The following is a 144,179-nucleotide window of genomic DNA, read 5'->3' on the forward strand; positions in this document are numbered from 1 at the left end:
TTGATAAGCCCAAAGAGTCCAGCCATTGGAATAAAAACTTCCTCTTTGAGAAAAACTGCTGGGAAAATTGGAAGTTAGTATGGAAGAAACTTAGATTAGACCAACACTTAACACCCTTTAACAAGATAAGATCCAAATGGTTACAGGACTTAGACATAAAAAACAATACTATAAGCAAATTAGAAGATCAAGGGCTAGTTTACCTGTCAGATCTATGGAAAGGGGAGCAGTTTATGATTAAGGAAGAGTTGGAGAACATCATCAAAAACCAATTAGATGATTTCAATTACATTAAATTAAAAAGCTTTTGCACAGATAAAACCACTGTAACCAAGATCAAAAGAAATGTAGTAAATTGGGAAACAATCTTTACAACTAATGATTCTAACAAAGGACTCATTTCTAAAATATACAGAGAACTGAGTCATATTTTTTTAGGTTTTTGCAAGGCTAAGGGGGTTAAGTGGCTTGCCCAAGGCCACACAGCTAGGTAATTATTAAGTGTCTGAGACAGGATTTGAACCCAGGTACTCCTGACTCCAGGGCCGGTGCTTTATCTACTGTGCTACCTAGCCACCCCTGAGTCATATTTTTAAGACAAAAAGCCATTTCCCAATTGACAAATGGTCAAAGGATTTGCAAAGGCAATTTACAGATGAGGAGATCAAAGCAATCCATCGCCATATGAAAAAATGCTCTAAATCATCAATTATTAGAGAAATGCAATTTAAAGCTTCTCTGAGGTACCACCTCACACCTCTCAGATTGGCCAGTATGACCAGGAAGGATAATGATCATTGTGGGAAGGGATGTGGGAAATCTGGGACACTATTACACTGTTGGTGGAGCTGTGAACTCATCCAGCCCTTCTGGAGAGCTATTTGGAACTACGCCCAAAGGGCAACAAAAATGTGCATACCCATTGACCCAGCAATACCACTACTGGGTATATATCCTGAAGAGATGATGAAAAAAAGGTAAAAACATTACGTGTACAAAAATATTTATAGCAGCCCTGTTTGTGGTGGCAAAGAATCGGAAATCAAGTAAATGTCCTTCAATTGGGAAATGTCTTGGCAAACTGTGGTATATGTATGTCATAGAACACTATTGTTCTATTAGAAACCAGGAGGGACAGGATTTCAGGGAAGCTGGAAAGGATTTGCATGAACTGTTGCTGAGTGAGATGAGCAGAACCAGACAAACACTGTATACCCTAACAGCAACATGGGAGTGAAGATCAACCTGGAAGGATTTGCTCATTCCATCAGTGCAACATTCGGGAACAATTTTGGGCTGTCTGCAAAAGAGAGTACCACATGTATCCAGATAAGGAGATGTGGAGCTTGAACAAAGTTCAAGGACTATTCCCTTTAATTTAGAAAAAAACAGATATCTTATTGTCAAAACGGATATCTTATTGTCTGATCTTGTTACCTCTTAGATTTCTCTTCTTTAAGGATACGATTTCTCTCTCATCACACCCAATTTGGATCGAGGTACAACATGGAAACAAAGTAAAGACTGACAGATTGTTTTCTGTGGGGGTGGGGGGGGTGGGGAGGGAAGTAAGATGGGAAATTGTAAAACTCAAATAATATCTTTAATAAAAACAAATTAAAAAAAACTAACTCATGAGCCCCCCACCAGTGTGCTTCTCATTAATAGACAGACAGTAAACATAAGTAATGCAAAACAAAGGCATTTGTTATTATGGCTTAGAAAGAAACAGTAGCTACAAAACAGTCCTTCCAGAAACCTGGCATACCACAGAGTTCAAAGGATGAGTAGGTATAAATTTAGAAACATTTAATCTGGGCTAAAACAATTAGTAAAGGAATAGGAAAATTTTTTCAACAACATATTCTGAAAATTAGGTTTGGGGGTTTTTTTTGGATGAACAGTAAAAGAAATATCCTTCAAGATTCATATTCCAACGTGTTTATGTGTGTGTGCATGATTACACATGTGTATGTGTATGTGAGTGCTTGAAATGTTTATTGCAACGCCAGACTGAAAATTAGAAAAATTTACTGTCTTAATCTTCTTAATTAGAATCATAATCTCTGCTTTCAGATTTTCCTTTAGCCTACTGTTTCCATAAAAGCAGAAGGTTCCATGAATTCTCCTCTCATTTTATTTTCACCAGTTCTTTAGTTCTTTTCACCTCATTTTTGGCAGCTGGCAAGTATGCTATGATAATTCTGTTTTTCTTTTTCTTTTTCCAGATGGTACCATGAACTACATTTTGTTCTCTTCCTTCCTGGAATTCTCATTGTTCTTTTTATGACATTTCCCTAATTCATAGGAACAGAGTTTTGAAAAAATTGAAGTCCCAAGAACTTCAGTAAGATTCATTCTTGAGACCTAGAATTTCATGGGAAATGAAATATTTTACATCAGAAATGACATAACAAAAATATGGATATTTTAGCTGTTATAAAAATAGTTCCATCAACTTTATTAATATAAAAGCACACTTCTATAAATCCAACATTTATAGATTAATTTTGATCTAAACAATAAGAATTTCAATGTATTAGGAATCCCCTCCACGGAGCATGTTCTGTTATGCACTTGGACCTTTTATAAAGAGAAAGATGTCTTCATTTTGCTAAAGTTACACAGAAACCCTTTATCCCCCCCTGGTTTTTGCAAGGCAATGGGTTAAGTGACTTGCCCAAAGTCACACAGCTAGGTTAAGTAATTATTAATATCTGAAGTGGCATTTGAACTCATTTCCTCCTGAGGCCAGGGTTGGTGCTCTCTCTACTGTGCCACCTAGCAGCCACTACACTGAAACTTTTCATTGCTCTTCACTGAGTCAAAGATGTTTGGTCACTGAATATCATGAGGGACTAACACCTAGGAAGGAATCTCCTTCCTGTGTAGGGGTGAGAATTATAGAAATGCTATACCTATTGTTCTCTTTTCTGGGCCTCCTATTCTGAGGACATGTTGATCTATCATATTCTTTACTTTGAACTTCCAGTTAAGTGGTGAAGAGATTCATATGAAGCTCCCATCCCACCCTCACCCCTCATAATTCCAGCAATGATGCTATTTAAAATCATATGGCAACAAATCTAAACTAAATATTAAGACCCTTGGCTAACTCTTCTATTTTGTATTTCTCTCCCTAAGCACAGGTCTATTTTGAGCTAACAGAGAATCCTGAAAGACAGACTTCCTAGCTTTGGAAACTACATAGTGAGTTCAAAAGTTATGGGACTCTGAGGTGTTGGCTGTCTAGTAAGAGGTACTTTTTTGCAACTCTACTGCTCTTTAGGAAAAAACAGATAACCACTGACATGATCATCCTGAATTTAAATGTTTATTACTGACTAGGTAACAGATCTGTGAATCGCTCAGATAGTAGAGGCTTGATGAAAGGTATGTCTAGCAGTTCTACAAACTCTGCTCCGTATCACTAATAAAGAAAAATGCAAATTAAAGCAGCTCTGAAGTTTCATTTCACAGTGACATTTGCAAAAATGACCAAAAAATTAGCAATAGTCAATGTTGGAGGGGCTATGGCAAGATAGGCACACTAATATGTTGTTATTGAATTAAGAATCGATCCAATCATTCTAGCAATCAGTTTGGAATTATTCAAGAAAAGTGACTAAACTGTTCATGCCTTTTGATCCACTTTTCCTGTATTCAAGATATACTTCAAGATCAAAGACAAAAACAAGGGTCCAATCTACACCAAAATGTCATTTTTTGAGATTTAAAAAAAATAGAAATAAAATGCATATTTATGAACTGGTAAATGGCTAAACAAAGTGGTATATGAATATAATGGGATATTATTGTGCAGTAAGCAATTTCATATAAGAGGAATTCAAACAAGACAAGATTTACATGAATTAGAGGCAAAATAAAGAAAATAAATCCCCAATATATACAATAATTAATTATTGCTACAATTTTAATAATAATATCTAGAAATTATATAGCATCTGGTTTTCAAAGTGCTTTACATGGGTTAGTTCATTTACTACTAAGAAAGAAGAAATAAAGAAGGAAAGAAAGATGGAAGAAAAGAAGCAAAAAAGGGAGGAAGGAAGGAAGGAAAGAAAAAAAGGAAAGAATGAAAAAAACATACATAATGTGACATGAATTGTACTATGCTGTTTACAATTATTATTTCTTTGGATTCTCATAACAAACCTGAGCAGTAGGTACTATTATCATTCCCATTTTCCAGCTGAGGAAACAGAGGTAGGCAGAGTTGTCAACAAAGCTAATACGTATCTGAAACCACATTTGGACTCAGGTCTTCCTGATTCTAGGTCTGATATTCTGTATACTGTATTCACTAGCTGTGACCCTGTGAGTTAGATACTATTATTTCTATCCCTAGTTTATAAGTGAGGAATCTGATACATAGAAATTTAAATGATTTGCCCATGATCACAGAACTGTAAGTATCAGAGGAAGTATTTGAATTCAGATCTTCCTGACTAAAATTCAGAGCTCTATCTACTTTTTCATCTAGCTGTTTAAATAAAAAGTTTAATTCTGAGTCTGATATGAATTTTTAATAAAACTCACTTTGGAGAATAAGAAATGAAATTTAATTCCATTCTCTAAATATAAGATTCTCCATCTCAAGATTTTGGATTTGAGTCCCTTATTGAGCAGGTAGTATTTAGGAAGAACCCTGTTCCAATGCAAAGGACACAGAGACTAGAAGACTTGTGAGATTGCTTCAAACTCTTAAGTTATGATCCTAGAATTGCATAATGTCAGATGTGGTCATTGTATCAGATGTTTTTGCTTAACTAATTTTCTTTGCTCCAAGAAAGGGCTCAGGTCTGAGAGTCAGGTTAGTGGAGGTGATCAAAAAATGATGATGTAAAAACAAAAATTATTAATAAAACCTATTATTTTTAAAGAAATATCTTTTAAAAAAATTTATTTATTTTCATCCATTTGCACATGCATATTTTCAAATTACAAAATTTTCTTCCACCCTTCCTTCCACCCCCCTCCCCTCACTGGCAAAAAGTCAGGTTAGCATTGTATATATATATATATATATATATATATATATATTGATAAACATGTTTACAGATTAATATTAATTATTTTCAGTATGAGGAATTAGGATTGGGGGAAAGAGATACATAAGAGATAATTTTTATAAAGAATCCATCAGATTCTGGGTGTGTGTGTGTGTGTGTGTGTGTGTGTGTGTGTGTGTGTGTGTATTTTGTTTTGTTTTTCTTCCTCTGGATGGGCATAACAGAGTCCATAGTTGTCCTAGCTCTCTGAACTGCTGAGAGGAGCTACTTCCATCAAGTTTGTTCATTTCACAATGTTGTTGTTGATATGTATATTGTTCTCTTGATTCTACTCCCTTCACTCAGCATCAGATGCTAAAAGTCATTCCATGCTTCTCTAAAGTCTAACCATTTATGATTTGTTTTTAGGTTTTTACATGGCAATGGGGTTAAGTGGTTTGCCCAAGGCCACACAGCTAAGGTAATTATTAAGTGTCTGAGGCTGGATTTGAACTCAGGTACTCTTGACTCCAGGGCCGGTGCTCTATCCCCTGTGCCAAGTAGTCACCCCCATTAATGATTTCTTAAAGAAAGTAGTATTCCATAGTATCATGTACCATAACTTGTTTAGCCATTCCCCAATTGATGAGCAGCCCCTCAATGTCCAATTCTTTACTACTACAAAAAAGGGCTACTATGAATATTTTGGAACATGTAGGACTTTTCCCTTTTTTAAAATTTTCTTTTGGATTTAGACCTAGAATTGGAATTGCTTGGTCAAAGGGTATGAACAGTTTTATTGCTCTTTGGGCATAGTTCCATATTGCTTTCCAGAAAGGAGGATATATATTTAGGCAATAAGGAATAAGTGATAGGGCATTAGATTTGGAATCTAATACAGAGACAATTATATGGCACAGTGGATGGAGGGCTGGGTTTGGAGTCAGGAAGAAAGATATTTTTGAGGTCAAATCTAGACAGACACTTTCTAGCTGTGTGATTCTGGACAAGTCACCTAAACATTGTTTGCCTCAGTTTTTGAATCTGTAAAATGAGCAGGATGGTTAGTTCTTGTTTTTCATTATTGAAGAAGACCAAAATGACATCATTATGTTTGAGACAAATTGCAGAGTGTCTGACTGTGACTGATCAGATTAATACGAGCACAGAATGATCTACCACAAGTTGGGCCCAAATAGTCCATGTGACACCTGTGGTAGGTACTCTAAACTGATATATGTCACATTTCCTTTGAGCTGTTTTGATTCTGCCTTCCTCATAGAGTACAGCACTCTCACTGATGAGGGCACACCATGCTGAGCAGTCCCTGTGCCAGTGTCTCCCAAGCTATGCAGTCAATTCTAAAGTTCTTCAATGATATCTTCAGGGTGTCTCAGTATTGGTTCTTCTTACCCCCTTGTGAATGCTTGCCCTTTATGAGTTCTCCATAAAATAGGTTTTTTTTTTTGACAAACGCATGTCTGGCATTCTAACATGTCCAGTACATTGTAGTTGCACTCTGTAGTAATGTTGGAATGCTAGGCAGTTTAGAATGAGAAAGGACCTCAGTGTCTGGTATCTTCTGCCAGGTGATCTTCAGAATCTTCCTAAGACAATTTAAATGGAGTGATTTAGTTTCCTGACTGTCCAGGTTTCACAGGCATATAGTTATGAGGTCAACGCAATAGCTCTGTAGACCTTCAGTTTGGTAGTCAGTCTAATTACTCTTCTCTTCCATACTTTCCTTCAGAACCTCCCAAATATTGAGCTAGCTCTGGCAATGCACCTGTCAACCTCATTGTCAATGTGTACCTCCTTGGAAAGGACACTGCCAAGGTAAGTGATCTTGTCCATAGTACTTAAAACTTCTCCATTTGCTATAATTGATGGTTCCACATATGGATGGTGTGGTGTGGCTGATGTAACACCTGTATTTTCTTGGTATTTATTGTTAGACCAAAATTAGCATAAGCAGCAGAGAAGTGATTCATACTTTGTTGCATCTCAGCTTTGAAGGCAGCATTGAGTACACAATCATCTGCAAAACAGAAGATTATGTACCAACACTCCCTCCACTTTGGTCTTGGTTTGTAGCCTTTTCAAGTTAAAGAATTTGCCAACAGTGTAGTTAAGTTAATTTTGAGGTCATGTATATCCTCACTGAAGGCACTTGATAACATGACTGAAAACATCATGCTAAAAAGTGTGGGAGCAAAGACACATCCTTATTTCACTCCATTGGTGACCGGAAAATCTCAAGAGCATCATCCACTATGCAGAATCTGGACTTGCATGCTGTCATGAAATTGACATACAATACTGATGAACTTTTCCGAGCAACCAAATTTTGACATAATTTTCCAGAAACCCTCATGATCAGATCTACAAGTGTTATATACAGACCTCTGTTCTCTTCCTGGCATTTTTCCTGGAGTTGTCAGATAGCAAACACAGTATCAATTGTTCCTCTACCCTCTCTGAAGCCACACTGGCTCTCAGGTAGATGACCATCTTCTAGGTGAAGGAAAAGTCTATTGTGAAGGACTCTGACAAGATTCTTACCAGCAATGACTGAAAGAGGAATATCCCTGTGATTGTCACAGGATAATCTATTCCCTTTACCTTTATCGAGAAGGTTGATGGAATCATCCTTGAATTTTGGGGGGATAACCTTTTCAAGCCATATCACCTGGAAAATTTCAGTTAGTTTTTGGATGAGCTATGGACCCTCTCACCTTGTAGATCTCAGCTTGAAGAGAATCATTACCAGACGTTTTGCCACTTGAAAGAAGCCTAATGATATACAAAACCTCTTCTTCAATTGGAACTTCAGCTAGGGTCTGATAGACTTCAACTTGAGGTAAGCAGTCAATGATTTCTGCATTGATTGATAATGGTCTGGTTTTTGTTTTTATTTTTGTTTTTAGGTTTTTTGCAAGGCAAATGGGGTTAAGTGGCTTGCCCAAGGCCACACAGCTAGGTAATTATTAAGTGTCTGAGACTGGATTTGAACCCAGGTACTCCTGACTCCAAGGCTGGTGCTTTATCCACTACGCCACCTAGCTGCCCCTCCACTACGCCACCTAGCTGCCCCAATAATGGTCTGTTAAGAACACTTTGGAAGTGTTCAGTTCATTTCTTTAGGATCAAGTCCCTATCATTAACCAATATCGATCCTTCAGCAATGAGTAGTTGAGATGCACCATATGTCTTAGAGAGTTGAGTCTTAGAGAGGATGATCTGTGATCAGTCCAGCACTCTGCACCACATATTGCCTTTGCCACTCTCACATTCTGTCTCTTCTCCTTATGATCACATAGTTTAATAAATGTTTGCTACTAGGGTGCATCCAGGAAGTGTTTGATGAAGTCATGAGATGCACAAGTCTTCAGTAGAAGGTGGCCATTGCTGTTGCTGTTCCCAATTCCATTCCTCCCTAGGACTCCCTGCAATGTCTGGTAATCTGAGCCTACTCTAGCATTAAAGTAACCCAGAATTATAAGCTTATCTTCTTTTGGTACATTGATGATAAGGGTCTCCAAGTCTTCATAAAAGTTTTGTTTAACCATCAACCTTCATCATGGTGGGAGCATAGGCACTGATGATGGTGGCATGGTGTTTTCTTCATTGTCATGAGCCTGTCATTCATTCCTTTTGATAGGCATTCAAGAATTTTGACTAGATTAGTTTTGACTGCAAAATCTACCCTAGCTCCACAGCATTCCCTTTCATTGTAACAACTCCAGAAAAATGTATCCAGCTCCAACTTTAGTAAACTGGCCTTCATTTGGCAGCCTTGTTTCACTAAGGGCTGCTATTTGGATACCATGCCTGTTGGGTTCTCTTGCAACAAGAGCTGATTGTTTTCAGGTCTATTGGATCTTGTGTTATTTATGAGTGTGCCCATGTTCCATACACTGATGGTGAGTGAAATCTTCTTTGAAGCAGTTTTTGCAGATTTATTTTTTTGTGTCTCAACTACACTGTGGAATTTCTGCCTGCCATGGTAATCAGGCCAATGTTGGATAAGGAGACAATTTTTAGGGCACTTTTTATAGTCTTTTCCTCACATCAAGAGGTGAGCAGTGTGATCCTTAAAAGGGCTGTTCAGTCACCCAGGAGCTGCCAAATCCTACTACTGCTTTCAGTGAAAAAAATGACCCTATGGTCCTGGGTTGCCTGTGTGCAGGGTTGTGACTACAGCTTCCAGTGTATCTGCACCTGCTGCTTCATCACTTGCCTATCACCACAGGGCTTTGAAGAATAATTATGAGTGATGTCTTTTGCTGTGTGGGTAAACTGGATTTAAGTGAGGTAGAGCTGCACGTCAACCACCTCACTCTCTCTTCCAAAGTCATCATGATCCAGCATAGCAAGTTATAATCATGACAACTGGTTATGGTTTTAGATGCAGTGGATGACCTTGGAATTTATGAGGTCTAAACAAGCTCTAAGCACTCCACAGCACCTGCTTCAGCTGGCTTCATGGCTATTGGAACAAATTGTTCTCCTCTGCCCAGTCCACCTGTGGAAGTCTTCACGTGCTTGGGGTAGACACTACTCACAGATGAGTTTGAGACTCCTGTGGCTCCAAGAAGTAGAAGCATGCACAGCCATCACACCCCAGTAAACTGTTTGATCTGGTGCGCTAAACCAGGTTGAAGGTAATCAAGGGAGTCTTAAACTCATAGGTGAGTAGTGGAGGTAAGTAGTGTCTACCCCGAGCATGTGAATGAGTATGGCAAAGGAAATGGCAAAGTACTTTAGTATCTTTGTCAAGAAAACTCCAAATGGGGGCAGCAAGGTGGCACAGTGGATGTAGCACTGGCCCTGGAGTCAGGAGGAACTGAGTTCAAATCCGTCCTCAGACACTTAATAATTGCCTAGCTGTGTAACCTTGGGCAAGTTATTTATCCCCATTGCCCCTTAAACAAACAAACAAATGAATGAATAAATAAACAAATAAATAAATGACCGAATAAGAGAAAGAAAGAAAGAAAGAAAGAAAGAAAGAAAGAAAGAAAGAAAGAAAGAAAGAAAGAAACCACCAAATGGTATCACAAAGAGTTGGGCATGCTTGAACAACATGCTTGAACAACCTACTTCAGACATTTACTAGCTATGTGACTTCAGTACAAGTAGCTCAACTATTATGACTTAATTTTCTTATTTGCAAAATGAGAATATTAAACTTGATGGTGTCTAAGAGCACTTTTCATATAAAATACTGTGATATTCCTATGTCACATTGCTGTTCAGTTGTTTCAGTGGTGCTTGGCTACTTGTGACCCCATTCAGAGGTTTCTTGGCAGAAATACTGGAGTCAGTTTTGGGGGAAAAAAATTAAAATTTTTTTCTATAGATATATAGGACAAATTTCAAGTCCTAGTGTGTTGATTTGGCAAAGTTCTGGGAAGTTCCATTTTATTCATTTTATGCAGATACCTTTTCAACATAAAATGCTTGATGGACTCCTACATTGTTGTAGTTGTACTGAGTTTCTTTTCTAATTAAAAAAAAATGCCATCACCTTTTCCCCATTTCAATACTCTCATTCCCTTATTAGAAAGAATGTTGTTGCTGTTCTTGAAATTAAAGGCTGTTTCTTTCCTCTATTTTTTGTATTTTCTGGATGACACCAAGTTCTTTATCTCCAATGCTTAACATAGTGTTTGTCACATAATGACTGCTTTTTTCTTTTTAATTCTTTTTCCATTCAGTCTTTCCATACACTATCAGTGGCAGTTCTTTGAACTTTCTCCCCTCTCTTCTGCCCTCCACCCACCTTCATTCTTTTTGCCCAACTGTCTACCTTAAACAAAGGGAAATTAATATACCTTCCCTTGGAATAAGTGTCGACAGAAACCACTATGAATTCAGTAACACATTTAAATGAATCTAGTATTTTATTCATCACAATCAGCATCTACATATATTTAAAAAATAATAATGCATACATGTGACAGACATATTACTTATTCAGTCTCCAGAAGGTATGTCTGCTTATTCCTGGATTTGCATTTGGATTCACAGAACCTTTATAATAACCCCTATGGTGTTTAGCTCCATCTCTAAGATCTCAAAAAGGAGGGAGGTGTCAGTTATTAGGATGTGTAGGGAATTCATTTTAAAGAAATAAAGTAGAGTGCAATGATGGCTCTCATTCTGTCCTTAACCATGTCCTTTATGCCAGACTTTGATCAACTACAAACAGATATAGACTAGAAGTGAGACTTCTTCTCTTTTTTATTTGACCTTCAGAAATAAGTTAACCAGATTTCACCCTTTATTTTGATAGAGCAAGTCTATTCATGTCACTAAGTTCTTTATAGTTGAATGTTGTAAAGTCAAGACTATTAAAGAAACAACTTTTAATTCAAAAACTTTACACTTTAAAAAATTAAAATAGCAAAAAGAGAGGGACTTCCTTTCTATTTATGATAGCAGTATAAATTTTAACTTGACACCTATTTTTATAAACAAAGGTTTTATTTCAGCAAGGTGACACAGTAGATAAAAGCAATGAACTTGAGGCAAGCAGGGCCTGAATTCAAATTCTGCCTCAGCTTACTTACTTACTTAGATGAGTGACTCTTTGCAAGTTACCTCTCTCTTAAGCTCTCTCAGCTTCAATTGCTTTATCTTAAGATGAAGATACTAATAGTATATACCTCATAAGCATTGAAAACACTTATAGAAATAAACAAACACTTGCTATTATTGTTGTTGTTATAGTGGTAAAAGAGTTTGTAACCTAAATGCTCATAAAACTTCTTCAGTGGGATGGATGCTTGTGTAATAAAAAGCAATTGAATTTAACGTCATGGAAGTACAAGTGGGAATAAAGTGTAAACAATGTCAACTACAAAAGAATATGTCTATTTTTAGGGCTAGCAGTGTATTTCCTCTAAAGGCTTCATAATGGTTGATAAACATTTACTCATTATCTATATATCACTGTGAAATAGCTGTCCCATTTTACAGGTGAGACACACTGCAATTAATGATGCTTCTATCTTTAGGGATTTGCTGTTCAAAGAAGTCAGCCCAAGTGAATAAATCATACTTGTATGGAATAAGCAGTTCTGGTGTGTGTGTGTGTGTGTGTGTGTGTGTGTGTGTGTGTGTATGTGTGTGTATGTGTGTGTGTATGTGTGTATATGTGTGTGTGTGAGCTGTCAGAGTCAATTCTGTTACTTATTTTCTTTTTTTCTACATGACTTTCATGTTCCATATGGTGGTAACCATTCTACCCTATCCCCAAAAGGAAGGAAAAAAATAACATGTTCTCCAATGCCTTTTATCCAATGGTGATTTATGATATAGTTCATGAAGAATAGTTTATGGAACTAACTACTGTGGGGACCTGATCTAAGCAACCTACTGATAGTAACCCAAAACTGGTGGTGAAAGCTTCTATCCTTAACTATAAAAAGTATGTGTACTTGGAAATGTGTTTTGTATGACTACACATGTCAAATTGCTTGCCTTCTTAATGGAAGGGGGGTGAGGTTAGGGAGGGAGAGAGAGAGAGAATTTGGAACTCAAAAACTTGAAAAAAATGTTACAATTCTTTTTACATGTAGGAAAAATAAAATGTTAAATAAAAATATTAACTAGGAAAAAGGAAAAAAAATCTGTATTCCAGTTTGCTGAATCACTAGTCAGTGTAGCTACTTATTTCACATAAATTCCACTTTATAGGCTTCCTCAGGCAAGGAGTTCCCTCTCATTGCTCTTAAACATGATAAATAACCCAAGATATTTCTTTGAAATGAAATGCTGCAAGAGGAGGTTCCCAGATAATATGCCCCAAATGTAGAAATAATTGTGCTGTGGTACATAGCTTGGCACAATAAGTAGCTCTGAAGGTACATGGACCAGGCTTAGGCTTGAAGACTTCTTAATGATAATAATAATAATCTTTTGACTCATGATTTCCCTGCCCAGGTCTCTCATGTTCAGGGAACATATTGATCTTTTTAAATCCCAAGCTTATATCAAAGCATTGCTCAAAGGTCACCTACCACTTTGAGGTCTTTCATAGCAAGAATTAAGAATGAAAAAATATTCATTGTGTTATTTGATATGTATATATATACATGCAAATAAACATACATATATACATGTTCTGCATACATGTGCTCTCCCCTCAGGAGACCAATATTAACAATCTCTTTATGATCAGCTCTAATAGCCTCATTTCAATCTTCTTCCTTATTAACCATTCTGCAGCAATTGACATTGTACACCCATCCCATCTCCCCTTTCTGGATGCTCTCCTGTCTGAATATTCATGATATTGTTATCTCCTGAATCTCCTCCTACCTATCAGACCACTTTTTATCTTCTTTGAAGATTCATCATCCATGTCATTTCCACTAACTGTGGGCATAATCCACAAGGTTTTGTCATAGATTCTCTTATCTTTTCTCCAAGAGGGTATAACTCTTGGTGAACTCATTAGCTTACATGGATTCAATTACATGCAAATACTTAGTAGATCTATATATTCAGCTTATTTTCTCTTGAGCTTCAGGTCCACATCACAAACTGTCTTTTGTATATTTCCAAAAGGATGTCTCCTAAGCATTTCAAACTCAACATGATCAAAACAGAACTCATTATCTTTATCTCCAAAAAATACCTCTTCCAAACTTTTCTTTTACTGTCCACCATCCTTCTAGTGACCTAGGCTCATCACTTCAAGTGTCATTATCATTTCCTCATTTTCATTCAAATCCAATTAGTTGCTAAACCTTGCTATTTTTATCTCTATTTTATCTCTTGAATATATCCTCTCTTCTCCACTAACACAGCTACCACTGTAATTCAGATCCTAATTACTCCTTGCCTGAACTATTATAATACCCTCTCCCTCCCTAATAGAATTTCTGAATTCTTTGGTCTATCTGAACTGAATTTCTTTCTGTTCAGCAAAATTAAAGCACTATCGCTTTTCTCATTGTCGTGGTTGTCTCTAACATTAGAGTATAAACTCCCTAAGGGGAAAAAAGTATTTCACTTTTATATTTGTGTCCCAAACATTTAGTAGAGTGATTGATACAAAGCTAAAATATAATAAATTTTTATTGATTGATTGTTTGACATCATCTTAGAGTTATGATAAACAATTATAGGTATCATCCTAAAAAGAACCTAGCACTTGGGAGAGTGGATTTTTAAAAGTTCAGAAAAGGAATAAACATGATCTCAGGACCTAAAATTTTGTAGGGAAACTGATTCAAAAGGGATGAATATTCTCAAAAACAAAATTCAGGCAACCAAAATTATAGTTATTCTGATGAGGAGAAAAAGGGGATCTGACAAAAAAATAAATGTGGATACACAGCCAACTTAAAGATCAACATACTCACACATGTGTATGTATAAAAGATGGAGATAAAAGAAAGAAACTGAAGAGGAAAGCAAAAAATAGATTGTGTTGTAAGAGCAAGGGCATAAACAAGAAAGCCCAAAATGAACTAAAACTTGCAATGAATGCTAAGGAAATTCAGAAGGGCTTAAAAAACTCCAACTATATTGTGAGAGAGATTAAGATCAAAGAAAGGAAGGTAATTATTACTTTGGATAGATGAAGTGATCATAACAAATGATAGAGAAGGTAAAATTCCTCAACCATTATTTTGGTTTGTTTTACCAATGAGAATGATCATCAGACTGGAAAAAATAGGAAAAAAATGATTAGAATGAAGTTGGAATGGAAAAGATTTAAGATGATAGCAAGAGAGCATTTAATTGTCCTCAGTAAATTTAAATCATTAGACCCAGATAAGCTATATCCTTGGGATTTGATTAATTTAAGAATATGATTATTCACAGTGTTTTTCACAAGTCAAATATGCATAACAGTCTTCTCTAATGTGTTCCTTGTAGCGTTTTGAAGCTTCCTTTATTCAGTAGGTATGTCATGGATTTATGAAAACTATGGGGAAAAGGAGTTGTGCTATAGTTTTGCTACATATATTTCTGAGTTAAATGTCTAAATATGTACACATGTACAAACACATATGAAGGTATCTACATATAAATATATGTGTAAATATAAATACACACACCCATTTATATACATATAACCCATATTTTGTGTGTATATGTATACATGTATTTATGTTTGTACATAAGTTCCTTCTTCTATACTTTTGAACTATAGACCAATTAGATTGATTTTAATTCCTGTCTACCTTGCTGAAGCTGCATGTAATATACCTTTCACAGAGAAGGGAGGGACAACTTTCAGTTGGCAGGCAGGTAACCAAAGAGAACAAAAGCATCATTATCAGGAGAAATATTACATCACACCTGGAAGACTCTAATGAGACCACACCTGTAGAACCTTGGTCTGTTTGGAGGGGAGCTTAGCTACAGACAGATTTAAGTCATTTGGATAGATTCCAAGAAGGAAAGGAAATGAACTTATTAAATCATGAGGAATTATCTTAGGACTCAAACTGAATACCTTTTATACATGACTAAGAAGGCAATATTATGTGAATAATCCAAAAATTTCTTGATTTATGCTTACTATGTGGTCTTGAAATCTTAGATGATTTCAAGATTGTGATTTTACTAGATTGTATGTTCTTTAGGGTAGCGATCTATGTATTATCTGAATTCTGTACAACCTCATTCAGAGTTATTGTGTTATTTCTGCTTTTTTGTTGCTATAAATGAAAATGAAAAGTCAACCACAAAGGGATGCACAAATATGAGTAATATTTACAGTTAAAGAAGAGGAAACAAGGACAATGAGTTACTCAAAGACTTTCAGAATTCCATGCCCTTCATACAATCACAGTTATTTAGTTCAGGGCTACAAGAGTTCCAAGAGTCTGTGGACAGATTTCAGAGGGTGCACAAAGTTGAATGGGGAAAAAAAATTACATCTTTATTTTAACCAACCTCTTGCACTTTTGTCAATGACAAAAAATGTTTTCTTAGAAGGGGATCATTGGCTTAAACATACTGTCCAAGGCATCCATTACACACACACACACACACACACACACACACACACACACACACACCAAAGAACCTCTGTGACATACCCAACAAGTAATCAAACAGCCTTTGCTTGAACCTCTAATGAGGGGGATCCTATTATCTCTCAATTCAACCTGTTTCATTTTTGGGACAATAATCAGTATTAGAAAATTTTTCCTTATATCAAGTCTAATTTGTCCTCTGCAATTTCTAGTTTCATTGGTCCTTTTGAAGAATGAAGCATGAACGACCAATCAGCACTCTACAGACAAGCAGAAAAAGTCAAATCCTGCTTCTACTTGAAGATGATAGTGATGTTTGCTGTCTTCCCTTCTCTAGGTTAAACTTTCACAACTCCAAGTGATTATCATATGGTAGGCACTCTAAACTTTTCACTACCTTGGCTACCCTTCTCTGGATTTTCTCTAGTTTATCCACCTTACTCAGATAAAAACAGAACATCCTAGAAGGGCCCTGGCCAGAACAGAGTTCAGATGGACTATTCTCTTATAATGAAATTTATAAATATTATTATGTCATCTTAGAAGGTGTCAAAAGTATCAACATGAGATGTTTAATGAGATGTTTCTCTCTCTCTCTCTCTCTCTCTCTCTCTATATATATATATATATATATATATATATATATATATATATATATACATATATATGTATATAAGATTAGGCAGGGATTCTTAACCTTTTCTGTGTCATGGACCCTTTTGGCAGGCTGATGAAGCCTATGGAGTCCTCAGAATAATGTTTTCAAATGAATAAAATAGCATGCATAGGACTACAAAGGAATTCAATAATATTGAATTCAAAAATTTCAAATATTACAAAATTAAAATAAATTGTTTAAATTAAATATTAATTTTAAATTTAATGTTTCCATTTTCAAACTATTCAAAAACAACTTGATAACAGGAATTTATTAAGTGCTTGCTTTGGGCCAGGCACTATATTAAGTGTTGGGAATACAAATATGAGGAGAACAATAGGTCTTAGATGACATAATGGATGTAAAGAATTTTTCAAACCTTAAAAGAGTTATATGAATGCCTATTGCTGTTGTTAGTCTACAATCACCAGGCCTCTAAGATAAATGATGACTTCATTTACAGAGTTTTCTATTAAATTCCAGTTGATCTGAAGCAAAGGTAGAATATAGACTATGGAGGAATACAGGAGTGGGGTGGGGTGGGGTGGGGTGGGGTGGGTGGAGGGGACAATGTGTGCACACACACACACACACACACACACACACACACTTTTAAGTTTAGCCTTCATTATTAAGACCATATTAAATTTAGATAAAATAGAGAGAGTCCTTGTCCTCAATGAATTTGTGTTCTAATGTGGGAAGCTAAAACATAAATGGGAGCTGAAAGGGGCCAGGGGAGAGAAAATGTGTGAGAGATGCACAATGGAGAAACCTGGAAAGTGGGGAATTGAGTCAAATATAACTGGCCTGGATACTTTCTCAAAATGAAGGTGATAGGAAGAACTCCCAACAAGAAGGAGGGTGGGGAACCAAGCAGGTGGAGGGATCTTCCAGAGATAGAAGACAGCTCACACATGGAGAGTTGAGAGGAGCCAAGGGAGGAGTAAGGAATTCATGGACTCAAGTTAAGAATTCCTGCTCCTAGAAAAGACATCATCAGAATTCTACATGTTTCCTCATCTGGGTCAAATAGAGATCAAAGGTGAAAAGAAGCTAAGGATGGACAGAAGCTGGGGACAAAGGAAAAACAAAAGAGTTTACTCTTTTACCTTGAAAAACTCATGACCTGATTGATGGGCATTTGCCCAGTTTGGTTCCCGGAGCAAGCCCCTTTGGTGGTAAGGTCTTATAAAAAAGGCTCACCTTGTTACATATCCATGGTGGGGGGGGGGAGGTGATGGGTCATAGGGGGAGGTTGAGTAAAGCTGGAATGGCACATTACAAAGATAAATATGCCTCTCCTGCCACAATGAATGTAATGGTTTGCGTGCATATAAAGCAGCCATGTGGAGATGTAACCTGAGAACAAATTCTGAATAAAGTCTCTGAAAACTCCAAGGAATTTCAGAAGAGACCCAACAAGTGGTTTTGAGAGTGCATCTGAGGAAAGGACTGGTAGAATTGCTAAGTAACTTAAAAAATATTTCTTTCTTTTCTCATGTGAATATTACCTTGGAAAATCATCTTCAGATCCTTTGCCCTGGAACCAAATGAAGTGAGAACAATTTCATTACTGTGTGAAAAATGAAATGACAACTTGGAGCAAAAACCATTCTGAATGAGTAGGTTTTGACTTTGGGGGGCATGCAGTTTTCCATTTCCAAAAGATTACAACGTAAAAAATAATGATATTCACCACATGACTTTGGAGAAAAGGTTTCAAAATAGACTAGTTAATAAAGTGTGGAATGTAGCAACAGAAGGAACTTTGATATCAGAACTAATTTATCCACATGCTTTTGTTAAATTATAATAAAGGATTTGTGGTTATCAGATTTTGTTCTGAATGGGTCTACCATCCGCAAGGGAAGAACACCAGTCTCAGTAAATGGTACTATTCAGTCTCTTTGTCTGGTTCCTTTTCCCTCCCCCTTCAATCTCCATGTATTTCTAGGTCCTATGGGACCAAGATATTAAACCCACCAGTACTTTAGGCTTTCTGTATTAACCACAGAGCACCTAATAATGCCCAGTGGATAGAAAAATCAGTTTAATGTGTCTTGTAGGGTATTTATAAAACAATATATTGTGTTTAATAACAATGGACCAAACAATACTGCAGGCTCATCTAAGAGTTTTGTTCCAGTTTAATTCTTTTGACTAGATTTTAGTCATCTTCTACCTATGTTTCTTTCACAAGTCTCTGAATCTGTGGTCATAGAATCTTAAAGATCATAATACTTCCTGGCAAATAAATAAGATCAAATAAATACTTTTTTTTTGCACATTATTTGTTCATTCATCTTGGCCAACCCCTCCATTTTATGGATGAATAAACTGAATCACAAAGAGGTGATGTTACTTATACAAGGTCACACAGATAATGAGCCAAAAAGTATAACTTGGCTATTTTCCAGGATATTTTTATATAATTTACCCTGAAGAAACTAAAGAAAATAAAGGAAATGCTTATTCTCTGTTCTCAGAGGAAGGTCACCCTTTTGTCATCTTTGTGATTGCTGAGGATCCTGGGTTGATCATGAAATCATTCTCTTCAGAATTAAGAGGGGAAAAAATGGAGGGCATTCCTGAAAATTAGTAATTTTAGAATTTTTAGCCTGACCTAAGAAAGGCTGGGATGAAAATCTATTGACATAGCAGTGCTATATTAGTCACAGGGAAATGTCCTGGAAAGAACATTAGAAAGCTGTAATAGATGCTGTCCAGGTAAATACTAGGGAAGGCTGGGACAGCTATTCAATTGAATGGCAGAAATGCAGCTCTTTAAGGAAGGCAGACAGACATTATCTCAGACATCAGAGTGAGGTATTTTGTTCAATACCAGAGGTTCTATACCTGCCACTGAGAAGGCAAGAAAAGAAAATGAACTGAGGATCAGTTAACTAATCATTCAACTAAAATGCATTTCTTTAAAAACGAATTCACTTGGTTTAAAAAAAAATTCCTGTCCTTAAGGAACTTACATTCTATTAGGGGAACAGCACAGACATCCATCCATCCATATTATATATATTATATATTATATATTACATATTACATATTATATATACACATACATACATATGTACATTTATGTATGTATACTGAAACTCTGGGACCTCTATCTGAATGAGTAGAGGTTCTGATATCCTCTTCGTTGGTTAAAATAAAATTAGACAATGAAACTTTGAAACTTCTTCATCTCTTTTCTCCCCTTACATCTTAACTAAATGCCAAAGGGCATTTAGTCTTCCAGGTGCATCTAGCTTTCCCAGGTTCCCTCCTATGCACAGAATAATGGAACAGTTTTTCTGGAAGTCAGAAAACTGTGTTTTCTTCCTGAGTCTACCATTAATCAAGCATATAAGCTTTGGCAATTTCATCAGACCTCAGTTTTCTCATCTATAAGAATGTGTGGGGATGTGACTAGAAGAGTCATCTCATGGAGCATAGACAGATCCTTAGTTCCATGTCTTTTCTTTCCAGATACAGATTTTGGCAGGAATTGATTGAGTCTAGCTTTGGAGGAATGAGAGTGGTAGAATTCTCTCCACTCCTCCTTAGATGAAAGAAAAAAAAAAAGAGTACTGCACTCTAGTCCCCTTGCATTCATTGTTAGGTAAAAAAGGGGGAGAAAGTAGGGAAGAATAAGACCAATGGAACCTCTTCCTTCCCTAAAATTCTAAGATTTACCTACTTAATTTATCCTTAAGTCATCTCCATGTGTATTTTTCTTTTTCTTGTGTCAGATATTAGAGTTGAAAACACTATAGAGATTATTTAGCTCAAACTTCTCACTTAAAAATAATTTATTGATGCCCTTCGTTTTCTCTTCATAATCATTTCCTGATATACTTCTACTCCCCCAGTGTTCCCAAGGCAGCAGGAGCAGGGAGGCCTTGATTGCCTACATACATTTGAGTCTATGCTTCTGGCAATTTCTTCTGTTTTATATTTCTTTGCCTGATTGTATATGATTAAACAGTGATCCTGAGACATGTAATCAAATGGAGGAGAATACTCAAGAGTTGGTAAGCTTGAAGATCCTGAATCCATCAAAGTCAGACTCTGACCTGGTTGTCTAAAGGAAAATACAGAGAATTTTTTGGGCAGTGCAAAGTTGAGGTAAAATTTAAAATATCTGCTTAGCAGTCCTGCCAAATGTTCTTTGTTTTGGTGGTGTTCTATTGAAGAGTTAAACATAGTTATATTATTGAATCTTGTTTTAATTTTTTTTGCTGATGTATATTTTTGAAAGTTCTTTATTTTAAGCATTTCTTTTTTGTAGAGAAACAAAATTGCCTTCTTTGGGGGCTGGGAGGGGGGAAGTAAGATTAGGGGAAAAATTGTAAAACTGAAAATAAAATCTTTAAAAAATAAAAAAGGAAAAAAGATAAAGACCTTTTTATAGATGTTCAGGATTCTCCTGGATTGAACCCAGTTACCATTTATGTGGGTCCTTCGAAGAAAGGAAAAGATTACAGCATCCCTGTCTACTTGGCCTAAACTTGAATATTTACTGTTAGGCAGAAAGGGTTGGGAGACAAACTGTGATCTATGGGATCTCTAAGGTTTCTCCCTTCCCTAAAATTCTAAGGCTTACCTATTTCATTTGTCCTCAAGTCAATGTTTCATCTTTCCTTTTGCTTTAAGTCAGACATTAGAGCTGAAAATCACTATAGAGATTATGTATCCCAACCTCCTCACTTCTCTTCATAATTATTTCCTGATATGTTGCCATTCTCCCAACCTCTTTTGTATCAAAACAATGATACAATAATGTATGCAGCATTTTGCCCCTTAGTTCCCCACTTATTCACCAAGAGAAAAGAGAAATATTTCACTTTTTACTCTCCAGAAAAATTGTTTTTCAGTTTCTCAGAGATCAACTCCTTTTTCAATAATCATGTTATAATTGTTACCTTTTTCACTTTTCCTATGAGGAAATTGAGGCTGGGGAAAAGTTAAGTTAAGAGGTTAAGCTAGAAGTCACCCAATTAGTTAGCAGTAGAGCTGGAATTAGGTCTCTAGTCTACTACTTGATGTTCTAATGTCATTTTCATTACACCACATTGTCTCTCTCATTATAAGTTACCTGCCCTGTATTCTATTTCATCTCTTTTAAGTCCAAAGTAACAAGGAACTAAGTAGGTAAACTAGCTGGTGTTTTTAAGCTAATAGGAGACCTTAGAAGGAATCATTTTCTCTTCCATTAAGAGCCCTTCCTCCATTTCCAGTTTATAATTTGCATTTTAACAGTGGCCTCTTAAAGATGGGTCTTCAAAGAAATAAATTCAAGGGGGTTATTTTGGGTCAGGTGGGAAGGGAATATTTTGAGAGAGGAAAGTGAACATTTGATTGTTCCCATCTTTAGCAAGTAAACCAAGAAAACCTTTTTCATTTTAGTTTTTTGCCCAAGGTCACACAGCTAGGTAATTATTGTATCTGAGGCTGGATTTGAACTCAGGTCCTCCTGACTCCAGGGTCAGTGCTCTATCCACTGTGCCACTAACTGATCCCAAGAAGCCCCCAAGACTTTTGTGCTTATTTTATATGTTCTGCATATTAATCCACTCTACTTAGGTCCTGTCTGTATATTCATAGCAGAACCATGGTGACTTGTGGCCTCTGAAGGCTATGCCAGAGGAATAGCCAATCTTTCCTAGCTGGTAAGGCTTCTTGTGCCTTTGGACAATTAGTCTGGCTAAGTGCAAAGTAGCATCTAGGTGATCTTTCTATTTGGTCTGAGTAGTTCGCAGTTATTCAAGAGTCAGGAAAGAACTTCAATTTGTCTTGGTACAAGAGGGAGATCACAAGGATGGAATCACCAAATGGGTTGAAGTAAATCATTTGCCACAACACTTCAGTAATAAAACTTTGTCATTCTATGATTCTTAATGCTTTGCGACCTCTAGTGGCAGAGGAGTAGTTCTGCAGCTGCTTATTGGGGGGTTAGTTACTCCCCCACTACATCATCTCTCCGTTTTTTGGGGTTACAGTTTGGAGCAGATTTTTTAAAAAGAGAAGCATTTTGTGTGTGTGTGTGTGTGTGTGTGTGTGTGTGTGTACATATATGCATATCTATAGATACATACACATATGCATTACTGGTGGTGGTGGTGGTGGTGGCCAGGATAAAATTCTAGACATTTAAATGCCTCCTAGATTCCAGGCGCTGAGTTTAGCATTAGAGAGAAGCATTTAATTTTTCAGCTCTAGAAAGCATATTTTGTCAGTGTAAGGAACTTCCCCTCGGGGAAACTACCAATGCAGATCAGCAACCACTCTGCACCTTAAAGTATTAGAAAGTTGCCTCTAAAATGAAAGTTATTTCCCTTATATTGAATCTGTTCTCTGTTACAAGGAGTCCAAGAGTCATGACATGTATCAGAAGTTCTATCCCCAAATCATATGATGATAAACTTCATGGAATTTATTTGTGTAGTTTGTGTAATAAAGTATATCACATATATTCCAGGACAATGACTTTAACTATATATTGGAGCTAGACCAACCAGTGTTTCCCAAAGCAAATTTGTTCAGGGAACCATTTTGGACTTGAAATATCCTGAAAAAATCTACAAATGCTAATGACCCGAAGACAGAGAATTCTTTGGAATTAAAGGGAATTGAGGAAATTTTGGAGCAAAATTGAGAAGCTAAAAATCCATCCCCCTTCCATTGGGCAGCATGGTGTAGTAGTAGAAGAAGGGAAAGAGAAAGGAACAAGCATTTATTAAGTACCTATAATGTTACTGCCATGTTAAGTAATTTATAAATATCTTGTTTGTTCTTCACAAGAACCCTGAGAGGGAAGTGCTATTAAACTACATTTGAAGAAAGAGAAGCAGACACAGATTAAGTGGCTTGGTCTAATCACAAAGGTAGTAAGTATCTAAAGTTAGATTTGAATTCAGGTGACTGACTGCAGATTGAGTTCTCCACTACTGCAACTGTTTCTGTAAACAGACCAAGTCCTGGCAGTCCTGGCTCTGAAGCCTGGAAAAATCAGTTCTTCTTTAGTACTAATAGGTAAAATGGGGGCAATTACTTTGCACTACATAGAGATGTTGAGAAGAAAATGCTGCATTTTATATTAGTAATATATTTTATTATGTATTTCCATTCTTACAGAAAACTGACCATATATAATGAGTAATTTTCCACACATAATAGCTAGAATTTTAGTGTAGCTTTTGTGGCTCTTTAAGTGTAGGTTTTGAGGTAGACCATCCCTTCTGATTTCCACCTATGAAATATGGGTGTTATTGGACAGTTTAGACATATCTTTTCTTTTCCCACTAGGCAGTTCCTATCTCATTTTTAGTACCCTGCTCAACTCTAAAGAGAGATTTCCTCTACACGTGTCTGGAGAGAGGGGAAAAGGAGTGGATGAAGAATTGCTAGCCAGTATTGTCCTACTCTGCAAATGGTGCTCTGACTTGAATTTTGCTTGGATGATTCCTTATCAGTCTTTCAACCTGGGGAGATGCCTCTTCTCTGTAATCCTGTCCCCCAATTGGTGAGTTCTTCATAGAACTTCCATTTAAGAAAGGATTCAAGCTTCCTCATGTTTAATATTTTTTGGACTTCATGTATATTTTAAGTGCTTAATAAATGTTTATTTATTCGACAAAGGAAAGTCCAAGATTCAGTTTAATTTGCCTTTGGAGGTGCTTATAAAGAATATTAATTATCAAAACCATAAGATTCTCTCTCATTTTGAAAAAGCCTGACACTTTTGGACTAGTTTTCAAACTTTGGTTCTTTCTATATCCTTATACCCAAACCAAATCCAGCTCCTGTTTGTTATTGTCATTGATCTCAAAAAAGCAAACATACAGTTCAAAAACAATTAGGATAATTCCTTTATGTCAAATGGACTCACTTTGACACTGATTAAAACAATGAGTAAACAACTTTAGGGTAAAAAATGGGGTGGGGAGCAGAACTAACTGCCTTAATTCTTGGCTATAGGAAATTTCAACAATGATTAGATACTCCCAAGTCTCTGGTCACAGCTGTCTTATCTGTCCCAGTAGAGAAAGGACTCAGCTGGCCTAATGGAATCCGGGCTCATCCACCATCAATCTGCTCTCAGTTCAGACTATCTCCTAGAGGTCCCACCCCCACTCAATCCCAAGCTCGCTCTCTCTCTCTCTCTCTCTCTCTCTCTCTCTCTCTCTCTCTCTCTCTCTCCCCTCAACCCCAAACCCCCATCATTCCTCTGACTTTATCTCTCTCACTCTACTTTCATATTCTTGAACTATCACTGCTTATGCTGAAGCCAGGGCTTAGTTTAAAAGTCCCCACTTTGTCCCTAAATACCACCCCTGAGATGAGTCCTTTTCAAGTCAAGACAAAAGCAGTGCTATCCCCTTCAAACTACATCTCCCTGGGTTTCTAGTATTTTTCTCTCTCTGTAAAGGTCTATCTGAAATCCTTCTGTTTGTATTTTTTGGGGGAAAATATTGCTATCATTGATCATTTCATCTGGGAAGTCTCCCTCAAGTTGTATGGAACATCACTGTTCTCTGAAACACCATTTGGAAAATCCTGCATCAGTTGCATTTGAATAACAAACACAGAGATTACAGAAACTCTAGATTTGATGACATAATATTGACAGTCCCATTTCTATACACTCTATTCCCCGACCTCAATCTTGCAAGTTTACTTTTAAATAGCATTTGAGAGTTAAATATTCCCAAGATGATTTTTTCCATCCTTACTCCAAATCTAATTACTTCTCCAGGGAGTGAGACCTAGAAATCATGTTCCATACTCAGTGAGGGTTGTTCAGCACACTTACTTCACTGGACTGACCTTTGTCTGCACTTCCATGGCAGACAGACATGATGCAAGTTGAATGTGAGCAAAAGTACCTTTGGGGCCACATCTCTAATCTCCAAATAAAATAAACTATTTGAAAGCCTGAAGCTTTACTGTAAAAGTATCCATTCTTTTACATGCCCCTGCCCTTAAAGCCTTTCATTCTCTCGGTAGTCATGGAGCATTAATTGAGTGTTCCCCAAGTGAACAGCAGATGCAGACAACCTGTCTCCAAACTCACATCTCTTGGTCCTAGAAACCATGTGAAAAAAAAATGAAACTTTTTCAAGAACTTGAGATAGTTTGATATTTTGGTAGCATTCTTAAAAATTGATTTTTGACTGGGGGGGAGGAGGGAGAAGAGGACAGAATTTTTATTTGCCCAGCTAGTTTCCATGATAATCTCTACTTGTCACAGGACAGGGGTGACCATGGCAATAATAAGTGATTTTAATAGTACTGTTTGACCAGGCCTGCAGTCAGGGTAATTTCTTAATATATTTCCTTCTAGTTTCTTCCAGCTCCTCTTCTCTTCTATTTTTTTCCCAAAGTTCCAGAGTTTACCCCTTATACATGGGCAGGGTTAGGAACTCAGTGCCCCTGCAACCTAGAAAATCCTTTGGTTCACAGAAGCCTGAATTTTTTCTTTATCTTTTTCCTTTTATGGGGTATTTACAGTACCTTATTGCAAAATTTGGCTTAAATATTTGGTCAAACGTAGGTCTATGTTAAGTAAAAAAAAATATGAAAAAGAAATAGCTAAGTACTTTAAAAAAAGACAGTCTTTGTGATAGTAAAAGATAGAATGTTATTATAGAATATTATACATATATTTTTCATATTTCTGAATTTCTAACCTTTTTCTGTGTCATCTGCTGGCCTTTATGTGTTGTCTGTGGCTTCCACAAAATTCCCCAAAACTTCCCATTTAATTTCTTATGCTGACCTGCAATATACTGAAACCATGGTAGGGAAAGTTGGGATATAGAAGTAATTACTGTAGAGGATTTTAATGGTAGAAGAAAGGTGAAGACTCCAATCTCTTTGCTTGTATAATAATGAATAGGGATGGAGTCTAGACCTGTGATTTCCTGGGTACAGGGAACTCCTTTTATCAGTTCAGGTCAACCCTTTATCTATAACTTGTAGTCATTAGAATTGCCCAGAACACTGGGTTGAGGGACTTGTCCTAAGCAGCATGAATTAAAGACAGGCTTTGAATCCATATCTTTCTGACTGTGTTTCATGTGTGTTACAGAAAAGAATGAAGTAGTATATATACCCCTTCCTTTACATTCACATAACATTTAGATTTATAGATAAAGAAGCTTAGAGAGTAGAGATTAAATGACTTTGCCATAGTCGCGCAGCTAATAAAAGTTAGTGTTGGACTGCCACCCAGATGTTCTTTTTCTAAAATGAATATTGCAGACTCAAGGAACTAGAAAGCATCCAAGGCTGGGAGAAATTGATCATTGCTAAAACTAAGATAATTCAGACACAGACAGACAGGCAGACAGACAGATCAACAACCTATTCAATGACATTTGGAACAAGGGAAACATCTTAGTGCTAGGTTAAGCCAGTATAACTCTCCTGTACTTTTAACAGAATTCCTATGAGCAATTAGACAACTAGGATGAAGCATTTCCTGCAGGCTGAAAAACCTGGCTGATACCATCAAGCTTTATGTCCTTTCATCACATTCCCATTGATCTGATTGAGTTTAAAGTAAGTTGAGGCTAAACTCTTGGTACTATAAATTTTCCTTTTCTTTTAAATCTTGCTTTGTATAGTATTTTTCTGTGAAAATTCAAAGGGAAGGGAAGTGGGACCTGTGACTTCACTGATAGAAAGAATTCCTCATTGAGGTAAGTAACTCCCTTTACCAATTTAATCTGCACCTTCTCTGAAATTCAGTCTTAGAGGTTGGTGGTGAAAAGTAAGTGTCTTGTCTAGGAACACAACCCTATTGTCTCAGAAATGGGACATGAACTCAGTCATCTACTATGTCATGTTACTTATAATTACAGAGTAAAATTAATTACATTTTATTATAGCTGTATATTTTTATTTTTTAAGTTATCAGTGAATATATTAATTTGTATTTCTCTGCTTCATAAATGTCCAAGCATGAAGGCTGTTAAGCACTAGTCATCATTTACCAACATTCACTTTTCTTAGTGGCTGGAAATAAAGGCAAAACAAGTAGCTTCTGTGTAACCCTCCCTGAATTTTTGTCATTTTTTTAAAAAAGTATTTTATTCTCAACTTAAGAAATAAATCAAGCATTTCCATAATAAAGTAGAATAGAAAAAAGATGATTGTACATGAAATTGTGAATCTTTTGTATACAACTTACTAATCCTTTTAAATATATAATAAAGTTATCATGTAGCTTTCTTTTTTCTCTTTTTTCTTCCCTTTCTCTTACCACCCTAGAGATGACTACCATTAGACACAAATATATGTGTATGTGTGTGTTTTAGATATAGATATAGATGATATAGATAGATATAGATATATGTATATGTGCATAAAACATACATATGTGTATGTGTGTAAAACCATTCTATACATACTTCTAATTACAAGCTTTCTCTTGATGTAAATAATGTCTTCTTTCATGGGTCCTATGTGGTTAATTTTGGAATTTATAATAAAATGATTCATTCAACATTATTTTTAGAACAATATTGCTGTTACTGTATACAATGTTCTCTAAGTTCTGTTTATTTTGTCATTCATTATTTTGTGCAAATCTATCTGTATTTTTTCTAAGATCATCACTTCTTAAAGCACAGTAATAATTCCATCACAATCATATACTCCCTTAGAAATGACCAAAGATCATCATACTATCATCTATCCTTCAAGGCCTAGCCCAAATTCCCATCCCTTCACAAAGGCTTCCTTAACTACTCCAGAAGTTACTGATTCCTCTCTTCTGAGCTGCACAGTTTGATATCTGGTTACCTCTTGTCCTGAGTTGTATTTTGTTTCATGAATGTGAACCTCATTTATTCAACTAAACTGCAAATTTCTTGAAATCTGGAATGATATAGTTGCTTTTAAAAAAATTTTTAAATTCCTGGCTCATTAGGTAGTACACTGAAGTTACTCCATAAATATCTATACCTATATCTATACATATGAGCACTATGGGGGACCCATCTGTGTATATATAAATTCACTGTTCCTTACCTTTACTTTTAAGATTCTTTAGCTTCCTTGTTAGTTAACATTTGTAAGCAAGATAACATTCATTTATTTTTTTTTATTCATTCAAGAAAACATTTTTTAATGTCTCTTGCATCCTAGTATGCTAAATCCTGGGTATTTAAAGATAAAATTAAAAACCAATTTTTACCCTCATGTAACTTACACATTACTGGATGGGTAAGTGGGAATAGAACATTTACAAGAGAAAAACAGGACATTTTGAGAGGAGAGTGAACAAGCAGCAAATCAATGAGATTAGTAAAGACTTCAATAGGATGTGGCACCTGAAGAAAACTAGAACCCCTAGTAGTACACACACACACACACACACACACACACACACACACACACACACACACACACACTACATATATATATATATATATATATATATATATATATATATATATATATATATATATAATTGAGTTGGATTTTCCTCTGAGGATAAGCCCATAGGGATGAGAAAAATTGCTGCAGATCTGTCAGACAGAGAAAAAATGATTTTTAAAAATATGCATAGCTGGGGGAAGAGGAGCATTTTGGTGAGATTGTGTTGAATCGTGTGGAAAAGTAGGTCAGAAACAGGCAGCAAGCAGGATGTTCTTAGGGGACGGAATTCATTTCATCAAAGTCGTAGGTAGCAGTTAGGAACTGAAGACCTCAGAGATCTCTGAGAATATGATTGTTTTCCTTTTTTAAAAAAATTCTTGGATTCCCTGCCCTTCTCTTCCTTTTCCCCAAATAGTAAATCTTCTTTTAAGTATTAGTATTTTCCAGCACCCACCTCAGCGTCCAATGCCACCTAACCAAGCAATACAGCATCCATATTAATAGGATTTTTCCCCCATTTGCTGTTCTATATGTAGTTTCAGACATATTCCACAGGGAATGCCACTTATTCTAAGGTTAGAGAATTAATATTCATGAGAGTACCTCATCAAGAAAGCATAATGAGGTGTTCTCCTGCTCCTTTTTCTAACTTAATAATAGTATTTAACTCTAAGTGGTTGGAGACACATTAAAAAAATTCCATACTCTCTCTCACTCATAGTGTCACTTGAGTTCCTGAGATCATAATCACAGCCTGCACAGCTCTTGCCTACTGGTCTTGAACTCTCCAGGGCAGGCCTCCCTTAAATGCTGAATGAAGAGTAAAAGGAGCTAATAGACTGAGAAGAGAGAGGAGAGGAAGGAGACAGGACTCTGACTCCATGTTTAATTACTTTTGATAAACATGCAGTGAGATTCCCAGAGATCCAAGGTGAGGATTTTTAGCCCAGCTCAAGATTTTCAGAAATTCTTGTTCCTTCTCAGGTATATTAGTTCTACTCTGACACTATAAGCTTGAATAAAATAGAACCCTTCCTTCCCTTTTATATCTCCTTTATTGAGAGAGCATATAATAACTATAATATAAATATATTTTGATACAAATATTTGTATAAATATATTTTGGCATAAATATATTTATAAATTATTTTAATATAGATATAATGTATTTAACATAAAATATATTTTAAATACTACTATTAAATATTAAACATATTAAAACCTAGCATTTATATACTGCTTTAAAGTTTGCAAAGTAGCTAACATATGATATATTTCATTTGATCTTTGCAACACTTGGAAGTAGGTGCTATCATTGCACCCATTTGCCAGTTAAAGAAACTGAAGTAGATAGAAGGTTAAGTGACTTGACCTGGATCACATAGCTAGTGTCTGTGGCAGAATTTAAACTAAGGTCTGTCTTGGTTCCACTAGATGCTCCATGAATCCCTTCCTTCTTTCAAGAGCTCAACAACAATTCCATCTCTATCTCTATCTCTATCTCTATCTCTATCTCTATCTCTATCTCTATCTCTATCTCTATCTCTATCTCTATCTCTATCTCTATCTCTATCTCTATCTCTATTTCTATCTCTATCTCCATCTCCATCTCTATCTCTATCTCTATCTCTATCTCTATCATCTCTATCTCTGTCTCTCTCTCTCTCTCTCTCTACATATATATATATCTCTAATCTATATCTAATCTATATCTCTATGATAAATAGAAAATAATTAACAGAGGAAAGATGCTAAAATTAAGAAGAGTTGGTGAGATTTTCCTGTAGGAAGTGAAATTTTAGTTAGGACCTAAAGGAAGCCAGGGGACAGCTGATATGGGGATAGGCAGAGAATGTCCCTAGCTAAGAGATGGAGTGTTTTATTCATGAAGCAGTCAAAAGGCCATTGTCACTGGATCAAAAAGTAAATGTTGAGGAATATGGTATAAGAAGACTGGAAAGGTAGAAGGGGGCTAAGCTAGAGAGGACTTTGAATATCAAACATAGCATTTTGTATTTGCTCTTAAAGGAAACAGTAAGTCAGGAGTTTATTGAATAGGAGTGGGTGGTTTGACCTGCATTTTAATAGTTACTGAATGGAGATTGGATTAAAGTGGTAAGAGAATTGAGGTAGGGCAAACCCACTAGTTATTGAAATATTCAGGCAGGAATGAAAAGAGCCTGCCATCAGAATGGTGATAGTGTCAGAAGGGAGAAGGGATTTTCTTAGAGATGTGTTGTAAAGGTGGAATCAACAGACCTTGGCAACTGATTGGAAATGGGAGATGAGAGATTGGGATGAGATCTAGGTTTCAAGCCTGAGGTATCTGGAGGATGAAGTTGACCTTTATAGTAATAGAAAAAGAAGGAGGTGAAGGCAGGGGGGTTGGGGGAAAGACATTTTTAATTCTTTTACTGTTTCAAGCATATTTCATCTAAGAATTCTACTGGATATTCAACTCAAGATGTCTGGAAGGCATTTGGAGATTAGAGGTCACATTGGGGTAGGAAAGATAGATTTCAGAATCATGATCATAGAAATAGTGATGGGAATTGATGAAATCACTAAGAGGGAAAAGAGTAGAAGGCCTAGGACAAACCCTGAGGGACACCTATGCTAGAAAGCATGATCTAGAGGAGGGTCCAGCAAAGGAGACAGTTTCAAATGCTGACTCAGCTTAAACCTGTGTGTTCTTGGACAAGTCTCCTTAACTCCCTAGGCCTCATATGTAAAATTATTAGGGAGTTGGAGTAGATGACTTCATGGACCCTTCAAACTCTAAATCTGTAGCAACAAAATTACAGTTAGAGGGGACCTCAGAAATCATCCAGTCAGAAAGAATCCCCAAAATAATATGCACAGCAAGAATTCATTCAAACTTTGACAACCTACAGTTGGGAAAACCAGTGGTATGCTTGCTGGAACTAGCTCCTACTGTCTTAAAAAGAGAGTCAGTTGTTAAATTTTCAGTATGAGATTCACACCTTATAGCAAATGCTTGAATTCCCAAAGCTATGTACCTTTTAATGAAGCTCAAGATTACATAAAAACTTGCATCAAATTGTTGACCCATATTGATATCCCAGATCTTTTTCAGTCAAACTGTCATCTACTCATACTTCTCTTATTTTGTACATATTAAATTGATATTTTGCAAATGTAAGACATTACATTTATCCTTAATGAATTTCATCTTATTAAAGCCAAATCCTGTGAAATTATTTTTGTTCTATGAAGTTAGATAGAACACCCTACAGATACTGTAGAAACCAGAAGACAAAGATGACATGTTTAGGATCTTTTAAAAATGTATCTGCTGGGGGCAGCTAGGTGGCAAAGTGGAAAGAGCACTGACTCTGGAGTCAGGAGGATCTGAGTTCAAGATACTTAATAATTACCTAGCTGTGTGACCTTGGGCAAGTCACTTAACTCCATTGCCTTGCAAAAAAAGGGGTAAAATGTATCTGCTAACCACAACTAATTTTAAGGGTGAATGAATAATTATACTCTTTCTCACTGCTCAAAACAATGGGACCTACCTATCCTGTATTGTTGCATTTACCTAGGGCAACTAGATGTGGTGCTCCTTAAATAATGGTTAAAGATGGATGGATGTCACAATGCAGGGAGTATCAGGTTAGATGTAAAGTAAATAACACTTGCATCAGCTTGGGTGTAGCTTTAATTACCTATGACTGTGAAATCATACCATTATTTTTGCTCAGGCCTGGTCTGTGAATGTTGGTGGAGCCACTCATTCAAGTCTGAATGGTATATTGTCCCCAAAACTTTGTTAAAGACAAAAGTTACTTAGGTGAGTGAGACACTGAGGAGCTGCCTAATAGTCAATGCTTCTGACACAAGCTTACCATGAGGGTGATGATTGTTTGTTGCTTGAGGGGGCAATTCTGTAGGCAGAGGACTTGGTCAGAGACAACTTGAGAAATTTCCAAGCACAGATGTTCTGGCAATTGACTGAATATATTCCAATTCTATTAGATCAGTACACCAGCAGAGAATTAGCTCCAGACAATGTAGCTGTCACAACAGGGGGTTTATCAGTAGGGCAACTAAAGAACAAAAGACAATACAACTAGGGAGAAGATAGACATTGCACTCAAGAAGAGGTTAGAGGGAGAGGGGAATGGAAAAGAACAATAAGATAATTACCTCAATCCCTAAATTACTGGAATCATTTCCTATTAAAAAAACATTTTAGTATGATATGGTCATAACAATGGGGTTCCTGAATATCATCTTACTTTTAGAAGTTTTTCCCCAACTATCAGCTCTAATCCAATCACTGTTCTCTCCCCTTTATTGTTTTCTCTCAATTTAGTGCAGTTTATATTCATGAAAAGCAAAGGGACAGCTGCTTAAGAATGAAAATTAGATCAATTCCAAAGTAAAGATTTTGGTCTAGGTGGTGAAAGACAGAAACAAGGAGGAGAGATGAAGAGATACAATGAAGACTTTTTTTTTTGCTTTTTTTGCAAGGCAATGGGGTTAAGTGACTTGCCCAAGGTCACACAACTAGGTAATTATGAAGTGGCTCAGGACATATTTGAACCCAGGTCCTCCTGACTCCAGGGCCAGTGCTCTATCCACTGCGCCACCTAGCTGTCCCTGAAGACTTTTAAAAATTGAAAACAGGTACAGAAAAGGCTCATTATTGTCTTAATCACATTTTTTTATCTCAACCTCCTAGAACTTATATTTAACAATTAAAACATTTATTGAGTGACATCTAGGTATAAAGCAAAAGAGTCCAGCTATCATAGGTTATAAATTGATACTGAAAGGTAGGAAGGAGCTAAGTTATAAAGGGTTTTGAGTGCCCTAGAAGCAACAGGAAATCGTGTGTGTGTTTGTGTGTGTGTGTGTGTGTGTGTGTGTGTGTGTGTGTGTGTGTGTGTGTGTGTGTAGAAATCTATCTTACCCAATGGAGAAGTAGGAAAAGAAGGGGCTATAAAGATGGGGAAATGATAAAAGAAATGGCAGATAGGGGCAGATAGGTGGCACACACAGTGGATAGAGTACCAGCTGTACCTGAGTTCAAATCCGGTCTCAGACACTTAATAATTACCTAGCTGTGTGGCCTTGGGCAGGCCACTTAACCCCATTGCCTTGCAAAAAAAAAAGAAATAGCAGATAAAGAAAAGCAGTGGTCAGAAGCAAAGCAGACTTTAGAGAAGAGACAGAATTAAAGAAGAAGAGAAAGGAGGATAAACAGAAGAAAATTGGATGAAAGGAAATGCTCTGTTTATAATAATCAACTCACCCATAAAAATAGAATCAGAGAGCCAAATGGGTTGGAAAACTGAATGCAAAAATATGTTGTCTACAAGAAACACACTTGAAATAGACACATACACATGGTGCCAAGTGGAAGCTATTGTGCTTTAACTGAAATAAAAAAAGGTAGGGGTAAGTAGCAATCATGATCTCAAACAAAGAAAAAACAAAAATAGACTTAATTAAAAGTGAAAAAAGGACAACTAGGTGGTGTAGTGGATAGAGCACTGACCCTGGAGTCGGGAAGATCTGAGTTCAAATCCAGACTCAGATACATAATACTTAGCTGTGTGACCTTGGGCAAGTCACTTAACCCCATTGCCTTGCAAAAATGAGAGAGAGAGAGAGAGAGAGAGAGAGAGAGAGAGAGAGAGAGAGAGAGAGAGAGAGAGAAGCAGGGAAATGCAGCTAACTAAAAAGCATCATAGACAATGAAGTGATACCAATTTAGTAAAAACTAAATAAACATGTCCCAAATGGCAAAGCATTTGAATTCTTAAAGAAATATTTAAATGAATTAAAGGAGGGAATAGACAGTAAAAGAATACTAGTGGGGAACCCCAATATTTTCCTTTCAGAGATAGATAACTCTAAGAAATAAATGAGAAAGAAGTTAAAATAATACATAGAATTTTAGTAAAGTTAGATTTGACAGACCTCCAAAGAAAAATTTAATGGAAATAGAAAGGAGTACATCTTTTTCTAGGGTGTACATGGAAACCATCAAAACTGATCATGTTTTAAGGCTCACAACCAAATGAAGAAAAGCAGAAATAATAATTCCACTCTTTTCAGATTATAATGCAATAAAAATGACATTCAGAAAGGGCATAGATTAAAAATTAATCAAAAACTAAATAACCTAGTGCTAAAGAATGCCAAAGCTCAAATCATAGAAACAATCAATAATTTCAGGGCAGCTAGGTGGTACAGTGGATTGAGCATCCTGGAGTCAGGAGGAAACAGTTCAAATCTGGCCTCATAGCTGGGTGACCTTGGGCAAGTCATTCAACCCAATGGCCTTAAATAAATTTAAAAAAATAAAAAAATGAATAAAATAAAATAAATAAAAAATCAATCAATAATTTCATTAAAGAGAATGACAACAATAAGACCACATTAATAAAATTTGTGGGATGCAAACAAAGCATTACATTGGAGAAAATTTATATTTTTAAATATGTACTCCAATAAAAAAGAAAAAGAAGATCAATGAACTGGGCATGCAACTAAAAAAAATACCAGGAAAAAGAATAAATTAAATGTTCTCAAACACCAAAATAGAAATCCTGAAAATCAGAGAGAAATAAAATTAATAGCAAAAAAATTATGAAAAAATAGATAAACCACTAGTTAATTTGATTTTATTAAAAAAAGAAAGAGGAAATTAAGATTACCAATGAAGATGAAATTAAAGTTGTTTTGCTTAATTATATACAAATCAAATTGTCAATCTAAGTGAAACGGATAAGTATATACAAAAAGATAAACTTTCCAGATTAAAAGAATAAATAGACTATATAAATTTAGACAAAGAAATTAGACAAGCTATATATGAGCTCATTAAGAAAAAATGCCAAGGACTAGATGGAATTAAAACTGAATCCTACCAAAAATTTTAAGAAGAATTAATGCCAATACTATATACACTATTAGAGAAAAAAATAGGTAGAGTCTTGCCAAATTCCTTTCATGGCTCAAATATAGTTTTCCTACCTAAACCATAGAAAGCAAAAAAAAAAAAAAAAAAAAAAAAACAGAGAAAGAAAAAACTACTATCCTTATTGATTATAGATGCAAAAACTAAATAAAACACTAGCAAAAAGTTTACAGCACTGTATTACAAAGTCATACACTATGATAAGATAGGGAGAGTTTGTATCTAGATGAAGAAATAAAATGAATTATTTTAATTAAATGAAATTAAAAAGAACAAACAAAACAAATTGCAGGAAAAACTTAGAAGAAAAACTGGAAACTGGAAGTAGGTGAGAATTTGCAGCAAGTTTCATTTCTCAAATACATAAAAACTGAGCCAAATTAATGAAAATATGACACATGTTCCAACTGATAAATGGTCAAAAGATATGAACAGGAAATTTTCAGAAGAAATCAAAACTATAAGTCATATGAAAGAATTCTCTAAATCATTATTGATTAGAGAAATGCAAATTAAAACAACTCTGAGGTACCATCTCATGCCTTGGTTAATATAGCAGAAAAGGAAAATGACAAATGTTAGAGAAAATATAGAAAAATTGGGACACTAATATACTGTTGGTGGAACTGTGAACTAGTACATCTGTTCTATAGAACAATTTGCAACTATACTCAAAGGGCTGTAAAACTGTTCATAGTCTTTGATCCAGCAATATTACTACTGGGTCTGTATCCCAGAGAGAGATCAAAGAAAAAAGGAAAAGGACCACTATGTATAAAATATTTCTAGCAACTCTTTTTGTGGTGGCAAAGAATTGAAAAGTAAGGGAATGCTCATTAATTGGGGAATTGCTGAACAAGTCATGGTTGGGATCGAATGCTATAGTGCTAAAAGAAATGACAAAGGGAATGGTTTAAAACATTGGGGGAAGATTTATATGAATTGATATTAAGTGAAGTGAGCAAAAATAGAACATTGTCTACAATAACACATATGATCAATGATGATCATGATTCATGATCAATTATGAAAGATTTAGCTTTTCTAATAAGAATGATTTATAACCAAAAGAAATATGATAAAAAAAATGTCAACTTTCAAAGAGAGAACTGATGAACTTTGAGTGTAGATTGAAGCATACTTTTTTTGAAGCATACTTCTTAAACTTCCTATATACTTCTTGTTTTTTATAACATGTTTAATATGCAATTATGGTTTTCATCATTTCATATGTACAGCTGTTATCATATAGCCTTTCATCTGCTGTAAGACAGAGTTCACATCAACATAGGCCCAGATCCTCAGGAATATTCCAGGACTATCTTCCAAAATTATCATTATTTATGTTGTTGTTGGCCTGATTTTGGTGACTACCTACTGGTTTACTTATTATGATATTAAGGTACCTGTCAAATCACCTATCTCTTGACTACAACAAAAGCATTCTTTTGATCAATCTCTTACCTTCTCAGAAGTCTGTGATTGCTCCTAAAATCCCAAATCAAATGCCAATTCATTTCTTTTGGCAATTGAGGGATAGGTTTTGTGGAAATTTTGCCAGTTGTCTTTTAGCTTTTATAAATGTTCTCATCTGTTACAACTTCCCTAGTCTTTTCCTCGTTTTATGTTGTCATGATTTTCATTGTGGCCTTTAACTGTACTCAATCTAGTACATGTTTTCATGTGTCCATTACTTGCATTTATGTTTGCTTTTCTATGGGTTTTAGGTTGGAAATACCTTGAAGGCAAACTTTATTCTTTAGTAACAATTCACAATGGATACTGAAACAATATAACTGACAACTAATGAACTTGAAGAGTAAGACTTCTACCAATTTTTTAAACTAAATGACTACCTCCATTTTCTACACACAAATAGAACCTTAAAAATAAGCTTTCAGTTCAATATTTTAGCCTTACAACTGAACTTAAGCTTTAGATTTAAAATGACTTTGTCAGGAAAAATGCTTGCCATTTCAGAGCATATTTCTGTCAAATATGTTTAATTCTTCCATTTTAATTCTCTGGGGAGTTTTAAAGGCAACTGCCCTCAGAAATGCACATGTGACTCCTCTATGAGCATTGTGTGCTCATCAGAATTTAATTTGACTTCACCTCTGATGGTTATCATGACCTTGGAAAAAATTTGAAGACTTTATTAGCTATTTCTTATAAAATAACTAACAGTGTAGAATGAGAATTTGTGAATGTTTAAGATACAGTCTTATGATTAAACCATAAGACATAAAGGAGGATGCCATAAGCCAATTAGATCAAGGAATAGTCTGTCAGATCCATAGAGAGTGGATCTATGACCAAACAAGAAATTATAAATTGCAAAATGGATAATTTCAGGTACATTAAATTAAAAGGGTTTTGCACAAATAAAATTGATTAAGATTAGAAGGAATGCAGGAACTGGAATATAATTTTCATAGCTAGTGTTTCTGATAAAAGACTCATTTGTAAAATATACAGAGACTTTAGTCAAATTTATAAGCATACAAGTCATTCTCAAATGATAAATGGTCAAAGAATATGAACAAGTTGTTTTCAGACAAAGAAATTAAACCTGTCTATAATCATATGAAAAATACTTCAAATCATCGTTGATTAGAAAATACAAATTAAAAAACTCTGAGGTATCACCTCACATCTTTGACTAAAATGACAAAAAAAGGAAAATGATCAACATTGGAGAAGATAATGGAAAACTGGGACACTAATGCATTGTTGGAGTTGTGAACTGATTCAACCATTCTAGAGAGCAATTTGGAACTATGCCCAAAGGGCATCTGTGAATACCCTTTGATCCAGCAAATAGATCTATACTGCAAATATCTCAAAAAAGAAGGAAAAGACCTATATATACAAAAAATATTTATAGCAGCTTTTTGTAGTGGCAAAGAATTGGAAATTGAGGGGATGTCCATCAGTTGGGAATGGCTACACAAGTTTTGGTATATGAATGTGATGGAGTACTATCGTTCCATAAGAAATTATGAGTGACTGGACTTCAGAAAAGCCTGGAAGATTTGCATGAATTGATACTGAGTAAAATGAGCAGATCCAGGAGAACATTGTCTACATAAATAGCAACACTGTGAGATAATCAACTGTGAATGGGCATAGCTCCATTCAATAGTTCATTGATCAGTGACAATGCTGACAGACCTGTTATAAAAAGTGCCATCCACATTCAGAGGAAAAAACTATGGAGTCTGAATGCAATTCAAATCACACTATGCTCCCTTTTTAAAACTTATTTTATGCTTTTTCTTTTTTTCTATGATTTTTTCCCCTTAGTTCTAATTCTTCTTTCAAAACATGACTAATATGGAAATATGTTAAATATGATTGTACATATAAAACCTATATCAGATTGCTCATTCCCTGGAAGTGGAGAGAAGGGAAGGTGGTAGAAAATTGTTGCACTCCAAAGCTTGCAGAAGGATGACTGTTGAAAACTATCTTTGCATCTAACTGGAAAAAAATAAATTTTAAAAAAGATTTAACCATTTGAATTTGACATTGAAAGATTGTGATAGTTACTTCATAGCAACTATTTCTATTAATTGATCATTGAGAATGCAGGGATATAAATCAGATGAAACATTTTCAGAAAAGAGAAGTCAGTAAATTAGAATTGCTAGCAAAATTGTAATACATATTATTCAAGGACTGATGAAAATCCAGAAAAAAAAACAAGTCACATAAAGCATAAATGATTTCATCATAAAAGCTTATTCCAGACTTGTCTGCTTTCATTTTTGATTAGGCTACTAGACTGTTAAACATCTTGAGGGAAGGACAATATTATCTTCACCTTGAGTCTTCCTTAAAATGCTTAACAATGTTTTTCACTAAAATAAAATTTAGAAAAAAGTATTCATTGAATCAAATTCTTATTTTTTTACCTTGCATGAAACTTCCTTTCACTGTTTTTTATTTTTTCTTTCATTTTTTGTTTATTTTGATTTTATTTTTCTGAATACATCCCTTCTGAATACATCCGTTCATTTCTCCTACTCAGTAATCCTTCCACTGGAAATAACATAAGAATTTTTTTAGCAAAACCATCTAACAAAATATGTAACAGTTTATTTTCACTATCCCTCATCTCTTCATGAAGAAAAGGAAGTACATGAGGCTAGACCTGGTCATAATTTCATAACTTTCAGTTTCATTTTATTGTACTTTTCCATTATTCTGTTATAGTTGATGTGTATATTGGTTTCTTGGTTCTACATACTTTATTTTGCAGATCCTCCCAATTTTCTCCAGATTTTTCATATTCATTATTTCTTATGGAACAATAGCATACCTTTATAAGAATCTGTCATGATTTTTCAAATCATTCTCCAATTGATAAGTGTCTATTGTGTTTCTTGTTTTGGGGGGTTTTGGGTTTTGCTATCACAAAAGGGCTGCTATGAGTATATTGGTGAGGCTGGAATTTGTACCTCTTTGTCTAGCAATAGGATTACTGGATCTAAGGATATAAACATTTTATTCCCTTTTTGTGCAAAGTTCCACTTTACTTTCTAGAATGCTCATACAAATCACAACTCCACCAAGAACAAGGTAGTAGCTGGAGAACCTGGAGTTCCAACATCTACAATTTCCCATCTTTGGTTTTACTTGTCAATTTGCAAACTTTCCTGAGAAGCATAGAAATTTTTAAAAAATTCACTGAATTACTCAATAATAAGTTCATAAATGGTACTTTATGGTATTCTATATGTGAGGTTTAGTATGAAAGAATATCAGATTGATAGAAAAGTTTAAATTTCTCAGTTGTCTTAGACTGTAGATTGCAGAGTGTAGATTACTTTGAAAAATAACATTTAAAGACATTATATAAAGGACTTGAATCATCAACACCAAATATTGTCTGATATCTCAGGCTATTTTTGGCTTGGTCTTGATTAGTTTGGACATTTTTTTTCAAGACTAGATAAATTTGAATCAGAAATTCCAATTCTAGGTCTATATCCAGAAGAAATTATAAAAAAATGAGAAAAGTCCTACAAGTTCTAAAATATTCATAGCAGCTCTTTTTGTAATGGCAAAGAATTGGAAATTGAGGGGATGCCCATCAATTGGAGAGTGGCTAAACAAGTTATGGTACATGAATACTATGGAATATTATTTTCTATAAGAAACTATTAATGGTTGGACTCTAGAAAAGCATGGAATGACTTACAGGATCTGATGTTGAGCAAAGGGAGAACAACCAAAAGAACAATGTACACATTAACAAGAGCATTGTGAGATGCTCAACCTTGAAGGAAGCAGCTCCTCTCAGAAGTTCAGAGAGCTAGGACAACTGTATTAGACCAGCTATTAACAATGTTATCACCATCTGGGGGAAGAAAAACCAAAGAAAACAAAACAAAAAACCAACTCTTCGGAATCTGAATGAACACTTTATAAAAATTATCACTTATGTATCTCTTTCCCTTACTCCTAATTCCTCATACTGAAAATGACTAATCTGTAAACATGATTATCAAAAGTATTTATATACAATGCTAATCTGACTGCTGCTAAGGAGAGGGCGGGGAAGGTAGGGTGGAAGGAAATTTTGTAACTTAAAAATAAATGTGCATATGGATAAAAATGCATAAATGAAATTTCAAAAGCCTTGATAAACAATTTTACATCTGTAATCAAATTATTTAAATATAATATATAGACATATTTAATTAGATTCATATATGCATAGAATTTTAATTAATTTTTAATTTTTCAATAACAAGTTATTTTTTCTCTATCATTGTAAATGAAAAAAGAAAAGAAAAACTAAAACTTGTAATAACTATGCATTTCAAACAAAATATATTACTCTACTGCCCTTGTCCAATAAAACATATCTCATTCTGTATACCAATATTCATTTTTTTGGAAAGTCTATTCCTCCATAGCAGTCCTAGAAGGGAAAAAGGCACATATACTTTCTCTATTTTGCAGATGAGGAAACTAAGATCCTGAGGGTTAGGTTATTTGCCCATAATAATAATAATCAACATTTTCTTCAGTATCTATTTCCTTTTCTCCTTCAAGATTGAAGTGTTCTTGAGTTAGATATATGGAAAGTAAAATTTGGTGATTGCCCCAATCTCATCCTTTGGCTCACATATGAGTCGGTGATCTTTCCACTCCACTCCACTGCCCCTCAGTAGAACACATTTTTAAAAGAGAAATTAATTTAATATTTCCAGACCCATGGAATATGTTCATCTGTTAAGATAGTGTTGTTGTTCATTTGTTTCAATCATGTCCAATTCTTCATGATTTCATTTAGAGTTTTCTTATCAAAAATATATTAATGGTTTACCATTTTGTTTTCTTTTCTAGCTCATTTTACAGATGAGCAAAGAAGGTTAAATGACTTGTCCAATGTCACATAGCTCTTGTCTAAGGTCAGTTTTGAATTCAGAAAGATGGATTGACCTTCTATTTACTGAGTCACCTAACTTCCTGTTAAGGTAGTGACTCAAGGCCAAATTATCCCATTGCAAATATTTGTATTTTTCTCAAATGGCAGTTGGAGCACTTTCATCAGCTTAGAGAAACCTTAGAAATGATCAAGCATAATCTCCCCATTTTGCAGATACAAAAAAAGGCCCAGAGAGGCTAAATGACCAGCTCATTTAAATTGAGAGCTAGATGCTTAATTATCACATTTTGCAAGAAGTGACAGAACTAGGATTTGAACTGAGGTCTTTTGATTCCAGTTTTATCCCTGTCTCCACTAGGCTGTATTGCCTCCTATTTCCTCTTCTGTCATTAATACTCTGTTAACAACATCTGTTGGGAGGAAGGGAGTGGATTTTCCCATTTTCACAGGTGCTACTTATTAGCAAAGTAATTTTTTCTGTGTTATCATGATTTATTTTCCCTTGTGAAGAATCATTTTTACTGCTCCAAAGATACCTGGCTAATGTATGCAGTTTCCCTTTCGTGCCATCAGTATTGTGCCAGTGAAGGAATTGAAACCTTTTTTATTATCAGTGGATAAAAGCTAAATCATTTTCTTTATTTGAGAATTCTATGCCAAATAATTTTTAAAAAATTTAAAATCAATTGACAATTTTATTTACTCGTGTGTCTAAAAAGCTATTGTCAAGTCCAAGTTTAAGTTAATGAAAAGACTGAAATTATTCAAGGAGATAAATAATAGGATTACATTTACATATATAGCTTGGAGGTTATTAATGTTGATTCATTTTTGAAAAAAAACTTTTACATAAACTATGTCAGCAAACAAATTGGTAAACCATTGATTATTACTCACTTTGACATTTATGGCCAACATTGTTTTCATTAAAAGTGTTAGCATTTTGAACATAAGAAATTATTATTAATTTCTATTGAATTTGCTGGCAAGACTTCAAATCCCACATTAACATTTCTCTCCTTTTGCAGAAACTATGTGACTGATTCTCAGTACCAGAGTGTTGAAATGATTTCACTGATTTCTCTCACATGCATTTCTAGAAGATTTTTAGTTAATATGGATAGATAAGGAACCTTGGAGATTGAGTCTAATCTTATCTGAAAGAAAGGGAAAAAGATGCTGAGAGAAACAGAATCCCTTGCCTAGATCACACAGGTGACCCAAGTCCTCTGTTTTAATTTCTTTTTTTTTCAAGGCAATGGGATTAAGTGATTTGCCTGAGATCACAGAGCTAGGTAATTTTTAAGTGTCTGAGGCTGAATTTGAACTCAGTTCCTCCTGACTCCAGGGTTGGTGCTCTGTTCTCTGTGCCACCTAGCTGCCCCTTGAATTAATTTCTATTGCTCTTTCCACAACATAATAATGACCACAGAAATCAATTATTTTTCTAAAACTTGAATTATGAATAATATCCTGGTAGAGTGGAGGAAAAAAAGCATTTCTTAAGGAATTTGAGATAGATTCTAATTCCCCTTCTAATATTAATGAGATCTGTTCTCAGTTAAGTCTCAACAATTTTTTAAACCTCATTTGCCTCATTTATAAAATGAAAGTAACTATACTTGGTTATTATCATCTAATTGGCTATTCTTATATCTCTGTGATCTGAGAGCATAGAGATGGGGTCTGAAGTATAATTTCACAGGCAGTTTCAGTCTTAGACAGTTGCCTAGACACAAAGAGTTTAAAAAACTTGCTTAGATCACAAAGCAAAGGTGTGTCTAGAGCAGGACTTGAAACCAGTTCTTTCTGGCTCCCAGTCATGTGCTTATTATAACAATCTGTAGTGGATGTTTGTGTGCATATATATATATATATGTATATATATATATATATATAGTTTTTATATATACACACATATGTATATACATTTATAGACAACTAGACATATGAATAAATATCTAACTGAAAAGTTCCAGAAAAAGCAAAGATCATAGATTGTTTCCACTAGTAAAAAAAGGTTATTCAATATAGTAAATAAAGATATTGGTAGGTGTTGAGAAATCATAAAGAAAATTATCACGTACAATATAACCACAAAAGTAAGCTCAAGGTGAGGCTTTAGATTTGCTTTCAGTGACATAGGAAATAATCCACTAGATGAACAGACAATAAAATAAAATTATTTTTATTTCAACTGCACATGTTAACTTCAGCTTTGATTTACTAAAGAGCCAAAATTCTTAGGGCTATCTTGAATTGGATGTCTCATAGATAGCTTATACTTAAAATGTTCAAAACTAAAATTAGTATCCATCCCCAACCCCAACTCTTTCCTCTTCTTAGCTTCCCTAGACTATAAAGGGTACCAAAATCTTCTCAATCATATGGGCTTATTAGGTGTCATGGTTTTCTTTTTCTTTTCTTTTCAATTATGTTCCTATTATCTTTTTTTCTTTTTAAAATTTGTTTAGTATGTTATTTCCCCCAGATAAATGTAAAAACAATTTAACAATTTTTTTAAAACTTTGAATTACAGTTCCTCTCTCCCTTCCTCCTCCCTGTTCCCAGATTCACAGACAATTTTATATGAGCTATACATGTGTAATCGTGAGAAACATTTCCATAACAGTCATGTTGGAACAGTCATATGGAAAGAAAATAATAGATCAAAACACCCTCAAGAAAAAGAAAGTTTAAAAAAAAAAGTATTTTTCTTATCTGTATTCAGTTAGGGTGCTATTTTTAACCCCTAAATTTCTCTCCCTTTCCTCCATATTCAATCATTAGTTATGTTCTATCATTTCTACCTTCTCATCTTTTCTATATTCCTGCTTCCCTCTTCTCACATTGCCAATGCCATGGTATAGGTTCTTGCCACTTCACACATGGTCTTTTGTAATAGCTTGCTAATTAATTTTTCTCTGTCTCAAGTCTCTCCCCACTTCAGTCCATTCTTCATTTAACTCTGGAATTGATCTTCCTAAAGCACAGATATGGCCGTGTCACTCCTCTCCTGTTTCCCTTATTCTATAAACTCCACTGGCTTTCCATCACATCTGGGATAAAGTAAAGAATCGTCTGCTTGATTTTTTTTCTTTTAAATTTATTTTTTATTCTCATTTTGTACAAATGTTTTTTTACATTAATAAAATATTCTTGTTTACAAATAAACAAAATACCCCTCCTCCCCCATGAATATAGATAGACTTGTTTGGGTGAAAAAAAGTAAAGGGGAGAGAAAAAAATTAAAATAAAACAATAATAATAGTAATAATTGTAGATATGGCCAGGTGGCGCAATGGACGAAGCACCAGCCCTGGAGCCACGAGCACCCGAGTCCATATCCAGCCTCGTAAACCCAACAATCACCCAACATGAAAGCCACCCGATCCCCACTGCCCTGCAAAAACCAAAAAGAAAGAAAGAAAAAAAAAGACCCAAAATAAAATAAAATAGTAATAATAGTAGGGGTGGCTGGGTGGCAGACAGAGCATTGGCCCTTGAGCCAGGAGCACCTGGGTCCAAATCCAGCCCCAGACACCCAAAGATCACCCTGCTATGTGGCCCCAGGCGGGCCATCCAGCCCTACTTGCCCTGCACCCTCCCCCAAATAATCATAACAAAAAATGTGCTTGAGTCTTTGTTCCAACACCAACAACTCTGTCATGGGTGGATCTCATTCTTTACGATAAGTCCATCACAAAAGTTATTTCCATATTTTTCCACCATTGGCATTGCTGATCGCAACTCCCTCCTTTCTTATTTCTCCACTACCATGTACTATATTTTCTCTCTCCTTTCACTATGACTCTGCTGTAGGGTCGCTGAGTGGCACAGCAGACAGATCCCTGGTCCCGGGGCCAAGAAGCCCTGAGCCCCCATACCACCCCTTAGGCCCAGAATCCACCTGGCCCTGTGGTCCTGGGCAGGCCTTCCATTCCCAGCCCCTTGCAAGAGGTAAGAAAGAAAATGTGTTATATCTGGCCACTCTACCCCCATGGTCCATCCTCTCCTCCTTTATTCACATCCCCACCCCTTCCCCCTGCTCCCCCCTCCTTCTTACTCCAGATGTCTATACCCCATTGAGTATATTTGCTGTTTCCTCTCCTAGCCATTTCTGATGAGAACAAAGTTTCCCTCATTCCCCCTTGCCTCCCCCCTTCCATATCATTGCAATAGCTCATTGTAATAAAAAAATCTTATTATGTGAAATATCTTGGACTATTCCCCCCTCTCCTTTTTCTTTCTCCCATTCCATTTCCCTTTTTTTCTATTGACTCCATTTTACACCATATTTTATCTTCGAATTCAGCTTTCTCCTGTGCTTCAACTATAAAAGCTTTCTCTACCTGCTCTATTAACTGAGAAGGTTCATATGAGTATTATCAGTGTCATTTTTCTATGCAGGAATACATGAAGTTCATCCTCATTAAGTCCCTCATATTTCCCCCCTGTCCTCCAATCTCCATGCTTCATCTGAGTCCTGTATCTGAAGATCAAACCTTCTGTTCAGCTCTGGCCATTCCAAAAGGAACATTTGAAATTCCCCTGGTTCATTGAAAGTCCATCTTTTTCCCTGGAAGAGGACATTCAGCCTTGCTAGGTGGTTCATTCTTGGCTGCATTCTAAGCTCTCTTGCCTTCCGGTATATTGTATTTCAAGCCCTATGAGCTTCCAATGTAGTTGCTGCTAAGTCCTGTGTGATCCTGACTGCTGCTCCACGATATTTGAACTGTGTCCTTCTGGCTGCTTGTAATATTTTCTCTTTGACTTGGGAGTTCTGGAACTTGGCTATAATATTCCTAGGGGTTGGTTTTTGGGAATCTCTTTCTCTGGGAGATCGGTGGATTCTCTCCATTTCTATTTTGCCCTCTGCTTCTAGAATATCAGGGCAATTTTCCTGTAGTAATTCTTTGAAAAATGATGTCAAGGCTCTTTTCCTGATCATGACTTTCAGGTATTCCAATAATTTTTAAATTATCTTTCCTAAGTCTGTTTTCCATATCAGTTGTTTTTTCAATGAGATATTTCACATTTTCTTCTAATTTTTCATTTTTTTTGTTTTGAAGTATTGATTCTTGATTTCTGGTAAATTCATCAATCTCCCTGAATTCTATTCTTTGTCTGAAGGATTTGTTCTCCTCAGAGAGTTTTCTTATCTCTTTTTCCATCTGGCCAATTTTGCTTTTTAAAGCATTCTTCTCCTCAATAACTTTTTGAACTGTTTTATCCATTTGACCTAAGCTGGTTTTTAGCATGCTATTTTCTTCAGCATTTTTTTGGATTTCCTTGACTAAGCTGCTGACTTCATTTTCATGTTTTTTCCTGCATCTCTCTCCTTTCTTTTCCCAGTTTTTCTTCCAACTCCCTCATTTGATTTTCAGTCTTTTTTGAGCTCTATCATAGCCTGAGCCCAATTTCTGTTTTTCTTGGAGTCTTTAGTTGCAGGAGCTTGTGCTTCCTCATCTTCAGACTGAGTATTTTGGTCCTTCTTGGGCTCATTTGCAAAATATTTCTCAATAGTCTTCTTTTTGTTTCTCTGCTTGCTCATTTTCCCAGCCTGGGCCTGGTTTGGGGTGTTTCTTGAGCTTTTGGGACACTCCCACAAGGGTCTCAGTGTGTGCGGCTCTGTCCTCCCTCCTGATCTGTGAATGACCATAAGCACCTCCCCTCTGCCAAAGGGCTGAGGGGGGGGGCTGCTGTTCTATGGTGGGGCCTAGACTGGGATCAGGATCTGAATGTGGTCAGAGCCCCAGAGTCCTGTTTCAGGGGTAGAGGACAGAGCTAGGCAGTCTCTTTTCACTCCCCTCCCTCAGCTCAATGGGCTCATGCCCTGGGGGCTCCTGCTTACTGGCTCCTCCTGCTTCTGTTTCCTGGATCAGGGCTGGGGAAAGATGATGCTGCTTGCTGTATGCCCTGAGGGCTGGGCTCCACTTGCTAGCTCTGGCAGAGGTCCCCTGCTGTTCCCCCACTTTGTGCCCGGTGCTCCTCGGGGTGCAGCTCAGGAGACTCCCCCGCTGCTGTGAGCTGAGACCCCCAGCACCCTGGGGCTGCCTCCAGGAGGCTGAGGTTCTTTGGCTCTGGCGGGCCGCCTCTCCAATCCCGGGGAGCAGAGCCTTTCTGCTCTTTTCCCGGTTACCTTGAGTAGGAGAACTGCCTCACTGGGTCCCTTTGTGGGTTCTGTCTCTCAGAAGTTTAGTTAGAGTCCTTAGCTGATGAATTTTATCAGAGAGCTCCTAAGACTCGATCCCTTCTTGTCGCCATCTTGGCTCCGCCCCCGTCTGCTTGATTTTTAAAGTCACTTCATTACCTGGCTGCTTTTTCCAGTACTTATACATACTACTCTTTTCCATGGCCTCTTTTATCCAGTAATGATGATTTCTTTGTTGTTCCTTGAATATAGCACTCCATTTCCTGACTAGAGTGTTTCATTGGCTGTCCTCATGCCTAGAATAATCTCCCTTCTCATTTTTGTCTCATAGTTTCTCTGACATCCCTGTCTTCCTTCTAGATTCAAGTAAAAGTCCATGATTCTACAAGAACCCTTTTTTTCTGGTATTCTTAATCTTAGGGTTTATTATCTGAGATTATCCCCATTTTATCCTATAATCTTGCATATATATATATATATATATACATATATATATATACATAGATACATATGTATATATATATATAATTATTTGTATGTTGTTTTTATAGATTGTGAATTCCTTAAAAGCAGGGATTATCTTCTTAGTAGAGTTCCTGACACATAGTAGGTGATCAATTAAGGCTAGTTGACTGACTGACTGATAGGAAATCCTTTTCTTTATTTCTTTCCTCCTCTAGTGATTGCTATTTTTGTTAAGTGCTTTTTTCCCATTTAGCTTTCATCAGTTCCCATTTTCCATGGTCCATTCTATTGTTCATGATATGACATGATAGAAAGGCATTTGATAGAAAGAGAAACTTTTATAGAGGTTCATTTTTTTAAATATATGCAATGCTGGGGGGCAGCTAGGTGATGGCAGTGTATAGAGCACCAGCCGTGGAGTAAGGAGTACCTGAGTTCAAATCCAGCCTCATACACTTAATAATTACCTAGTTGTGTGGCCTTGGGCAAGCTACTTAATCCCATTGCCTTGCAAAAAAACTAAAAAAAAAAAAATAAACATATGCAATGCTTTTGTTTCTCAGGTCTAACTGTAGTGGCCTTTTATGATGTTATTGTTGCTCAATCATCTCAATTATGTACCACTCTTTTGTGATCCCATTTGAGGTTTTCTTGGCAAAGATGCTGTAATAGTTTGCTGTTCCTTTTCCAGTTCATTTTACAGATGAGGAAAATGAAGGTTAAGTGACTCGCCTAGGGCCACATGGCTAGTTAGTGTCTGAGGCCAGATTTGAAATCAGGTCTTCCTGACTCCAAGTCAAGCCCTCTATCACAGTGCCATCTAGTTACTCCACATGAGAGTACAAAGTTTTTGATTGCTTATTTCTAAATGTCACCCCCCACAATATTTTTAGCAAATTCTGTAGACAATTTATATGCTTTTGTAGAAGGCAGGTACTATATGGATATAGACAATCAATCAATTTATTCAATGGTTACTATATGCAGGCAACATACCAAGGTGCTTTCACAGTTAAATGGGATGGATAGACAGGTATGAACCCATTCTTGCCATCATGGAGCTTATATTCTAACCAAGGAGATTCACTCACACATACACATACACACAAGTTATATTTCCACACATATATATATATATATATATATATATATATACATATATATATATGTTCATATACTCCTATACACATATGTGTCCTTACAGTTGACAAATTTACTTTTGATGATATTTGTTAAGCATCTGACCTTCTAACTCCCCTATTCCATAAACTCCAGTGGCTTCCAATTAATTTTAGAATAAAATATAAGCTCCTTTATTTTACTTTTAAAACTCTTTAGCACATGGTCACAACCTATCTTTCTATCTTCATATAAATTATTGTACATTCCATACTATATAGGCCAGGCAACTTGATTTCTCTTTGTATTGCATATGGCATTCATCTATCTCTTGTCTCCATATCTCCCCCATGCTTAGAATACATTCCTTCCTCAGTTTCACCTCTCAAACTCAGGTCAAATGCCAATCTCTGTAGGAGATCATTCCTGATTCTAGTCTAATGTATACTATCTTCTTGGCTCTGTTCACTCTGCATCAGTCCATATAGATCTTTCCACATTTCTCTGTATTCATCATACACATCATTTCTTTTAACACAGTAGTATTCTATTCCATTCATGTAATATAATTTGTTTAGCCATTTCCTAACTGATGGATATCTATTTTGTCTCCAATTCTTAATTATCGCTATAAATACACTATAAATATGAAGACTTTTATCTTGACAATGATTTTAATAAGCCCAGTAATAGAGTCTCTGGTTCAAAGGATATGGGCATATTTGTCACTTTCTTTGAAAACTCTTTTCCAAAATGGTTATTCCATTTCACAATCAACCAACAATGTATTCATTTAGAGCACTTCCAATATTGGCTGTTCTCATTTTGGGGGAATTTTTTTGCCAGTTTGTAGGCTGTGAGATGAAACTTCAGAATTATTTTGATTTGACTTTCTTTTATTATTAGTGATTTGGAGAATTTTTTTCATGCAGCTGAGAACACTTTGCAGTTCTACCTTTGTGAACTCTTTGTACCTATCCTTTAACCATTTTTTTACTATTAGGAAATGGTTATTACTCATATATAAATAGATAGATATATTTATTGTTTATTGGTCTTATGTCTGTACAGAAACTTTGTAGTTTCAAGTAAAGTGTTCCATCTTTTATTTTTTACAATTCTCTCCATTTCTTGTTTGGTTGAGAATACATCTCTTATCCATAGCTGTGAGAGGAAACTGATCTGTTTCTCTTCTATTTTTTCAATAGTATAATCTTTAATATTGAGGTCACATATTCATAAAGAATGTTTCATACAATGTGATGTAAATTGCTGGCCTAAGCCCAATTTATGCCAGACTTTTTCTAGTTTTATCAGCAGTTTTGATCAAATAGTTTTCCCTAAGTAACTTATGTTTTCTGCTTTATCAAACACTGTGCTATTGAGTTCTATTGTTTCTGAATTTTCATTGCCCAGTCTCTTTCATTGATCTATTTTTTTTTAACCACAACCATATGGTTTTGATGACTGCTGCTGCATAACATAGTCTGGGGACTGGAAGTCCTTTATTCTTACCTCTTTTCATAATTTCACTTGCTATTCTAAAATTTTTGCTTTTATAAACAAATTTTGATTTTATTTTATAAAGTTCTGTTAAGGAACTTTATTTTGATTTTCTTAACAATAAAAGCATAAATTAATTTTGATAGTATTATTTTTAATATATCAGCAACATCTAATCATAATAACTGAATATTCCTCTGTTTATGTTGCTCTTAAATTTTTTAAAGAGTGCTTTATAATTTGAAGAATACAAGATTTTTTTTTGCAAGGCAATGGGTTAAATGATTTACCCAAGGTCACACAGCTTGGTAATTATTGAGTGTCTGAGGCTGGATTTGAACTCAGGTCCTCCTGACTCTAGAGCCAGTGCTCTAGCCACTGCACCACCTACTTGCCCTTATACAAGTCTTTTTTGTGTACTTTGGAAAATTTATCTTCAGATATTTGTAATTATTTAGAATGAGATTTCTTTTTGTTTTTGCTCTTATATTTTGTTATTATTCTGTAGAAAGTTAGGCGGTGGGGCGGCTAGGTGGTGTAGTGGATAAAGCACCGACCTTGGAGTCAGGAGTACCTGAGTTCAAATCCAACTCAGACACTTAATAATTACCTAGCTGTGTGGCCTTGGGCAAGCCACTTAACCCCATTGCTTTGCCAAAAAAAAAAAAAGTTAGGCAGCATAGTGGACAGAACAATGGCTCTGGAGTCAGGAAAACCTGAGCTCAAAATTGGCCACACACACTTACTAACTACCCTGTTTGCCTCAGTGCTGGGGGGGAAGAAAAGGTAAATCATTGCAGTATTTTTGCCTAGAAAACCCCAAATGGGATCACAAAGATCTATACATGATTGAAGTAACTGAACAAAAATATCAACATAATATAGAAATGCTATTGATTTTTGAGGTATTATTTTGCAACCTATAACTTTGTTATAATTAGATATTAATTTTTCTAATTAGTATTTTTTGCTCTTTCCTTGGAGTTTTCCCAAGTAAACCATCATATCATCAGCAAATAGGGATAGTTTTACCTTCTGTCTACCTATATCTATTACTTTAATTTCTTTTTCTTACCTAATATTTTCAGTATTGTATCAAATACTCATAGGGAACATAGGTATCCTTGCTTCATTCCTGTGTTTATTTCAAAAGAATTCAAAAATATTCCCTTTGCATATGAATTTTGTTTTTAGTTTAAGTAAATACTATTTTCTTTTAAAAAGGTTGCTCTATGCTTACACTTTGTAAGGGCTTTTTTGCATAAAAGAAGACTATATTTTGTCAAAGGTTTTTCTTCATCTATTGAAATCATTGTATGGTTTGGGATGTTTTTGGTTTTTAATGTGATTAATTATGTAAATGTTTTTCTGAAGTTGTACCCTCCTTGTAACCATGATATCAACACCACTTGATCATTATCAATGATTTCTTAGATAAATCTCTACAATCTATTTGATAATATTTTGTTTAATATGTATGAATCAATATTCATTCATCATACTGACCTATAGTTTTCTTTCTATGTTTTGTTTTACCTTGGTTTAGGTATTAGCACTAGATTTATACCAAAAAAAAGATTCTCATAGGGTTTTCAATCTTTCTTAATTTCACAATTGGTAAAATGCAGGTGCTAATATTTCGTTAAACTTCTTAAAAATTTTTATTTAAGGCAATAGGGTTAAGTGACTTGCCCAAGGTCACACAGCTAGATTAATTAAGTGACTGAGGTTGGATTTGAACTGAAGTCCTCCTGACTCCAAGGTTGGTGCTCTATCCACTATACACCTAGCTGCCCCCCCCACCATTCTTTAGGTTTTAAAGAATACTTGGGTGAATCTCCTCTCCCCATTAAATCTGGCAGATTCTTTATTGATATCTATTTTTTTCTGAAATTGATTTATTTGTGATAACTACTGGTCTTCTGATAGTTTGGGTATTTTATATTTGAGAAGACATTCCTTTATTTTATTTGTGTGTGTGACTTTGTGTGTGTGTGTGTATGTGTGTTCTTAGCTTTGTTAGCATATCAATCTGCATAATATATTCTAATAATTCTTTTTATTTCTTTCAGTTTTGCAGTGATCTCATTTTTTCATTGCCATTTTTCTCGATTTGATTTTTCTGTTCACCTCTTTAATCTAATGAGCTAAAAGTTTATCAATTTTATTAATTTTTAAAAACTAGTTTTCAATTTTATCATTTCTTTTCTCTCTCAATTTATCTGTTTCTCCTCCAGTTTTTTTTAATATATCTTCTTTTGTACTTATTTTGGATTTGCTTCTTGATCTTTAATTTTTAAAAATTTATATTCAGCTGATTAATCTTCTCTTTTTAAAAATTTTGTCAATATATGATTTTAAAGAAATGGTTTTTTCTCTGAGGACTGTTTTAGTTGTATCCTAGAAATTTTGGAGTGTTGTTTCATCATCATCATTATCACTTTAAAAATATTGTTATTGACTGTTAATCATTATTTAAGATTTTATTGTCCCCATTTGGATATCTTTTATTTCTGGTACTTGAACTAAATTTTATTCTTATTGTATTATGATCTGTAAAGAATATATTGATTATTTCAGCCTTTTTTACAGTTGTTTGCAATATCTCTTTGCTCTAATATATGTAAGTTTTTATAAAAGTTTCATGTGGTGCAGAAGAATATGCATATTCATTTGCTGTGCCATTTAGAATATATCAGTTTCTTTGGAAATGTTTTAGTTTTTGTTTATCTTTTTGTTAGATTTATCCAAGACTGAGAAAGGTATATCAAAGTCTCCTGTCACCATTGTGTTATTATCTATGATTTATTGAAACTTAAATAATGTTTCCTTTATGAGTTTGGATGCTAAGACATTGAGAGCTCATGTTTGTTATCAATATTGATTTGTTGTCAATGGTTCCTTTTAGCATTATATAGTTCCCTTGTCTAACTCTATATTTTTTGATTATTTGTTTTTGCTTTGTCTGACAACTTCACTTACTTGATGCATAGTAAATTTTCTCCCATAGAACTTCAAGGTTTGTAAAGCACTCTACAAATATGATTTTTTATCTTCATTTTTATCCTCACAACACCTATGGGAGGAAAATGATAATAGTACCTCCATTTTATGGATTGAGGCAGAAAAAAGTAAGTGACTTCTAGGATCACCCAACTCTTAAGTGTTTGAAGAAGGATTTGAATTTTTGACTTCATGTCCAGTACTCTCTACAATGCCATCTAGCTGTATCTATATAGAATAAATATTTTGTGATGTACTGTACTAGGTGCCAGGACTACAAAGATTAAAATGAAACTGTTTTTGCTTCAAAGGAGCTAACCTTCTAATGGAAGTAACAGCATGTACATATATGAATATATTCAGATAATTTGGGTTGAGGCAGACACTAGACAACTGACAACACCAAAACCCACATATGGTACCCATCCTCAAGTCTAGTGTTGTGGCAGATGAAAGGTTAGTGATTGAGGAAACAAAGGTTTTATCATATGAGCATATCAGTTTATTAAGCAATGCATAACAATTGCCCAACAAATCTGAATCATACCTCCTCAGCTTATGCCTGGACCCTGAATACAAGGTGAGACAGACTTTTATATATAAAAATAATTAACAGAATGAAGTAAATTAATTAAAAGGAAACAATGCAACTTTAAGTTACCTGATTTCTAATTGGAAGAAAGATTAGGTACTTTCCAAGTTGAAGGAGGGAGAGTGAACAATTACTCTAAATTCAGAAAAAAGAGATATCTTATTCTTCCTAAATAACTGGAACATAGAGATTGAATGATCTGTACAAGATCAGTTCTTAGATAAGTCATATGTCTGCCTGAGATGTACAGTTGTGAGAGAACTCCTTGCATTAATCTTTGGATCCAGCCACATTTCTGGTCAGCAGGACCTAGATCCTTAGTTAAGGACCTCTAAGCAGCAGATAGAGGTGGAGTGGTCCAGTTTCCCAGACATACAAGGCTAGCTTCAAACAATGCAATATGGTTGTAGCCCAATTCCAATAACTGAATAAAGTTTTTCCCAAGACAGAAATTGGACTAGATCCATTATTGAATAGAAACTTAGCTAGCTCCAGAATTGAGTTACAAAATGGAGTTAGTAGAGTTCACTCAATTCTCACAATTAACTACTTGGTGTCCCAATTTCTTTAATTCCCTCAGTGTATTTGTAAGCCATTATCCCAAAAGATTCACTCATGGTAATCCAGTAAAAGAAAACATATGGTACTGCATTTAATGTAAGCTGGATTTTTCAAAGAGGTTTCCCAATCCTCTCAGTATTGGTTTCACTTAAATTATTAATGAGAAACTGGTTGCACAGGTATGCAGAATGAAATCTCCCAGTTGTACAGTTGTCAGAACTTGTGTAACATAAAAGCTGGAACCCATAAGGACTTTGGAGTATCTGTGGATTTTTCCTTTCTCCCCTCAGTTTCTACATTTCTTTTTTTTTTCCTCCTTCATTCCTTCCCCCCCATCTTAGATCTCTCTCTTCTGGCTGACGGAAATATTTCTCTTCTCCAGTGCAACAAGACATAGCTGTTCTAGGCAGAAAAGAACTAACAAAGACAAAATGTCCTGAAGCAGCTTGTCTGGAACAGCAAAGTCAAATTCATCTTGAGAAGAACAATGGCAGCTTCCCCAAAAAGGTGAGCAGTCTGGAGTAGTGAAGTTGACGGTGAGTTTCCATCCTTCCCTGCTGGTCAAGCAGACCGCCTGTTTCATTGAAAGAATTTATTTACTTTGAGTCTATAACCAGTGACAGAAATGTCTCACAGCACAAATGGGTCAGTTGTTCTGCCTGTAAAAGAGTTAGGGGGGGTGAGATTGAGAATTAAACTCATTCCACATCACTAGTAGGTTGATCTAATCTAACACATTATACAGGTTCCCCATCACTGCTCCAACTATTATCCCTGACTTACTGCTCTGTACGGAATTTTTTAAATCAAGTTTATTTTTAATTTAACTGTTTAGATGAAATGTTATATTTTGTCTCTCATTATACTTAAATGTGGATAGGTTTTCAGGCCACAATTACAGATAGAAAACCCTCTTCAACTCAGTGAAGATAGGCATGATAGTATGGAAAGAATAATGGTTGGGGTCTGTGGACCTAGAGTCAAATCCTTCCTCTGAGGCTTTTAATTGTGGGATATTAAACAAATCTCTGAACTTAGGCACCTTGCCTAAAAATGAAGAGAATTGGATTGAATGATATCTAAGGTACTTTCCTGCTCTCATGATGTGAAATTCATTATCCTATTACCAATGAAGCAATGAACTTCTCCATGGCTTTCTCAGGAAGAAAAAGATGCTATCTCCCACAAGGTCTATGCTTGAAATTTTTGCAGTTTGAAAGGACCTATCTGAGTTGGCACTATAGACGATTATCAATCCAGAGCTAGAAGAAAAAAAAAAACTTCAGAGGTCATGTACTCCAATTCTCTTCATTTCCCCAAAGAGAAAAATAAGATTCAAGGAACTTTTGTCTTGTTCAAGGTCATATCAGTGGTAAGCATTTGAATCAGTTCTCTGTCTTCAGAGTCAGTGTTCATTCCCTGTGCACTATCCCACTAATACAGATTTCAAGAACCCAGACTTATCTACATACAATAGTGAGGAATGGAAGGAGGATCTTAGTGGAGGTTGGTTTAATAACAAAACAAAAACTAAAGATTCACTAATACAGCTGTGCCTCTAATTCAGTGGTTATTAACCATTTTTTGTCTGTCATGGACCCTCTGGCAGTATGGTTAAACCTATGACTCCTTCTCAGAATGATATCTTTAAATGTAGAAAATAAAATACATATGATTAAAAAGGAAACCAATTAGATTGAAATGAAGTTGTCTATATACATATATATATATATATATATATATATATATATATATATATATATATATATTACATTTTTTAGGGGTTTTTTTGCAAGGCAATGGGGTTAAGTGGCTTGCCCAAGGCCACACAGCTAGGTAATTCTTAAGTGTCTGAGGCCGGATTTGAACTCAGGTACTCCTGACTCTAGGGCCAGCATTCTATCCACTGCACCACCTAGCCGCCCCCAAAATATTTTTGAAACACAAACTCATGTTCCCCAGATCAAGAAACCCTGCCTCAGTCAGACTAATTTTTATAATGTTTTTATTAAGCATTCCATATATCCAGTTCTTGTGGTATATCATCACGGTGCAGAAGTAACCCTGTGTTCTTAAAAGGTATACAATAAGAAGTAAAAATTAAGTGGAAGAAAAAAAGACAAATATTTATTAAGTTTTTGCTGTGTACCAAGAAACATATGAAACACTTTATAAATATTATCCCATTTAATCTTCACATCAAGATTATTATTCCCATTTTATATTTGAGGAAAATCTTCAGACAGGTAGTAAGCATTTGAGGCTAGGTTTGAGTTTTCTTGATTCCAGATTCAGTGGTCTACCTACTGTATAGTCTAACTGCCTCAAAACGGAAAGAATACTTACTAGGTTTAGAATTTTAAAATCTAGATCTGATTCTGTTCCATACTACTTATGTAACCTTGGATAATTCACTTCAATTCTCTGTTCTTTATTTTCCTCAACTGTAAAATGGTCTACATGATCTCTTTCAATAAGGTCCTAATAACATCTTTTAAATACTAGACTAAGTTCAGAAAAACTGGAAGGTTGGCCAATGAGCTAAAGAGACTTTGGCCTTTTTGGCCACACCAAGTCACAAAAAGAACTACTAAGGTACAGAAATTTGAAGTCTACATCAATGGAAGGAGTAACTACATTTGAGAATTCACATCTCAATATTTTAAAATGTTGTAAGGGGAAAAAGCCACACCTCAAACCATAAAAATTTATAGAAATGACCAGCAGATGGCACCCATGTTAAAAAGTCATACCATGGGTTTTTTCAAAGAAGGAAGAAGTGTTTGGTGTAAAAATCATAGATGAAACTGTCCTTGGAACAAATCAAGAAAAGAAAAAAAATTTTGAATTTCACAATTAGAGACTTTAAGCAATATTTTCAAGATTTCTTGTTTCTTTAATTCTGGAATATTACAATGATTTTTAAAAAAATATTTAAAGAAGTTAGAATTGAATAGAAAAGACCAAAGATATATAAATAGATAGATGATAGATAGATAGGTAGATATAGAGAGAGATAAAGATAGAGACAGCGACAGAGACAGATATATATATATATATATATATAGAGAGAGAGAGAGAGAGAGAGAGATAAAGATAGAGACAGAGACAGAGATAGAGACATATATATAGAGACAGAGACAGAGAGAGATAGAGATAGAGATAGAGATAGAGATAGAGATAGAGATAGAGATAGAGATAGAGATAGAGATAGAGATAGAGATAGAGATAGAGTTAGATTTAGATATATAGCTTATTTGAAGAACTATTGTAAGAGTTCTCCAGGAAATGAGGTAAAGGAAAGTCCCATGACTGTTAAGGATTGGTAGAAATTAAAAAATACCATATTAAAAATAGCCAATTAAACAACAAATTGGAAATACTAAAAATGAAAGGTGAGATTAATAAAATTAAATGTAAGAAAGCCATTGAATTAATAAATAAAATTAGGTGTTGGTTTGATGAAATGAATAAAATAAATAAGCCATTGGTTCATACGATTTTTTAAAAGAGAGAAAACCAAATCACTGGTATCAAAAATGAAAAGGTTGAATATATTGCTAATGAAGATAAAATCAAAATAATTATTGAGAGTTATTTTTCCTAAATGCCAATAAATTCAACAATTTAAGTGAAATGGAAGAATAATTACTATAAATTACCTAAATTAACAGAAGAAATAGTTTCTAAATAAATCTGTTAGAAAAAAGAAATTGAACAAGCTTCCTAACAAAAAAGCAGAAGGATTGATGGATTTTACAAGTGAATTCTACCAAAAAGTTAATGATAAATGAATTCCAATATTAAGTTAATGAATTAGAATAACAGGCAAAGAAGGACTTCTTTTATGAAACAAATATGCTTCTGATATATATTCAAGGAAGAACAAAAACATAGAAAGAAAATTATAGATCAATCTCACTAATGAATATGGATGCCAAAATCTTACATAAAATATAAGCTAAAAGACTACTACAATATAGCACAAAGATTATGCATCATAACCAAGTAGGATTTACACTAGGAATACAGGGATGGGTTAATATAAGGAAAGCTATTAATATAATTGATTATACCAATAACAAAAATAACAAACATATTATATCAAAAGATATAGAAAAGTTTTTGACAAAATACTATACACATTGCTATTTAAAAGACTCAAAAGCATAGGAAATAAATGTATTTTTACTTAAAATGATTTAAAAAACTACCTAAACCCATCAGTAAATGTTATTTGTAATGGGGTAAGCTAGGAACCAGTATCAGGTAAACAAGGATGCCCTTTATTAACAATATTATTCAATATTGTATTAGAAGTGCTAGTAATAGCAATGAGGAGAAAAGGAAATTGAAAGAATCAGAATGGGCAATGAGGTAATAAAACTATCTTCTTTGCAGATGATATTTTTTAATAATTCTTGTATTTCAACTAAAAAACTAGTTGAAATAATAACCTGAGCAAAGTAACAGGATTTAAAATTTGGAATTATGCACAAAGAGTTCTAAAACTATGGATATCTGTTGACCAGGCAATATCATTATTAGATTTGTTTTCTAAGGTGATCAGGGAAAAATGAAAAGAACCTATATGTCTTAAAATAATTATAATAGTTCTCTTTGTGGTGGCACAAATAATTAGGAATTGAGGGGATGCCCATCAATTGGAGAATGGCTAAACCAATTGTGGTATATGATTATGTTGGAATACTATTTTGTTATAAGAAATAATGAGTATGTTGATTTCAGAAAAAAACGTGAAATAATGTGTGAAATGAACAAAATCAAAAGAGCATTGCATAAAGTATAGTACATACAAAAAATAGTTTTTGAAGAACAACTTTGAACTAAATTATTCTGAGTATTATAAATGCTCAAATCAACTTGAAAGGACCTATGATGGAAATTGCTATCAAACTCCAGAGAAAGAACTGATTAACAGAAGTATGCATGGTATAGTTATACCTATATGTATATATATGTCAAATGGTAGTCTTTTTCTAATATAGGATGAGGAGGGAGAGAGGGGGGCAGTTTGGAAGCTAAAATGTAAGAAAAATAATTAAAATGTATTTAAAAACTAAAAACCCAACAGAAATAAAAGTAATAATAATTCTTCCTTTTTACTGCTATTGCCATGTTAGACTTCAGAGGAATCACTGGAACTTTTAGCTCTCTCAGTTAACAATAATGACTGACATGGAAAAATCAAGTAGAATTTTTAAAAAGAGATCAACAAAATATCAGTGGAATGTAATGTGAAATTCTTAATAATTCTAACAATGATCTAGACTATTGATATTTTGTGAATGAATGAGTAAAGCAACATTTCTTTTAAAAATTAGAATTATCCATGCCTAAAAACAGTGATAAAAATCTGTCTACTCTTGATAAAGCATTAATCGAACCACTTATAATAATATTTATATTTATAATTTATAATTATAATTATAATATTAAAGACTACTAGTAGTTCAATTCAGCAAGCATTTATTAAATATCTTCATTGTGCTAGGCTCTGTGAAAGGCCCTGGGAATACAAAGACAAAAAGGGAAAATAGTCCTTGCCTTCAAAGAGTTTCTACCTTCCTGGGAGATAAACATGGAAACAAAGTAGTTTCAAGGTAATTTAAGGGAAAAGACAATGCTGGCAATTGGAGTAAAAATGGGGACATCAGAAAAGTCTTCCTATATTGGATTATTAGAGAATGCTTTTTATTTTGGGTCAGATTTGTCTCCCAGGAATTTCTATACACTAGTGATGCTTCTTTCTGAAGCTGCTTAGAATATTAGTCTCCCACTTCCACAAGACCATTTCAACTTCTTGAAAACAATTATTGTTTCTGTTAAGTTTCCTCTTCTCCAGACTAAATGTCAATAGTTTCTTTGACTGTGCAAGTGGTATTTTATCAAATGTAAAGGAATATACAAAAATGTAAGGAATTATCATTTTTGTTCTTGAAAATGTTATTAAATGATACAATTTCAAATTCCCTCAATCTCTCTTTGGATAAGCTCTAGTTTTGTTTTGTTTTTTAAAAGGTGGAATCTATTATGTGAAAAGCACTATCCCAGGAAAGCTAAGAAATATAAAACATAGTTCTTGCTTCCAAGAAACTGGATGAAAGCTGCTTACAAGGGCAAACTGAAACAAAAATGAAAAAAATATTTTGAATTTTCAGCACTATATGAAACTGGAACTGAATTGTTGCACCTGAGACAGAAACAGCAAAGATGTTGGAATTCATTTGATTCATTCATTTGAACTAATTAAGCAATAATGGCTTGAGGCATTGGCATTTCATAGGGATTAATGATCAGCTCTAGAGTTGATAGTCTGTGGAGAAATTAAGGTCCATTAACCTCTGCTGGTCATTAAGTAACTCATCAGACATACTCTTGTGCCAAATTAAAATGATTTTCTTTACTAAAAACATTTGGGGTTTTATTTTTGGCTCTGGGTCAGGACATATCTATGCAAAATGAAATGGATACTTAAGAAAATTATCTGGATAATTTCAGCCCATTTGTTTTCATGATTATCTGGATATTTTAAGCAAGGATGCTATTTTTTTAAAACTGTAAGTCCCTCAATTTACAGGACATATACAGACACAGCATCCCTTCAAGTCCAGTCATTTCAAGGAGGGCAAGGACTGTCTTGCTTTAATGTTTGTATACCCAATACTGAAAAACAGTAGGTGCTTAATAAATTCTTGTTAATCTATTGACTGGCTAGGGTCATAACCATACTGGACCACTTGGAAATCATTTGGTAATGCTGGGGCTCTAAATAAGAGATACCATTTTATGAACTTTTAATGTGACCTAAAACTATTTCTAGGAGTTAGGTGACTCAGGGGATAGAAGACTGGGCTTGGAGTCTGAGTTCAAACTTAGCTTTAGATACTTACTATTTGACTCTGAACAAGTCATTTAACCTCTGTCTTAATTTACTGGAGAAGGAAATGGCAACCACTCCAGAATCTTCACCAAGAAAATACCATGGGTCATCAGGTTATGAGGAGCTGGACACAATTAACAACAGTAATACATAAGTATTTCTAGAATTCTATTAGTATAAAATTCCAGAATAGGATGTAAGTCTGGAGGGATCCCAAGAAATAGTCATTTTTCAAGTTTTGCTGATTCAGTGAAGACTATCATATTGCTGTGGTATAATTGTAATGAATAAAAAGCTTATTTCATCATTGGTAAGATATGATGCTTTCTGGTTGTGTAATCCTGCATAGGTCACTTAACTTTTTAGTGAGCTGGGTAACTCTAAAATTCTGAGCAAGTGTCTACAAAAGTTGATAAAGGGAATTTCCATTCCTATTATTCCTTTTTCTAATGAAAGCACAGGTTCATGTTATCCTCCTCCTCCCTCCCCAAATTATGGAGGCTTTAGCCTCTATTCAGATTTTTTATTTATTTAGATACTTAGAATTTTAGATATTTATGTATGAGGTTGACTGTAGCTACATTCTCTCAATTTTCAAAAATTACCATTTGCTGAAGATGAATTCTGTTCCATGGCATGTTTCGCTCAGAGCATTGGAACCATAAAATGCACACATACACACAAAAACATCAGTAGCAACAACAACAACAAAAACTCCTTAACAAGAAATATCTGGAAATTATCTCCTATTGAAATATCAGCTCTTAGGGATTTTTTCCTATTTTAAAATATACTTCATAAATATTAAATATCTCTGTGTGTATATAAAGCATACTGATTGGAACCATATCAGGTAAAATTAAATGTCTCAAGCCTCATGATTTTTTAAGTATTTAGCCATTGAATAAGAATTCTAGCAAATTCTTTGTGAAGCATGGTAGACCTTTGGTTATAATCTTAAATTCAATGTCAGTATTATACAGTAATTGCTAGTTTTCACACACCCAGATTGATGTGTAATCCAATGTAAGAAGGTCTAACACTTTCCAAATATTGTAATTTATAAAAGATGTCTTTTTTTTCAAGTTGAGGTCTGTAAGAAATAAGCAGTACTATATCTTGCTGTTCATCAATTTGATATAGTAGAAAGAGCCCTGGATTCATAAGAGGACTAACTTAGGTTTGAATCCTAGAACTGTCACTTACTACCTATATTATCACTTTGGGCAAATCACCTTGGTGCTCTTTTCCTCACTTTCCCTCATCTGTGAAATGAATTATCTTTGAAGTTCCTTCTTGCTCAAAATGACATGATCCTATGACCTATATATGGAGTCAAAAATGTTAAATCAGGTAGAAAGCAGACCTATCATCAAACAACATATTTATCCTAATTTGACTCATTTTCATAGTCATGAAGACATTTTTAATTTGCTTTTAAATTCTTGAATTTCTTTGAAATGTTTCATTTATTCATTCATTTAACAAATAAAATGAGATGAAAACCAAAGGATAGCTAATTCTCTTCTACATGGGTCCTTCCGGTGGATCATTTGTGATCTGATTCATTTGCTACAGTATTTTAGAGTCACAGGTGAGAGTTGGGTGACTGGTTGGACACTGAACAAGAATGAGCAACCCAGAAAAGAGATCAGCCTGCCTTCACCCCAGAAGTGCTAGTCTTCCCTTAACACTCAATATATATCCCAAATGAGGGAGAGAGAGAGAGAGAGAGTCCACAAAACCTTAGTAAGAATAATGATTATGATGTAGATAATGATAGGACAAAGGACTGTGAAGGAGTAGTAAGATACGTAGGAGAGAAAACATTATAGTGTATGACAATATCTCTGTTTCTACTATGTGTAGGAAATACAGGAATCATTCTAAGAAAATAGTATTAAAAAACAAATGGGACATTATCCTTCTACAACCTGCTGTGTAGATTTTTCTTACCATTTTGTGAGAGGAGAGACTGAGATGCCTAATAAATACAGTTAAAAGAGGAGCTACAGGAACTTTGCTCTCTAGGAACACCAAAGAATTCTAAGAGTTAACCCCAAAGGATTTGTAGCTGATTCAAGTAGGTTAGTGGGGAGAAAAAGAGTCTAATGCTTCTGTCATTGAACCTATACAGTAAAGACTAGAAATCAGATGACCTCCCTCACTCAAATCCAATTGATGTGCTTATCATGGAGCCACCTCCCTGATGTCATGGTCTCCTTCAAGAATGAAGTACAAACATCATCAATATATTAAGTATCTGCAACTTGGGGAATACTGTGCTAAGTGTTTGAGGATACAAAACAAAGCAGGTAGTAGTGCGGGGGATAGTCTCTGCCCTTAAAGTACTCATAGTCCAATGCAGGAGACAACATGAAAACAATGATATGCAAACAAGATAAATATAGGATAATTCGGGAGTAGTTGCAAAGAGAGGGTACTAAGACTAAAAAATGATTGGAAAAAGCTTTTCTCAGAAGGTAGAACAATAGCTGAGATTTGAATCAAGCCAGAATATGAAGATGAGGAGAGAGAGTTTCAGGATTGAGGAACAGCCAGGAAAAAAAAATGTAAGAAACATCAAGAAAACTGACGTCATTGGATCTCAGAATTCGTGGAGAGTAAGTTTTAAGAATACTGGAAATATAAGAAGAAACCAATAATAACAATGATAATAATATCTAGCATTTATTCAGCCCTTTAAAATTTGTGAAGTATCTTGCAAATATATCTCACTTAATCTCAAAACAACCCTGGGAAGTATATGTTATTATTAGTCTTCTTTTAGAGATATCCTTGTTTTAGAGTTTACAGGAAACTGAGGCACAGAGAAGTTAAGTGATTTGCCCAGGATTACACACTTAGTAAGTGTCTGAAGCCAAATCTGAATTCTTGTCTTACAAGAATCCTTTCTGCAATAATTTCAAGAAAACGATCCTTCCAGTACCATATTAAGGAAGAAAGGAGGAAGAACCCATTAATTCATTCTGCCTCTACAACATCCACCTATTGTCCCCATTTCTACTCTTTAGGATCAAATAAATTATGAACAAGCATTCAGGAAGTACATGTTTCTTGGTGCATCAATCTTTCCCCAACCCCTCCAATGTTAGTTGTTGCCATTTTGGGGGGGGGGAGGGATACTTTTAGTCAGTTTGCAGGGTGTCAGATGAAACCTTGAGGTTATTTTGATTTGTGCTTCTCTTTTTCTTAGAGATTTGAAACATACTCTCATGTGGTTGTGAACACTTTGATGTTCTTTTTTTGAGAAATGTTTTTTTATATAAGGGATTTTGTTAAATTTTCAATGAGATTTTGTTAAATAAGCTACAATTATTTCCATGGTGGTCTTTTTGATGATACTTACCATGAGCATTATAATAGGAAATGACCAAATTTCCCATCACTGTCATGCCACAGATCTACAGAATTGTGAAATTAATATTTCTCTCAGGGGCAGCTAGATGGCACAGTAGATAGAGTACCAGTCCTGGAGTCAGGAGGACCTGAGTTCAAATCTGAGCTCAGACACTTAATAATTACCTAGCTGTGTGACCTTGGGCAAGTCACTTAGTTCCACTGTCTTGCAAAAAAAAATTCCCCTCTTCAATTGCTCATGCCCTCTATTCATATATAGGTTAATCATCATCATAAATTCATTGTTTCTTCCTAGAGATATGGCACTATAATATTAGTGGTAGCGGATGATGATTGGAGTTTCCTGAGATTGACAGCAAGAAAGAGAAGATGATAAAGGAAATGAGGGATTCAAGAAGGGTTGAAGATGGGATATTATTGAACTGGTAAACCATAGAGTCAAGACTAGTTGGAATAATAATGAGTTAGCAACTTGGAGAAGAAGGAATCCTAATGAAGACAAATAAAACATATAGAAGAAATAAAAACATTTATTAAGTGACTATTATGTGCCAGTCACTGTACTAAAAATACAAACACATCATAAAAATTGGAGATAATCTTACATTAAGAATTAAGAAAGGTTTCTTGCAGATTAGGCTTTAATTGAAACTTGAGAACTTCAGGTGTGGAAGGCAGATAATGAAAAATGCCTTCAGACCATTTAGTCCAACCACCTCAATTATATAGTCTAGGGTTTATTTGTGTAATAGTAAATAGCAGAGTTAAGAATCATGCCTAGGTCTTCTGAATAAAAAATCAAGGTTCTTTTGACTATGTTACAGCAATAACTAACTAGATCTTGAAATAAAAATGACTAGTGAATAAAGTCATGATAATAAAGGAAAGGAAAGTTGATCATCCTCTGAAAAGCATTGGAGATTTGGAGAGAAAAGATTTCATAGAGAGAGAATAATTGAAAAGCTAGGGTATCATGGTCTTCCTAAGAAAGCTGGAAGTAGGGGTGGCTAGGTGGTGCAGTGGATAAAGCACTGGCCCTAGAGTCAGGAGTGCCTGGGTTCAAATCCGAGCGCAGACACTTAATAATTACCTAGCTTGCCTTGGGCAAGCCTCTTAACCCCATTTGCCTTGCAAAATCCTAAAAAAAAAAAAGCTGGAAATCTTTCAATAAGGAAAATCTAAAGTAAAAAGCAGAAATGATCCTAATATGGGGGAAGAGAGGAATGAGAACTTCTTGAAGAGGACAATGGTAAATAATAGAAAGTTCATTGATTTTTAAAAGATAATACATAAAAGATGAAATCAAAAGCAAGTAACTATAACCAGTGATATACATCACATGTAACAATGTGTCTAGTAGAAATTATTTAAATGTGGCAAAAAAGATTATCTTTAGGAGAACAGGGTAGGCCTCTCAGTGCCTCTACCCTATACTCTTCTCTCTATCTTTAAAATCTTCTAATCCCTTGAACACTACTCCTATGCTCCTGTTCCCCTTCCCCTCATCCCCATATACTCTCTAATCCTTGACTCCACTCTAGAGAAGAATTTCTTAGAGAATTCCTGAAATGGAAAAATGGAGAAGGTAAAACAGATAGGATTTGACAGATCAGGCTCCACAAAAAGCCAGAGCTACTTTGATTTAGAAGAAAATAGGAGCCAAATTCATGCTCTTTTGTTTATACCTTTGGGTAAAATTTATAAAATATTTTAAAAAGTTAATCATATTATAACCAGATAATAACATTTCAAACAGAGAGCCTGTAACCTGTCCTTTCTGTGCAACTTGCTTCACTGCCCTCTTCTCTCTGGTTTCTCTTTTAAAACAATGCAGTTGCCAAGCCAAAAGCAGCTATGACCAATCATTTTCATCTATATTGTTATTCGGTGCTAATTAAACATAAACAAACTTTAAAGAACAGACAGGTGGAACATACTCTCTGCTGAGAGAAAGTAAATGAGGGGCAGATAAAATAACATCCCCTACATTAGTCTTTTTGTAGGGTTAAATTCAGCAAAAAAACCATATATATACATACACACACCTTTCACTTGGGCCTCTGGTACTTTCATTGGACTCTTGGGGAATAAGAGGTGGCAGCAATAGAAGCCTGGGGTCTGCTGAACTACCAGTATCACCAGCTTCCCCCTATCCTCTCACACTCTCTCCTATTCCCTCTTTCCCATCCAACCCCAATAAAATAACTCACCAAGCATTTTGTATCACCTCTGTCTCCTTAGGACATTTCATCTCTCAGGAAAGTCTCTCCACCAGGCCAAAGAGAAAGGAATGCTTAAGACACATTTCCCTAGAGGTCATTATAGACTGTTAAATTTCCAGTGAAAGGAACAGAACTGAAGTCCTTGTGTGTACAATCCTTCTATCCATCCATCCATCTATCCATCCATCCATCCATCCATCCATCCTCCATCTATCCATCTAACCATCTATCCATCTGTATCTATTAGTTTACTTATACTTATAGCTATCCTTATTAGCTATGTAATCATGAGTAAGTCAGTAATCATCTTTGTCTCAGTTTTCTCATCTGTGAAATGAGCTAGAGAAGGAACTGGTAAACCACTCCAGTTCAGATACAATTGAGCAACAAATATATACACCACTAAACAGCAACAACAACCTAGGCCTCTAAAAATTGTTTTAGGAATGTGAAAATGAAAGTTAAGGAAAACAAAATGATCATTAAAAAAATTATTTTAGGAGCAAGAGGATATTCAAATAAGGGATAGAACCTCTGTCAAGGGAAGTTGGAATGATAATAATGAACTACAATGAGAGTTAAGTTATTCAACTTATTTTGCTCTGTTTTTTCTTTAAAGAACATAAATGGTTAGCAATGGCATCTCTCTGCTTCTTCTTGGACTTCTCTATTTCTTGAGACACAACAATATCGAACTTAGGCTGGTTAATAACTCTATAATGGCCTCTTAGTATTCAAGTGAAAGATGAATCAGTTGATTCAGCAAACTTCATTGACATCTTATTTTATTTTATTTTTGGAAATAAAACAAAAACTTATTTAAAAGGTTACAAGACATAGGAAGGCCTATGGAGAGAGAGATAGGGATAGAGAGATAAAAGAACAGCCAAGTAGCATTGGCTGGGCCATGGGTCAGAGAAGACTGGTGGCCCTGAGCCCAGGTCCAACCCAGGTTTTTATGTCTTGCCTCTCATCCAGAGGGCAAAAGGTGAATTCCCTTCCCCTAGACCCAGAATTAGGTAGAGGGTAAAACCTAAGGAAATCAAGCTACAAATTTTACATTAAACAATGAATCAATGGTACATCAAGAATGGGGATCTCTACCCAATTTGAGCAGCCTTTAAGATTATAATTGTTTCTGTTACAATCATAATTCTCTACTTCTAGTCAATTTACACCTCAAGAGTAGGTGGTGATCAATTTACAACTCCACCCAATTTCTTTCTGTTACATTCACAATTATCTTCATCTTTCCCCTGCATCAATCCCCCCTCAAAATTATTCAGGATCCAGATTCTTCTGGGTCTTTCAGAGTCCAATTGGAGATGAATGTATTACAGCGAGGACTTTATGGAGGCAGGGTCCAATTTGCTGGCAATCTGGTTGGCATCCTGCAGAGGCTGGTCTTGAAGCTATACAGCTAAGAGAAACAAAACTCAAGGGGAAAAAAATGAGCAAGCAAAAACCAAAGGTATTGTAACAGAGAAGGATATTTAAAAGAGGTCCAATAATTAGGAAAAAACTAGAAGGCCTATAAGGGGTTAAGAATTATAAGCCAGTATCAAAATAAGAAAATGGGTTCCAATATAAAACTGCACATATCCAAAAAGTAATTTGCAACAAAATTTTCTATTTTACTTTGCCCATGATTAGAATGAACAAAAATTCTAGTTGAAGATTGGATCTCTCTTTAAAGCAGTTAAAAGGTATACCAATAAGCATTATCCTGATCCACTTCTCACTCTCAAACTTAATTATGATGCACCTGTAATGATCATGGCAATTTTCTTTTATAGAGCAGAGAGGGATATAAGGATATGTTCCCTTATGAAGTCATACAGACAATATTTTTCAATGAGCCAGGTGAGGGAACTTTTAAGAGAATCCTACCCCAGTTGAGGCTAGGGTCGTTCTTTTAAAGGTCACTTACTCCATCTACAGCATTTAACATCATAGGGCTAAGTGGCTTCATTGGCATATCATCTTTTTATTTTAACATACCTGATATCAGGCAGATCAATTCTCAATATGTTATAATATAGCAATTACTTATAACCAGAGCTTCAGGTGACTTGAGTACTAAGGAAAACCAAGAGTATTCCAGGCTATAATTTTATATAAGAGATCCAGGAAAAAATATCATAATACAATTGTTGCTCATGTACCTAAGGACAGTGCTGTAAATTAAATGCAATAAACACATTTTGAGATGTAAAGACACAATAATCCTAATTCATATTTTTTGTAAAATGTTTAAAGTAACTAAACATCTCCTTCTGGCTAGGAGGTTGCCCAAGATCTCCATACTTCTCACATAATAATTGGTTAGAGATTGCCACAGAGAAATCTCAAATCATCATTATTATTTTATCTTCCTCCTGTTACATAGGTGCTTTTCCCTCCAAGCAAATAACTACAGTTTAGTCTCAGTTTACATTATATATATATATATATATATATATGTAAAATATAGCTAGAAACTTCTAAACTTAAACTTTTAACTACTAGCCATCTTCAAAAATACAAATTATGATTTTCAGAATTCTTTAAAACCATTAGAACATCTTAGGCAATTTTAAATTTCTAACAAGTGTTATTGATTCCAATGCAATAAAATAATAGTAAAAACAACTAGGCATTCAAGTCAATTAATAACATGAGATATTAAATTTTACAAAATAATATTTCCATCATTATATTATGCATGAATCCATAGATATATCCCAGAAGGGGGCCATAATTTGTGATATTTCCCTTACCTCCCCTTCAAAACAATTACAAGTTAATTCCAGGCTTTAACATTATAGTATTCAAATATCTTACCATGTTCCCAAGAGAACCAAACACTGTTAATATAATTTCTTTGAAGTTACAAAAGAATATCACTTAACTGATGAATACATATACATATATATTCCCTTCCATAAACATGTGATGATAGATGATGAGACAAAGATTACAAACTTTCTTCCTTTACCAACAAAAGACCTTGTGATATTGTTTACAACTATCAATATTGATTTAACATCAAAACAAATCAGATTACAAAATTTAGTACAATATCTCTTTCCCAAAAGAAATCAGTAAATTATATGATTCAATATTCACAAATTCCTTGACATACAATTTATCCCAATTATATTTTCCTTCTTAATAACACACACAAATTTTCAAGATTTGTTACAAAACATTTGAAGGTGACTAAATTACTCTCAGATAGTTTTTTTAAACACAAGGTGATGACCTTTTCCTATTAAAGGCCTTCCTGCCCTCCTTTCAAAGCCTCTTGAGGTCAGGGAGTCCACTTTTACTAAACGTTAAAGTCTCAATTAATCTTAGTTGAATACAGCCTTCAGGCAATATTAGGTTAACAAAACCTTAGGTCACAGCTGAAATCATTTTAAACTTTGCCACTTAACAAACTTTCAAATAGGCTCAGATCCCAACTTCATTAATTCCTTAAACTTAGACCCTTTCAGGCAATTAAATTCAAAACACAAAATAAAAGGAGTAACATTTAACTCAGGTAACTGTAACTATTTCATATCTGAATCACCCCCCCACACACACACACAGACACAGGAGTTTAGACATAGACACAACTCTTTTGTATCAAATTTACTAAAGTGAGATTGATGCCCTGGCCCATACCAGATCTCAGATTATAGAAACATTTTCTCATCTCCCCAGGCCAGTAGAGAGATGTGAAAACGTGCCATTGATGTTTAAATACACATATACACACATAGTCACACCGATATTTATGTTATTTTTTGAATGTACCAGTTAAGACCAGTCAAAAAAATATTTTTTTAAAATCAAATCAGAATTTCTTGAGAAATCTCTTATATATCCATTAAGATTTTGAAATAGCCAACCAATAGTTAAAATTGAATGCATTCTTAAATAGTTTAATCTATTCTTTATAAAGTTCAAACACAGTCACTCTATTACAGAAATATTAGTTATTAGCACAGGCTTAATTTAAAGATGAAATCTGAATTTCCTAGTCCCAGAAAAAGTTATCTTCCCCTTTTCTTTAACTAATTCACCAGGAAGCTTCTCAATTAATCTGCCCATTTCCCCTTCCCCTCTGAAGGGTGAGGCTTTCTCAGTCCAACTAATGTCTTTAGGGAATGGACCTTGGAATTGATAAACATGTGTAGCCTAAGAAAAAAATTTTCCCCTCTCTTCCCTAAACCAGGAAGAAGTCATGTGAGTCCCCTATTTTAAACAATGATCCCAAACAAGTTTTGGGGGGGGTCTTACTCTTCCTGCAGTGAAGCAAGTATTCCATCTGAGACATAGGTTTGAGTTTCAAAGTTCTAAAAAGGAAGATTTTTCTTCTCCCTCCTCTCTCCTCCTGTAGAGGGTGGGGGGGGCAGAGAATGAGAGAGAGCATTTCAAAGAGGAAAAAGAGAGAGTTCCATCCAAAGATAATTTCCAGAAGCTCAGGTATTTTGCTTTTGTCGAATCTAATTTCTTCCAAGGGGCAAGCACAGAGCTGGGAGAGGAGTATTGGTACTGAATTTTCCCCATATTTTAATTCTCCATCAATTTTTAGGTAGGCAACCATGCCCAACAGGACATAGGCCAAACGTCCTTCCTTAACAATCCTCACTCCACAGTGGGGTATAAACCAAATACACCTCAGAACTGCCTTTTCTCTGGTTAGTTTGAAAACACGGCAGGCCCACACCAGGGCTATTCGAAACACCACATGGAATCAGCTTTGCTGACTCCCCACAAAACTCAACCTTTTTCTACTTTCTGGAAAAGGGAAACACAGAAGAATGACTAGAGGTCCAATTACTTTCCTACTTTTCTAAAAATCTAGAATCTAAAAAAAAAAGGTTGTCTTTCTCACCTATGGAGTTGATCCAATTTCCCAGTCTGGGCAGAGTATCCTGGCTGGCTCGCCATTATGTAGCCGCTGGCTACTTGAGTTCAGTTCTGCCTGTGAAGAATCATTATTCAGATTTGAGAAAGCAAGGGGGGAATAAAACAAAAGAAAATTATTAAAAAGGTTACAAGACATAGGAGGCCTAGGGAGAGAGAGAGAGAGAGAGAGAGAGAGAGAGAACAGAACAGCCAAGCAGCATTGTCTGGGTCACAGGTCAAAGAAGACTGGTGGCCTTGATGTCTTATTTTAAGAAATTGCCACAGCCATTCAACAACCATCAAAATGATCAATCAACAATCATTGACAGTGAGGCAAGACCCTTCACTAGCAAAAAGATTATGACTCACTAAAGGCTCAGATATTGGTCCATATTTTTTAGCAATAGTGGCTTTTAGACATTATTATGTTAATAGGCTAGTATATTTTAAACATAACTTTTATATGCACTGGAAACAAATCTGTGTGACTCACTATATTGCTATATTTGATTTATTATAATGGTCTGGAACTAAACTACAATATATCTAAGGTATGCTGATAATGCACTTGCCCAAGATCATAAAACAAGTTAGTGGCAAAATTAGTATTAGAACCCTGGCCTTTTGGTTTCTAAAAGCATTATTTTTAGTATTTCATGGTTTCTTTTCTATCAGTCTATTATTGATGATGTATTAGTGACTAGTACAATTTTTGACATCCATAATGATAACTCTAGGTGATTAAATAGCATATCTAGTCTACTCTATTTAGTAAGGCAGAGCATTTTAAAATATATTTAAAAAACATTCTTCACTCAAAAAGTATTTAGTTGTTTTTAACTTTCAACAGGTTAAACATTATGCTTATGTAAAATTTACTCATCCATAACAATTCATATCTTGTGATATTAGATAAATGTGTAATTATAGTATTGCATCTATACCCTTGAAAATTAAAAATTGTAATAACCTATTTTTACACAAGGTGGCAGCTGTGTTTTTCCTTTGGCCTTTCACTATAGTCTCAGTTCAGTCCTTACATATTCCAAAGTGAAAAAAATGACCATGATCTAAGGTTCCTTTTCCTTTTGACAAAATTTTGCAAGTTATTTTGACATTTGCAAAGGTCACAGTGAGCTCATATGACTCAAGTTTGTCCAATAACTCTTTTCTATAGAAGTCACAACAGACATTTAAATCTATTTATTTGTTTTTGTTTTTTAGGTTTTTGCAAGGCAAATGGGGTTAAGTGGCTTGCCCAAGGCCACACAGCTAGGTAATTATTAAGCATCTGAGACCGGATTTGAACCCAGGTACTCCTGACTCCAGGGCTGGTGCTTTATCCACTGCGCCACCTAGACTAACTAAATCTATTTATCTCTTTTTCCCCCTAAGTTTTCTTCTAGTTCCAAACTTTAGTATTCTAAGTAAAAACTACACTAGTCTATAGAAATTTGAATTGACTGACACATACTTGTTCTTCTAAACAGAGAATTCCTGACAAAAAAAGAACAAATAACATAGCATAATGGTAATTCCAGTTGGATTCAAAATCATAAAGGTGTATTTGTATAGTAAAGGAAGAAGGGGAATTTTACTTTATGTATAAAATTTTTAACAGTCATTCTTTTTATCAGTCTTCTAGGACTGTCTACTTTAAGAATCTAAATGATACATTTTTTCCAGAACTATCTTTAATTGAAATAAAAGTCCTCTTTTTAATGTGTTAAGGAACTAACTTATTTTCATTCTCCTTTTTTATTATACTAGCCTACAATTTATGTCTTTTCTAATCAGTCATAGCTTTAGGACATAAACTCCTATACTTTTCTTTTCTCCAACTCTAAAGCATAATGAAAACTAGATTTCCTCTAGGTCTTCAAAGAACTAGGTTAATTTCATGCAAGTTATACTACCTTATAGACTAGATCAGAAATTTATTCTAGATTTATTCTATACCCTTGAAAACCTTCAGAAATTCAACTCACAGAATCATAGGATCTCAGACTTAGAAGACAGAAACAGACCACTTTAAATACAACTGTATCTGAACAAGAATCTCCTCTATAGCATAATTAATAAGTGGTCATATATTCTTTGTTTGAATATGTCTAATGAAGAGCAACCTTCTACCTCACAAAGCAGCCTATTCCATTTTAGTAAGTTTCTACTTGTTAGGAAGCTTTTTCTTCACATCAAACCTAAATCTTCCTCTTTGAAATTTCCATCCACTGCTCCTAGTTCTGTCCTTTGGAGCCAAGAAAAACAAATGCAACCCCTTGATCCTCACCATTTGAAAATATCATGTCCTTCTAATAGATCATGTCCTCCCTTCTCTTTTCCAGGCTAAACACTCTCTGAAAATAATATTTCTTCCCTTCTCTTCTCCAGAGTAAACATTCCCTAATCCTTCAAGCTACCCTCATATTGTAGGATTTCAAGGTCCATCACTATTTCAGTAGCTCTCCTCTGGTCACTGATTAGTCCCACAATCAGAGGTGAGTAACCCACTCTTCCAAATCTTCAGTTTTCCTAAATCACAGGGTTGTTGTGAGAATAAACAGAAATTGGTTTTCTTTGGAAATATCCTTAGTAGATGAAATATATTCCTTATTCCAAATTCACTTCCTGACCTCAACTCAACCTAACACTTGTTTCTATGGGGTATAAATGCTACAGGGTCTGTTCTTTGAGCTTTTCCATATTCCTTACTAAAATCTTCATCCTCTTTTTCCTGACATTCGCCTGCCCTCTGCCTTCATACACATCTGGGAACAGAAGGTGCTATGTACAGGACTGACTTTACTAACTGTAGGGTCTGGTTTCAGTCTGAGTAAGTTGTGCTGATGGAAAGCTGGAACGAGGTTCTGCTGCAACCTTGGACCTGTGTAAACTTTTGGAAGTAAGTTCCCAATTAAAGAATCTCCAGGGACACACTTCACGTCCACACAGCATTCCTCAGAGGGCAGAAGGTCAGTTCAGATGGCAGCATGGCTGTGTGCCAGAAAGTTGGTTGAAGGTTCCAGGGCACACACTACACATGCTCCTGGGACTTTATACAGCTCAACTCCTCTGACTTAGATATAGAGCATTATAGGAGTAAGGAGAATCAATCCAAGCTTTAGTACAACAAAGGTGTGCTTTAGGCTTTTTGAAGAAAAATATATATCAGTGCAGAATATGACTTTAGGCAGACACTATAAATGGAACTATTCTATATTTAAAATGACATTATTACTTAGAAAACAAAGTTGGCATGCAGATCATTTTAAATCAAGGAACTAGTAATCTTTGGGGAATAAGAGTCAACAGTGAACAAGCATTTATTAGTTGTTTACCATGTGCCAGGGACTGGGCTAAACCCTTCTGATAACAAAAAAAGGAAATAAAATGCCAACCTCAAAACAAAATATAAACCCAAACCACCATGTCTCCCTTTTGTCATAGAGCTTTCATTGCAATGGGGAAATATTATTTTCCCATTCATTTAACAAACATTTATTATCTTCTATGTCTAATGCACTGGACCAGAGTAACATGATGAAAATGGTCCCTGCTCTCTTTAGAATTTTTTTGGTAAAGCTAAGTTACAGACATGCATATATTTGGGACAGAGCTGGGCCCTATATGAAGAACTAGTTAAGACTAGAGCAAAGGAGTAGTTTAATACAATTAATATTTCAGATAAATAAGATTCTAGGTCTTATATTTTTCCCCTTTTTAATATGTAAACCAGGTTGATTATCATCATGCTTACATCCTCTTTATGATGTTGCCATCTTCCCTTTAAGTGTATCTCCAAGTGCAATCATACCATTCTATTTTTGTCTTACCATTTCTGGACTTTATAGAGCATTTTTTATAAGTCATTCAGAATTGTCTTAGATCATTGTATTGCTGAGAATAGCTATCTTTCACAACTGATCATAATATAATATAATAGTTACTGTGTACAAAGTTCTCTTGGTTCTGCTCACTTTATCGCTTCATTTTACATCAGTTCATACAAGTCTTCCCAAGTCTTCCTGAAACTACTTCCCTCGTCATTTCTGATAGTACATAGTATTTCATCATAATCATATACCACAACTTGTTTAACCATTTCCCAATTAACAGACATCCTCTCAATTTCTAGGTTTTGGTCACCACAAAAAAAAAAAAACAGTTAGAAATATTTTTGTAGGAGTGGCTAGGTGGTGCAGTCAATAGAGCACTGGCCCTGGAGTCAGGAGTACCTGATTTCAAATCCGGCCTCAGACACTTAATAATTACCTAGCTGTGTGGCCTTGGGCAAGCCACTTAACCCCAATTGCCCTGCAAAAACCTTAAAAAAAAAAGAAATATTTTTGTACATAATGATCCTTTTCCTTGTTCTTTGATCTCTTTGGAATATTTCAATGTCTAAAGTTTTATATGACCAGTTCTATAGCTCTTTGGTCATAGTTTTAGAATGATTGGATTGGTTTGCAACTACACAAACAGGTCATCAAAGTTCCAATTTTCCATATCGCCTCCAGCAGTTGTAATTTTCCTTTTCTGTCATATTAGCCAATTTGAGAGGTGTGAAGTGCTATCTCAGAGCTGTTTCAATTTGCTTTCTTTAATCAATAGTGATTTAGGGCATTTTTTTCATATTATAGATAACTTTAACTTCTTCTAAAAATTACCTTTGACAATTTGTTAATTGGGAATGACTTGATTTTTACAAATTTGACTCCATTTTCTATGTATTGAAACATGAAGCCTTTATCAGAGAAACTTGCTATATTTTCCCCATTTCCTTCATTTCTTCTGATCTTGATTGCATGGGTTTTGTTTGTGCAAAATCTCTTTAATTTCATGTCATCAAAATTACCCATTTTACTTCCTGTGATCCTCTGCATTTTTTGTTTAGTAATAACGTCTTCCTTTATCCATAGATAAGATAAATAAAATTCCCATGATCTTCCACTATATATGACTTTATCCTTTCTGTCAAAATTAACTCCCCATTTTGACCTTATCTTAGGAAATGGTGTGAGATGTTGGTCTGTACCTCATTTCTACTAAATTGCTTTCCAGTTTTCCCAGATTTTTTTTTAGTCAAATAGAGAGTTTTTATTTCAAAATTTTGGATCTTTGGATTTTTCAAACATCAGATTACTATGATCATTTATTACTGTGTATTGTGTATCTAATCTATTCCACTGATACTGTTGTTGCTAGGTTATCTTCCTTCACATTTCTTTTCATTGATTCCTTTAATATTCCTTTAGCTCTTCCAGATGATGTTTATAATTATTTTTTCCAGATTTAAAAAATAACTTTTGTCAGTTTAGTATGGCAGTGAATGAGTAAATTAATTTAGGTAGAATTGTCATTTTTATTTTATTGCCTTAACCTACCCTTGAACAATTAATGTTTCTCCAGTATTTTAAAGCTGCATTTATATATATGAAAAGAATTTTATAATTGTGCTCATCTAGTTCCTGGGTTTGTTACTGAAAGATAGACTTCCAAATATTTTTCATCATCTGTAGTTATTTACAAGGGAATTTCTCTTTTTATCTCTTCCTGCTGGACTTTGTTAGTAATATGCTAATGGTTTATGTGGATTTATTTTATGTCCTGCAACTTTGCTAAAGTTGTGTATTATTTCAAGCATTTTTTTTAGTTGACTCTCTAGGATTGATTGATTGATTTATATTGTCTGCAACAAGTGATAGTTTTGTTTCCTCATTGCCTATTCTAACTCCTTCAATTTATTTTTCTTATATTTTTCTTATCATAGCATTTCTATAACAATATTCAATGATAGGGGTGATAATTGGGCATCTTTGTCTTATTGGGAAGGTTTTTAGATTATACCCATTTCAGATAATGCTTGCAAATGGTTTTAGAAGGATATTATTCATCATTTTAAGAAAACTTCCATTTATTCCTATGCTCTCTAATGTTTTTAATAGTAATGGGTGTTATATATTGTCAAAGATTTTTTCTGCATCTTAAGATAATCATATAAATTTTGTTGGTTTTGTCATTGATATGATTATGTTGATAGTTTTCCTAGTACTGAACCAGTCCTGCATTCTTGGAATAAATCCTGCCTGGTTTTATTGTATGATGACAAAGATTTATTAGGCATCTACTATGAGACAGGAACATTGCTACCTTTGGAAGTATAGGGCCAAAACTCAATAATCCCTGTCCTCAAAAAGCTTATATTCTATATAGGGGATACAATATATATTTAAACAAATACAAACTGTATGCAAAGTAACATCCAGTGGGAACATGTAGGTCTAATATGAAGGGCAATTTGTTAGCTAAAAACAGGAATTCCAGAAGACACAAAAGGATAGAAAAGAATGGGAAAGGAACATCCAATGATGGGGCTGCCATAGAGGGAGCAGGGAATGGCAGTCAGAGAAGAGATCTGGTCTGAAGCATAGGGATTCTAAAGGGAGCAGTAGAGTATCATGCCCTTCATAGGAACAAATGTGATATTGTTTCAATAATTCATCCTAGAAATAGAGATGGAAAATTGATAGTATGGGAAGATCTGACTGGAACAGCAATCTGGTTCTGTCTTATGATCAGGGAAGTAATGGAGAAGATACAAAGGAGAGTCCCCAGGGCAATATGATTATTTTCAGGTTAGGGTTTACATATACTAATAGGTATATGTGGGAGAGGGTAACCAACTTCCTACTAAAGAGTACTCTCCTACTTTCAAAGTATTTGGGTAGACATTAGAAAAAAGTCCTTGAATTCAGCATAGATTCTATAAGAAATATATCTGGGCATCCTATCCCAGAGGTGAACAAGAGAACAATGGAATTTTGAAAATGAAATTGTTAGCTGTGTGCTCAGAGTTAAATGAACACTACATATAAGTTTCTTGGAAAGATCTGTCATGGACCCTAAGGATGAAGGTGGATGATGAGAAGTCATGCTGCCCTGAAATGACAAGATGAAAAGAAAAGGGGGAATAATTCATTAAGTGCCTGTGTCTTCAAGCCTAACAGTAGATGACATGCAAAGGGCCAGATGGTGATAAATTCCATTTTGCATGGGGAACAACAACAACAAAAAGATATGGTAAAGCTGTCAGAGTACAGTGGATGTCAGCCCAACATTAGATTTATAGAATGTCCTTTTAAACATCTGTCATTTCCACTGACAGGAAGCATTGAAATGAACTCACCCCTGGTTTACTCTTTTGGAACCAGAGGAAATTTAATATCTGCTATTCAGAGTATCTGTGAAACTGGTGAAATGGGAAGTCCTAAGAATGTTTTTGCTATCATGAGACCAAAGAGGAAAAAAATAAATAGAAGGGTACAGAAATAGTTACTAAAAGAGTGTCAGAAATAAAGGTCCCTTAAAAATGTAAAATTAGGGAGCTTTTATCAAACCTAAAAATAGGCTCAGAAATCAGACACCTGAGAGCAAGGGTTTGTTTGTATATTTTTGTATCTGACAACTGTCAAAGCTCAGGAGACAGATCTAATTTGCTATCATGAAAGGTTATTAGATTTTGGATCTACTAGTTAGAGAGAGAATGAGACATTCTTGAGTGTAAGACAAGATGTAGGCTAGAAGCCAGTTTTGAAAAGGGGGATTAATAAAAGTCAACTTGATATTGTTGCTAGTCATTTTATCTGAGAGATCAGCACTGGGAGAGCGTTGCTTTCCTTAATCCCAGAGGGAGGGTGGGAAGAAGGAAGGTAATCACATTTTAAAAATGAATTTTAGGGGCAGCTAGGTGGTGCAGTGAATAGAGCATGAACCCTGGAGTTAGGAGAACCTGAGTTCAAATCCAACCTCAGACACTTAATAATTGTCTAGCTGTGTGACCTTGGGCAAGTCATTCTTAACCCCATTGCCTTAAATAAAATTTTAAAAAAAGAAAATGAATTTTAAAGAGCATTAAAATATTATCAAATGGAAGCTAGCCTTATGAAACCATGATCTGCTTGTAGGTACTTAAGTATTTAAGGTATGGAGTTGCCAGGGTAGACACTATTAGAATAATAGTAGAGAAATTGTTCTTCACTCGTATTTTGATGGCTTAATAGGATTCCTTAATAGAGAAGCTGCTAAGAAAGACAATGACCAATTTTCTTTCTCATTATGAGTGAAGTGGCAAGTGAATTAAGGCCTAACATACTTTATATTCAGCATGACTTTGAATACTAACTTGGCTCTAAATTAAATGGATTACCTGGAAAACACTAGGCCCCAAGACTTAGAATTTCTTTATTCAAATGATTTCTAGAAAATTTAATTGGTAAGATCAACTAATACATATTTAAATATTAGATTAAATGAAATGGAAAAGGTGGTGTTGGAGAGGGATAAAGAAGCCAAGGCAGAGAATGTGGTTCAAAATTCTTGCTCTCTCTATATTATCTGTGTATCTATTAAATTCTATGATCCTATGAAGATCCATTTTTGCATGACCAAGTCAGTAACCTTGTCACTAGGTTTCTTTTTTTTTAGGTTTTTGCAAGGTTAAGTGACTTGCCCAAGGTCACACAGCTAGGTAATTAGTAAGTATCAGAGGTTAGATTTGAACTCAGGACCTCCTGACTCCAGGGCCAGTACTCTATTCACTGAGCTAACTAGCTGCCCCTGTCAATAGGTTTTTAACATTAGAGTCTTTACTTCACTCTTTCCTCTATCTCTCTGTTCTTTCCTCTCCCTCCCCTCCCCTCAGCCTCTAATCAGGTTCCAAATACTGTCAATACTAAATCCATAATATCTTTAGTTTTTCTCCCCTCCCATCCCCTTCACTCACACAGGTCCCACTATGATAGATGATTCAACTATATACATATATATATATATATATATATATACATATATATATATATGTGTATATATATATATATATATGTATATATGACATCTGATAGATGATCTTCCAGAAGAAAGAAGATGTCTCACTAGTTTGGGATATTAGGAAGCGGAAAATGAACTACAGATCCAATCTATAAATGATTTCTAAGGACAAAAGACAGCAATAACTGTACCTTCATAGGAATTTGCATATGCTCTACAAATTGTGCGTCTTATAGATTGACCCGGTTACACTAGCCCTTGGTATATGTTTATAGAGAAAGTTGTGAGAGAGATGACTAATAATAAGATGATAATGTTGGGAGAGAGTATTTATAGAATCCTAAGAATGTCCCTTAGAGATGATCTGATCCAACCATCTTATAAAAAGATGAGGAAACTGAGGCAGAGTAGAGAAGTGACTTGTATTTGAAGGGCCATGGTAAGGGGAAGAAATTCCAAGTTAAGAGGAGAAGTAGATCTCTTTTTATCAAGAAAGTTCTTGTTGAGTTGAATATTCTTTATCTTAGTTTATGGTTGCATATCTGGGAGGAAGTAACTTGTGATGCTTATTTCTACCCATTTTTTGTTCTCCTTTTCATTTTTTATCTTTCCTTCATTCTCATTCTACTTTGTAGAAATTTAGAAGAAATTATAAGAAACCTTAGAAATAATCCAAGTAAAGAGTTCTTAACTTTTTTATGCTATGGATTCATGGCATCCCTTCTAGCATAATGTTTTTAAATATACAGCACCAAATGTATTGTAATACAGTTATCAAAAAATTTAACCTCATCTATAAGAGTAGAAATTATATGTTGTTTTATCCTTCAAATCCCCTTAGAACAGTATAGATTCTTCCATACAAGGTGTTCCAAAAGTCTAGGTATAATTTTAAATTTTCATAGCTTAAATTTTAAGCTATTAAATATTTAAGATTTAATAGTTTTAAAATTGTATCAAGATTTTTGGAACACTCTGTATTTCAATGGATATGTGATCTCATAGGTGTGGTAACTACACCTAATGGAATGGTACAGAACACAACCCATTATATCCTCCCATAAATCCTCAATAGAGTTATCAAACAGCATGCTAGGGGCAATTATCTAAATCTCTTGACATTGTATAGTTACCAATTCAACATTTTCTTCCTTCTGGATACATGACTGGTTCATATCCTTCTTTACTCATATATCTCTTTAATGATGAATCTATCTTTCATGCAACTTATTTTGTTCAGTTCCTTCTTGGAGGCATGTTATTTATGTCTGCTTTATATCTCTCCATGTCTCTTCAAGTAATTCAAAATCTAGGGAGAACCCACCTAAGTCAACATATATTTATTAATCATCATTTGTTAATTTATTAATATTATTAATAATTAATCATTTGTTAAATGTTATATGCTTAACAATTTGATTCAAAACTTCAAGGCAATTTAAAATGTCCAAAAATAGGGGAATATACAAACATTAATGTAATTAGAGTATGTTCTAATGACATTCAGAATGATCAAAGGGAAGGCAATAAGCATTTATGTGGGGCGTACTGTGTTCTACACCCTGTGTTAAGGGCCTTACAAATAGTAGCTCAATTGATGCCTAGCTAGTAGGAAGAATAAAAAGAAAGCTAGAAAGACTTTTTTGAATGTAAAATAAAAACAAAAAGTCTTCATAAGAAGAAAAAGTAAAAGAGAATGCAGAAACAAAGAATACTGATGGGAATTTGTAGGGAGTGACTAAAAGGTATTTTGGTATCTTACACATTAAAATTAATAAAATTTAATTTTGAAGATTATTAAGCAGATTTACTTAGCTGTGTTGAAGATCACTATTAACTTTTTCACAAATCACATACACGTAATACATATGTTCATTGTGTAGAATTGAATTATTCCTAGCCATAAGAAGTCTTTCTGTCCTCTGGGATCTCCTATCACTAATTTTATTTATATCTTTTTTTAATCTTACTTGACATATTCAACTTTGTATTCTAGTGATTTGTGGGAATGGTTCTTTCTTTACTAAATGGAAAATTCTTTAGGAAGAAGAAATCAGTTTTCCAAGTATTTATTAAGAGTCTGCTTCGTGTAAGTTATATTAGTTCTAGGCACTGTGGGAAAATATAAAGATGAACAGGCTTGTCTTTGACCTCAAAGAGTTTATTCTTTAGTATGTGGATTCCAGGTGGAATTTGGGAAGGACTCAATATTTATATATCTCCAGTGAAGGCTACAACATAAGACAAAAGAGAAACATAAATAAAATATTTGGGAATGTAGGACGTCACACATTTTCACAATACATATTCATCAGATACCATTTGGATAGCACTTTGCAGACTTTAAGCACTTTATAAATGCATGCAATTATTATATGAAATAGAATGGCTAGCATGCTGGGCTTGAAGGCCTGGAAGACCAGGTCCTTCTTCTGACAAGCTAAGTGACTCTGAACAAAAAAAAAAAAGCAGTAATGTCTACCTGATATTGCAGTTATTTGGATTTAGCTATTTTTTTGTTATTGATTTGGGTTTTTTTTTTTGAGACAGAATCTCCCAATTTTGCGCAATCTGAAGTGTAATGGCAGAACCTGATTCTGATGAACCTAGGAAGTTTAACTGCTCTGCTTTTGGAACCTGGTTCACCCTTCCTCAAGTAGCCTGGGGACCCTCCACTCCTAAAGGTTTAGCATATTGATGCCAGGATTAATATAGCCATCTCATTTCACCCACCAGCCTCAGCTTCCCCATATGTAGGGATCACTGATAAGTGCAGCTATTTGTATACTTGTCTTATCTCTTGTATTTGACTGTAAGCTACTTGAGAGTTGAGTTGTTTAATATTCATCATTATACCTTCTCTATCCCTGTTCCCTTATTTAAAACATACATCTCCTTTTACCTAGTAGTTGCTTAACAAATGAACAAATGAATGCTGAATGAAGGCACAATAACTCAAAGTTATCTTTTTCTTTTAGGCTTATAACAAATGAATGACAGATCTTAGCAAACAGAGGGTATCTTAGAAGAAAGGTGATTCAGAAAGGAGGGTGGGTAGTAAGTTCAGAATGGCCTACTTCAGGATGCATGCCCAATTTGAATATGACTTTGAAACACTGGGAGAAAGAAAATCATAGTGAAAAAAGGAGAACAAATTAACAAGAACAGATATAATGAAGTAAATGAAGATGCATACCTCCTCACCTGCAAAAAAAATATTAACCTCCATAAAACTTAAGACATAAAATATTTTTTCTTCCTCATTTTCTCAATGTTGCTCCAAAGTACCTCAGTTTTTTTGCATCATAAATGATTATTTCATGCCACAAACATTTTTTATTAAAAATCAGTTTAAATCTATATTATTAGAGATCAGAGTTTGAGTATTTGACTTTTAATTTACTAGCCTGTTTTTATCCCAACTAAAATCTGTTGAGTACAATGGAGCATTTAAAAAATACAAAAAGAAGGTTAATTGGCTTATCAAATGTGTTTCTATGCCTTCTCACCTTTTAATTTGCAGCCATTATCTGATTCCTAAAGCAAATGCTTGGTATTATAGCCTATGAATTGTAAGATATCCAGATAGCACTTTAGACACTGAATAAGTAATTACTAGTGCAATAGAGATAGCTGCAAGTCCACAGCTATTTATCCTAACTCCAACAATATTTAATTAGCCAGAAATGGAATTGATTGCTTCATGCTTGTACTGTTATTTGTATCACATTTCACACTATGTTTTCTTTCTCCAGACTATCAAATTATCCCAGGTTTTTCCCCTCCCTAATAAATGCAAGGACAAAGTTCACAGCATATAAATTAATGTAGAAAATATATGAAAATAATAAATCCAGGGAGTTGAGCTGTTTCCTAAAGTATACCCTCTAGAAAAGTAACTGGATTTGTTTCTTCAAAAGCAGACATGTTTCTGAATAAGAGTGGTCCCTGAAATGTAGTTCTTTCTTCTAGGCAGTGCTACATTTTAATTATGTCATATCTGAACTTAGTGATCACAGAGCATCTACTTGGCTATCTATCAGCATACACACCAAGTGGGGTTGGTACTAGCATGATAGAGAATTGCTCTACCTATAAATGTTTCCTGTCATTTGTTAAAGGTCTGAGCAAACAATGAGGTTATATAAACAGTAATTATGAAGAAAAAGCATAAACATTGACTTACAAAAATATCTTAAATGCCCTTTCCCTTCCTTCTTCTCTCTTTGGTCAATTTTCCCTTCTCCCTACACTGTAGACTTCATTATCCTGCCATAGAAGTTATGAAACAGAGGAACCTTTTAGAGAAACATAAATCCATTTTAATTAATTAAATATGTGCTTATTAAACAATATAGGAAGGAGTTATGAAGAGCAGGGTCAATTTAGGGAAACTTTCCCCAGGGACAGTCTTCGTCAGAGTTGGCTTAACTATTATATCGCATTCCCTTCATCATCACTGAAATTGGGGTCTCTACCCAAAAGGGATCAATATTCCAAGATCTCTGTTTTTAAATTGATTTTGTCTTTTAAAGTAGATTTGAAGATGCATTTTATGAAGATTGTCCAGATAACAAAAACTGCCAGTTGACTCTGACTACCAGAAGTGCTTCACCAAAAAATATCTTTCCCTAGGGCTTCACATATGTCTCATTCTATTCCGTTTCCTGATGTCCCACTAATTAAGGATTCATCTAGTTTAATACCTTTTTGTTTAAAATTTCAAAGACCTCTGGGAAAGTGAAGGGGATTATTTCCTTCTAAAACCTAGCTGAGATCAATTGCATTACAGAGACAGGAAATTTGATAGAGGAAAGGAAGGTAGGTAATTTGGAAGCACAAACCACACCAGAAAGTAGAGCAATTTTAACTGAGGAGTTATAGTAGAAGTCTTAAGATAGCATAGAAGCATAAACTCAATGCTCAAGAAGAAAGGTATTAGAGAAGAAATGAAGGTGAGATGGGACATGCTGAAGATAAATTTAACCTATTTAAAATTTTTTCTTGGGATGGCCCTATATGAAGAACAGAGAAAGAAATTTTTTTTTTCCTCTCAGGATTCAGAATTCAGACTGCAACAACTGGTACAAGTAGAACTATTCAGTTATACTAGACTTTGGAATATGGTCAGGGAGCTTAATTATAATTTATAACATTACTTTTGTGGGCAAATATAATTGAATTGACTGTAAAGCTAGTCTACATCAGCAGTATGTTGATGCTTCAAAATACCAATTCAATCTTAGTCTTCCCTTAATATCCAGAGTACCCCCTCTCTGGTTGTTCCACACTCAGAATTTTAATTTCCAAAGAGTTAACTACCTTAGGTTCAAGGTACTTTGTAGATCCACATGTTAAAACTATCACAAACCCCTACTAGTATGCTTACCTTTAATAATCAATTAGTAGAGGCAATTAGCTTAAAACACAAAGATATTTATAGGGCTGACATCTTAAAAACAATAGTAATAGAGTATAACATTTTTTCTATAAACCTCAGGTGCCACAACTTGCACTTCCTATAATGCTGCTGAGAAAAGTAGTCACATACATAAAGTATACTAGTAGAGAAGTTCAGACATGGAGGTCACTAACACTCCAGGACTTACTTCTCTAGTATTACAGTATCCCAATGTCCTTTCTTTGACATGGCTTTCTCATAATACTCCCCTGAGTATATCTTTGCTGCTCAGATTGTCCAGCTGATTTCCTTGGACCTGTTTCTCTCTGAAATGCAACTCCTAACTGGCTGGGGCTAACTCCCTCTCTACTGCCAGCATCACATTCCTCAATGATATCTCTTGTCATGATTCTTTTTCTAATTAGCATGTATTTTCTTTTAAAAGGACCATCAAATGTCTAAGCCTTTAAGCTAGTTAATAGCTCATTGCCCTCTAATTCCATTAAACTTCACTGAAGAATTTTGCCTTTATTTATTTAAGATCTTAATATATTCTTCTTCTTGTTACCTATCCCCTTACATTCTGAGATTTCATCAATTTGACTGGAGTGGGTGGAGTTAGTTGATCAGATCCATGCCTTTTAGAGTATATAATAATAATATTTCTTCTTCATTTTCGAAGAAGACCATGACGTTAAGGAGGTGATGCCATGACAAGCATGTGAGTTGGATTTGAGTGAAGGAGTGATATGCTAAGTCATTAGCCTCACTTTCTCCTCCAGAGCCACCTGGGTCGAGTGGCTATATATGAGTCAGAACAACTGGAGATAATTCTGGATTCGAGGCAATCAGGGTTGATTTGCCCAAGGTCACACAGTTAGTTAGTGGCAAGTGCCTGAGTTCAAATTTGAACTCTGATCCTCCTGAATCCAAGGTCAGTGCTATATTCACTGTCCCATCAGGTAGCCCTAGAGCAAATATGCTGAATCTTCCAAATGGAAGTTCTCTGGTTTTATTTATAGCAAGAATGTCAAGATTGATAACATTCAGTTTCTTTTTCATTAAACATCTAAAGGGATGGTGAACTCTGAACCATAAGGCTATGGATTAACTTTGTGAGACAGCAAAATTATCTTACTGAAGGGAGAGTAGAATAATTATGCTATCTCACACAGGCAGTCCATAGCCTTGAACAACAACAAACAAGGAGGACAGTACAGCAAGGGGAACAAAAGGGAAAAATCTATCCACTCTAGGGGATCTTTTGACCCCAGATTAAGAACTCTTCCTCAAGAGGAATGAGAATCTTCAAAAACCTGAAACCTGGCAAGCCAAGAGATTTCAAGTGAAGAAGGAAATAGGGGTCTTAGTTTCTAAAGAAATCCAAGTGATTACTTAAAATATCCTTCACTGAGTTCAAAAATTTTAAAGGTCATGAAAAGACTGAAACAAGGATTCCTGAATTTGAAAAAGAGTCAGCCAAGGAAAAACAAGGAGGTATCTAGCATTTTATTCTGGGAACAAATGGACAAAGCTATGGATCATTAATTAGATGTTGTTTGTACTTTATTTTTGAAGGAGAGCATGACATCAGGAAGGTGATATCATAACATCCAAGTGATTTGGATTTAAGTGGGGGGTACTATGCAAGGTCACCAGCCTCTCTGTCTCCTCCAGAAATATTTGGGTCCAGTGGATGGATCAGGATGATTGGAGACCCTGGCTGTAATGGGAATTTTTGGCTTTTCAAGGCTAGTTTTTGTCAAAGTTTGACTGAGGCAACAACTTCTTTAAGTCATTAATTTTTAAAGTTAAGTAAGAGAGAACAGGAGACAAAGAGGTTAAATATGGCTTCCAAAAAAAAGAAAATTTTGTTTTGTTTTGTTTTGTTTTGTTTTTCTAGGGGCATAAGACCATCAGGATTTCTCAGTGATTGAGGCAGGTAAGAAAGTAAAGAAGTCTGAAGAGTTTTTTTGCATAGTCCAAAAAATAAATCAATCTGGAAGGGAAGATCCAAAGATATTCTAGCCAAAACAGAAACAACTACTATTGCATTCACTTTGAACCAATCAAGAGGGTTTAGCTTGAGACCCATTGTTAGTCAATCAAAGAGAGCCAGAGTGATCTGGGGCCTGACAACCCCAGGAAATCTTACTAGGTTGTTGGGTAGAGTACCCATAAGAATAAGAAAGGAAAAAAAGGGGAGGAAGTGAAGGAGGCAGTGAGGAAAGGAAGGAAAGATATGAAATAAAAGAAAACAGAAGAGCATTAAACAGATAGGACCTTGCTGGTAAATGAAATCCCTCAAAAAAATAGTCCATTTTCATTAGTGTTTGAAAGGAATATCCTAATTTAGAGATAGTTGTGGGAGAAAGATTTTTCTTCCTCAGTTTTATTTTTATTATTATTATTATTATTATTATTATTATTATTATTATTCCATCTGTAAATGAAGATTCAAAAGTTTTATGTAACTTGCAGTCTTACTGCCTAAGTCCCTGAAAAATTGTTAATTTCCCAGGGTTGCTGTCATAATTTGTCAAACAAAAGACTTGAATTTTAAGGTCTTCCAGAGTTCAATTTTGATCTCTAATCACTATACCACATTGCCTTTTCTTGTAATAAATAAATGTCAAAGGCACAAATATTAAATACAAAGAGAAGAAAAAACAATTGCATGTACAACCACAAAATTCTGTATACTTTGTTTCTTAAAATATATAACAATTTTAATAAAACAAACAAAATCATTACTTGTTTCAATGTACTCTTATGAACTTCCTGCTACCCTTTTCTAAGTATTTTTTCTGGATTTTGGTGTGATATTATTAACAGTATATTAACAGTATATATTGGAAACAGTAAGTATGCATCTCTCTATTCAAAGTATTGTATATATTTCTATATGGTTAAACCCCTCAACAAATATACTTGATCCTATCCATTCCTGTCTTCTCTAAAAGATTGAATCCTCAAACATTCTCTTTCTCAAATATTCTAACTCTTTTTATCTTTTTCTCTTCCAATTGTCTTGAAATATCTCAAAATGCCTGTCTTTATTCCCCCAAATATTCACTAGACCTTAGCGTCTCTCTATGTCTCTTCTCTTTTTCAACTCCTTGACAGTTATCTAAACTTAATTTCCTCCACTCCCAATTATCAGCATTTAGCAATTTGTTTTTTTGACTTCATCACCCAACTAAAACTGCTCTCTGCAAAGTAATCAGGCTTCCAAATTGTCAAATCTGTTGAACTTTTCTTAGTCTCCATCTTTCTAAAGTTATCTGCTACATTTGACTCTGTTAACCATCTTTTCTTTTTTGCATAATCTCTCCTTTCTTGGTTTTGTGACACTATTCTTTCCTCTTTTTTTCTCCAGCCTATCTAATCTCTTCATCTCAGTTTTCCTTTGCTTATTCATCATCAGTTCTGTGGCCATGAACTTCTATCCTAGGACCCCTATTCCTATCTCTCTAAACTCCCTCAATGATGTAATTAGTTCTCATTTGATTTAATTATTATTTCTATGAAAATGGCTCATGGATTTATATATATATATATATATATATATATACATCTATCTATCTATCTATATCTATATCTATATCTATATATATATATATATATATATATATATATATAGAGAGAGAGAGAGAGAGAGAGAGAGAGAGAGAGAGAGAGAGAGAGAGAGACTCAGTTTCTACATGAGCTTAAGTATGGCATCAATAATTGCCTCTCAGACATTTCAAACTGAAAAACTTCAAAACATCTTAAACTCAAGATCCCCAATCTAAACTATCTTTCTTCTTAAATGCTCTCTTCTTATTTGAAAATCCCCTATTTCTTTTTTTAGGTTTTTTGCAAGGCAAATGGGATTAAGTGGCTTGCCCAAGGCCACACAGCTAGGTAATTATTAAGTGTCTGAGACTAGATTTGAACCCAGGTGCTCCTGACTCCAGGGCCAGTGCTTTATCCACTATGCCACCTAGCTGCCCCTTCCCTATTTCTTTTAAAGGCATTATCATCCTTCCAGTGACTAAGGTTTATAACTTCACTGTTTTCCTTACCTCGTCATTCTCACTCTAGCATATCCAAATCCAAATTTGGCAGCTTCATTATTATATATGGAACTTTTTCTCTAATTCACCTTGGTTTGGGGCTTCCTCACCTCTCACCAGATTATTACAAGAGTCTACTCATTGATCTATTTTCCACTCCAATTCATCCTACACCATGTGGCCAAAGGAATTATTCTTAATTGTAAATATAATCATGTCACTTCTTAGTCAAAAATTTCCAGTATCCACATTACTATAGGATAAAGTATCAATTTCTTTGTTTAGCTTTAAAGTTTTGTACAACTTGGCTTCAATTTACATTTCTAATCTCAATATATATATATTACTCTCTCTCAAACTCTGAGATCCAGCTAAGTAGCCCTACATTCTGTCCCCTATATACAACATAGTGGTTTGTTTTGCCCTGTCTTTATAAGCTTTGGATGCTCTCCTTTGTCGCTTCCTTAAAGAGATCCTTATTTCTCAGACATCTTCTTCTGCATGAAGTCTTTGCTGATCCCTCCAGCTACTAGCAATCTCCCTCTCAAACTAACTAGTTTGTATTGATTCAGTTTGTATTTACATTGTAAAGCCTTTCCCATTAAAACATAAATTCTTTGATAATAAGAATTATTTCAATCCTTTTAATTATATCATAGTGCCTAGGCAAGAACCTGACTAGAAGTAGATGCTTAATACATGTTTATTGATTGATTGATATTGCTTTTTGGGGTCAGTTTTTTTTATTCTTAATTACTTTATGCCAGTCTTCTCATTTCTTTTTATTCTTCATATTTGTCATTTCTTAAGATACAATCAAATTCCATTACATCCCTAGATCATGGTTTGTTTGGCCATGTTTGTTCATTGTTAGACACATGAATTTCTTCAAAGTTTTTGTTATTAATAGTGCTTCTAGGAATATTTTATGCATATGTCTTCGTATCTCTCCTGATAACACCTTAGGATATATTTGAAGTAGTGAGATCATTGGATCAAAGAGCATAAATAGTTTTATAGATAACTACAATAACTCTAGAGTATTTCTTAAACATTTGAACCAATATAACTTACCAGGAGTATAACGGCAAATCTATTTGTCCATGCTTCACCAGCATTGACTTTGATTATTTTTCCTTATATTTGACAATTGAATGAATGTTAGGAGAATCTCGAGCTGAGCCAGATAGTGTAAAAAGAAGAATAGTGGGACACCTCCCATAAAGAAATCAAGTTGCAGAGACTGATCTCTTGGTTCAGTGAACAGTGAACAATCTATGAGAGTTACCAACAATATTTTGTTTCAAGTAAGTGTGGAAAGGAAAAGGAATTTTTCAGTGACTCACACACAGAACCACATGTGCTTTTGCTAGTACCAACCAATAGGTTGAATATTTGAAATCTCAGGAGAAATGCATCTCTATTCTCCAGGTTATCAGGAAGAATGAAGTTCCATGAAAAAAAGTTTCAATAAGGCAACAAAAAAGAATAAAGTATATAAAGAAGCAGAAAGAAAGTAGAGAGTAGCCCATTTCAGGAAGCTGAAAATGGAAGAATATAGCAAAGGAAGGGGAAAAAAAAGATTGTTTCTTCCTTCCTTTCTCCTTTTGAACTTCTTTTCTTAAAATTCTTTATTACAAGGGATGTTTCACTAGATAGAGGAATTAAAAAGCAAAAAAAATCCATAAAATTTAAGAAAGTGAAAAGTAATTAAGAAAACAAAAGGTGGCATTTTTAAAAGTATTTTTTCTCCTAAGAAATAGTTAGAAGTGATACATGTTGAAGGGCAAATGGTATAATGTTACCCAACAGAATATAATTTAAGAGTTGGAAAGGACATAAGAAAAAAATCTAATCAAAGTCAGTCATTTTTACAGGAAACTTCAAAGAAGTTATGACTTGCTCCAAGGTCACATAATAATTAGTAGTAAAGCCAGGACTGGATTCCAAGAATACTGACTCCAGAGTTGTGTCTTTTCTGTTTTAACATGTTGCCTCATTAGACAAGGATGCCAGAGAGAGCAGAATGACTTCACTTTCAATTGCATTTCCATCTTCTCTTTTAAGGACAAAGATCTCCAAATTGAAAAGAGTAGAACAATAAATAGGGATGAAATGAAATTGAAGCCCCAATTTGATGAGGACATATGTGTTGGGATAGGGTTACATAAAATGACAAGTGTGAGATAATCATTAAGAAATAATATCTTGGGGAGATTCAGAGCTCACCACTCCTCCCCCCCTTTCTTCAAAGGTCTGACTTTAAGTTCAGTTTTTCTTGAAGACATTCCTGATATTGAGATTGCATAGACTTCTCATCTTGGTCAGACCCCACCCAATGTTGCAAAAAATTTAATGTGGGATGGAGAAACCTATTGGGTTCTGCTCAGGCTAGGGTAAGTTATACATTCTTTGAATTAAAGCTGTGGGTAGTCTCTCTCCTAAAGATAAATAGCCCCTTAATTTTAATATAGCCCAACTCCATTCATGTTAACCAGTTAGATTTGATTGCTGTTTGATGGGCTACCTACTGTTTTGAAGGACATAAAAGCTGTAAACTTCCACTGCCTTGTCTTTGGTCTAAAAGAGATGGTCAAAAGATCACACTTTTATTAATAAACTGTCTTATTTTTAAAATTACCCAGAAACTTAATTTTTTTGAATATCTCAGAAGTAATTGCTGGGAGCACCTCAGTTTATGAAGGACATTGACCAATTGGAGAGTATCCAGTTGAAAGTAATTCAGATGTTGAGAGGTCTTTAGTTTATTCTACAGAAGGGTCATTCAAAGGATTCCCTCATGGACTCTTCTTGAGAGCACAGATACCTTAAAGAAGTTCAAATTTCCAGGACCAGGCAAACTTTACTTCAGAATTCTAAAAACTCTTGTTTTCATAACTAACAAACTATAGTCTGTTATCTGATACATACACATATATAGTTTATCACTATTTTGATGCATACAAACACAGATGCACATATACACTAATTGTCATATATGCACATATGTACTACAAACATGAATATATTCTGCACAATGCATATGTATATAAATTATGATTGTGTTCATATAACAAGGAACAGTAGATTTTAGAGTTAGGAAGATCTGAATTCACATATGGTCTCAAACACTTTGTAGTTGTGTGATTTGGGGTAAACCTCAGCCTCTATTTTATCAACTGTAAAATGGGGGCAAAAATAGCAATTAGCTGCTAAGGTATTTATGATGATAAAATGACATAATTTTCCATTCATAAAACTTTTGTTCAACTTAATAAATATATTTTGATATAATTATGCTTGGATTGTTCATGAAAATTTCACAAAATATAAAATAATGCTAGCAATCACTCAGATTATTTACCATTTAACTTTTTTACAGTACATGCATGTTAGACAAGGATAAAAAAATCACAAAAACAAAAAAATCTTTAAAAAGTAATATCCGGGGCAGCTAGGTGGTGCAGTGGATAGAGCACTGGCCCAGGAGTCAGGAGTACCTGAGTTCAAATCCTGCCTCAGACACTTAATAATTATCTAGCTGTGTGGTCTTGGGCAAGCCACTTAACCCCATTGCCTTGCCAAAAAAAAGTAATATCTATGACTTTTCTGTTTTACTTTTATGCTTCATATACAGTGACTTTATGAATATCAAAAAACTGGTTTTCCCCCTCCTTCTTTAACTTCTACCTTTTTCTTATGTTTTCTAAACAACTTAAATAAAAATGAAATGTGTAACAAAAATAATGAAAGCAAATAGCAGGCAATTTTACAAATAAATCTACCTCACAGAGGATTAGTAAAATAGGGGACATAAATCAATTTGCAAATTTTAAGTTGTTCTAGAAATATCAGCTATTAAAAAGAAAAGATCAGTGCTTCCATTAAAGCCCTCATGACCAGTGTGTTGAGTCAGGTGGGGTTGACATGATGCTTCTAAGGTCAATAGTCATATTGAACCATGTGCACAATAAAGTGTATTGTATACTGAATCAAAGACAAATTCAATCTTGATTCACATGTTAAAATTGTCATAACCTTTTATAAAATGTCACATAATATGATACATAGCTTCAACAGAGAACAGTTTAATGTTACAAAGGGAAAAATGTTATAGTCCATAAAATATGGACTGGTGAGCTTGATATTGATTTAGGATAAACTTCTAGAACAGATTATGCCAGTATTGAAATAAAACATAGCAAATGAGCCTGTTGACTTAACAGTCATTTTAGGTATGTCTGACTCGTCATGACCTCATTTGGGGTTTTCTTGACAAAAGAACTGGAGTGGTTTGTCATTTCTCTTTCTAGTTTATTTTACTGATGAAAAACTGAAACAAACAGGGTTAAGTGATTTACCCAGGCTCACTCAGCGAGTTAAAATGAGTCTTCCTGACGCCAAGCCCAGAATTTTATGCATTGTGCCACTTAGTTGCCCTTAACAAATGAATCTAATTCTTTTTAATTACTTGTACTAGACTGACAAATCAGGGAAATTCTATAGACAAAGTTTATTTCGAGTTCGGAAGATATAACAATCTTCATATGCTTTTAGGCAAGACAGAAAAGTGTAGGCTCAATGCAATGGATTTAAAACAAAATTTTGATTAATGGATTGAATTCAGTTTGGAAGGAGATTTAGTGGAATACCACATGGCAGAGGAGGCAAGCTTAAAAACGGTTAAGTTGACAAAATATGGAGAGAGTGAGAATTCATTGAATGACAGAATCAAAATTTAAAAAAACTATCTCCTTTTGCAAGAATAATGGTCTGAAGCTAACAAGATGAAATTAATGTGTCTATGCACATGAATGTTCAATCATATCTTTAGATTTAGTTTAAAAAGTCAGTTCTAAAAGACTTGTGATGGAAAATATCATCCATATCCAGAGAAGGAACTGTGGAGTTCAAATGCAGACCAAAGCTTACCATCTTCAATTTTTAAAAGTTATCTTATTATTATGTCATTTTTTTCTCTCTAATGTTTTTTCTTCCATTTGGATTTGATTCTTCTTTCACAACATGATTAATATGGGTCTGTGTTTTATTAATAAAATTGTGGTGTCCACATTAAGGAAAGCAATTAACCTCACTGCCTTCTGTCCTAATCATGCCACATTTAGAGTATTGTGTTCAGTTCCAGAAGACAAAATTGTAGATTTAGAATTGGAAAGCTTAGAGATTATCTAGTTCAATGTACTCTTTTTTAAAAACATATAAGAGGAGGCTTAGAGAAGTTGAGTAGTTATGGATTGTATGCTACTATATAAGCCACTTTAGTTTCCTCATCTGTAAAATAGGGACATTAATAGTACTTGTTTCCCAGGTTTGTTGTAAAGATCAAATGTGATATTAAATAAACACTTTGCAAACCTTAAATTGTATGTCTCTCCAAACTCTTTAATAAATGTTACCTATTATCATTACCATTATGTTTATTATTTTCAGTGTACCATAATGTCTTTCCACTTTGCTTCAGGTTCTGCAAAACTCAAGTTAATTAAGGGCAAGGTTTATTTTATTATAGTGTTTAAATTTCAGTGGCTAGCACACTACTTTACACATCATAAGCACTTAATAAAGTTTTTAAAATTGAGTTGAGAAATACATTGATAGACTATTGCATATTTTGATGGTGACCAGGGTGTTGAAAAGTCTGGTTACATTGCCTTTTATGTTGAACAAACTAGGAATTTCTTGCATAGAGAAGTTAAAATTCTAGACCTAGAGTTAAATATGATATTCTAAACCTAACCTGACAACTTCAGAGTATGGTGAGATTCCTATGATAGCTCTCTTCAAATATTTAACAGCCTATCATATGGATAATGCTTAAGACTTATTTTGTCAAGAAGCAGAATGAAGATAAAGGACTGGAAATTATGTGGAAGTATATTTAAGTCCAATATAGGAAAATACTAGAAAATTGAAACTGTCAAAATATGACCTAGAGCAGTGGAGTTTGACTCAACTGCAAAAGGAGTCACTAATCCATATATAAGACTCCCTCCGGACCACATACTGACTTAGTTTTAAAATGTAATTTTATCTATATTTTATCTTGTGTATATTGTATTATATGTTTTATTGTATGTTTATTTGTTTTGCTAAACATTGCCCAATTTGCCTTTAATAATCTTGTTTGGGAAGCTCTAGAGAGTGTTGTGTACTACACGTGTCCCATGGGCAATTTATCTGAAATCTCTAGACTATGCCACCTTAGAAAGTAATTTCCTGTACCTAGAAGAATTTTAGTAAAAGCTATCATATGTAAGGCATGTTAATTGGAAGACTTCTTTATTTAGTGTCATATATACCATATTTCCCCATATATGACACACCTTAATTTGGGTGAAATTTGAAAAAAATATATTACATAAAGTTATTGAACTCATTTTATTCATCATAAAATTTATACAACTCCTCATCACTATCAAAACTATCTATTAGCTCATCCTTATCTGTCTGTGTTAGAGGATGAATCACTGTCTTAGGAGAGGCTCTGACTGCTCTCCTGTCTGTGCTCTGGTGTGTGGTTGATCACAAGCACTCCCTAGGCAAGTCTGGTGCATGGACACATGCTTAGTCCATTCTGTTTCATGAACCTGTCCTCCTTTGAAATCGACCACTTCTTTTTCGTCAGCAATTCTTTTTGCCTTGTGCTGAACCCTCTTTGTGGACACAGGAATTCCAATTTCCCTTTGCTCTTCAATCTATCTCTTCCATTCCCTCTCTAATTCAGGCCATTTTGCTGACTTGCCTCTCATGACCTTCTTCTGCCATGACATTTCCTTCTTCCCATAACCAATCTTGGATTGTTTTCTCAGTTTGTGGAAGACCAAACTGATGTTTAGCAGCACGATTTCTATTCACTTTTGCAAACTGGATCACTTTTAACTTGAATTCAGCATTGTATGAAAATCTTTTCTGAGCCATTTCTGGGCAGAACATGGCAAAACATAACCTAATATATTGGGTAACAAATGTGAAACAATAAGCACAAAGACAACAAGTATGTCAAAAGTGGGAAATCTTACAACCATTGTGTAAGATGCTCCTAGTTTTTAGAATCCAAATTTTGTGAAAAAAAGGTGCATCTTATACATGGGGAAATATGGTAGTATGCTTTTTTATGTTGATTCATTTTGTCTTCCTAATTACATCATAAAATTGCTTAAAATCAAAGATTATATTTTATATTTCTTCTGTATTTGCCATAAAACCTTATAATAGTACTAGCATACATGTATTCAATAAAAATAAATTCAAATACTTTAATAAATTTTTGATTGGGGGAGAGGGCAGAAGAAGAGTAAATGGTTTGATGACCCTTTTAAGTCTTGGAATAACCCTTAGGCTTGTCTTGAAACTGTCCCCTGAGATATAAAGATATATCACAGGACTATCTAGGACTAATCACTCATGCAGATCAGTCACTAAAGATATGAATTGTTATTCCTTTTGGTATCTGTCCAGGATAAACCTTTTGTATTTTGAGTAAGCCTTCTGATGTAAGGAGACTTCAGTTTCTAGATCTTCAATTTCTAGACCTATTATATTATAGAGACTTTTAAAAAATGCTTTATAAGTATCCACATATTAAGTCAAGAAAGAAAATTCAATCAAATTGTATGGAGACATTTTAGTAAGTAGGTGAAAGTCTCACAAAATTCTGTCCTGGTCAGATGTGTAATATTTTGTTCACTTTTGAGTGCCACATTTTCAGAAGGGATATTGATAAGATTAAAGCTACCAAGAGGAGAGCAACCAGGATAGTGAAGGACCTTAAGGACATATATGTATAAGTATCATTTGGAGAAACTGGGGATAATTAGTTTAGCAAAAAGAATACTTTGGAAACATTAAAGCCATTTTCGATATTTAAAGGATTGTTATCTAAAAGAGAGACTAGAGTTATTTAGCTTGGTCCCAGAAGGCAGAATTAAGAGCAAATGAATAATGTTATCAAGAGGCAAATTTGGGTTTGATATATTAACTTCCTAATAATTGGGGTGATACAAAAATGGAATCACCTGCATCAAAAATATTGAGGTTCCCCTTCATTGGATATCTTCAAGCAAAAGCTATAGAACAAACTGTCAAGGATACTAAAGGAGGGATTCTGGATGGATTAGATACCTGAAGTCTTCTCCAATTCTAATATCCTGTCATTGGGAAGGAATTATATTACTTCTCAGATATTAGAGACTTATGGTGGATGAAGATACAGACCAACAAGCAATTTATAGACCAGATTCATGTTTCCTATGTGGCTGTCACCCTTAACATAGTATAGCAATTCCTTACTTAATGATGCAGGGAATCCATTCTGGAGTGATTCCAGTGAGAGCAAAAATGCTTTAAGTGAAAATAATATATGTAGAAGAAACACTGTGGAAAACTATTTGCTTAGAAAGCATCATCAACCATTCAAAGCCCATAACTGATAGATTTGTTTACATGTTCCCTACAGAGAGAACTACATTATGAAAAGGACATGTTATAAAAGGAGATCAAGTAAAAACTGCTGGACTTTTGATAGCCATGTGTGCATGCTCATATGCTTACATGCCAACTACCCCAATATGGAATTCAGATTTAAGCTTATACCTGCACTAAAACTTTTGGGACACTAAAAATATTTTTTATGGGTTTCAAAGCACTTTACATAGATTAAATCATTGGAACTTACTCATAATCCTGCAAGATAAAGTGCTAGAATACTTTTCTACAAGTCCTATTCTTATTTGTTTTGACAATTTTGTTAATAGCTGAAGAAATGGAATAATAAAGACTCAGATTAAGTGAATAGTCAAACTGTTGAAGGTGGAATTGAAATGAAAACTTCCTGAGCAATCATTCAGGTCTGAGGCATTTCCTCAAGTATCTTTTCCTCAATTCTATAACTTTCTGCAGAGATAGGAATCAAAGTACTGGGAACCATCTCTAAAGTATCACTTACTCTTTGGCTTGCTCTACTCTCACATAAATTTTACTGGAAAAATATTTCAACATACCTTGTGGATAGCTTGTTTCTATGAAGGTAACAAACTTCCAGGCTCATAAAGAAGCATTTAAGAAAAAATGTATTTCACATTAACAGCAACATTGCATTATGGGACTTAGTTCCTTTCAGAAGTTCCGTGATCAAGGACAATTCCAAAAGTCTTGTGATAGAAAATGTCATCCACATCCAGAGAAAAAACTATGGAGTCTGAATGCAAACTATTTTCACCTTGTTCTGTGGGATTTTTCTTTTTCTCATAGTTTTTCCTCTTTTAGTTTTGATTCTTCTTTCACAACATGATTAATATGGAAATATGTTAAACAAGATTGTACATATATAACCTATATCAGATTACTCACTGTCGTAGGGAGAGAGGGGAGAAAGGAGGGAGGGAAGGAGGGAGGGAGAAAAAATGTGAAATTCAAAAGGTTACAAAAAGATGAATGTTGAAAACTATCTTTGCATATAATTGAAAAAATTAATTAAATTACATTTAAAAAAATAAAAATGTATTTGTCCAGCACCAAACAACTTTTATTACACCTCAAAAAGTATGAAAAACATAAAGGATTCATAGAAACCCATATAAACAAATGCAGAATTATATATGTGATATATATTAACAATCAATTACTACAAAAATTATTAAACTATAACAAAAAATTAAACAAATTAGCCAATTATTATAAACAATCCATATAATTATTCTCCCTTTCTAGAAAGTAGAGACTCTTTCTCCTAAGGTCTAAAGTCCTCTTAATTCATAGGACACCCTGTGTTATGAACTCCTCTTAGAAGAGAAATGAACTTGGATGATCAGCAAGGTACCTCCCTTCCCACCACCACTAATGTTCTAATCTATTGAGAGCCACTTTTCATAAGGGCATATACAGTCCTTTAGACACATACTGTCATTCTGTGGTATATATTCCTTTATAAAGAAAACTCTCTTAGTGTTGCCAAAGAGTCAGTTCCCTTTCCAATGGATATAAATTATTGGAATAACTTAAGGTAATAACCAAAGGCAAGGACCAGGTCCTTTACCTCCCTTACTTCAGCTTCTATGCTTTGCTGATTCTTCCAGCCCATGTAGACCAGGTATATACTCCTTTAAACAAAATCATGTTGCTAATGAAATTTCCCTGATTCCTTTAATAGATGATTGAATCTGTATACCCTGAGCTATGTGCTGCTCTATTATTTCCTTTTCTGCTAGAAAATTTATCTCAGTAACTATGTTACCTATTAAATCTACTTTCTTTGGCTAGATGGCTGGATTCTGGAACTCTCAAACTTGGAGGACTAGCACTCTTAGGAATTCTCACCACTTTAGGTGACTCTCCTCTTCATGGATGCCAAGTGTCTGAAAGGTTAAACCACTGCCTCTCAAGGATCTGGTCCAAGAACTCAACATTTCTAGGAACTCTTCCAGGCCACTGAACAAGCACATGCAGCTCTGATGTTCTTTTATTCCAAGGATACCATTAAGATTTTTTTGGAGGGAACTACAACCAAGATGGTAAAGAAACATGAAGAAATTCAGTTCTTCTCTACTCCAAAAATATCTAGAAAATGTACTTTGTGAAAAATCCAAGAAAACATTAGTAATTTTTCCTGCCCAAGTGGGCATAAGGAGACAGAGTAGTCTATAGACACCAGGGACACAGTCTGTCCAGGACCACACTACATGGAACACTCTAATACCAACAGAGAGGTTGGGTATTAGGGCAAGAGGAGGTCCTGGAACAACATGAGCCAGTATAAGCTTTGCTAAAAATGACATCTGACAACTTTGTTGCCCACTATCCAGTTCTAGGTCACAGATCCAGGACAGGAGATCTGAAAAGAGAATCTTTGCATTCTGAAATAAGGAATTGTTGTGGGTCCTAGGTAGTATACTAGACAGAAGCAAGGTTAGAATCAAGCAGCAAGGTTGTGGCTTGAAACCCAGCAGAGGAGAGAAGTCTAAGTTGCAATTTCTATCCCTATTTGAAGTCTGTAGACCAGAATAGTCAGGGCAAAAATCCCGGACCAAGAACAGTCTATAATTCTATCTCTTTGAGACAATAGAGCTTCACAGTAGGGTGGTAGTGGCTGAAGTTACTGTTATTCAGACCTAAAATCAGGTCAGAAATTTCCAGGGATGGGGGGAGGTAACAATCAGAACATTTTAAGAGCTATGAAAGTTTATAGATTCCTAGCATGAGACATCCCTGAGAGCCTGGAATAACATTCAATGTCCTAAGAAAGCAGCAATAGGACCAGGCTAGAGCTCTCCTCCAGTACTGTACATACAGAGTCCAGCTCTGAAACAAACATTCATTAATCTCCAGATTTAGGATTAATTCGCTGTACTTAGCACTTTACAAATATTATTCCATTTGATCCTTCTAACAACTCTATGGGGTGCTATTTTTCAGTCATTTTTCAGTTGGGTCCAATTCTTTGTGAATTCATCTGGGGTTTTCAGAGTGGTTTGCTATATCCCTCTCCAGTTTATTTTATGGATGAGAACCTGAGACAAACAAAGTAAAGTGATTTTTTCCAGTGTCATACAGCTAATAAGTAACTGAGCTCAGATTCAAATTCACAAAGATGAATCTTCTTGACTTCAGGCCATCCCCTGTCCACTGTATAGCTGCCCACATGCTTTTAATTTGCCCATTTTACAATTTAGAAAGTTGATATAGGTAAAAAGACTCATAATTTCCTCAAAGTCATACATCTAACAATGTCTGAAGCTAGATTTGATTTCAGGTCTTGCTTATCCTAGGCCTAGCACTCAAAATACTTTACCACCTAGTTTTCTGTATGAAAAAGACACTGAGGTGGGGGGTGAGGGGAGGGGATGGCCAATTCAAATAATTTTTAATGATTATTATTAATTAAAATGCTAAATTATTGTTTATTCACTGTGATTCCTACAACAACCACTTGGAGGTTTTGGAAACTCCACATTCCTTTCTGGATTTGTTCTTTCTTTTATTGATGATGTAAGTTAGAGATATAAATTTAAAACCAATCCCAAAAAATTTTCATGTTTTCTTATTTTCTTTGATAAAATGATTTATTGTTTCTGTGTTTTCTCATTTGAAACATGGCTTTTAAAGATTAATTTTTTTTATTATTTAATTTTCTGTTCAAAAAGAAATTCTACATTCTTCATGACAAAAAAAGGAAAACAAGCCTTAGGTCAAATGATGAGCATTCTATTCCAAAATGAGAATTCTGTACATTAAAAGTCTTTGATTGAATATATTGCTTTTGAAACTAAATATTTGGAAGTATCAAGAACTGGATATTGGCTGTCATGACCCAAGTCTCTTTAGCCTAAATGAAGTCCTAAGGAGGCCTAATTTGGCTGCCCCATCCTTCTCTCTTACTGTGATTCATTTTCCAAATGGATTTGCCAGAAAACATTCTAAATATAGCATAGCTTAAAAAATGAACCTTCAGTGGAACAGTCATTGAGATAATGCACCCTTTTAGAGGATGAGAAACTTATTGCAGAAATGTCAGTGTGAGAAATGCTAGTTAGTATTTCTCAACAACACAGATTTTTTAGAGCTTGAAAGAACTCTACAGATTAGCTACAAATTTAAGGAGTATCTAAAGCAGTGAGGGACATACCCAGGGTAACACAACCAGTGAGTAGTAGAGTCAGGATACAAAGTCAAGTTTACTGCTCAAAATCAAGTGTTCTTTTCACTATATGACGCTGTCTCCTGTTTATACTTTCGTGATAAAGCATCTGCTTGGTCTCAATGTTGATCCTGATATGATGTATTCTCACTCTCCTAGACTTCTTTTTTTTTTTTAGAATTTATTTAAGGGGCAATGGGGTTAAGTGACTTGCCCAAGGTCACACAGCTAAGCAATTATTAAGTGTCTGAGGCCAAATTTGAACTCAGGTCCTCCTGACTCCAGGGCCGGTGTTCTATCCACTGCACCACCTAGCTGCCCCCTCTCCTAGACTTCTGAAGACACTTTTGAAGATTTCTTGTTTTGTGACTTGATTCATCTATATCCTTGCTCCCTTTCTCATTCTGATATTTTCATCTTCTCTTATATAAGGCAAAATGTTCCTGTAATAAAAGTTTTAAAAAAGTCTTTATCTTCAAGAAGCCTCACATTCTAACAGGGGAGGCAACATGCTATATGCAGTGTAAAAGAGAGGCACTCTGCAATTGATGTTGCCCAGAGAGGTAGGGCCACTGGGAAAATACTGGGGACAAAAATGAAATCAGGTATCCTGGTCTGCTGGCTCTGTACTACTGGGTCCTACCCTAGACTGGGTCCTACTCTCCCTGTGGTGCAACAGACTTTTCCTGCTGTCCATGTCCAAGTTATCCTTGGCAGTCCATGGACTTAAAGCTCTGCAAACCATGCATCCTGCCACTGACCTAGATCTAGTTCTGCATTGTTGGTTCAGTCCAAGGTAGTCTGGTTGATGCCATACTTCTCTCTTCTCTCACTTCAGTGCAACAGGCCCTTCCTTCCTGAAGATCTTCCAAGTTTTCTTGAGCTGGAAAATTATTTCACTCCATTTTTTGTGAGTTTTACTGCTCTAGAATTTGTTTAGAGTCATTATTAAAGGTTTTGGAAGGGTTAGGGGAGCACTCAGGCAAGTCCTTGTCTTTACTCCATCATCTTCCTCATAATAATACTTCTAAATATATATAAGCTATAATGCATAGGATTACAAAGAAAACAAATTATATTGAAATATAATTATTAATGAAATATAATAAGTAATTAAGCCCATGTACTCCAGTTAAGAATATCTGTTTTATAGCACAGTAACCTTTCATTGCCATAGCTTTATTAACAATGATTTGACAATACATCTTTTTTTAGACCCCCAAACTAGTAACTATTTCTCTGTTTCTCTGTCTCTGTCTGTCTCTGTCTTGTCTGTCGCTGTTTCTGTGTCTTTCTATTTCTGCCTCTTTTTCTTACTAGCCATTTTTGTCATAAAGTTTATAGTTTCTTTTTTTAAAAGAAAACCAAATAGTAAATAATTTAATTTTTAACATTCATGTCTTTCTCTGTGTCCTTCTATCTCTGTCTTTGTCTGTCTGTCTGTCTGTCTGTCTCTCTCTCTCTCTCTCTCTCTCTCTGTCTCACACACACACACACACACACACACACACACACACACACACATCAGTGTTAAGTGACCTGCCCAAGGTCACATAGATAGTAAGTGTCTGAGGCTGTATTTGAATTTAAGTCCTCATGACTTCAGGACCATTGCATCTATTTCTCTGCACCAGTTCACATTTTGTAATTTGGGGCTCATGTTTTGTGTCTTAAGAATAAGATGATCTGTGGGGGGAGGGGGGAGGGAAGCAAGATTGGGGGGGAAATGTAAAACTCAAATAATATCTTTAATAAAAAATAAATTTAAATTAAAAAAAGAATAAGATGAAAATCTTATTATGGAAGGTCTTTGGGGTTAGGGAATGTTTTGTTTTATTTTTGTCTTTATATCACTAGGGTCTAAGTGTAGTCCTTAGAATGTGGTTGATTGGTTGCTATCCTTCATTCTTTTTTTTTTTGGACAGGGCAATAGAGTAAATAATTACTTACCCTGGGTCACACCAGTTACACATTAAGTTTTAAGTATTTGAGACCATATTTGAACTCAGATCCTCTTTCTATAGTGGTCACTTGGCTGCCCCTGTTGTCTTTCATTCTTGAAAAGAATAAAAATGGCATCATTTGTAGTAGCCATTTAATGTACTTATTGAATTGAAATAACAACTGCCTTTTCCTTTCTTGGAGTCAATTAGTTAGGTGGTGCAGTGAATAGAAGATTAGACATGGAGTCAGGAAGACTCATATTTCTGCGTTCAAATTCATTCTCAGGTGCTTTCTAGCTCTGTGACCCTGAGTAAATCACTTAACCCTTTTTGACTCAGTTTCCTTTTCTGTAAAATGAGCTGGAGAAGAAAACGGTAAACCATTCCAGTATCTGTGCCAAGAAAATCCAAAATGAACTCACAAAGAGTTAGACATGGCTAAAAATTAACAACAAGTTCCTTTATTAATATATTATTCATAACTCCAATGGTATAGATATGTGTGTACACTCCTCCACATGTATGGGCTATCTGTGAATGAAATCATAGTTTCAATACCTTTAACACCATCCTTTCCAGTATGCCACAACTGTAGGGATCCATGGTACTGACTTTGTGAGACAATATCTCTAGAAGTTGGTTCTATGACCATTAAAAAAAGCAACAATTATCTCATATTGAAGAAGTGTGCCACATATCTGAACAGTCTAGACTCTTGGAAATAACTATTCTCACCTCCCAGTGTTTCTGCTGTTTTGGAATATTGGCATCATGAAAGTCTTTTAGTCAGTCCCTGCCTTCATTTTCATGAGGAGTGATTCCCCAGAGTAGACACAATAGCTGTTTGCAGATGCGTCTGAATAAAGTAATCAAAGCAAGAATGGCTCTTCCCTGGGCCTTTGAATAGTTATCAGCTGCACGTTTTACATTCTGGGCAAAACCTACCTTATCTTGTTTTTCTGAAGAGTCAATTTTTGTCTGCAACACATTAGGACTTTATATCCTAGTGGTTTCAAAAAAGAAAACAACTATTTCTCTGTCTATTGGTCTTGTATTACGCCAATGTCTACTTTGCTCCAACCCCACATCTAGATCTTCTCTGAATAGATAAATGAAACTAGTGGTGTCTCAGTTTAGATGTTTCTCTAATAGTAGGACTATATTACCTTTTTAAGTTATTGTGGGTTTGGGAGCAAATATAATTTTGGTTGGAGCAAGGGGTCCTAAGGAGTAACTGGTGATGCAATGGATAGAATGCTGGGAAGACTCATTTTCAAATCCAACCTCAGACACTTATTAGATCTGAGACCCTGGAAAAGACACTTAACCCTGTTTGCCTCAGTTTCCTCATCTGTAAAATAAGCTAGAGAAGAAAATAACAAATCAATCCGGGATCTTTGCCAAGAAAATTTCAAATGGAGTCATGAAGAATGAGCTGAAATGACTGAACAATAACTAAATTAGACACAAAGGATTACAACACAAACAAATTAGAGGAACATGGAAAATTTTACCTGTCAGATCTATAGATAAAGTAAGAGTTTATGGCCAAACAAGAGATAGAGACGTGTATGGGAAATATAATGGATAATTCTATTACTTGAAATTTAAAAGGCTTTGCACAAACAAAACCAATGTAGCTAAGAAAAGCAGGAAACTGGGAAAGAATGTAAACAGTAAGTTACTCTGATAAAGACCTAATTTCTCAAATATATAGGAAACTGAATCAAATTTATAAGAATATAATTCATTTGCCAACTGATAATTGGTCAAAGAATGTGAATTCATAGTCTTTGTTAGACTTTAAATTACTATTGATTAGAAAAAAAGGCAAATTAAAAGAATTCTGAGAAACTACCTCATATCTCTCATATTGACCAACATGTCAGAAAAGGAAAATAATAGATGCTGATGGGAATGAGAACAAATTGAGACATTAAATATATTGTTAGTGGAGTTGTGAACTAGTTCAACCAATATGGGAAACAATTTGGAATTATGACCAAAGGGCTATAAAATTGTGCATAACCTTTAACTCTGTAATACCACTTTTATGTCTATAACCCAAAGAGATCAAAGGAAAAGGAAAAGGACATGGTTATACAAAAATATTTATAGCAGCTCTTTAAAGCAAAAAATCAGGAGATGCCCATAAGTTGGCAAATGGCTGAACAAATGGTGTATATGATGTGGTTTTGGTTGGGTGGTTCTTGTTCTTCATTATCAAAGAAGACCAAAACAACATCACTATGTTTGAGACAAATTACAGCATGTCCAATTGTGGCTGATCAGACCAATATGAGCTCGGAATGCTTTATCACAGATCAGGCACAAATAATCCATGTGAACACCTGGGGTGGGTACTCTAAACTTATGTATGTTGCATTTCCTTTGAGCTGCTTCAATTCTGCCCTTCTTGTAGAGTGCAGCACCCTTATGGATGAGGGCTCTCCATGCTGGGCAGTTCTGTGCCAGTGTCTCCCATGCTGTACAATCAATTATAAAGTCCTTCAAGGAATCCTTCAGGGTGCCTCAGTATTTCTTCTTCTGACCCCCTTGCAAGTATTTTCCCTGTGTGATTTCTCTATAAAATAGTTTGGGTTTTTTTTTTTTTTGGCAAGTGTATGCCTGGCATTCTAACAATGTGTCCAGCCCATCATAGTTGCAGTCTCTTTAGTAGTATTGGAATGCTAGGTAGTTTAGCTCAAGAAAGGACTTCACTGTCCAGTATCTTCTGCCAGGTGATCTTCAGAATTTCCCTAAGACAATTTAAATGGAAGTGATTAAGTTTCCTGACATGGCACTGGTAGCTTGACCAGGTTTCACAGGCATATAGCAATGAGGTCAGCATAACAGCTCTATAGACCTTCAGTTTGGTAGTCAGTTTAATATCTCTTCTCTCCCATTCTTTCTTTCAGGGTCTCCCAAATAATGAACTAACTCTGGTAGTACGAGTGTCAATCTCACTGTCAATGTGTACCTCCTTGGAAAGGACACTGCTAAGGTAAGCGAACTTGTTCATGGTACTTAAAACTTCTCCATTTGCTGTAATCAATGGTTCCACATATGGATGGTGTGAGGCTGGCTGATGGAGCACGGGTGTTTTTTGTTTTGTTTTTTTTTTTGGTGTTCATTGTTAGACCAAAATTAGCATAAGCAGCAGAGAATTGATCCATACTTTGCTGCATCTCAGCTTCAGAGCTGCATTGAGACACAATCATCTGCAAACAAAAGATCATGCACCAACACTCCCTCCACTTTGGTCTTGGCTTATAGTCTTTTCAAGTGGAAGAATTTGCCATCAGTGCAGTAGCTGATCTTGAAGCTATGTTCATCATCAGTGAAGGCATTTGATAACATGGCTGAAAACATCATGCTAAAAAGTATGGGAGCAAGGATACATCCTTGTTTCACTCCATTGGTTACCAGGAAATATTGAGAACATCGTCCACTATCCAGAACCTGGGCATGCATGCCATCATGGAACATGACAATATTGATGAACTTCTCTGGGCAATCAAATTTTGACATAATTTTCCATAGGCCCGTATGACTGATGGTATCACAGGTCCTGGTCCATTCTACAAATGTTGTATACAGACCTCTGTTTTGTTCCTGGCATTTTTCCTGGAGTTATTGGGCAACAAACACCATATCAACTGTTTCTCTACTCTTTCTGAAGTCACACTGGCTTTCAGGGAGGTGACCATCTTCCAGGTGAAGGATCAACCTATTGAGAAGGACTCTGTCAAGGATCTTACCAACAATGACCAAAAGAGAAATACCCCTGATAGCCACAGGACAATCTATTCCCTTTACCTTTATAAAGATGGAAAATGGAGGCATCCTTGAATTCTTGGGAGATAATCTCTTCACGCCATATACCATGGAAAATTTCAGTCAATGATCCACATTGATTAATGGTAGAGAAATGGGTGGAAAACTCCCATAGTGTTCTTAACAGTGCATCATCCATCAATGCCAAAGTCATTGACCATTTATTTCAAGTTGAAGTCAATCAATCCCTAGCTGAAGTTCTAACTGAAGAAGAGGTTTTGAATGCCATTAGACTCCTTTCAAGTGGCAAAGCACCTGATGCTGATTCTATTCCAGCTGAGGTCTATAAGGCAGGGTGGGGTGGGGGTGGGGGTCCATTGCTCATCCAAAAAAATTGATGTAGTATAGGATTGTGATGGAATACTACAGTTCTGTGAGAAATGATAAGGGGCATGGTTTCAGAAAACTCTGGGAAGATCTATATGAATTGATGCAGAGTGAAATGAGCAGAAGCAGGAGCTCACTGTACATACTTTGTACACACATTGTACATACATTGTACATACTTTTATCTTCAAATGTTAGCTCCAAAAATAAAGACAAATTCAGTTCTACAAAAAAAGGGGCGTTGGCTAGAGCACTGGCCCTGGAGTCAGGAATACTTAAGTTCAAATCCAACCTCAGACACTTAATAATTACCTAGCTGTGTGGCCTTGGGCAAGTCACTTAACCCCATTTGCCTTGCACAAAAAAACACCTAAAAAAAAGCAGCAATATAGTAACTGTGATCAACAGTGAAACACTTAGCTAGTCTGATCAATACAATGATCTGAGATCCTTAGAAGGGTCCTAGGATAGAAAATGATATCTACCTCCAGAGAGAGAACTGATGAATTCTGACCAGATTGAAATAATTTTTTCACTTTATTTTTCTTACAATATAATTCTAGGGATATATACTTTGCATGATTTCACATGCATAATTGATAGTATATTGTTTCTCTTCTCATATGGAGGAGGATCTAGAGGGTAGGAATATAGGACACTCAAATAAAAAACACACTAAAAATAAATTTTAATAATGTAAAGCTTAAAAATTTTAAAAATAATATACCATGGCTAACACTAGAATGAACTGATGGAGTTGAGAGTAGGATAATCATATCACTAGAAAGAACAGATTAAGATAGAAGGAAGAGAAATAAATGACACCATGGCCATTGAACTGGTTTAAAAGAGGTACAATGCTCTGTTCCTAGAATGAAGAAAATGTTAATTAAGAATTTCTTGAAGTAAGGCCCAATTCAGTTCAATTCATTGACAATTTATTTAGTTCTTGCTACATTCTAGAAATCAAAGGAAATACAAAGATGAATTAGATGCTGTACTCACCCTCAAGGAACTGCAATCTCATTGAACTGCATAGAGCATAAGGAACTTAAATCAGAATTCAGGGATTGAAGTCAGAATTCCTGGAGTTGGACCTGGACTATAGAAAACAATGCACCTTGATTGTCAAAGAATTCATATGGGGAGAGGATTATGTTTACCTAGCCTTACAAGAATGCAAGAAGAGTGTAAATAGTAAGAAAGGAAGCAAACCAAGGGAAAGAACCAGAGAATCAAACAGCTAACTAGAGCATGGAGATTAAAAGGGAATAGTTAGATGAGATTATGGAATCCTTTCAGCATAAATACAAATAATAATAATCATAATGATAACTAGCATTTATTAAGTACCTCCTTTATGTCAGGAATAATGATAATTGCTTTACAAATATTTCCAAATTTGATCCTTATAACAACCTTGGGAAATAGGTGTTATTAGTATCCCATTTTTCAGTTGAGGAAACTGAGGTTAACATATTAAGTGGCTTACCTAAGGTCACAAAGTATCTAAGGTCAAATTTGAACTCAGGCCTTTCCTAACTTGAAGTTGAAATGAAAAGGGAAAAATTAATATTTTTAGGGTTATGGTATGTGGAGGGATCCTCTTTAGAATTCCCTGGACTGATGCCAGAGAAGTGGGTGGTAAGAACCCAACCAAAGAAACCATCTATGTCACATACTCTAGTCTAAAAACTCAATACTTCTTGCATAAATTAATAATATGTAGATATTTATAAAAGAAATCTACCAAATTCTAACTTGGAACTAGAATTAAACTTAAGATGAAACATTTAATTAACCATGTCTAAAATCCATCAATGCAAATCATTTTTCAGATCAACTCTTGATTTCACAGGTGCTGATTATCCAGCTGTTGGTTGCTCCAAGACATTCCCTTCTCCTCCTTATAGACCTTTGCTGCTCTTTGGCAATACCATCAGATAACAGGTACTAAGCAGGCATTCACAATCCCTGAGGGTTTCTCACAGTAGCATTTCTTCTACCATCCCTGTGAAATATTTTCACCCCAAAAGATCACTTCACCCCTAGACATCTCTCATTGGAAATACCCTCTGTCTATGTGATTTCTCTCTCTCTGATTAGTTGGTTTCTCCCTTAACCTTCATTTCTTGATTCTCTGAACTTTCTTTACCATTACCAATGTCATCCACTGCATTTTGGGTTATCACCAGTCATCTGGACTTTTCTTTTACCACTGCATTACTTTTTATTGATATTTTACCAATTATATATTATGAAAGTTTTTCAGCATTCATTTACATGCATATTTATGTTACACAATTTTCTTCCACCCTCCCTTCCCACCCTCCTCCCCTCAGCAGAGTTGTACATGTATGTTTGCATTTAACATGCTTACATATTAGTCATTTTCTGCATGAGGAATTTGGACTAAGGGAAAACAAAGAAAACAATGTAATAAGAAGAAAAAATAAGGGAATTTTTTAAATAAGTGAACAGAGTGTTCATTCAGATTCTGTAGTTTGTCATTTGGTTTGGTTTTGTTATGTTTGTTTTATTTTTTTTCCCTTTATTTGGATATGGATGGCATTGTTCATAATAGGTCTCCCAGTCCTACTCCTCTGGACTGCTGAGAGGCGCTGCATCCATCAAATGTTGTTGTAAATATGTACAATGTTCTCTTGGTTCTGCTCCCTTCACTTAGCATCAGTTCCTATAATTCTTTCCATGCTTTCCTAGAGTTCAGCTACTTATGGGTTCTTATAATACAATAGTACTCCATAACATTCATATGCCATAACTTGTTCAGCCATTTCTCAATTGATGGGAATCCCCTCAACTTCCAATTCTTTGCCACCACAAAAATGCTATAAATATGCTATGTTATGCTATGTTATGCTATGCTATGCTATGAATATTTTGGAAAATGTGGTACTTTTCTCATTTTTTTGATTTCTTCTGGATATAGACCTAGTATTGGTATTGCTGGGCCGAAATATATGATCAGTTTTATTGCTCTTTGGGTATAGTTCCATATTGCTTTCCACAATGGTTAGATTAGCTCACAACTCCACCAATAGTGCATTAATGTTCCAGTCTTCTCACATCCTCTCCATCATTGATCATTTTCCATTTTTTTCCATCTTAATCAATCTAGTATGTGTAAGGTGGTACATCATAGTTGTTTTAATTTGCATTTCTCTAATCTATATTTGGATTTGGAGTGTTTTTATATGATTATATGTAGCTTAATTCCTTTGAAAACTGTGTGTTCATATTTTTTTGATGATTTATTGATTGGAGAATGAATTTCAATCTTCTAAATTTGATTCAATTCTGTATATATTTTTTTAAAATGAGACCTTTATCAGAATTCCTAGCTGTGAAATTGTTTCCAGGCCTTCTAATCTTGGCAGCATTGGCTTTATAAGTGCAAAACCTTTTAAATCTTAGTCAAAATTCTCCACTTTGCAATATATAATGTACTCTATTTCTCATTTTGTCATAAATTTCTCCCCTTTCCATAAATCTGAGAGATAGAATATTTCTTGTTCTATTAATTTAAAATCCTGACTTTTGTCTTACCATTGCATTTCAAAGACTAGAAGAGAAAAGGAGGCTTACAATTTTCATACTTCTGCTTCACTTAAATCCAATTCACGAAGAAGTTAAGATATCACCCTCTGATATCACTGGTCCTCTTCAAAACAAAGGATTACAACAGTACAAACCATTATCTCAAATCATCACCACCCTGTCACCCTCCACACTAGCTAACTTTATTTCTCCTTTTCCCTTTTGAAAATTATTTTCTGAATCATCTCCCTTATTAGGATTTAGGTGCCTGTCAAGCAATTAATTTTTTGCTAACTTGGTTTTTAAAGTTCAATTGTGATCTATGTTGTGGGAGATAGCTCCTAAATCAGTGAGATTTCCATTTGAGAATTTGAGTATCACCATCTACCAACTTCACCTTCATAACTCCCTTCCCATAAAAAATCCTTTCCTAAAAAAATTAGTATAATTAAGCAAAATAAATTCACACATTGGTTATGTCTGAAAATGAATGCCTCATTCTGCAACTCTAGTCTATCTGTTTTATGCTCAGAGAAGGGAAGCATATTTCATCATCGCTTTTATAGTCAATTGGTCATTACACTGAATAGAGTTCTCATGTTTTTCAAGATTGTTTTCTTTATATTTTTGTTGTTTTATTGAGTTGTTCTGATTTTACTCACTTTATTCATACCAAGTTCATACAAACTTTACAAAACTTCTCCAATTCTGTCACATTCATCATTTTTTAAGGTGCAATATTCCAGTGTATCCATATATAGTATTTATTCAGTGATCCTTCAATTGATGAACACCTAGTTGGTTTCCAGTTTTTTGGAATTTGTTTTGTTTTTTTGGTTTTTGCAAGGCAATGGGGTTAAGTGACATGCCCAAGATCACACAGCTATGTAATTATTAAGTGACTAAGGACAGATTTGACTCCATGTCCTCTTGACTCCAGGGCCAGTGCTCTAGTCACCTAATTTCTCTTCCAGTTATTTCCTAATGAAAAAAATGCTTCTATTAATACTGTTAAATATGTCAGTTATTTCCTTCTGTCTTTGATGTTTTGAGGTTAAATAGAAGTGATTCTACTAGGTCAAAGTGTAAGCACAGTTTAGTGATTTTTGTGGGGTGGCCCTGGATTTCCAAAGGCTAGGTCTATGGAATTTAAGTTCTGGAAGGTTCTCTTGGTTCTGCTCCCTTCACTTAGCATCAGTTCCTATAATTCTTTCCATGCTTCTCTAGAGTCCAACCATTTATGGGTTCTTATAATACAATAGTACTCCAAAACATTCATATACCATAACTTGTTCAGTCATTTCTCAATTGATGGGCATCCCCTCAACTTCCAATTCTTGTTCTGTTAAAGCTAAAAACGTCTTCATATATGGACCTTGTAATAAATGATGAGTATATTGACTGTCTGATGATCAGTCTAGCTAAGTCCAAAGAGTCTCATTATTATGACTTTGCCCACAGAGTAATAAATTTCTTCAGTTACAATTGAAAAAATTATCTACTAAGGTCTGCAGATGTGATGATAAATGATAAATCTATGAAGAAGTTTCATGTCAGTCTTGCCTGTATTAAGCCTAAGGGGTTTGATGGAAGAGAGGGTCAGCATCATAGATGGATCTGGAAAAAAATCTACATTTATCCCATAGTTCCAATTTACAAATAAATGAAATTAGGTTCAGAAAAATTAAGCAACTTGCCCAGGGTCCCCCTAGAGTAAGTAGAAGAATCAACATTTGAACCCAGGTCCTCTGACTCCAATGTCTCTTTCTCATGCGCATACCAAACAGCATAATATGAGACTTCCTCAGAGGTCTTGCTTTAGTATCTCTCATGGAATATAAGTTATCAAAATTTGTGCTAGAGGAAAGCAAGCACTGGCATTTTATAGAAGTATGGAAAAGATTCAGATATAGTGACAAAAATTTGCTTTGACTTCTATCTGTGGATAATTATAGTTGACATTTATCTAAATATTTATAATATACAAATATTTCCCATATATGATATTATTTGATCCTCACAATAACCCTGGGAACTAGGTACTGTTATTATCCACATTTTACAGATGAAGAAACGGAGGCTGAAAAAAGTCAAAATGACTAACCCAATATCATAGATCTGGTAAGTATCTAAGGTCAGATTTCAAATTCAGATATTCCTGACTCCAGATCTGGGATTGTATCCACTTAGCTTTCTAGATAAATAATATGTTTTTCATTGCCATGATTACCACTGGGTAATGACTTTTTTGACTATAGGTGATTAATCAATCAATAAACTATGTATTATATGGTAAATTAGATTACATTTAATATAATCTAATCCATTTTCAGTGGTTTTAGAATGGTGGGAGGGGGTCTTTTGAATCATAATTTTAGGATTCTCATTCTACAAACACTTATCTGACTGTTGACATTTAACTATTGACATTCAGGACATTCTGGCATGACCTGTGTTCACAGTCTTGGTGCTCTGTTGGACAATGAACCACATTCATATTAATAGTTTTGTTATAAATTAAACAAAATGACATACAGAAATTGTTGAATAATAGGACAGTTCATGGGTTCTCCCTGGAGAGGCAAGTGAAAGAATTGAAGGAGGTAGCTTCATAAAATGTTCAGAGGGAACAAGAAACAGTGTTTACTTTTTTTTAATGACAGGAAACTTGGCCTTCTAGAGAATTCATTCAGTAAATAACTCAAGATATTGGCAGATGCTTCTGTGGGGTGTGGAGAAGGAATCTCTAAGACCATGATTTATTGCTCCCACCCTGTTTCTCCTCCCAGCTTCTTGTGCCTCAGATTTCATTTACAACCAGAGTATGCTGACCTGCTTTATTAGCATGAAAAAAAGGAAATCATACCCACAAATCATATTTCCCTGGCATTTGGCCTTGATTGTTCATATTTTCTTGAATCTTGAAAATCAGATTTCCAGGAAAAAACTAAGTTTGATGAACCCAAGAGGTGCCTAGCTTTATCTTATCTAAAAGCATACTAACCTAGGCAGGGGCAATGAAGTTGATTCAAAAAGACATTCAGCACTTACTATGCTTACTTACAAGACTCTGACTCTCTAGAGTTTTATTTATAGCTAATCCTAGATACTGAAAACAACTGGAAGGACAATAAATAAGACACATGGATAAGAATTTATTAAGTATTCAAAGCAAGACAAATAGAATATTTGGATTTTTCAGAAAGGAGAGAGGTACATATTTAGTGAAAAGAAAGGAGAATGGGTACCTCATTTCAGGCTGATAATTATGTAAATGATGTTATTTGGTGCTTTTTAGGGCAGCTAGGTGGTACAGTGGATTGAATGCCAGGCCTGGAATCAGGAAGATTCCACTTTGTGTTTTCAAATCCATATTCAGAATTTACTAGCTGTATGAACCCTGTTTGCTTCAATTCTTCATTTGTAAAATGAGCTGGACAAAGAAATGGCAAGCCACTCCAATAACCTTACCAAGAAAACCCCAAATAGGGTCACAAGAATCAGACATTACTGAAAAAAAACGACTTAGCAGAATCTTGGAAATTCTAGTATTAATCTAATCAACCTTTATTGGTTATTAAGAGAATAAAAGATCTATAGATTATATGAGTATAGATTTACAGTTCTTAAAGATAATCTATTCCAGGTTTTTTTTACCTGGGATTCATGAATTATTTTAAATTGATAGTTGTATTTTAATATAATTGGCATACTTTGCAATCCTATGCATTTAAAAACATTAATCTGAGATGAGATCTATAGCTTGCATCAAATTACCAAAAGGATCTATGACATAAAAAAGTTTTGAACCCCTGATTTAGCTGAGACTTTTCATTTTTATAGATGAGGAAACTGGGGACCAGAGAAGTTGAGCAACTTGCCTAAGGTCAAAGAACTAATCAATATCAGAATTATTATTTGTACCCAGAGCTTCCTCTTACAAGTACAATTTGAGTTCCATTGCACCAGAAGTGTCAAATATGCAATGAAATAGCACATTTCTACCCACAAAATTCTGTTGTGTCATTGGAACATAATTGGAAAGTATTTAATAAAATAAATAAAAATACATTAAAACATTGCATTTTAAAATTAAGTCATTATGTGGCCTGCAAGGATTCTTATGTATGATGACTTCTAATTCTGTTTGAATTTGACATTATTGCACCATAACCATTGACAAGCTTCTGAGTAAATATCTATTCTTTATCAATAGTTCTACTTGGCTTTGACTCTACAGAACATCATGTCCTCTGATCATAGTACCCCTTTCAACTTTCTTTTGTGTGTTTTCTTTTTCCATTAGATTGTAAGTTCATTGAGGGTAGGGACCTTATTTTTTTCTTATTTATTTCTCCAGCTCTTGAGTATAGGCTGGAACATAGTAGGTCTTAATAAATGTTCATTGAATTAAAATGAAATATTTCTAGGGAAGCTCAGTCCCTATGAATAATAACCAAGGATGAATTTGCAAGAAAACAAATCCTTCTTCCATTGCTTCCAAAGATTCAATCATTTCACTTACAATGGGTTTTTTGGTTGTTTAAAAATATCTGTTTCTTAGCAAGCTTTTAAAAATTAAAGGCAGAAATCCCTGAGTATTTTTAAGCACCTACTCTCTCAAACTATTTCTATGTCCAAAATGTTCTCACAGAATTCTCTGAAGGGGATCATCATCCCTGAAGAACAATCAGTGAAGCAACTCTGAGAATCCTCAGAGTCCCATTCCCAGGGAAAAGACCGCAAAGTGTGCATTTGTGAAAGCTATATTCTCAATCAGGGGAGCTACAAAAAAAAGCTGCTGCCTGCCTTACATGAAAGTTCAAACATAATCATGGTTAAGACTCTGCCTTTAAAAAAGGAAAGATGGGGGAGGTCAAAAGTTCCTTTCTAAGTCAAAATGTGGCTCCCTTGCTGAGCCCAGAGGACTGAAAATTGAAAGGTCAAGAAATGTTTCACAAAAGTTAACATTTTTCTTATAGATCTCCTCTCTGAGTCCACCAGTATGTCCATTTCACTATCCTAGAGAGAGTCACTGATTGCCTTTATAACCTTTCCCAGGACATGCCTAGGAGTCAGTCTTTATTGTCATAGCACTTTGAATAACTTGGTCCTTGGATTAGCTCCTCAGATTCCTTAATTCATATACTCTTCTCCTTCCCATTTTCATTATACACATTCACTTTCTCCACACAAGGATCTTATTTTTGATTACTACCACATTGATAAACAATGTTATGTTTTGCAAGATGATCACATAAGATTCTGGAAACCTTCATAAATTGCAACCAGAAACTAATTTTTAAGTCTATGAAGTCTCATCATTACAAACTGTCTCTTTTGGTTGGAGAGGCAAAAGGGTTGTCCACAATTATTCACATTACTATTTTTAAAGGGGAGTAACAGGCACTTAATACACAGTTAAAATTAAATCACTGATAAAAAGAATGGTATTTGCTTTATTTTCTCTTGGATTTCCTTTAAAATGGCAGTAGACATTTATACTATATGCAATGGAAAGGAAGTACTAAAGAAATTTGTAAAATGTCAGTCTGGTTCTCAAGCTAGAAATTTTGTTCCATCTAGAGGTGGTAATTGATAACAACAGATGTCAAGTAAATCTGAACCCACTGGAGATCAGAGGGATAACTATCTGATATTCTGGATGAAAGGTCAAGCAAGGACTGGGCATGTACAAAAAGAAGAGCAAAAAAGGGGTTAGAGAGAAAAGTGTAGATTAAGCCTGTGGAGAAGTATATGATATGATATTGCTAATCCTGGGTCCTTTTGTTCTTGAGACTAAAGTCCATATTAAGATAATGTATAAACATAGATTCTATTACTGACCTACTTCTAAAAAAAAGATTTAAAAAGGTTGGGAAAATATCTAGCAGAATAATAATAATGCCTATAAATGTAGTCAAGAAGAGAACCTATGGATTTAGGTTCAAATCTCAGTTCTGTAACTTAGTAATCATGTCTCTCTGGCAAGTCATTTAATATATAGGTCTCAGTTACCTCATTTAAAAAATGAGAATGTTGGGGCAGCTAGGTGACACAGTGGATAGAGCACCAGTCCTGGAGTCAGGAGCACTTGAATTCAAATCCATCTCAGACACATAATAATTACCTAGCTGTGTGACCTTGGGCAATTCACTTAACCCCATTGCCTTGTTTTAAAAAAAATTAGAATGTGGAACTATATAGCCTCAAATAGTCCCTCTCTTTATTCTAAGTCCATGATTCTAAGACTTTAACTTGACTTTTTTGAAGGATGGAACAGGTCAAATAAAACTGGAAAACAGGATACCATGGAAAATAATTGTGTGGCCAAAATACAAATAGCATGGTGGCAATTTTTAATAAAAAATTCTCAGAAGAAAATAACAAGGTAATTGAGTGAGAATAACACTTTTGTCCTCAAATATCTTTATATTAAAACACATGGAATGGGTGGAAAATAAACCTGAAATTTAACACAAGAAAGAAAACCCAATATCAAAAGTTATCAATGAGACTTGATTGGATGAGATCCAAGACTTGAACGTGGCAAGGATTGTTTTTAATGAACCAAAAACTAATATAAGAGAAGGAAAATGTCAATATATGTCAAGAATGTATCTGGCAGTATAGAAATTATGAATCTTAGAAGAGAATGAGGGATGCTAGGTGGTGCAATGGATAGAGCACCGGCCCTGGAGTCAAGAGTACCTGAGTTCAAATCTGGCCTCAGACACTTGATAATTACCTAGTGGTGTGGCCTTGGGCAAGCCACTTAACCCCATCACCTTGCAAAAAAAAAAATCTTAAAAAAAAAGAAGAGAATGAAAAGTATAGATCAGGAAAAAATGGAAACAGAAGTGATATTAATATGACAATAATATATAGATTACCTAACCAGAATGAAGATATAGATGATGTTTTGCTAATTCAGATTATAAAACTGTAACAGAAACCAGCTAATACAGTGATTCAATAGGGTCAGGTCTGGGGTTGCAAAGGTTGTTGATTTCTAGAAATCTAATTCTGTTCAGAATGAGTAGGTCTAATAAATTTTAATCGACTTACCTTGCTAGCAGTTTCATTAACTCAGAACTGCAGTTCTTAACATGGGGTCTGTGAACTTTTTAAAATATTTTTGATAACTGTTTTTAATATCATTGACTTCCTTTGAAATATCATGTATATAATTTTATCAATTTAAAAAAAAGCATTGTTTTAAGGGGGACAAAATGCTTCATGAAACCAATAAAGGATTTTATCACACATACACACACCCCAACCAACCACCCTTGTCTTGAAAGGTTAAAGGAAACAATTGCTAATTTGGGTTTAATTCTGTTGCACAAAGAAGATTCTGTTTGTGATATATAAATTAAAATAAACTTGAGAGAAAGTAACTATCTATTGTTGAGTTTTCTAAAAGTGAGAGAAGGGAATCATTAGACAGAACTGACCATACATCCTAAATTTTAAGAGGGAAGATTTCAAAAATTTCAAAATGACTCTGTCTGATTAATAACTCTCAATGGGAATACAGAAGAACAGGAATAAGTCTTTTTACATAATGAAATTTTGACTAATCCATTGCAAATTTGATAAGAAAAAAGGGGGCAATTAAAAAAAAACTAGTGGAGTAATACAAAGAACTTTGATGAATTCATCTTTTAAAATGACATGTACAAAAGGTGAAAAAAGAGTAAAGGAACCTATAAAAACTCTGCCAGAAATTCTAAATCCCAGAATGAGCTGAGATTTCAGCCTTGCAACTTGGATAAGAGGATCACAGATTTAGAACTGGAATGAATTTCAGAGTCTATCTAGTTCGATCCAACTTAACTTGCCCAAGGTCACACAAGCAATTCACATTAGGGGAAGAATTTTAACCCAGGCTGACACCAGTCAGGATTTCTCCACTGTTTGATGCAGAAATGCTAACTGCTTTCTAGATATCTCCACCTGAATAATAATGAAACTGATGATGATGATGATAATTATTAGTAGTATAATGCTTTTAGGTTTGCAAAATATTTTGTAAACATTATATCTTCATAGCAACCCTAGGAAGCAGATACTGTGAGTACTATTATCCCCATGTCTAGATAAGAAAATTAAGGCTCAGAGAGGTCATATAGCTAGGAAATATCAGATTTAAATCCAAGCTTTGCTAACTCCAAGTCAGTTAAGGGAACAAACTAACTCAATGTTCCTACATCATCTCAAATTCAAAATGCCTAAAGCAAAACTCACAATCACTCTCCTCAAACCAGTTTCTACTCCTCAACTCCCTACTTGTTTAAATGTTATCAACATTCTTTTAGTCTCCAAACCATACTGTTTTCCTCTTCATCGTATTTAGTCATTGGTAAAATCCTTTCAATATGACCATTCTTAATTAATGTCTCTCATGTCCTTAGTATTTCAGTAGTCTCACTATTTAGGGGTAGGGGCTTTGAATTAAAATTCCCAAAAGAAATTGTCTTCAAATCTGAGTGAATGCTTTATGTGTCCATTTATTGATGACTGACTTCTAAGACAGATTTTGCATTTATGATAGACCAATGGTCTTATTATGCCCTAAAATATACTTTGGAAAGGTGAGATTAATAAAATTGAATGTAAAAACATCATTGAATTAATAAATAAAATGAAAAAGTCATTGAATTAATAAAATGAAAATAGATAAACCAATAGTTGATGTTTTAAAAAAGAGAGAAAACTAAATTACTTAATGAAAAGAGTGAATAGAACACCAATGAAAATGAAATTATAGCAATTAAAAATATTATTTTACTTATCTATATATCAATAAATTTAACAATTTATGGGAAATAGAAAAACATTTACAAGCTACAAATTACCTTGATTAGCAGAGGAGGAAACAGAATACCTCAAAAGATCTGTTTTAGAAAAAAGTAATTGAACAGACCAAAATGAGTTTCCTAAGGAAAGCAACACCAGAACTAGATGGATTTACAAATGAATTTTATCAAACATTTAAGCATCAACTAATTCTAATATTAAATAAATTATTTGGAATAATCTTAAAGAAGAAATCCTATCAAACTCCTTTTATGAAATAAATATGATACTGAAACTAAACCAAGAAGAGTAAAAACAGAGGAAGAAAATTAGGGGTCAATTTCAGTAATGAATATAGAAGCCTGAATTTTTCCCAGACTTCAATCTATTGATCAAGCTACCAAGAAGTCTGAGATTGGGATGAAAGGAAAAGATTCATAGGGAAGAAAATCTGAGGAATGAGATGGTAGCAACAGAGAGAAGGTGAGTAAGTATCCCCAGGTGAAAAAGCTATTACAGATTTGAAGACACAGTGTCTACTTAATATATCTACTTTTACAAGTCATTCAGAGGACCAATGTGTTTTGTTAGAAGTGAATTAAATGAGAAGATAGTCTGAAAAACTTGTGGGGTTTACTTTCCCCATATTGCCATGCCTGTACATGGTAAAATATGTATGACATACATAGGTTATATGGGGAACATAAATGATAGATATAGGGAACACACATGATCTGGGAGGAAGTCTGTCCATAGTACACATTGTGGCCAGGACAACTTTCACTTTTGATGCTATAGGGATGCTAATGTTCTTTGATGATGTCATTACATGGTTTATTGTCTGTCTTTGCTGATAAGTCATCTCTATGGGATATCTTTTGGTATTGTAGTTGTCAAATTTTTCTTGCTATCATCTGCTAGGCTCTATTGATTTAGTCTCTCCAGAGACAACTGTCCCTCTCTGCCTATCTACTGAAGTTCAGTAGCTTCTCATGGCAGGGAAAGCCACAAGATCTTTAGTGCCCAGCTGAAGGTTATAAGGCACCACACTTAGTCAAGTTGCCACACCTTTTATCCTTTTCTAGGGTAAAATCAAGATCCTTGGGTCCAGACAATGTATGTATTGATATTCCTAGAAAATTTATTTTGTTATTGAATTGTTTCAGTCCATGTCTGACTCTCCATGGTCCTTTTTGGGTTTTACTGGCAAAGATATTGGAGTGGTTTGCCATTTCCTTCTCCAGGTCATTTTATAGATGAGGAAACTGAAGCAAACAGGGTTAAGTGATTTTGCTCATGTTTACACACAATTACTAAGGCCAAATTTGAACTCAGGTCCCCCTGACCCCAGGGTCAGCACTCAATCCTCTGTGCTACCTTAGCTGCCCCAGAAAATTTCTTGTTAAATTCCTGATTGTAGTTCATTTTGGGTATTCTCTCTACACCATCCAAGAGGACTTGGGAAATTCTCTTTGGAATACAGTTAAAGCTAGGGCAAGAAGAGAAAGCTAGTTACAACATTCATGCCCCATTACCCCCAGGGTAATTCCTTTCTTTATTATTTCTCTGCCTGAAACAAAGTAGTTTCATGTTGGGTTCATACAAACACAAACTCTGACAGTTCTGATATGAAGGGGTTTCAGCTGAAATGAAAATATTTGAAAAATATTTCAGAGAGCAAGTTAGCAATATTGAATAAATTCAAAAGACATAGAACCCTTTTCCAGGAAAAGATATAGAATTGGAAGTTTCCATTCTTCCTAAGCTGAGCTCTCATGGTTATTCTGGCCTTGGAAATCAGTTAATGTTCCTTCTTATCTAGGCAAAAACTGAGAAATGAAGCCAGGCGATAGTGCAAGTGAGGTAGAGGGGCACTGCTCAGCACTCTTCATAACAGGTCCTTATTTTAGATCTCCTGGCCCACCTCCCACTTGAAGATAACAGTGATTTCTTTTGTACTGTGGGTGCTGAGGTTTTGTTGAGAGATCCATGAATCCAAAAGGCAGAGTCATGGGGCAAGCTCACTTAAAGAGCTGTCAGTAGAAATGAACTCTTGTAAGATAGATCCTCTGGGTCATTTTCTCTCTGACATTCCACTTGCCTCCTCTTCCCCAGGCTAATCAGCCAGGAGCTGATGATGTAAATGTGTTCCTGGCAGGTAGCCCTGCAGTTCTTGAATGCTGTAGCCATGGATGTCCTAGCTTCAAACAAAAACCACAGCAGAGAAAATATTTATGACCCGAAAAGCCATTTTTGCCCTACTACAATTTCTAAATGAGTCGAATTGAGCACTTTGGAGAGAAAGAAGAAAAGAAAGCAGAGATTGGGATAGTTGTGGTCAGAAAAATAATTTCAGGATTATTTGGCTGATATGTTTAAAAGACTCTGGAGGATAGAAGAATGTAGTAGATTACTGGAAGAGTGGAAATGATTACACATTCCATCAATGCACCCAATTGCCATTCTTATGTTCATCTGTTGCTAAGGAACCCATTTTGAAAATGATTAGAGACCATGTTTCCCCTTTCTACTGGAGAGAGAACATTCTATAAAAACAATCCCAGTTAAGCAAAGTCAAATTAAATGACTGGAAGCCACCACTAATTATAGAATTAGTATGATACTATGGGCAGAAAGGCATTGAATTTGGACACAGGGAACTTGGGGTCAAATCTTGGTTTTTGCCTCATCATGTTGGGCACATACTTGACCTGGGTTTTCTCATCTATGAAATGAGAGTTTTCAACTAGATCAGCTCTTGTTTGTTGAAAAGATTTCATGGAACAAAAGCTGATCTAGGGGCGGCTAGGTGGCGTAGTGGATAAAGCACCGGCCCTGGAGTCAGGAGTACCTGGGTTCAAATCTGGTCTCAGACACTTAATAATTACCTAGCCGTGTGGCCTTGGGCAAGCCACTTAACCCCACTGCCTTGCAAAAAACCTAAAAAAAGCTGATCTAGTTGAAAACTAGATCTATATCCCAAAAAGATAATAAAAAATAGGAAAAATTTCACATGTTCAAAACTATTTTAGCCATTCTTTTTGTAGTAGCAAAGATTTGAAAATTGAGAGTATGCCCATCAACTGGCAAATGACTGAATAAGTTATAGTATATGAATTTTATGGTGTATTATTGTTCTGTAAGTAATCATGAGCAGTCAGACTTTAAAGCATGGAAAGATTTGCCTGAGTTGAATGACTTGAACAGAACAAAGAGAATAACATACACATTAACTACAATATTGTGAGATGAACAGCTAGGATGGATGCAGCTGCTCTCAGCAGTTCAGTGATCAATTACTATCCTGAGAGATCTATTAAGGAAAACACAATCCATATCCAGAGAATGAACTATGGATTCAGAAAGCAGAGCAGAGCATACTGTGTTCACTTTTTAAAGACTTCTATGAGTTTTCTTTTCTTTTTTACATGGTTCTTTTTTCCTTAATTTCAATTCCTCTTTCATAACATGACTAATATAGAATTGTGTTAAACACAATTGTATATGCAAAAACATTTGCCAGTTTGTTTGCCATCATGGGGAAGTAGGAAGGAAAGGAAGTGGTAGAAAAATGTGGAACTCATAAACTTGCAAATGGATGAATATCGAAAACTACCTTTGCATGTAATTTGAAAATTTAAATAAAATTTCAATAAAGGTAAAAAAAAGAATATCATCATGAAATCCCAAGGGGTTCTTGAATTACTAAATGGGAACCATTGGACTACATAGCCTCTGAAGTCTCTTCTTTTTTCTTTTTTTTTATTTAAGGCAGTGGGGTTAAGTGAGTTGACCAAGGTCACACAACTAGGCAATTATTAAGTGTCTGAGTTCAGATTTGAATTCAGGTCCTCCTGACTCCGGGGCCGGTGCTCTATCCTCTGCACCATCTAGCTGCCCCCTGAAGTCTCTTCAAGTTCTAAATTCATGAACTTAGAAAACTGCACTGCTATTCCTAACAAAATCCAGATTGGAATCAGTCACTCGGGAAGAATCCTATCTTTAAAAACCAATTGATCATGGGTAAGACATAAATATCTCTGAATCTTAACTTCCTCATCTATAAAATGGGACTGGTTGTTTCATTGTTTGTTGTCTTTCATACTTGAAGAGAATCAAAATAACATCACCATGTTACCATCAAGATACAGTATTCTTGACTGTGACTAATCAAACTAATATGAACTACGAGCTAGGCACAAATAGTCCACATGAACATTTAGTGTGGAAATGTCTCTAAATTTCTACATTTCACAGGTTTTTAAGCTATTGTTATTTTGCTTCTCTCATACAGCACAGTATCTTTTTTGATGTGGGAACATCATCCTAGGCAGTCCTTTACCAGTGTCTCACATTTCATGCTATCAATTCCAAAGGGTTATGGAAAAAAAAGAGATGCATATAAAGATACAGGTTAAAAATGAAAGTCTGACCAAGCAGTTTATTTAGCAATGAACAAGAGAAAGATGTTGCTAAAAGTCACTAGCCTGGGGGCATCTGGGTGGTGCAGTGGATAGAGCACCGGCCCGGAGTCAGGAGTACCTGAGTTCAAATCTGACCTCAGACACTTAATAATTATCTAGCTGTGTGGCCTTGGGCAAGCCACTTAACCCCATTTGCCTTGCAAAAAAAAAAACCCTAAAAAAAAGTCACTAGTCTAATACAAAGAAATGAACCAAGATGAGCTCTTTGACTTGGCATAGAGTTGATGCAAACCTTAAAATAGTATAAATTTTCTATGTTTTTATTATTATTATTATTATTATTATTATCATAATCATCATCTCATTCTCTTCTTTTTTATGGAATTCAAATAAAAATAGACCAGGGATAGGATACTATCTTTCATATTTAATATTTTAGAGACTACTGCACAGATGAATAAGATAGCTATTATTTGTGATTGAATAAAAATCATTGAGATATAAGTTCATTTCCTGCAAGCTCACTGAAAGCACCCTTGGTCTAAGTCTAGGAGCAGGATAATGAGGATAAAATGTACCTCAGTCTGTTTCTACAAGAGTTTTTTTTAAATTTCTTCTTTCTAGGTATATATTTTGAAAGGTGTTTTTTTTTTAATTTCATGTGACTGAGGTTCATTTTTGGCATGTTATGTGCCTTCCAGTAGCAGAAGGTACTTAGACTGTTTAAGGAGGACTAAAAGTACTATAGGAAAGGAACAGAGAAAGTCAAAGTTTTCACCTTGAACAGCAATGGAGTTGAGCCCATGAGTAGCTGCTACACTTCCAGTCTTATATAGGAAGATCTAGGCTCAAATGCAAACAGTAACATCAAATATGCAACCCGTCACACCTATCCATGGCTGCCTCTTCTATATAAATCTTGTCTGTGGTCTTCCAAAAGTTCACCACAAGGTATCCACCCAATATTCTAAAGACCTTCCTTAATTTTTCCCAATACAGCAAGCATACCAGTAGCACACTTTGGTTGTCCATCTACTCACACCTGACCATGAGCAAAATTAAAATTATGTTAATGTTGCAAATATGGGTCTTTGCTTTCATGGAAAGCTTGAGGTTGTTGAAAGAGCTGTGAGATCTCCATCTAGAATGGTGATATCTATGAAAACCATGATCTTTGAGCTTTTAATGGGTCAATGTTATATTCATAGAACTATGTTGAAAGGGCAATCAAACTGTGCATACTCTTTGACCCAGCAGTATCAGTACTAGGTTTGTATCCCAAAGATAACTCCAAAAAGGGAAAAGGGCCTATTTGTACAAAAATATTAAGAATAGCTCTTGATGTGGTGGCAAAGAATTGGAAATTAAAAGGAAGTCTATCAATTGGAGAATGGTTGAAAAAGTTGTGGTACATAAATATAATGTAACATAATTATACTATCAGAAATGATGAAAAGGCAGATTTCAGAAAAACCTGGAAAAATTTACTGGAACTTATGCAAAGTGATGTGAGCAGAACCAAGAGGACATTGTACATAATAACAACATTGTGTGATTATCAGCCATGAAGGACTTAGTTCTTCTCAGTAATACAATGATCCAAAAGACTCATAATAGAAGATGCTATCCACTTCCAGAGAAAGAAGTGATGGAATATGAATGCAGATTTTCAGTGTCTATTTTTTTATGGTTTTCCCTTTTTGTTTTATCTTCTTTCACATAACGACTAATATGGAGTTGTGTTTGGCATACATAACAAATCAAATTGCTTATTATCTTAGGGAATGAGGGGAGGAAAGGAGGGAGAAAATTTGGAAGTCAAAATTTTATGAAAAAAATGAATGGTAAAAATTGTTTTTACATGTAATTGGAAAAATACTATTTCCTGGTATAGTTTATTGGTTGAGTTCTCGAAGCTATTTTTCGGTATTTACATGAAGATTTATCATCTGTCCATTCATTTATTGTTCTTATTTATTATTATTGTGTTTGGTTGTTGTTGTCATTAAGAGGGAATATAGCATAATAAAGTGGCATCCTTGGAATGAGGAATACCTGTGTTCAAGTTGTGCAAATATCAAACAAACTGTAGTCTGCGACCATGGGCAAATTCCTTAGCTCCTGAATGTCTCAGGCAACCTTTTGGGACATAGAGAAGTTGTTGTTCTTCATTGGGCAAGGCATTTTCCACACTAGGAGGTCTCCATGTTGATGGAAATTATAAGTCTGGGCTAGATAAAGACATAAATAATTAAGTACCTGAAATATCAGAAATTATATAGCATTCTAATAAAAATTTCAGGAGATTTACAAAAATAAATGCAATTTTTCCTTTTTTTAAAATTATAGTTTTTCAGCTGCATAAACATTTATATATATATATATATGTAAAATGCATACTATGTATAACATAATATGTATAAAATTATATACATAAATATAGATGTATAATATATTTATATGTAAATATCAAAATTTACACACACATATATGCAGAATCATTACAAGAATATAGAGTTTCTCTCTCTTTAAAATGCAAGTATCACATAATGAGAGGCATTAATAAGAAAAACTTCCTCGAAGAAGCAAGCTGTAAGCACTAGTGTCCCACACAAAACCGTTTGTCTTTTTTTCAATCTGCTTTGTTCATTGTTGGCTAAGTAAGAAATTTGTGTCTGGCTGTCAGAATTCCCAGGTCTGTCACTAGATGGATTGGGGGAAAGGGAATGCTTTCAGAAATGTTGTCTTAGGTAGGAAACAGACTGATTCTGGGGTACCAGGTCATCACTCAGCAGTTACTTATTGATGCTCTCTTTTATTGGATCCTTTGGAAAAACTCATACCCACAAGATGTAACCCAGGGTTATGGTTCTATGATAAAGTCAAACCCTAACTTACATCCTAAGGTTTAGGGTGAGGGAAGGAGAATCACTTTAGGGGAGTGCAAACACACATACAAAAGAAAAGGCACCTTAGTCTAGCCAGACCATTAAGGCCATTCTACTGTACTAATAGTCCTGATGTTCTTTTTTCCTTGTATTCATTTACTAGTTCATTCTCAGGCAACAGTTTTATAGTTGAAATAAAAGAATCAAAACTAAGCAAAGTTGCTGGTTTTCCAATAGATGATGTTTTGTAATTGCAGAACACTTTCAATTATTGCCATTTCTGGCTCCTATGGTTAAGTGTCTGCTTCTATAGGAAGCATTTTCTGATTAATTCCTCCCATGCTTCATGTTTACTATCTTCCAGATTATTCTTATGCCCACCTCTATGCCTTTGTTTATGTCAGTACTTCTATTTGGAATGTCCTTGTCCATTCTCTCATCTTATCTAACTCCTAATTACTCTTCAAAGCTTAGTTCAAGTCCTATATTCTCTGTGGAACTTTCCCTGGCCAACCTAGAAGGAAAGACTCTCTATTGACTATCTTTAGATTCATTTGACATGCATATATACATTGTAGAGCTAATTATCCTTTTAAGGTGTGATTTGTTTCTCCAACTAGATTATTGGCTGCTCAAAGACAGGATCTATACTTTATTATTTTTTTTTATGTACCATAACACCTAGAAGTGTGACTTGAATGTAGAAGATACTTAATATGTATATGTTTCATATACATACTTAATATGTATATGTTCAATATGTTCATTGATTAATTTAAAAAATGGAAGAGGTGCAGTTTGCCTGACTCCCTTAGATACAGTCAGAACAAATTAAGCAAAAGTCTTTTTGGGTTTTTGTTTTTGTTTTCTTTTATATTTCATATCTATCAATGAAGCACACAGGTCATACCTACACATGTACATTCATATACAAATGTAGATAGATAGATAGATAGATAGATAGATAGATAGATAGATAGATAGATTATATATTATGATTATCATTCCTAATTCTTGAAGCATGACCAGCTCAGGTCCTTTTTGGATTATAAATTTCCTGGATGATATATTTTGTATCCTTACTAGCAAGTCATCATTAGAAGTAACCTATTTTGACCCACCATAGATTTTTCAATTGGTCACTTGAACCCAAGAATATTCAAATATTATGTTGTCCCATGAATAGCAGCTAAATAGCAATTATACTGACAAGTGAGAAAAGATAGCAATAGGCAGGTATTCATCCTATTTCTACTCAATCATCTATTTTCTGGTTAATTCCACATATCCCTGGGACACTCTGTTCTGACAGGTGAACATTGATTCCTCAGGACTAGACCCACTACCAGTTATTGACTGTCTCCATACCATCTCCTTTTGTCCCCAATCCAACTCCCAGTTCCCTCTAAAGGAGCTATACTGGGGATTAGTACCCTATTGTGAAAGAAAGAAAGAAAGAAAGAAAGAAAGAAAGAAAGAAAGAAAGAAAGAAAGAAAGAAAGAAAGAAACAAAGAAAGAAAGAAAGAAAGAAAGAAAGAAAGAAAGAAAAGAAAGAAAGAAAGAAAGAAAGAAAGAAAGAGGGAGGAGGAAGAAAGGAAGGAAAAAGGGAGAAAGGAGGGAGAAAGGGAAGGGAGAAAGGGAGAAGGGAGAGAGAGGAGAAGAAAGGGAGGGAGGGAGGAAGAATAAGAAAGAGTGAAAATAGTATGTTTCAGTCTGAATTCAGGCAACATCAGTTCTTTCTCTGTAGGTAGTTAACATTTTTCGACATGAGTACTTTGGGATTGTCTTGGGTCATTGTATTGCTATGAATAGTTAAGTTCTTTCACATAAAATCTTCTTTGGATTTAAAAAAGAAAGTTGCAATGATATTCCTCCCTTTTTTCTGAATCATTATCATTAATCCGTATCAACTAACCTCCTTGTAACAAATAATTATAGTCAAACCAATGTATGTGTGTATTTATGCATACATACATATATATATATATATATATATATATATATATATATATATATATATTATATCTGAAAATGGATACCACAGTTGAGGGCTCCAATTAGCCTATCATATCAAGAGGTTGGAAGCATGCTTCATCACTAATGTCTGGAGTCATAATTGATCATTGCATTGATCAGAGTTCTTGAGTCTTAAAGTTGCCTTCCTTTACAATGTATGATTATCATATATTTGTTTGGTTCTGTTCCCTTTCCTATCATTTCATACATGCCTTTCCAGGTTTCTCTGAAATCTTCCATTTCATCTTTTCTTACAACTGACCCTTTTTTAAAGCCCCCATTGTTGTGATGAGCTCTGTGAAGAGAGAAAGATGTAATTATTATGCCAGTTATACAAAGAGTTAGATCCTGTTAGGTGTCAATGAATTGTTATGAGCTCAGGAATTATGGAATCTCAAAAGCTGAAGTGATCCCAGAGGCTGTCAATGCAAGCTTAGTAAGCCTTCTTATACCATCCCAACACATGGTCATCCAATCTTTGACTGTTTACCTCTAGTTAGAGCAACCTCCTCCCAAGCTAACACTGTATGTTCCTCCTTTTTATGGTTCTTATTATTTTTAAATACATATTTATTAAGTACCTACTATGTGTCAAACACTAGGCTAAGCACTGGGGATACAAAGAAAGTCAAAAAATAGTTACTGCAGTCAAGGAGCCTGATATGATGGGGGAAATGTGAAAACAACCATTTACAAATGAGCTATATAGCCAGGAAGTAGATGATTGAGAAATTTGAATTAAGCAAAAATAAGCAACAGAGGATGAGAAAAAGACTGAAAAGGCAAAAAAATAATGGAACTTTAGTTACCACTTGAAGGAAATTATAGGAAGGAAGATATCAGCAGGGAGCAAAGAAGAGGAGAAAAATTCAGCTATGGGGAGGGGCAGCTGGTGAAAATACCTAGAGTCTGCAGATGGAATGTCTCGTGTGAGGATCAGCAAGGAAGCCAGTTTCACTGAATCAGATAACAGAATATATGGGAGGATGGAGGAAAGTAAAGTATGAGGAGATTGGAAAGGTAGGAGGGGGTCTGGCTGTGAATGCCAAAATTTTTCTTTATATAGAACCAAAATTGACTTCTCTGCAATTTCCATCCATTGTTGCTTCTTCTGCCCAATGGAAGCAAGCAGAGAAGTCAAATCCCTGTTGCATATGATAGCCGTTTAACTATCTGAAGATGGTTATCACACATCCTCTCAAGTTTTCTCCTCACCAAGTTCAACATCACCAATTCCTTCAATCAAAGGCATGATCTTAAGATTTATCATTCTAGCACAAAACTAGATACTTTTCAACTATCAAAGTACATCCTAGAATATGACACCCAAAATTGAGCACAGAATTCCAAATGTAACCTAAAGGGACAGAGCACAGTGAAATTATTAGCTCCCTTGTTTTGAGTATTCTGCTACTTTCAATGGAAGTTAAATTCTCATAAGCTTTTCTGGATCCCATACTCTATTGACTTGTATTATGTTTTATTGTTGGTGGTAGTTTTTTTTTTTTTTATTTCACTCATGTCCAACTCTTTGCGACCCCTTTGGGATTTTCTTTGCAAAAATACTGAAGTATTGCTTCTACAATTCATTTTTACAGTTAAGGAAACAAAGGCAAATAGGGTTAAATGACTTCCCCAGTGTCACACAGATGGTAAGTATCTGGAACCGAATTTGAACTCAGTTAAATGAGTTTTCCTTATTACAGGTCCAGTGCTCTATCCAACTGTGTCACTTAACTGCCCTTTATTTTTGTGTTTGCTATAAATTAAAACTCTCAAATCATTTTCAGATAAACTGCTGTCTAGCCCTATCTCCCCTTTCTTATACAAATGAATTTAAATTTCCAAATCCAGATATCAGACTTAACATTATGCCCATTAAATTCCATATTTAATTTGGTTCTGTTTTCTAGTCTGTTGAAATCTTTTTGGATTCTAAATCTATCATCCAATGTTAGTCTTTCCTCCTAGCTCCAAGTCATCTGAATATTTGATAAGTATATCATCTGTGCTTTTATCCAAGTCATTGATAAAATATTAAATAGCATAGGACTAAACCCTCAGGCATTTCCACTAGAGATCTTTCTTCAAGATGACATCAATCCATTAACAACCTACTTTTGGATCCAGCCATTGAATAAATTCATCCAACTGTAGCATCATCCAGCTGATATTTATTCATCTTGTCCTCAGGGATAGCAAGGGAGACTTTGTTAAATGCTTTACAAAACACAGATAAAATTTCACAATTTTCACAATTTATTGAACTTTTTTATTTTTATTTTTTATTTTCTAATTTTTTTATTCTCATTTCGTACAAATGTTTTTTTTTACATTAATAAAATATACTTGTTTACAAGTAAACAAAATACACCTCCCCCCATGAATATAGATAGACTTGCTTGGGCGAAAAAGTAAAGGGGAGAGAAAAAAATTAAAATTAAAAAAATAATAATAGTAATAATTGTAGGTATGGCCAGGTGGCGCAATGGACGAAACACCAGCCTTGGAGCCACAAGCACCTGAGTCCATATCCAGCCCCGTAAACCCAATAATCACCCAACCATGTGACATGCAAGCCACCCGATCCCTACTGCCCTGCAAAAACCAAAAAGAAGAAAGAAAAAAAAAAGACCCAAAATAAAATAAAATAGTAATAATAGTAGGGGTGGCTGGGTGGCAGACAGAGCATTGGCCCTTGAGCCAGGAGCACCTGGGTCCAAATCCGGCCTCAGACCCCCAAAGATCATTCTGCTATGTGGCTCCAGGCAGGCCACCCAGCCCCACTTGCCCTGAACCCTCCCCCAAATAATAATAACAAAAAATGTGCTTCAGTCTTTGTTCCAACACCATCAACTCTGTCGTGAGTGGATCACATTCTTTATGATAAGTCCATCACAAAAGTTACTTCCATATTTTTCCAACATTGCCATTGCTGATCACAACTCCCTCCTTTCTTATTTCTCCACTGCCATGTACTATATTTTCTCTCTCCTTTCACTCTGACTCTGCTGTAGGGTCACTGAGTGGCACAGCAGACAGATCCCTGGTCCTGGGGCCAAGAAGCCCTGAGCCCCCATACCACCCCTTAGGCCCAGAATCCACCTGGCCCTATGGTCCTGGGCAGGCCATCCAATCCCAGCCCCTTGCAAGAAGTAAGAAAGAAAATGTGTTATAGCTGGCCACTCTCCCCCCATGGTCCATCCTCTCCTCCTTTATTCACATCCCCACCCCTTCCCCCTGCTCCCCACTCCTTCTTACTCCAGATGTCTATACCCCATTGAGTATATTTCCTGTTTCCTCTCCTAGCCATCTCTGATGAGAGCAAAGGTTCCCTCATTCCCCCTTGCCTCCCCCCTTCCATATCATTGCAATAGCTCATTGTAATAAAAAAAATCTTATTATGTGAAATATCTTGGACTATTCCCCCTCTCCTTTTTCTTTCTCCCATTCCATTTCTCTTTTTTTCCTATTGACTCCATTTTTACACCATATTTTGTCTTCAAATTCAGCTTTCTCCTGTGCTCCCTCTACCTGCTCTATTAATTGAGATGGTTCATATGAATATTGTCATTATCATTTTTCTATACATGCAGTTCATCCTCATTAAGTCCCTCATATTTCCCCCCTCTCCTCCAATCTCCATGCTTCACCTGAGTCCTGTATCTAAAGATCAAACCTTCTGTTCAGCTCTGGCCATTCCAAAAGGAACCTTTGAAATTCCCCGGGTTCATTGAAAGTCCATCTTTTTCCCTGGAAGAGGACATTCAGCGTTGCTGGGTAGTTTATTCTTGGCTGCATTCTAAGCTCTTTTGCCTTCCGGTATATTGTATTCCAAGCCCTATGAGCTTCCAATGTAGATGCTGCTAACTACTGAGTGATCCTGACTACAGCTCCACGATATTTGAACTGTGTCCTTCTGGCTGCTTGTAATATTTTCTCTTTGACTTGGGAGTTCTGGAACTTGGCTATAATATTCCTAGGGGTTGGTCTTTTGGGATCTCTTTCTCTGGGGGATCGGTGGATTCTCTCCATTTCTATTTTGCCCTCTGCTTCTAGAATATCAGGGCAATTTTCCTGTAGTAATTCTTTGAAAATGATGTCAAGGCTCTTTTCCTGATCATGACTTTCAGGTATTCCAATAATTTTTAAATTATCTTTCCTAAGTCTGTTTTCCATATCAGTTGTTTTTTCAATGAGATATTTCACATTTTCTTCTAATTTTTCATTTTTTTGGTTTTGAAGTATTGATTCCTGATTTCTGGTAAATTCATCTATCTCCCTGAATTCTATTCTTTGTCTGAAGGATTTGTTCTCCTCAGAGAGTTTTCTTATCTCTTTTTCCATCTGGCCAATTTTGCTTTTTAAAGCATTCTTCTCCTCAATAACTTTTTGAACTGTTTTATCCATTTGACCTAAGCTGTTTTTTAGCATGCTATTTTCTTCAGCATTTTTTTGGATTTCCTTGATTAAGCTGCTGACTTCATTTTCATGTTTTTCCTGCATCTCTCTCCTTTCTTTTCCCAGTTTTTTCTTCCAACTCCCTCATTTGATTTTCAAAGTCTTTTTTGAGCTCTGTCATAGCCTGAGCCCAATTTCTGTTTTTCTTGGAGTCTTTAGATGTAGGAGCTTGTGCTTCCTCATCTTCAGACTGAGTATTTTGATCCTTCTTGGGCTCATTTGCAAAATATTTCTCAATGGTCTTCCTCTTATTTCTTTGCTTGTTCATTTTCCCAGCCTAAGCCTGTTTTTTTGGGGTGCTTCCTGAGCTTTTGGGACACTCCCACAAGGGTCTCAGTGTGTGAGGTTCTGTCCTCCCTCCTGGTCTGTGAATGAACATAAGCGCCCCCCTCTGCCACGGGGCCGAGGTGGGGGGGCCTGTTGTTCTATGGGGGGCCCCAGACTGGGATCAGGATCTGAATGTGGTCAGAGCCCCAGAGTCCTGTTCCAGAGGCAGAGGACAGATCTCGGCAGTCTCTCTCTCTTCACTCCCCTCTCTCAGCTCAATAGGCTCATGCCCTGGGGGCTCCTGCATACGGGCTCCCTGGCCTCTGGATTTGGGCTGCAGAAAGACCAAGCTGCTGGCTGTGTGCCCTGAGGGCTGGGCTCCATGTGCTCGCTCTGGCAGAGGTCCCCCACTGTTCCCCCACTTTGTGCCAGTGCTCCCCGGGGTGCAGCTCAGGAGACTCCCCCGCTGCTGTGAGTGGCAGCTCCCAGCGCCCTGGGGCTGCCTCCGGGAGGCTGAAGTTCTTTGGCTCTGGTGGGCCACCCCTCTGTGGGGCCGCCTCTCTGACCCCGGGGAGCAGAGCCTTTCTGCTCTTTTCCAGGTTACCTTGAGTAGGAGAACTGCCTCACTGGGTCTCTTTATGGGTTCTGTCTCTTGAAAGTTTAGTTAGAGTCCTTAGTTTATGAGTTTTTATCAGAGAGCTCCTAAGACTCGATCCCTTCATGTCTCCATCTTGGCTCCACCCCCTATTGAACTTTTTAAAATGGTATGTATATGTGTGTGAATATGTATGTGATTATGAGTTAAACCTGCTTTTCTGGATGAAGCTCTGCTGGTTCTTTGTATACTTACTGCTTCATAATTACTGTTTTGTTTTCTAGATGTTCCCTAAGCATTCTTCCATTCTTTTAATAATACAACATGGAATTTTAACAGAAATTGAAATCAAGCTCACTGATTTCTAGTTAGCAGACTTTTCTTTCTTTCTTTCTTTTTCTTCCTTTCTTCCTCTTTCTTTCTTTCTTTCTTCCTTCCTTCCTTCCTTCCTTCCTTTCTTTCTTTCTTTCTTTCTTTCTTTCTTTCTTTCTTTCTTTCATTGTTTTAACTGCACTTCTCTAGTGCTTAAGCTAGAAACACCTTAATACAAATGACTTGCTCAAAGTCTCTCAAATATTCCAGTACCCTAGGGCAGAATATGTGACTTTCGGGGTCAGATGTGGCCTACTCCTAAATGCTACTTGAATCAGATTAAAATATAACAAAGTAAATGAAAATACAATAAAACACAAATAATATTACATTTTAAACCCAGTCAATATTGTGTCCATCAAGGTTCTTTATGTATGATAGATTAGAGACTCCAGTTTGAGTTTAATAGCACTGCTATGGGAGATCATTATTTTACGGATGTGGACATTATCTCCAACAATGCAAATTGCATTCTTGTTGGTCCATCAACTAATTCACAGAAGAGACAAAACTTGAATCTAGGAATTCTACCTTCCAAATACAATCACTTATATGTTTTCAAAAATAGAACTTACATTTGTACCCTCAGAGGATCCAATGGAAAAGACACCAGTATGCTAAATAAATTGACTTTTAAATTTACATTATATTAGAGTAATAACATCAAATAATAGTTTAAAAGTAATATATATTGCTCTGTGATATAATTAGTTCTTTCAAAAGAAGATTTCTTTTTGATTTTATTTCTTATTTCTCTTTCCCAATGTTTACTTGACTAAACAAATAACTGATTTTCCTCACAATAATGTGGTATTTTCTATTAAATCCTGTGGAATGATGGCAGATAACTCTGTAACTTGTATTTCTTAAAAGATCAAACATGAAGAGAAATACAAATGAGTAAAGTGGAACTTGACTTATTCAATGCTTAGCTAATGATTTTATTAGAGATATCATCTCTTTTGAAATGATAATCACCCTAAAATGATCAGGAAAAGAACTCAACTCCAGAACTCTGTCTTTGACCCTGAAAAAGTTCAGAGGACTTCTTCAAATATGCTAACTGTACTTTGGGAATCTTTTACATGAACTCATAGCATTCAGAGTGAGGTAGAAGGAATAACAGTGCAAGTTGTCTGTTGGCATTTGAAATCTTATCAGCCTTCCTGTAAATCAGCATTAATTAGGGAAATCCTAGTGTGGGGAAATACAATACTCACCTGAGAGAAAGCCAGACTTAACATGGATGGAAAGAGCACATACCCCAAAGAACAGACTAGATTTGTTCCTAGAGACTGTGGGGCTCCAGTATCCATGACTAGAAAAAGATGGGCAAAATGGTACTTATTAGAGTTCAAAATTAAAGGTGAAATTCATGGAACAAAAATGCAGAGGTATGACAGATTTTCATTTTTCAAGCAAATTGTTTCCAAAAAGTTGTTATTGTTATTATTGTTTCTAATGATAACTTGCATGCCTCTTTCTGTTAATTCATCCACCCCTGCTAAATTAAGCTTATGCAACTGGAGAAAAGTCAAATATAAGACTTCGTATCCAAATCTCCTATGAAAATAAAGGATCTCTATTTTATTTACATGAGTGCCAGCAGTGGTTGTTTAAATTTTTCATAAGGTTTTGTGTTTCAAATCTCACCTACTCATCCCAAGTGGTTTTCAGACAATTTCAGACAATCAAAAGGGTAGAAATAATCAATTGTAAGTGAAAATAGCTATTTCTATTTTATTAATATATTAATTATATTATTTTATTATATATTATAGCATATATTAAATATTTAAATAAATATATGGAACTATATTTAATCACCTGAGATGAACAAAATGTTTTTGAAATATTCTTGTCATTTTTTTTCATATTTCATCTGAACTCTTTGTCCCAGGCATAGAAAATTCCAGTTTAATCCTTGCTGCATATTAATTAAAAAGTACATTTATATTCTCATCTTTCTTCTTTATTTTATACTTGAAAAAATATCTAATTTCTTAAGTGTTGAGAAAGTTCATATGATCTAGACTTGAAAGAGATCTCTTGGGTCTGATCTAATTAATAATTCCTCTCATAGTTCAAATGAAACTGTTTGTATCCCTGCAAAATGCCACAAGTACAAAACAGATGGGCATTTTTTTCATTTCATTTTTCCATTTCCCAACTTCTGTTGGATTAAATCAGATCTGTGGTATGACTGGAGTATATGACTTTTGTGGTGCAATATAACCAAAAAATGAACATTCTGTAAGACAGACATCAGATTACAAGTTTGTCAAATGGAAAAGATTTGTATTTCTCACACAATGTTTTAACAATGACAAGGGGAAATAAATTGGACTCATACTCCCTTTTCCAATTGGCTAATGATGGCCAGGTTTACTCTATCCTAAAAAAATTCTTTACTATTAAGGAAAAAGCAAATAAACTCTGCCCTATGTTTTCTGAACTGGAAGAATGTATTTGAGAATGCCCAGAATTCAAGTTGTTGAACTTGGAAAGGTGTGTTTTTTAGAAGCAAGCCACAAATTCATAGTCCTCACCCTCTGATGAGGCCTGATTCTCAAATTCACTAATTCAGATATATATTACACTCTCTTTCTCATATCTGAAAGACTGGTTTATGAACTCATCCTCTTGAAGACCAGAGAATATTGAAAATGGATATAAGCCGTAGGTACAACAATGGTCTTTTTATTAAAAAAAAAAACAACTTCAAAGTATATTTTGGATTATCTCACTGAATTCACAGTTTGATTGTTCCCTGAGGCTTTGGAAAAAAGGATTTCATGATCAAATTTTTCATAAGGTTTTGTGGATCAAATCTCACCTATACATCCCAGAAGTTGTTTTCAGACAATTTTATGGGACTATCTGAATAAATCATAAGGGTGAATATAATCAATTGTAAGCAAAAATTGGTGTCTAAAGTCAAAGTTTCTTATAACCATATAAAATCAGGTCACCTAAGATGAACTTACTTTCCTTTGGTACAGTGAAAAGAGTTTAGGATTTTTGAATCAGATTCCAATCCCAATCTTTGTCATTTACTTCTTATGTGACTTTGGTCAAAATATTTAATCTTTTAAGTCTCAGTTTCCTTGTCTCTAAAATGAAAGTGTGAAGAGAGTGGACTAAATGAGCCCAAAGGTCCATTACAACTCCAAATCTATGATCTTATGATCTTTTCTATAGTTTCCAAAACACTTTCTAAGAGGTCAGTTAGAAGGTCCTGGTCAGTAAGACAAAAAAACAAAGTAAATTGCTGGCTCCAACTCCTAGCAGATTTAAGCTCCTAGCTTAAAATGGTGAAAAGAGCCTTGGTGACTTCAAATTGGCTGTTCTGAAGAGTCTTCAGAGGGTTGAAATTTTCATGAGGTTGAGTTCATTTTGCAAAAAAAAAAAATTAAAACATGTGAAAGATGATTTGGAGGCTTGTTAACACATAGCTGTCTGTGCCAGAAAGGTCTATATCATCATTTGTGATATGTTTATGAATCTAAATATTCCTGGTTTGAGAATTGAAGGATCTTTAGTATATACTAAGACTGCATGGGGGGGAAATTTTTCTCTAAATAGCTGGCATCTTCTTACTTTCATTGATGGATATGTAACAGCAATAGAATTAGAAAGAGGCAGAAGAAATCAGTCAGGATCCATAAAAGAAAGTTGACTAAGGACACCTCAGACATTATCTTCATTTTACAGATGAGGAAAAACTGTTTTACTACATCTCAGAACTTGAGAGTTCATTAGAAGGAACTTATACAACCATTTGGTCAAACCCAAAGGTAAAATAGGGGTTCTTAGCCCAGAGTCTATGAATTTTTAAAAATATGTTTGTAATTGTATATAATTGGTTTCCTTTGAAATTTTCTGCATTTTATTGAATGCATTTAAAAAAATATTTCTACAAAGAACCCCACAGGCTTCACTAGGCTATCAAAGGAGTTCATGATCCCACAAAAAAAAAAAAGATTAGCAAACTATAGTAAAGGAAAACCCAGTAATTAAGGCCCAGAGTTGTTACAATATGGGAATGTCTGGTTTTGTCTTAGAATAACTTGATACTGAGAAAGTAGCTCAATGTTGACCATCACTTTTTACTTTTCTTATAGTCTCCTTGCTCTATCATTATTCATTATCAAATCATATTCTGGAAAATACAAGTATATCTTTCCCATCAAGGGAGTTACGGCACCTCATTATGGAGTAATCCAATGGTGCAACCCCATGGATAGCAAAATATGGGATTCCAGTGTATTTAATTATTATTTTTTCATTACCCTACTCTGCAGAGGTGGAGGACTCTAGTTATAGCACATTTCATAGATGTTCAAACTCATTTGCTCTGTGGGTTGGTTTTGCTGAACTGTTTGCCCCACTCTCCTTTTTTAAGTTTTTGGTTATAAGCTCTCTGTGGAAGAGGGACAGCTAAAAGGCACAGTGGATATAGTACTGGGCTTAGAATTAAGAAGACTCATCTTCATGAGATCAAATCCAGCCTGAGACACTTCCTAGCTGTCTCATCTTGGGCAAGTCACTTAGCTTTGTCTTAGTCTGTCATCTGTAAAATTAGTTATAGAAGGAAAAGGGAAATGACAAATAACTCCAGTATCTTTGCCAAGAAAACCCAAATGGGATCACAAAGAATCAGACATGACTGAAACAACTGCATAACAGCAACTCTGAGGAAGAGAGAAGGGAAGCAATGCTTGTAAGTAAAAATGATATAAGCACAAAAGAAAATAATAAATAAGTATGTATGGTATTCTTAGAGATTTAGAGATGTAGACATATTATGAGGCTATTCTGGAGTCAATTTATACCAGTCAAGAGAACCAATTGATCAATTTTCACTGTAAGCATTTACATTTCAGAAATTGACAGAATAACTCCACATCTGGGCTTGATTTTATTGTTTTGTTGACTATCTAGATTTAAAGTGATGGAAAAAATATTAAGAATACAGAATAAATTTGTTTATCATTTGTATTCCCCCTCTCCTGAAGAGCCAGTCATTAAACATTAGCTCTTTATTTCTTATAGGATAAAATATTACTATCCTGGCTTTTAAGGTCCTCCACAATTGGTTCCAATTTCTCTTTCTAGCTTGATTTCATACTCATTCCTTTCACATACATATGAACCAAACTGTACTATTAGCTATTATCTGATCTTTTTCTTTACTCTCCTATCCTCATGCATTTGTGTATATGATACTAGATGGTTCAATTGATGGAGTGCCAGACCTGAAGTCAGGAAGACTTGAATTCATATTTGGTCTTTGATAACTCACTACTTGTGTGACCATGGGCCAGTTACTTAACCTCAGTTACTCCATCTATAAAATGAGAATAATAACAGCATCTATCTTGGTGTGTTGTTAGGAAGATCAAATGAATAACAATTATAAAATACTTAGCAGAGAAAATATGATATAAATGTTCACTAACTCTTTCATTCCTGAGATGTATCAATTTCACTGTTATCTATTGATATCTAAAACTGATTAATTCATTGAACTCCTTCTAGGCTCCTTTAGACCTTTTAATTTAATCTTCCCATTTTGCAGATCTATCATTTGAAATTCAGGGAAGTTAACAAATTTGCCTTTGGTCACATGAAAAATAAGTGGTAGGGATTATATTGTTTTTAACCTTTGATTTCACTGCACCCAACCCAATGTTGGTCATATCCATTCATTCATTCAACAAGGACCTGACACTTGGTAAAAGGAGTTCACTGTACTAGGGAAATAATAGTTTTAATGTGCCAGTGTTGGGAACTGGGAATGCAAAAAAAAAAAGAAACTCAAAAAACAAAATAAAATAGTTTCTATTCTAAATGAATTTGTACTCTAGTGGAGGTGGGGGTGAAAAATTTACACAATTAAGTGAATACAAAGTATAAGCATAGAATAGTCACTATCAACTAGATACTATTCCTGTGTCCCATCTCTTCTGGAAGTATTTCCAGTTCCATTTCATTCTAATTTATTAACTTCTAGCTAGGAGACCATCTGTCCATCACTCCCCAGTGCCTACTGGAAATTCTACTCCCTAATCTTTCTATCTGCCATGAACTGAATATGAAGATGAACCCTTGTGTGTTGGCTCCCCCCAATTAGATTGTAGGGTTCCTGAAGAGCATGAATTTCCTCTAATTTCTCTTTATATCCTTAGTGCTTACCACATTTTGAGTGCCTAATAAATGTCCATTTAATATGTGAGTCCTGAAAATCTCATTTAGAATAAATAACATTCAAAAGAAGATGTGACCATTTAGATACCATTTGGGGCAAATTGGCAACATGAGCTGTCTGTGTGTCATCATTTGTCTTTTGTAATATGCCTGGATAGAGACTGGGTGTAGAACAGTATGAGACTGAAGCAGACCTCTTTAGCGCTGACAGCTCTGGTCAAACCAAGCAGTACATTTCCACTCTGACCTGATGTTACCAAATTATCCATTACTCTTGACATGGGGACCACTGGAATGTCAGCAGCCTCTGTGAGATAACCAGTGGTACAGCA

At 35.0% G+C, this 144,179-nt stretch overlaps 1 long non-coding RNA gene across 1 annotated transcript; it reads left to right on the forward strand.

Moving 5' to 3' along the window:
- Positions 1-56,055: 56,055 nt before the first annotated feature.
- On the forward strand, positions 56,056-112,471 carry LOC141491959 (uncharacterized). The gene is made up of 3 exons (XR_012469811.1): positions 56,056-56,328; positions 109,008-109,093; positions 112,112-112,471. It is a non-coding gene; the product is annotated as an uncharacterized LOC141491959 (long non-coding RNA).
- The last annotated feature ends 31,708 nt before the right edge of the window (positions 112,472-144,179 follow it).

Source organism: Macrotis lagotis, chromosome 6 (assembly GCF_037893015.1).
Source record: "Macrotis lagotis isolate mMagLag1 chromosome 6, bilby.v1.9.chrom.fasta, whole genome shotgun sequence".
Lineage (NCBI taxonomy): Eukaryota > Metazoa > Chordata > Mammalia > Peramelemorphia > Peramelidae > Macrotis > Macrotis lagotis.